This window comes from Erpetoichthys calabaricus, chromosome 3, assembly GCF_900747795.2.
Source record: "Erpetoichthys calabaricus chromosome 3, fErpCal1.3, whole genome shotgun sequence".
Taxonomy (NCBI): domain Eukaryota; kingdom Metazoa; phylum Chordata; class Cladistia; order Polypteriformes; family Polypteridae; genus Erpetoichthys; species Erpetoichthys calabaricus.
This window is the reverse complement of record NC_041396.2, coordinates 120,530,621-120,674,799: the sequence shown is the minus strand read 5'-3', so window position 1 is coordinate 120,674,799 and position 144,179 is coordinate 120,530,621. Positions and strand designations below refer to the sequence as shown.

Below are 144,179 nucleotides of genomic sequence, written 5' to 3'. Positions count from 1 at the left end.
TATCTGTGCTGTTACTTAATTAACTTGCCTTTGTTGAAATTCATACTAAAACAAAACGCATGGGGTAACTGACATAAATATAAATGCAAAGAATTATTAATCATTATTATTATTCTTATGAAATCACGGGAATAAAATTGGCTGACCAGATTTACATTCTTCCAAATTGGAACACAACTCATTAATCCAGTGAAAATCTTATGAAAATGTATATTAAATCAAAGAGTGGAGGAGTAGGGATCCACCAAGAAGTTGCTTGTGCATTTATTACTGGGACAGTTTGTTAAATACTGGGATGCAATGTATAAAAACAGGAAGCAATGCATATAAATGGGGTTGTCCTGGAAAAAACAGAACATCTTGTCACCATAAGATAAAACAACTTTTTTGGCAAATAAATTGTCAGTCTTTCTTGATGATTTGATTTGCAGATGCAAGCTACTGGGAGGCTCATATCTGTAAAATAGGCTACTTAATGCAGCATGTTGAGATCAGAGTCACAAATCATGAGGAAGAGAAAATGTTGTAAAAGCGAATTAGAGGAGTACAATTAAATGTTCTTTAGCTAGATAGTGTGCAATCTAAAAGTCACATGGAATAATTTTTAAATAAAGACAGATATTGAGAAGAAAGTCATTATATGGACTAAGACGTGTACACTGTCAATAGGCAGCAATGCTACAAAAAGGACTGTCCATATGTTTTGAGTAGCTGGTTGTTCACGCTAATATCATTGTTGGCCAAGAAAGGAATCATGGTTTAGTATTTATATCTCTGTTTTTTGCTTATTCTTTGGGGAATCAGGATGTACTCTGGCAGTAGGAGTCACAGTTTAGCAACCAGCTGTTAATGAGTTGCCAGAAAATTAAATGGAACCTTTAAGTAAACAGTTTTGTGACCAAAAGGAGGAACTGTTGAGCAGACCATAAAATCAGAAGAAGTCTAGGGATGTTGAAAAGGGTCATCTATTATCCACTGCATAATAAATGCAAAAAAAACAAGACTTAAAAAAATCTCAGTAACTTTAAAGTGAATAAACTATAAACTTCTCAGTAACACCCCTTATAAAAATGGATACATGACTCATGGGGTGGCTGTTAAACCTCACACCAATACTCCTTCCTACTTGCTATACCTCTCTTCCTCTCTTTTAGGTGAGCTCCTGCCAACATTCCGCTCCCAAATCCAGGCTCAAGCTGATGACTAAAACTGTTTTTTAAAGTTTCTTCTGGGATCATTTCTAAGACAAAGCCCTAGGTCAAGACCTACCTAAGGAACTCTTGGGTTTGTTCTTCTAAACCTTCATAATGGTTCAGTCCTTAATGCCAATGCATATTAAAAAGGTTTGATACCATAAAGTAGGAATATACATTTGGCAACATTTCTCCCTACTGCCAAATTATATTCCCAGAAAGATTATTTCCAGAACTTCTTCCATTATTTATACAATTAGGATCACTTTCTGGAAAAGGTTCAACAAAGTGAAACTGCACTTCTAATCATGGCCAGCTCTGCAATCTACACAGTACTATAGTCTATCCAGCAGGGGGCGCTAGCTCCCAGGTGGGAATAAGTTCTTTTATAATTGGAGCATGTTACATAACCCAAAACTATATAGATATAATATAAAAAGGCGATACCCCTCCCTTAGTGATATGGCGGTAAGAAATCACATAGGAGAAATAGCTTTCTTTAATGACGGTTTACGCCGCATAACAGACGAGGAAGCCTTGACAAGACCTTTCGTGTAATGCGTATAGAGTCTGCCATTTTCATCGCTGCACTGGAAGGATTTTCCAGATCGGATGATGTTATCTTAACATCCGTCTGTCGGCTTCAAAGGTGTGCTGGGCAATGTTCCAAGGCTTTATACTCTTTTTCCATGTGCAGGCCCCCACTTAGGTAAATCATGCCATTCCAAACAAGGAAAAGAAAATTCAATGTCATGCTGACTGTCACACAGAAATAGTACAATGCCCATTTCGCAGTTGTCCCTTTCTTGTCTTCTAATGCTTGCCTAACAGTTGTAAATGATGAGTCCCTTTGTGCTAAATCTGGCCTTGTGATAGCTGTAGGTGAGTGGATTTATAAAATGTTTTGTACAGAGCACAGTGACATATTAAACTTATGTACTATTACATATAGCCAATCTTTAATGTGTGAGAAATTTGCTCTAATTGATGCCTTTTGTTTGCAAAGTGATTGTGCTTTTTTCATCTAATGTGAGACATAAGATGGTACAGCAGGAATAAAATCAAATAAAATAAAATAAATGGGTATCGGTCTTAATTCAAAGTGCCATTTTAAAGTTCTTATGCAATATCTATTAATTGATAGGATTGCAACATTCCTCACAATTCAACACTGAAAGGTGGGATTTGTGTTAACTAAATCACATGTGCTAGACTTAACAAATAAATATGCCATGCTAGGAAAATTCACCCACACAACAGAAGAGCAATCACGAACCATTTTACAAAATTATGGGTCAGAATAAATGTTTTAATATCTGTCACACAAGAAGCTATTCAAATGTTAGGATAAAATAATACTTCATCCGACCAGATGACTTTTTTTCTGCTCAAGTAGAACACTGATTATGCTCCTTGGTCTCCTCTACCCAAAGAAAAACCTTTTCAGGTGTAGTATGAGGTTTATGAAAGTGGTTTATGTACTGCAATCCCACTACTGTATTCCAGTATGTGAAGTTCAGAACAAACTTATGTTAATGAAACTCCTGCTTACTGCATGCTTAACATTAGCAGTCAAATGATCTGGGAGATCTCTGCCTGTGCTTTTCATTTTCCTTGCATTATTATGAATAAACTGACAGTCAAGGTGTCTGGAAATTTTTCGATGGAATCAGCCTAGCCACTTTAACTTCTCAAGCTTCAGCAATCCAAGTAGTCTTTGTCACAGAAGCTCCTGGTACATGTACCTCAGCAGTCAGCCATCTATGTACAGTAGAAGCACGATGATTCAAAATTAATATATGTTCATCTTTTATTTGGGTCTTTCCTTTTTTGAAGTTACAGTGTCTACATATTTAGTGAGAGAAAACATAATATTTCAATGGTCCATCTTGTTATGAAGCACTAGTGTAGCCTGTATAATTTAATTAAAATGAATCTGTTTCTAATACTTTAATTAGGAGCACAGCATATACAACTATTGCCTCACAGATCCAAAATCTGGGGTTGAACTTCCCTTCCAGTTGTTGACTGTATTGAGTTTGCATGTTGTCCCTGTATCTATGTGGAGTTTCCCCCAACATCCCCAAATATGTACTTGGTTAGGTTATTTGAAAATCCCATATTGGCTGTGTGCAATTGTTGGTGTAGATGTGTGCATTATGGCCTAAGCACAGACTCCAGCCAACTCTGAATAAGTGGGATAAAGAATGCTATATGACATATAAAAAAGTACATATATTAAATTAAAGAAATCTTTTTACATTTGATGTGAACATGATAATGAAATTGTTTGCTCAAACGTGACCATAAATTTTGAATGGACAAATGAAAATAATGTCAGGGGTTGGTCAATGTGTAGGCCAGCAGATAAATGAAATTTTAAACAGCTTTACAGAACAATTGCAAAGTATATAATCCTAGGTTTTTTTAATATGGTACATTTTCAATATTTTTTCAAGCTGCATGGGCCCTTATTAAAAATTCATTTAAAGCAGTGAACTGGAAAAAATAAATATATACAGTATGTATACATAAAGATGTGCAAAGGGCAGTCCTCTAACTCTTGTGGCCTGTAGAGGGCGTCTTCAAGCCCTAAAACTCCAGACACAACTCCAATTCCTATTCCTTTTCCTTTAATCCTTTTCCACCACCGCCTGACTCTAATTCTCAGACTGAGTTGAGGTAAAGTCTTTTATACTGGACCAGGGAGTACTTCTGGTTCCAAAGCATTGAATGACAGAAACACTTCCAGGTCAGTTGGAACCACCCCAAAGCAGGGATAGCTATCTTTTGTAGCTCCCCTTAATGGTATCCAGGTACCCCAACAAGGCTGCCGATCAGGACAACAACTCCCAATATGCCCTGCAGGTGTACAAATGTTAGAACCACAGGAAGGTTGCTTCCACCCACTGTAGAGAGTAAATATATGGCCCTGAGAGGCAGCCTCTCTCTGTCCTTCTGTTATTATACCTTCCAGGCAGAGAAATGTACTAACAACCAACCAGGCTGGAAGTTCGTCCATCTACATCGTTCCATAAGGAGCTCCTAGCCAGGTAAGGAACCATCCATTCTGGCTGGGATAGCAGCCAACTTGTGTCATCTGTGGCATTCTCAAATTCAAAAGATGCACTCAAATTATATTCATATCATTAAAGTGAAGTCTACAGGACTTATGTTCCAGCCATAGATGTCTATGTTCACCCTTGACTTCCACCTTGTGAATGATGAATGGAGATTCAGGAATGAGAGATCACAATGTTCACAATGTGAGGAAATTATTTTCAACATCTAGAAAAAGTGGTGTTAAATAAACAGATATTAATATTACTTCTGCATAGGTGTTAACTGAAGTGCAATTTAGTAGAGCTAGACACAGTTTCCTTAACATGCATGAAATGTCGATCCACTATTTACTAAACAAAAATGCCAGAGTTAGGTAACTACACTCCCTTCTTTTTAAAATAACAAACAGTCAATAAATTAATTGTTTTGAATAATGACCGCAACTATTTCCCATGTACCATGATATCCAAAGCTTGCTAAAAGGAAAATCCATATTAACAAAATATGTTAAAGCCAATTGTGAACCTAATTCTAGTTCTGTAAGATATTGCACACATCCTTACAAAACATCCTGTTGTACTCATTGAGAGTAATATTATTTTCCTCACAGGATGTTAAAGCTCAATAATAACTGACTTAATCACTGATAGAAAACAGGAAGACATTCACATAAAAAAAAGAAACAAACGACTCAAATCCTCTTTATCAGCCTGTAGTTTCCTGTCCTATTTATATCAATTTTGACTACTCCCATCCCTACATTTTTGCAAGTGTGTATATTTTATTTTGGTTATGGGAAACTATAATTTTAGTATATCCTACCTTAACTACATTATGTAAAGTATTTTACTCTTAAAATTGATTAAAACTAGCAACTTGAAACAAATTTGATTGTTTGACATGCAGATTCAGAAAAGACCACTCATTGACAGATACAGCTGGAGTATTAATCTTAAATATTCTATTAATAAAATGATTTAACATCAAGGAAAAATAAACAGTAAGATAAGCAGGCAAAGCATCTCTTGAAATAAGGTATTTGTTCTGATGTCAGTTTCATTTATTTTTGTACATTTATTGCAGTGCATTTATTTATTTATTTATATATATATATATATATATATATACACAAACAGATATAATACAGATTAAAAAGAGCAAAAAAATTCACACAAAAACACCATTGTGAATAAAAATGTCTAGCGAGATATATATATATATATATATATATATATTTATATATATATATATATATATATATGTACTGTAAACATAAATATAAATATTTCAAGTTGAATAAAGCTGGTTTTCCTAAAATCCTTATATTCAGCCTCATCTTTTGGGTGTAAGACAGTGACTCATGCATCACATGGTACCAGGAGTGGGGTCTTGCACCGATGGAACCCCAAGAGGCACATAACATCCCAGTGGAGCAAGTTGAGGCTCCTGCAGGTGCTCCTGTCTTTGTGTGCCCAAAGGATGTGCTGGTGAAGATGACTGCCTTGGATAACCCAGAGTGTTTCCTATTCTGCTTTGAGCGCACTGCAACACTAATGCACTAGGACTGGGAACACTGGGAAGCTATTGTGGCCCAATTTTTAACTGGAGGAGCCCTACAGGTCATGTGAAACCTTCCTCCTGAAAGGCTCAATGATTATGATTTCCTGAAGCAACAAATCCTCCTCCGCACGGCTAGGAGCTTGGTGGCTAAGGGGCGCTAGTTTCATTTGTGGTGCATTGACTGCCTATATGATGACAGGTTCAGGACTAAGTGGACCTGTTTCAAAGCTGGTTCCATGGGGACACCTTTGAGCACATCATAGAGAAGCTCGCTGTTGATGCAGTCCTGTCAGGAATAGACAAGGACCCTTGTGATTAGAGGCTCCAGAACAACATTCACTCACTGTTAGACATGACCTGCAGACTGGGTGGCACCCAAGTCACCTGGAAGCAGAGGGGCTACCCGGCTTGGCCCCAACTTCGACCCAACCAACACTGGCTCCTAGGGTCTCTGACACCATGGGTTGAAGACGCCATTGTAGGAACTCTGTAGTGGGGAGCACAGATGCTTTTATTTCATTAGGCTTAGGACTGCCTCCTCCCACCTGCACAAACCATGGACATCGGTCTGGCTCAGGTATGCGGCTCGCAAGTTTCCCCCAAGATGCTAATCAGGGACAATTTTAAGGTCTCTATTAAGTTGACCGGATGTGAAATTCCAGCGCTGTTGGACTCTGGTAGCGACCTCTGTGTAGTTCGCCGTGACTTGCTTTGGCAGTCCCCTTATAGGACCACAGACCTACGTTAAACGTTAGGGGACGTTAAAACATATGAAACTATCTTACTCCCATTGAAATTTAAAGGGAAGAACTTTAAGGTTTGGACTGGCATATCAGACACTTCACCCTGGCCTCTTTTAATAGGAAAGAGGAATGCCTTTTTCCCATGGGTCTTAGCTACCAGCAGAGTGCCTCCCTCTATAGTAGATAGAGAGGGGATCGCCATAGACAACGTCAATCAAGGAACTGGGTTTGAAATTGTACCCGAATTATCCAGTGAGGTGGGAGATGAATCCTCAAGTGAAGACCCAACACACCTGGTGGACTTTACCCCTCGATTGCTCATGCTGGCAACCTCCCCAGACCAGACACCCACTACAGACCCTGGCGAAGTAGCAGGGAGGGATGAGCACAATGCTGCATCGGGCACAGAGGAAGCAGAGACTGCCACTCAGACAGTTCGTCATACTGCAACGAGCTGACAGCAACCTAGATTTTGCATTCAAACAAGCCTACCTATCTGGAGAAGGAAGACCGGAACTTTCAAACACCACACTTTTTAATTAAGGATGGTTTCTTGTATCAGGTGATTTCTGATTGCATGGGGGATAGACAGATCAAGCTCACACACACTATTGAGGGGTCATCTTGGTGTGGAGAAGACGAGGGAACACATTTTGAAACGCTTTTATTGGCTGAATATGGGCCGGGATGTGGAGCAGTTTTGCAGGGTGTGTCCTGACTGTCAGATTGTTTCTGTTCATAAACCCGCTAGGGCTCCCTTCTCACTGATGCCTATTTTGGATGTTCCATTTGCAAGCGTTGGGCTATATATTTTGGGCCCACTCCCCAGGAGTAAAAATGGTTTTCAGTATATGCTCATGTTGGTTGACTACCCGACAAGATACACCAAAGTGGCCGCTCTACACAGCACGAATGCACAGACTGTCTCTAAAGCTCTCTTGGAAATGTTCACACATAATGGCATCCTGAGCGAGATTTTAACTGACCAAGGTACGCCCTTCATCTCTTGCGTCACTAAGCAGCTGTGCAAGAGAGAGCTTCCAATTAAGCAATTAAGCACCAATGTTTATCATCTGCAGACAAATACATTGAATGAGCAGTTTAATAAAACATTGAAACAGATGATACGGTGGGTAGCCCATGACGACCTGATCTCCTGGGATACCGTGTTGTCTTTTCTCCTGTTTGCTGTTCAGGAGTCCCCACAGGAATCCACTGGGTTGAATCCATTCAAACTGTTGTTCGGCCTGTGACCATGTGGGGTGTTGGACATTTTTCGGGAGGAAATGGATTGGGGTTTGATAGGCACCTCACAGGGGCAGATTTGTCAAATGAGTTGTTTCACGCCAAGAACAGCTCTCAAAAGTGTCCTCTATTACTGTGGAACATATGCAGTGAGAACAGGAGGTGCAAAAATGTAATTATGACAAGAAAAGCATTGCTCCACGAGTTTAAGAAGGGGGATTGGGCACTGGTGTTGTTCCCTTTGGAACCACATAAAATTCAGGCGAAATGGCTTGGCCCAGCAGTAGTGGAAGAGCGCATTAGTCCAGTGAATTATAAAATCAGAATTCCTGGTCAGCAGAAGCCCATACAGGTTTTGTATGTTAATCTGTTGAAAGAGTGGCATGACCGCATGAGGCCCGTGTCACATCAGCAGCAGTTGCTCAAACTGAAGTCACCATTGGCAATGATTAGATGGATGCCCAGTAGACAGAGTTGCTGACACTAATAGGAAAGGAACTCTGATGTATTTTCAGACTTGCCTGGCCAGACAGAAATTGTGGAACAGAATATTGTAACTGAACCCAGTGTTACTGTACATGTGACCCCGTATCACCTGCAAGAGATAACGAGAAAGGTCAAACACAAGGAGGTGAAACAAATGCTCAAATTGGGAGTTATCCATGAAAGCAAAAGCAAGAATGGCTTGGCCTGATTTTGTATAGATTTCAGGCGCCCGAACAACATTTCCAAGTTTGATGCATACCTAATGCCGCATATGACTTGTTGGAGAAACTCGAGCAAGCCTTGTGTATATTTCCACCATGGATCTCACAAAAGGCTACTGGCAGGTCTCCCTTGAGGAATTCAGTCGCGAGAAAACTACATTCGCCACCCAAGATGGGTTGTTCGAGTTCACCAGACTCCCTTTTAGTGTCCATAGGGGGGTCAACTGAATTTTCAATGGATGATGGACCAGATCCTGCGTCCCCATTCCATGTACATAGGAGCGCATCTCGATGATGTGGCCTTTTTCAGTAACGACTGGAGAACTCACCTAGACCACCTGCAGGCGGTGTGTGAAAGTTTGAGGCTGGCAGGGTTGACGGCTAACACTAAGAAGTGCAGGCTGGGTATGTCTGAAACCCATTATTTGGGGTATTTCATGGGGAAGGGTCTGATGAAGCCTTAGATGGACAAGGTGAGGAAGGTGCCTGCGTATCCACATCCCAAAACACAGAGGCAGGTTCGTGCCTTCCTTGGGCTTGCAGGGTACTATAGGCGGTTCATTCCCAATTTTGCGCATTGGACCCCTGCCCTCACTAACTTGACAATGGGCAGAATGAGCCATAGTATTGTCTGGACTGATGCCTGTGACACAACCTTCTCAGAATTAAAAGCAGCTTTATCCTCATTCCTGGTTCTGCAGAATCTGGACTTTTAAAAGGAATTTGTTTTGCAGACAGATGCAAGTGTGTTTGGTTTAGGAGTGGTACTTTCTCAATGTTTCTCAGCAGGAAACTGCTTCCCAGGGAGCGAAATTACTCAACCATGGAGAAGGAATGTTTAGTGATTAAGTGGGCAGAGGACAGAAGACAAAAAGGTTTGGAGATGGCCACCCTGTATACTTGAAAATCGGAAAGCAAAAAAAATATGTTTCTACATACAGGAGTTCAAAACAGAACTGAACTAACATGGTGTGTATTTTCTATAAATATGGCAGAAAAAGGAAGAGGTGGGAATCGGGTTTGTTGCTGGAACAGGAAGTGATGTTGTCAGAAGGTGGGTTCTGGGTGCCGGAATTGATGTCATTGAGAGGCATGGTCTTCAGTTGGTCTGCAGAGGGACAAAAGGATATATATATGTAGTTGGCTTTGTCTGGCTTCATCAGGAAAGCAGGAGTGTGTTATAGTCTGTCCAATGCAGACAGTAATTTCAAAGCACATTTTTTCAGTAAAGTTAAAAAAGCAAGGAGGGGGGCAGAGCTGTCAATTGAACATCATTGATGGTGACTTGTGATTTGAAGTGAAGGACATAGGCCTGCTAGACCGGGGAAGAATAGACAAGCAATTAGAGTGTCCTTGGAATGTCTGGCTGAGTCTTGCACTTATGATGAGTTTAACTCTGACCTTGAAAGAACTACAGTACTCCCATGTGTAGAGTGAAGTTTGGAACATTTATTCTGAATGGACACTGTTAAAGACATCAGATCTGGAAGCAGCTGCTAAAAGCTGTGATCTTAAGGTAGTTGAATAATCTCATGGCGGCAACCCTAGGACCCAGTGGTAGACATTAGATGTGACCCAACCTGTCAGAGTGAAGAAGGAGGCCTTCAGGGCAATGCTCTCTGTGGGATCTCCCGTCTCATTTGAGAGGTACTGACAGGCTAAGATGACTGCTATGAAAGTGGTTGTGGAAGCAAAAATTTGAGAATAGAAGGAGTTTGGAAAAACAATGTAGAAAGACTATTAGTGGCTTTGAGGCTGTTCTCTTTTATGCCTCAAAAGGGGAAAATGTGACCTTGCCATAACTATGTTAAACTGAGATGGAGAGTTGCTGACCTATTCTGGGGGAATTTTCAAGAGGTGGAAGGAATGTTTTGAGGAAGTCCTCAATCCACTGGACATACTTTCCTCCAGAAGGTGGCATTTTACATGTCCAGTGGGTGGAATCCCATCACTATTGCCAAAGTCACTATGGTGGTCCAAAAGCTCCATGGTGGTAAGCCTGCTGTAGTGAATGAGATCCGACCTGAGATGATGAAAATGCTGGACATTGTTGGGATAGCATGGTTAATGCATCTATTCAGTGCTGCATGGAAGGTGGGTAAAGTACCCTTGGAATGGCAGACTTGTGTGGTGGTACCCATATTTAAGAAAGATGACCGGAGGGTGTGTTCCAACTACAGAGGAATTACACTCGTCAGCCTCCCAGGTAAGACCTATGAAAGTGTGCTGGAGGGAAGACTTGGTCAAATGGCTGAGTCAAATATATTGGTGGAACAATGTGGATTCTGTCCAGGCCATGGAAGAGTAGAACAGCTCTTTTCCCTGGTGCAATTGCTGGAGGGTGCATGGGAATGTGTTAAGCCAATTTTCATGTGCTTTGTTGATTTGAATAAAGCATACGACCATGTCTCTCAGTATGTCTTGTGGGTCACTTTTTTGTGCTATTCATTCTCTGGATCAATGCAGTAACATTTGTGTTCAAATTCTTGACATTAAGTCTAATTTGTTTTCTGTGGTTGTTGGACTTTGTCAGGACTATGTCTTGTCACCACTCATGATTGTAGTTTTTATGATCAGGGTATCCTCAGGATCGAGGCATACCTGAGAATGTGAGACTGTCCAGTGGGGGAGGTTAGAGGTAGCATCATTGCTTTATGGAGATGATGTTGTCCTCTTTGACTCATCTGACTGTGACCTTCAGCACACACTTGAGTGATTTGCAGTTGAGTGTGAATCAAGTCTGTGATCAACATTCTGTATTGAAAAAGAGTAGATTACTCTCTGCAGGAGAGGGGGGGACAACTGCTCTTAGTGGAGAAGTGCAAGTATCTTGGGATCTTATTCATGAGTGATGTTAAAGAAGACTTGAAATCAAAAAGAAGATCAGGGCAGTGTCAACTATTCTCTGAGAGCTGCACTGGTCCATGTAGGTAAAGTAGGAGTTTAGTCTAAAAAAAACTCTCCGTTTATCAGTTTGTCTACATTCCTGTCTTCAGCTATGGCCATGAGCTGTGGGTATTGACTGAAAGAATGAGATTGCATGTACAAGTGGCAGAAATTAGGTTTCTCTGCAGGGTGGCTGGGCTAACACTCATGAAAGGGTGAGACACTCAGCCATTCATGAAAGCCTTACAGTAGAGTTACTGTTCCTCTGGAGGAAGAGGAGCCAGATTAGGTAGCCAGATTAGGTGGTCTGGGCATGACATAATGATGATCCCCCCACAGCTCCCCCTAGAGCTGCTCTAGGCACAATCCACTGGGCAGACACTCTGCAGCCGACCCAGAACACACCGAATGGTTTCTGTCTATCTCACAGCTGGCTTGGAATAACCTGGGAATTCCCCACAAAAAATGTGGAATCTGTAGCAGGGGACCTGCTGCCACCATGGCTCTCACCAGAAAAAGCAGTTCCAAAAAATGAGATTAGATAAATAAGTCCTCTCAGACTGAATGTCACTGCTTCAAGTTGAAGAAACCCAAGTACACATAATATTAGATACTTTAAAACTTCTACTTGTGTAGTTTTTTCTTGGGCACCTTTACTCAAGTCATTTTCCAGAACTCAAGTACAACAATGCTCCTTGATCACTTATTGTATGTGCCTGTTGTCCTATATGTGAAGAAAAGTTTTTTTTAACATTTGTGTAGAATCTATCTTTAACAAGTTTCCATAAATATGTCAAAACGTGTATTGTACCCATTTGACCTTTGTCTTTGGTGTAGATAATAGAGAGGTATTAAATTTAATTGCAACTATCGTCAAATGTATCCATATTTTATCCTTCTTATATATGGCAGCTGCACTTTGTTGACAGAGGTGCTGTCTTTCCTTATAGTTTAACAAACTTAAGTGTCAAATATACTGTCTGGTTTTTACCATATCTTTAAAATAAATTATGAAATCATCTATGCATTTCAGAACTTGCGTATGTTAATAGTGGTGCCACCATATCCACATTTCACAACTAATGACATTTGGCTACCATTTGTGGATGGAATGAAAAACTTTTCAAGAGGCTTTGCCAGGCTTTCTAAAGGTTAAAATATTGAAGTAACCAGCATCTATTAAGAATTCTATTAGATAGATAGATAGATAGATAGATAGATAGATAGATAGATAGATAGATAGATAGATAGATAGATAGATAGATATTTTATTAATCCCAAGGGGAAATTCACATACTCCAGCAGCAAAAAATATTAAATTAAAGAGTAATAAAAAATGCAGGTAAAAAACAGACAATAACTTGAATAATGTTCAACGTTTACCCCATCTGGTGGAATTGAAAAGACACATAGTTTGGGGGAGGAATGATCTTCTCAGTCTGTCAGTGGAGCAGGACAGTGACAGCAGTCTGTCGCTGAAACTGCTCCTCTGTCTGGAGATGACACTGTTTAATGGATGTAGTGGATTTTCCATAATTGATAGGAGCCTGCTGAGTGCCCGTTGCTCTGCTACGGATGTCAAACCGTCCAGCTCTATGCCAACAATAGAGCCTGCTTTCCTCACCAGTTTGTCCAGGCGTGAGGCATCCTTCTTCTTAATACTGCCTCCCCAGCACACCACTGCGTAGAAGAGGGCACTCACCACAACCATCTGATAGAACATCTGCAGCATCTTACTGCAGATGTTGAAGGATGCCAGTCTTCTAAGGAAGTACAGGCGGCTCTGTCCTTTCTTGCACAGAGAATCAGTATTGGCAGTCCAGTCCAATTTATCGTCCAGCTGCACTCCCAGGTATTTATAGGTCTGCACCCTCTGCACACAGTCACCTCTGATGATCACGGGGGTCCATGAGGGGCCTGGGTCTCCTAAAATCCACCACCAGTTCCTTGGTTTTGCTGGTGTTCAGTTGTAGGTGGTTTAAGTCGCACCATTTAACTAAGTCCTTGATGAGGTTTCTATACTCCTCCTCCTGCCCACTCCTGATGCAGCCCACGATAGCAGTGTCGTCAGCAAACTTTTGCACGTGGCAGGACTCCGAGTTATATTGGAAGTCCGATGTATATAGGCTGAACAGGACCGGAGAAAGTACAGTCCCCTGCGACGCTCCTGTGTTGCTGACCACAATGTCAGATCTGCAATTCCCGAGACGCACATACTGAGGTCTGTTTGTAAGATAGTCCACGATCCATGCCACCAGGTATGAATCTACTCCCATCTCTGTCAGCTTGTCCCTAAGGAGCAGAGGTTGGATGGTATTGAAGGCGCTAGAGAAGTCTAGAAACATAATTCTTACAGCGCCACTGCCTCTGTCCAAGTGGGAGAGGGATCGATGTAGCATATAGATGATGGCATCTTCCGCTCCCACCTTCTCCTGGTATGCGAACTGCAGAGGGTCGAGGGCGTGTTGGACCAGTGGCCTCAGGTGGTGAAGCAGCAGCCGCTCCATGGTCTTCATCACATGTGATGTTAGAGCGACAGGCCGGAAGTCATTCAGCTCACCAGGACGTGATACCTTTGGGACTGGGGTGATGCAAGATGTTTTCCAAAGCCTCGGGACTTTCCTCTGTTCCAGGCTCAGGTTGAAGATGCGCTGTAGAGGACCCCCCAGCTCTGATGCACAGACCTTCATCAGTCGTGGCGATACTCCATCTGGGCCTGCTGCTTTGCTGGCACGAAGTTTCCTCAGCTCTCTGCTCACTTGCGCTGCTATAATTGTGGGTGGGGATGTCTCTCCTATGTTGGTATCAGCAGAAGGATGTGTAGAGAGTGTAGTACTCCGAGGTGAGAGTGGGTTAGGGTGGTCAAACCTGTTAAAGAAGATGTTCATTTGGTTTGCTCTCTTCACGTCTCTCTCGATGGTGGTACCCCGCTTTGAGCTGCAGCCAGTGATGATCTTCATCCCATCCCACACTTCCTTCATGCTGTTGTTCTGCAACTTCTGCTCCAGCTTTCTCTTGTACTGCTCCTTCGCCGCCCTGAGCTGGACTTGGAGTTCCTTCTGCACGCGCTTTAGCTCATGCTGATCACCGTCTTTAAAAGCCCTTTTTTTCTGGTTCAAAAGGCCCTTGATGTCACATGTAATCCATGGCTTGTTGTTAGCATAGCAGCGTACAGTTCTTACTGGAACTACAGTGTCCATACAGAACATATTGTTTTGGTATCTAATTTTCAGACTCTAGAGAGTTTATCATTAGAATTAAATTTGGATTGGTCTTGTCCGTTACGGGAGATGGATGTCTGAAATGGAGCTCTGTTAGCAGCTGTTTTATTTTTTTTGCTTATTTCTTATTATTCCGAGGTATCCTGTATTTACCCAACTCGAGGAGTTTCTATTACAGTATATAAACATGAGCAACAATAAAGGGGGTCAGAAAGAAACGGAAAAGAAATCTAAAGCTACATCCAAGTCTAGATAGGCATTAAGCCCAAGTGCAAGGTATGGCCTTTCAGAGACTGACCTGGAACAGACATGCACTCTGCTGCATCGTCTCCTGTTGAGAGCGAAAATGGGAGTGAATGTGCAAGTGATGCAGGTCACGATAGCTTGCTGATTCCAGAAGATCATGTGAAACTGGAAATGGCCTTGCAGTCCGCGCTTTCATCTACTCCTCGCGAGCCGGAAGCATCAGCTGTAATAGGGCTTGCCACTTCACCTGAGGAGCACGAAAGCCGAAACGATCTGTCCGAACTGAAGGTAATGATCGCAACAATGGCTACGGCCATAAATTAGCTCAAGAAAGACATTCAGAAAAATATAAAGAAAGAAATAAATGGTTTGCTCAAGACAAGCGAGAAGACAAACGAGAAGCTGCGGCTGGAGCTGCAAGAGCTACAACTGGAGCTGCAGGGGCTGCAGCAGGATAATAAAGACTTGGAAAAACATGTTGTAACAAGGCGCTATATAGGCGCCTGACCCGACACAGAGGCACGTAATAAACCAATGGACTTTTTATTTTTCTTCACCCGTGGGTGCACGTCTTCCCCGTGACTCACAGGCAATACACAGTCCCACAAAGCACAAGTCCAACACAGCAACAATCCTTTCTCCTCTCCCACCACTCCTCCTCAAGCTTAGTCCTCCTCCTCCCAACCCTGGCTCCCCAAGTGGTGGTGGCTGGCCCTTTTTATACCCCACCCGCAAGCGTTCCAGGTGCTTGACCACCTGGTCCTAATTGCACTTCCGGGTGGGGCTGAAGATTCGTCCAGCCTGGCTGCTGATTCCATGCAGCTCCCCCTAGCAGCCACCCGAGCCCCCAACCAGGCTGTGGAGGACTCCATCTCCCCTGGAGCCATGCGACAGGTGGGGAGATCAGTGTCCGCCAGAGAAGCTGCCACCAAGCGTCCCGGGGGAGGTATTGAGCTGCCCATGGTGGCTCCCTCGGAACAAATGCAGCAGGGGCGTCCCTGCTGGGCATGGGTCCCGGCTGTCCTTCACAGTATATACAATCGCTTTGATGCAGCTTTTAAAGGTATGCTGGGAAAAACTGAGGAACACATTCAGGAAAATGTGTCTAAACTGAGAGTACTTGCAGATCAGCTGGAAGACGTTAAGCAGACATTCACGACTCAAATTGAAACAGCCGAACATTTGGTATCTACCGTTGATGGAAAAGCAACAGCTGCAAATTCCGAATGCAAAAAACTCAGTGACAGACTTGCTACTCTGAAAGATGGATGCAGAAGGAATAATATTAGAATCAAAGGTCTACATGAGAGTCATGAAAGTCCAAACCCAGTGAAATTCATAGCTGAACTATTCTCAAAAATAATTGGAGAGGACTTTAAATTAGACACCGAGATAGTAGCAGCTTATTGCAAGCTTAATGTAATGTCACTTCTCAGACAGAAACAAGAGATTATTTTTGAAAATAACAGCATTCATATTTCCCCTGATTTCTCACCCTTAACAGCTGCTAAACATGCCACTTTTTATAACATTAAATAACGGTTACAGAAAGCCGATATCAGATACAGCCTCTTGTATCCTGCCAAATTGAAAGTGGATATTCAAGATAAGAATTACATCTTCACCACTACAGAGGAAGCCGAAAAAGAGTTAAGAAAGCTGATCCTGACACTTTTTTGAAACACGAACGTGAGTCACATCCGGTCATGGCCTGGCAAGAAGATATTACCTGCTGTCTGATCCACTTGCAATGATACTGGTACCATAATTATACATCCTTTTCTCTTCTCGGCCACTTTCTGTTTATGTTTTTAATTACAATTATACACGTATATGTGTATGTGTGGAAGAAATGAAATTAGTAATATTTTTTTCTTTTACTATTCTAAAGGAGACTGTTTAACATCATACTCTTAGTTTACTGTTATTGTTATTATTGCATTAGGGTTTATTATGCTTATCCTGGGCCACTTTTTAACACCATTCCCTGGGTTTACTATCTTAATATTTCAAGACTGTTGAAGATTATATTTTATGCTTATAGTATTTAGACTTTATCGGCAATAGATATCTCAATTTTTAATCCTCAAACGCCATTGCTGGGTGGCTTGTTTTGATTTGGATGTGCTCTGCCTCTAGGTATGTCAGAGGACTGGGACTTTGTGAAGTGGGGTCCAGCCTCATGTGGGGAGGCAAAATAGGGGGGTGGGGAGGGAAAGAGAGCAGGCTATATCTAATCTATCCTTTTAATCCTTATAATTATAATTACCAATGTAACAATAGGTTGCATGGCAATAACTCCTGGGAAAATCGGAAATTAAGGTTAAAGCTGTCTCACTTCCAGTTAAGACTACAAAATGACATCAAAAATTCAGAATCAATGTCTCCATGATGGGACAGTTAACTTTGTGAGCTGGAATGTTAAAGGCCTGAATCACGAATTAAAGAGAAAGAAAGTATTCTCTCACCTAACAGGTCTAAACACTAAAATAGTATGTTTACAGGAGATCCACTTATTAAACTAGGATTAGTTCCGGCTGCAAAAATACTGGACTGGGCAAATGTTCCATTCCAGCTTTACAAAGAAAACTAGAGGTGTGGGAATTCTCATACATAGAACAGTTTCATTTGTGGTATCAGATGTAGTATCTGATCCTGAAGGGAGATATGTGATTGTCGTGGGCAATTTATTTAACTGTAAAGTGATTTTGATAAATGTTTATGCACCAAAGTGTGGATGATATGGAATTCATGTAAAATGTATTTACATCCATTCCCAATGTGAACACTCATAAAATTATAATGGCTGAGGACTTTAATTGTGTTTTAAATCCAGACTTAGATCGGTCTCCTGTCACAAGGGTGATGGCGTCTAACACTGTAAAGACAATTACACAGTCTGTAACTGACCACAACTTATCAGACCCCTGTAGGTTTCTAAACCTAAACTCAAGAACATATTCCTTCTACTCACCAATGCATCATTGCTACTCATGAATTATTTCTTTATAAATAACAATTTCTTTCCTACGATTAAATCTTGCAAGTACAACGCTATTGTTATTTCCGACCCTGCCCCTCTGGTCTTGGAGCTAAAATTATTATGCCCCACATACTCATCTCACAGATAGCGTCTTATCCCACTTTTATTAGCAGACGAGAACTGTACAGAATTTATATCAAAACAAATCAGTTTCTTTCTAGAGACAAATAGATCCTCAGAGGTCTCTGCACGAAATACTCTGGGAAACCCTGAAGGCCTTCTTAAGAGGACAGATTATTTCATATCTTTCCCACAGAAATAAATTCGAAACCAAGAAGGTATCGGAGCTAACCAGTGAAATTACTAGAATAGATCAAGAACATGCCAGGTGTCCAAGTGAGACTCTTTATAGGAAAAAGCAGGCTCTGCATTCAAAGCTCAACCTTTTAACAATTAAAGAAATTGAACAACTCATTTTTAAATCAAAACATCATTACTATGAACATGGAGAGAAAGCGAATAAGCTCTTAGCTCAACAAATCCACAAGCAAGAAGTTTGCAATGCAATCCCAGCAATCACCAACACAAACGGAGACAAAATCATTGACTGTAAAAATATAATGCACACATTTAAAACTACTATAAATCTTTATATTATACTGAGTTTAAAGAAGACAACACACAATCTAATGTATTTCTGGATGCATTACAGATACCACAAATAGATACTCTTAGTGCAGAGGAATTGGATAAACCTCTAGCGCTACCAGAATTACTAGATGCTATAAAGTCACTTAAGAGTGGAGCGCCCCTTTTATTAGCAACATTCACAGAAGCTAGAGACAATCAAATTCTACCTCAAACTTTTTGCCAAGCATTAATTATTGTCTTTCCTAAACAAAATAAGGACTTATTACAATATGCATCATATAGACCAATTTCACTTCTGAATAATAATGTTAAGATACTCTCCAAAGTCCTAGCTAGAAGAATGGAGAAAGTGCTGCCTTCGGTAATATCACAGGATCAAACTGGATTTATTAAAGGCCAACACTTAGCTTCCAATCTCCGATGCCTGTTTAATGTAATATATTCACCCGCAAAGTCAAACACCCCAGAGACATTATTATCGTTGGATGCAGAAAAAACATTTGATATGATTGAATGGAACTACCTTTTCACTACATTGGAGAAATTTGGGTTTGGCCCGAACATTTGTGCATGGATCAAACTACTGTAAACCAATCCAGAAGCTTCAGTTTGTATTAACAACATTAATTCAGACTACTTTAAACTAGAATGTGGTACCAGACAAGGATGCCCCTTGTCACCACTACTTTTTACAATTGCCGTTGAGTCACTGGCAGGTCACTGTCGAAATGCTTATGAGATAAAGGGGATTATCAGAGAAGGACTTGAACAGAAAATTTCTCTATATGCAGACAATATGATACTGTATATATCAGACCCACAAAACACTGTGCCTGCAGTCCTAACAGCACTTACAGAATTTTCAAAGATTTTTCTCAGAATTAATTTGAATAAAAGTGTGCTCTTTCCAGTGAATTCACAAGCATACAATATTAGATTGGACACCTTCCCTTCTATCATTGCAGATCAGTTTAAATACCTAGTGCAGCGTTTCTCAACCTTTAAGTATTTGCGACCCGAGTTTTTATAACAGTATTAATCGCACCCCCTAATGTTTTTTTGAAATACTAATAAAATGTATTCCTACATTTTTTGCTGCCAATACACCGCTATAAATTCCCTACGAATACGCCACATATGGCAACATTCGCGCCCCCTTTTTTGTTACTACCCTAGTTTGAGAACCACTGACCTAGGGGTAAACATCACAAGTAAACATAAAGCTCTTTATCAAAAAAAATTTTGTCGTCTGTATGGAAAAAAATAAGCAAGACTTGCATAGATGGTCAACCCTTCATCTCACTGTAGCTGGTAGAATTAATATTGTTAAGATGAATATCTTTCCTAAGCTTCTCTTTTTATTTCAAAACATTCCAATATACATCAATAAATCATTTTTAAGCAATTAGATTCAACCATAACCTCATTTATTTGGAATTTTAAATATCCACATATCCAGAGAGCGACCCTACAAAGACCTAAGGCAGAAGGTGGCATGGCTCTACCTAACTTTCAGTTTTATTACTGGGCAGCAAACATACAAACTATAAAAACCTGGACATGGACACAAATAGATGAACATACACAGGCTTGGTCCACAATAGTAATAAAATCCTGCAGTACTTCTTTACATTCCCTACTTTATGCCCTATAAATGCAAGTTATCACCAATATACTAACAACCCAATTGTGCTTCACTCACTCAGAATATGGAACCAATGTAGGAAGTATTTTAAGATAGAGAAGCTTTTATCTGTGGCACCTTTGCACGAGAACCACCTTTTTCAACCCTCGCAAACATATGCAGTTTTTAATATCTGGAAAACATTTGGGATTAAATCACTTAGAGATCTGTACGTAGACAAAGTCTTTGCATCTTATGAACAATTACATTCCAAATTTAACTTTCCAGCAACACATTTCTTTCACTATCTTCAAATTAGAAACTTTGTTAAACAGAACCTGCCCAATTTTCCTCATCTCCCACCTTCCTCTATGCTGGAAAAAATATTGCTCAGTTTCGAGATCTCAGACAGCATTTCTGCAATATATAAAGCCATTTTACAGTCCCTCCCTTTCAAAGATCCAAGAGGACAGTGGGAAAAGGATTCTCTTACTCCACATATCAGAAAAGGAGTGGAAGGTAGCAATGCAGAGAATTCACTCAAGCTCCATATGCGCAGAGCATACAATTATTCAACTCAAAATTATATATCGAGCACATCTGTCTCATTTAAAATTGTCCAAAATGTTTCCAGGGCAAGATCCAACCTGCGAACGCTGCAATCAAGTTCCAGCCTCACTGGGTCCCATGTTTTGGGCCTACACCAAATTAACATCATTCTGGACCAAAATCTTTAAATGCTTTTCAGACAGCCTTGGTGTCACAATCCCTCCTAACCCATTAAGAGCTGTGTTTGGTGTTCTTCCAGATGGGTTTAAAGTGGAGAAGGACAAACAAACTGTGATTGCCTTTACTACACTATTGGCACATGTACTTGTCTTGCTCAAATGGAAGAATAATTAAACTCTCCTCTTTTAAGTCAGTGGGTAACTGATGTTTTATACTATTTGAAATTGAAAAAATCAATTTCTCACTTAGAGAAATGTGCAGAACTTTTTCAAAACCTGGCAGGATCTAATCAATAACATTTTAGATTAAGCTCTTAAAGCACTGAGGAAGCAGATTCTCTTCCCATTTCTTTTTCTTCTCCATTTATCTTTATTCACTTATTAAACTCATCAATTTACTTATTTTTACTAGCTGTTTTAGTTTGTTGGCCATGCTCTCTTTCTCAGGGGTGGGGGTTGATTTGTTTTCAATCCTATTTTTGTAAAAATTGATCTATTTGTATGGAATGATTACAATAAGATCAATAAAATTAAAATAAATAAATAAATAAATACATTTAATATGCAGTATATAACATTCAAAACAATCAAGTTAAACTTATACAACAAATAACATAATATTACGTACAATCAGGTTGAACTAAACAAAGCAGAATTCAGTCCCCATAGAATTACAGCATATGCAATCGAGTGATTAAATGGACCTCAGAACACCTGCCTAACAAGTGTTTAATAAAATATCTAGCTCTCTTGAGACAATCACTTTATATATAATCTTCTTTAGAAAGGACCATAACAAATTATGGAGGCATGCAATACAACTGAAGATATTCAAACTGAATGTGAAAATTCATAAGAACATAAGAAACTTGACAAACAAGAGGAAACCATTCAGTCCATCAAGCTTGTTTGTTTAGCTAATAGCTAAACCCAATATCTCACCCGGATAGCTCTTAAAGGATGCCAAGGTTTCTACTTCAACTACATTTATCAGTAGTTTGTTCCACATTCCCATAATCCACATTTTTATATAATATAGATGTCATAGACCAATGTATTGTGTCTGCAGCTCCTTGTTTTTCCTAACCATCTTTGCATTACACTAATGTACAGTATAAGCTAGTACCTTTAAATGATCAAAATTCCAACAATTGAAGTAGCCTAGCACTTAGAATCCAATTGCATCTGTCATTTGTTTTTAAATACTTTTCACTACCATTTTTCATGATTAGTTATGCTGAGCATTCATTTGTTGTTAGCTCTAAAACACACAAATCCCACTCCACAACTGAAGAAAAAAATCAAACCTATTTGACTTTATCAGAGGAAATTATGGACTAGTTAGACTGAGTCATGGGGCATGTCACTTTATGGGAGTTTACCACTAACTGCCTCCAACTTGCTAAGATTATGTAAATGAAAACTATGACTGAAAATCACTGTAAAAGACGTGTAATGTGACATAGACTTTAGCTCTTGTTGGTGCTCTAAAGCTCATGGTCATTTTTCTTTTCTTTAAATGTGCAGAGACACAATGTGGATTGATGGTCATAACAGTCACCATGTTATTTCCAACTTCAAAAAAGCAAAAGAAATCTATGCAGTAGAAGTCATGAATTTTGCAGTTAAACATAAACATGGCCACACATAGATTTGGAACATACCAACAGTTTTGACAAAAAGAGACCAATCAGCCCAGCTTAGCCATTCATTAAGATCTTAAGTTTGTGACCTAGATGGGCTATTGAAATGAGGACTCCATCCAATAATTAAACTTTACATTAAGAAGAATCAATATGAATAGAAAAATACACCAACTCTTTGTTCTTCCATCAATTTTCAAAAAGTAATGTAAGTTTGTTAGTCCTATATACATACAGTGCATCCGGAAAGTATTCACAGCGCATCACTTTTCCACATTTTGTTATGTTGCAGCCTTATTCCAAAATGGATTAAATTAATTTTTTTCCTCAGAATTCTACACACAACACCCCATAATGACAATGTGAAAAAAGATTACTTGAGGTTTTTGCAAATTTATTAAAAATAAAAAAACTGAGAAATCACATGTACATAAGTATTCACAGCCTTTGCTCAATACTTTGTCGATGCACCTTTGGCAGCAATTACAGCCACAATCCTATCCTTGGCCAGTTTCGCCTATTCCTCTTTGCAGCACCTCTCAAGCTCCATCAGGTTGGATGGGAAGCGTCGGTGCACAGCCATTTTAAGATCTCTCCAGAGATGTTCAATCGGATTCAAGTCTGGGCTCTGGCTGGACCACTCAAGGACTTTCACAGAGTTGTCCTGAAGCCATTCCTTTGATATCTTGGCTTTGTGCTTAGGGTCGTTGTCCTGCTGAAAGATGAACCGTCGCCCCAGTCTGAGGTCAAGAGCGCTCTGGAGCAGGTTTTCATCCAGGATGTCTCTGTATATTGCTGCAGTCATCTTTCCCTTTATCCTGACTAGTCTCCCAGTTCCTGCCGCTGAAAAACATCCCCACAGCATGATGCTATCACCACCATGCTTCACTGTAGGGATGGTATTGGACTGGTGATGAGCGGTGCCTGGTTTCCTCCAAACGTGACGCCTGGCATTCACACCAAAGAGTTCAATCTTTGTCTCATCAGACCAGAGAATTTTCTTTCTCATGGTCTGAGAGTCCTTCAGGTGTCTTTTGGCAAACTCCAGGCGGGGCTGCCATGTGCCTTTTACTAAGGAGTGGCTTCCGTCTGGCCACTCTACCATACAGGCCTGATTGGTGGATTGCTGCAGAGATGGTTGTCCTTCTGGAAGGTTCTTCTATCTCCACAGAGGTCCTCTGGAGCTCTGACAGAGTGACCATTGGGTTCTTGGTCACCTCCCTGACTAAGGCCCCTTCTCCCCCGATCGCTCAGTTTAGATGGCCGGCCAGCTCTAGGAAGAGTCCTGGTGGTTTTCAAACTTCTTCCATTTACGGATGATGGAGGCCACTGTTCTCATTGGGACCTTCAAAGCAGCAGAAATTTTTCTGTAACCTTCCCCAGATTTGTGCCTTGAGACAATCCTGTCTCGGAGGTCTACAGACAATTCCTTTAACTTCATGCTTGGTTTGTGCTCTGACATGAACTGTCAACTGTGGGACCTTATATAGACAGGTGTGTGCCTTTCCAAATAATGTCCAATCAACTGAATTTACCACAGGTGGACTCCAATTAAGCTGCAGAAACATCTTAAGGATGATCAGGGGATCATCAATTTTGAGCTTCATGGAAAAGGCTGTGAATACTTATGTACATGTGCTTTCTCAATTTTTTTTATTTTTAATAAATTTGCAAAAATCTCAAGTAAACTTTTTTCACGCTGTCATTATGGGGTGTTGTGTGTAGAATTCTGAGGAAAAAAATGAATTTAATCCATTTTGGAATAAGGCTGTAACATAACAAAATGTGGAAAAAGTGATGTGCTGTGAATACTTTCCGGATGCACTGTATGCTTTGTAGACTCCGTGGTATCTTCTGGAAGGAGCAATGACAATATGATGTTCCAGGACCTCTAACTGTGAGGTGGTGTTGTTTATCTTCACCACCTGCTTAATGACAGAAAGAAAGTCCAGTAACCAATAGCTATGGAACAGTAAGTGGGATATAGTAGATATAGCAAGTGTGTTAAAACTGGAGTTGTAGTCAATTACTGGTCAAACAATTGACATCAAGGGATCACAATGTGCCACACTGATCTATGTTCCGTATTAGCAAACTGATATTGGTTCAAGTGCACATTAGATAAGATGCTAGGTATGAGTTTATCAAAAAACCTTCATTGCGAGAAGCAACATACAGTGAACATAGTTTGAATCGATATTATAGTATCTATCATAAAGCAATGAGATACTTTCACAGCGAGGGGGGAGGAAACTAATGGCACAGGTTTTAAGTATCCTTGAACAAAGAAGGTTAGGCCTAAATGCTTTTGTGAGGTACTGCTTGCTGATTTTTTTTCCCACTGAGGTCTGTTAAAGCAGGTCTTTTGTGCAAGTCTGTTGTCTGTCTGGGAGTAGGGTGCATTAACAAGTGTAACTTGCAAAACACATTGGATGTTACGGATGCTTATTTTTATTTTTTAACTAATTTATATATTCCGCTTTTACATACAGTATTCACTATGTGATTGAACTCCTACTTTATTTATCTAAGCTTGCTTTCATTTCTTTTTTGAACCGGGTCTTTTTAATTTTTTGTCTATATTTTTTATTTTAGTTTTAATTTCTACAATGTTTATTTACATATAAATGATTTGTTTGTGTTTTCTGTAAAGTGTATCTGTAAAGTTAAGAACACGGTAGGGAAACTTAATTTGTAGGAATCCATTGTACTTTAAATATATGATAAATAAAGCTAAAGTAAACTTCACTGATACCCCAAAACAATTATTAATTTTTCCATCTATCCTTTATCTTACTCAGTGTTTTAAAGTTCAGGATTGTGGGAAGCCACAGCTTATCCCAGCAGGGTTAGATCCAGCCCTGAATGTTATGACAGAGAACCCTCACACAAACATCCATTCTCCAAGAAGGCCCATTTAGAGTCACCAGTTTTCCTAATCTATATGTCTTTGGATATGTGACAGAAAACTGAGAACCCGGAAAAAAATAAGACAGACACGGGAAGAGCATGCAAGGTCCAGAGAACTGTTTGCTGGAGAAGGATTTGAATATCATCTCTAGGAGCTGTGAGAAAATGGTTCTAGCCACTGCACCACTGCTGTTTCCAACAAAGCTCCCCAAAACATCTGCAAACAGAAATTGTTCAGAACCTGCTTTGACTGTGTAACTCGCACATTAAGTGCAGTGTTCTCTTTAATTACATGTAAATGCATTAACAAATTTAGCATAATGTGATATACAGAGGAAGTTATAAACATATAGTCAAAAAATATGGGAAACAAAACCTAGCCTTCTGTTAAATTTTGAATGCTTATTCTTTGGTGTGAAGACAGTGAAAAACATAAACAGCCCATTGTTTTTTGACATTGCTTGACACTGTAAAAAAGCCCATTCCTTATAAATCAGAGGCCCAACACCTTACCTACGCCTGTCCAAACACCCTGCTGACACAGGAAACAACAAGTTCATTATTCGGTCAGAGCTAAAATTTAGCCATTTGACGTCATTAATGCCTCCTCCCACAGAAAAGTATATTTTAAATAACTAAAAAATATAAATGGCCTTAACCTTCATCATTAAGAAATGTTTTAAATGATAAAGAGTTCTCCTTGTGCGCAGAATTTTATGTTGGAGAATAGTCAGTGTTCCAAGTCAAAGTTCAAACAATATACTTTTATCCTTTGACACTTAGTTTTTGTAGCTTATGGAGAAATGTTCCTGTTTTTGTATCCTTAGGCCATCAATAAATAAGAGTCAAACATTAAAAATCCTGAATTTATAGTATACAGTATTGCTATGAAAATTTGTAGAATAAGAAGTAGACCAATTCAACAAGGGTACCGTGTATTCTTGCAGAAGAGAACCTCATCTTAAACTTATTGATCAACCACTACATCAATGATAGGATCATCTACTAAGCTATTAGGCTGTCTCTAAGGATAATGGAAAAGTAAATCTTCAACGAAATAACAGCATAAACAGCAAAAAAGAAAAAATATAGAGGGACTGTGTGTAAATAGCAAAGCATGTCTGCGATATTTGCTGAGCTAAACTATGATTTGATGCAACAAATGCATTTTGATGCACTGTTGTCTTATTAAAATTATTTACTAGAGAAGAACATTTTAAAAGAACAATGGTGATGAGAAAAATGGTGTCTAACTTATAACTTTTGTGTTTTTTTTTGTTTCTTTCATTCTCCGTTGTCTGTGGGCAAACAGGGTAGTTAGGATGGTCTAATTTTTAAATTCAAGTCAGACAGAAGAATGAATTTCTGCAGTGGCTGTACATTACATATGAGGATATTCTTAATCGCATTGTCCTATAGCTGTGAGTTGATTTCAATCACAATGAAACAATACAAGTCTGGTAAAACGTATCAATATCTTCAGTATTTGCAAGCTGGATATAATGGATTGGCAACACATTTAGTTTAATAACATTTAACACATTAATGACATTCACAAAGCATCAATAGTTATGTGTGCAGTATAGCATATTTGAAGCCATTGATATGCTGGTAAATTGGTTTTTTTTTTTTTTTTTGTTCTTTATTTCGCCTTATACAATTTCTTGTATTAGGAATTTGTTAGTTTTCACATACCCCTTGGGGTCAGAGCGCAGGGTCAGCCATTGTACAGCGCCCCTGGAGCAATTACAGGTTAAGGGTCTTGCTCAAGGGCCCAGCAGAGTAGGATCTCTTTTGGCAGTGACGGGGATTCGAACCGGCAACCTTCAGGATACCAGCGCAGATCCTTAGCCTCAGAGCCACCACTCCGCCCCAAATTATTTCTAAATTTGAAGGATTCATAGGTTTTATATTAAAGTACTGAATATATCACCAAGAGAAATATGGCTGACTTAATCCTCCTCTGACCATTCCAAAGTAAAATGGTTTTAATATGACTATTGCAGAGATGTACAGTATAACCACATTATTGATGCTTTGTAAATGTTATTAAGACCAAAAGAAATATTTCCTGAGGCCTTGTTACTCAACAGTATATGAGTAATAGATACAATTTGGCAGCAGCTAAATTAAAGCATTGCTATTTTGTGCATAGCAATGACATGACATTTTCTTTCACAATGCATATGCAGTATATATAGTTTATGTGCAAGTATACTGTACTGTATATAGAGTGTATGCATGTGTGTACATAGTTAAAAGTATATTTATTATAGCCACCATCCTATCCATTTCCTTATCCGAGTATCCAGTTTAGACTAGAGCGATACTTTTGCAACCATTAAATTACTTTTGATTACGAAGTTAATTTACCTAAGGAATTATTTATGGTGATTTTAACATTATTAACAGGTATGTTTTGCCAGTTTAATTTTTTTCACCTTTTGAATGTATCTAATATTGATGAGAGAAAAGCATTAATCACTTTGTTTGATTCACCAAAATGGCAAAACAACACAGTCCTCTCTTACAAATCAGCCCTAGTTATTTGCAAATATATTCTCCATATCATCTTCTTCTTTCGGCTGCTCCCGTTAGGGGTCGCCACAGCGGATCCTCTTCTTCCATATCTTTCTGTGCTCTGCATCTTGTTCTATTACACCCATCACTTGCATGTCCTCTCTCGCCACATCCATAAAACCTTCCTCTTTTTCTCTTGTCTGGCAGCTTTATCCTTAGCATCCTTCTCCCAATATACTCTGCATCTCTTCCTCTGCACGTCAAAACCAACACAATCTCGCCTCTCTGACTTTGTCTCCCAACTGTCCAACTTGAGCTGACCCTCTAATGAACTAATTTCTAATCCTATCCATCCTTGTCACACCCAATGCAAATCTTAGCATCTTTAACTCTGCCACCTCCAGCTCTGTGTCCTGCTTTCTGGTCAGTGCTACCAACTCCAACCCATATCACATTGGTCTCACTACCGTCCTGTAGACCTTCCCTTTCACTCTTGCTGATATCCGTCTGTCACAAATCACTCGTGACTCTCTTCTCCACCCATTCCACCCTGCCTGCACTCTCTTTTTCACCTCTCTTCCACAATCCCCATTACTCTGTACTATTGATCCCAAGTATTTAAACTCATCCACCTTCGCCAACTCCACTCCTTGCATCCTCACCATTCCACTGACCTCCCTCTCATTCACACACGTGTTCTGTCTTGTTCCTACTAACCTTCAATCCTCTCCTCTATAGAGCATATCTCCACCTCTCCAGGGTCTCTTCAACCTGTTCCCTGCACTCGCTACAGATCACAATGTAATCAGCAAATATCATAGTCCACGGGGACTCTTGTCTTATCTCACGTGTCAACCTGCCCATCACCCTTTCTGCAAATAAGAAAGAGCTCAGAGCCAATCCGTGATGTACTCCCACCTCCAGGTTGAATGCATCTGTCACTCCTATCGCAGACCTCACCACTGTCACACTTCCCTCGTACATATCCTGTACAACTCTTACATACTTCTCTGCCACTACCGACTCCCTCATACAATACCACAACTCCTCTAGAGGCAACCTGTCATATACTTTCTGTAAGTCCACAAAGGTACCATGCAACTCCTTCTGACCTTCTCTATACTTTTCCATTAACACCCTCAGAGCAAACATTGCATATGTGGTGCTCTTTCCTAGCATGAAACCATACTGATGCTCACTAATCATCATTTCCCTTCTTAACCTAGCTTCCAATACTCTTTCCCATAACTTCATGCTGTGGCTCATCAATTTTATCCCCCTGTAGTTACTACAGTCCTCCACATCCGCTTATTCTTAAATATTGGCACCAGTACACTTCTTCTCCACTTCTCAGTCATCCTCTCACTTTCCAAGATTCCATTATGGAGAATCCACTGCATCCACTAAACAGTGTCATCTCCAGACAGAAGAGCAGCTTCAGCGACAGACTGCCGTCACTGTCCTGCTCCACTGACAGACTGAGAAGTTCGTTCCTCCCCCAAACTATGTGACTCTTCAGTTCCACCCGGGGGGGGGTAAACATTAACATAATACAAAGTTATTGTCTATTTTTACCCGCATTATTATCAATCTTTAATTTAATATTGTTTTTTGTATCAGTATGCTGCTGCTGGAGTATGTGAATTTCCCCTTGGGATTAATAAAGTATCTATGTATCTATCTATCTAAACAATCTGGTTAAAAACTCAATTGTCAACTCTCCTAAATACCTCCATGTTTCTACAGGTATGTCATCTGCACCAATGGCATTTCCATTCTTCATCCTCTTTATAGCTGTCCTTACTTCCTCCTTGGTAATTCGTTGCACTTCCTGATTTACTATCTCCACATCATCCAACCTTCTCTCTCTCTCATTTTCTTCAATGCCATCGCCACCTCTTTGTTCACCTTGCACCTTATTTCCTTGTACTCTTGTCTACTTTCTGCATCTCTCTGACTATCCCAGTTCTTCTTTCCTCTGTATACTTTCCTGTACTTCCCCATTCCACCACCCAGTTTCCTTTTCCTCCTTCCTCTGTCCAGATGTTACACCAAGCACCCTTCTTGCTTTCACCCCTACTACATCTGCTGTAGTTTCCCAACTGTCAGGTAATTCTTCACTACCACCCAGTGCCTGTCTCATCTTCTCCCGAAACTCAAACTTGCAATCTTCCTTTTTCAAATTCCACCATTTGATCATTGGCTCTGCCCTCATTCTCTTCCTCTTCTTGATCTCCAACGTCATCCTACAGACCACCATCCTATGCTGCTTAACTACACTTTCCACTGCCACCACTTTGCAGTCTTCAATCTCCTTCAGATTGACTCTTCTGCATAGGATGTAGTCTACCTGTGTGCATCTTCCTCCACTCTTGTACGTAACCCTATATTCCACCCTCTTATTAAAATATGTATGCACCACAGCCATGTCCATCCTTTTGGCAAAATCCACTATCCTCTGACCTTCTTCATTCCTCTCCTTGACACCATACCTACCCATCACCTTCTTGTCTCCTCTGTTCCCTTCACCAACATGTCCATTGAAATCCACTCCAATCACCACTTTCTGTCCATTGGGTACACTGTTTATCACTTCATCCAACTCACTTCAAAAATCGTCTGTCTCATCCATTGCACACCCAACTTAAGGGGTATATGCACTAACAACATTCATCATCACACCTCCAATATCCAGCTTCATAATCATTACTCTGTCTGACACTCTTTTCACCTCCAAAACACTCCTGACATACTGTTCCTTCAGAATAACCCCTACTCCATTTCTTCGCCTATCCACATCATGATAGAACAATTTGAATCCACCTCCGATCCAAATATGAAACTGGTATCTCAGTTTCTTTCTACACATGCCAATGACAATTAGCAGCAAGTATTAGAGGTATGTATGTTTTATTACATTTTAAAATTAGCTCAGTAGAAATATTTGACAAATATCTAATAAAAACAATCGGTGGCACGGTGGTAGTGCTGCTGTCTCACAGTAAGGAGACCTGGGTTTGCTTCCCGGGTCCTCCCTGCGTGGAGGTTTTATGTTCTCCCCGTGTCTGCGTTAGTTTCCTCTGGGTGCTCCAGTTTCCTCCGGATAGGATAGAGCGGGTTGGATAATGACTGACTGATTGACTAATAAAAACACTCAGTTATAAGCTGTAGAATCTGGCCAATTTAACCATGAAAGAAGTGTTAGTTATTATACATATAGAATACCTACAGATGAGAACTGGCATGTCTTATTCAGATGGATGCCTGCCTATCCATATTCTATGGATTTCATTTTATTGAGAATAATCTGGCAAATTAAAATTCAAATTCACATTAACAGTTCCCTGATAATCAGCAAGTTTTTTTTTATTAAGAAAATGGTTATAATAAAGTTAAAGGAAACGCAGCTCATACATTTCTCTGAGATGTTAGACTTTAAAAAAAGTATATTTGCAATGACATTTGCAACTAGACCTTTTAAAATATTTTCTAAAACAAAACACCAAAAGACAATCCCAAAATTAAACATTTTATGCCACATACCAAAAATACTGTTATCATTTTTATTGTTGGAATAATATCATACAAGGCTAAACTATTGGTGTTTTATTTTATAATAAATCTTTCACACACTGTATTATAGATATGGCATACATTTTCACTTTGGTGTGATATTAACACCAAAGTGCAAGCTGCTTTCCATTGTGGATGACACATTTTGACAAGTGCACTACAACTTTAAGCAATAGATGTCACTAACTAAAAACGCTTTGGGTTAATGAATCTTCACTTTGAAAACTACACCAGTTTCTTCTGTGGTTTTGTTACTTGCATTTGGACAGAGAATCATCAGCTTGCTAAAGGTGCAATGAATGTATTTTTTGCTAATTAACATATTAAGATAAATTAACATTTTTCCATTCACTCACATTTACTGTAAGTCTCTTCATTAATCTTAATCTGCAGAATAGTATATACTTAAATATTTTTATCATAACATCAGTTAGGCATGACAATTACTAATGTTAGACCAAGTTTATTAATTAACTCTTAAACAGTAAAGACACAATTCATGGTTCATTCAAAATTTTCCTGCTACAGCAGCATGATTCAGTACAGTTCTCTAGGCACAGCAGACAATGCCACTATCGGCTAATTTCACTCCATTAAACAAATGAATTGTACTGAGGTACAGTATTTCCTCTTAAATTTGGAATCTAATGAGGGAGTTTAAAATGGCAATTCTATTTTGGAATTAACCTGTACCAATAACTAGGGATTAACCATTTAATTTGATTTAGCATCTGCCTGGAAATAATGCTGTACTAATGTCTATTTAAAATGTGCCTGGATTATTAGTGTTCACTATTATTTGCCCACATACATCTATGACTGCAATGCAAACTTAACATAAGACACTCAGTGCTCACCTTACTAGTTTTATGTTTAAAGGAGAATTATGTATTTGGAGTCATAGGCATACTCTATAGAAACTATAAGATGGTGAAGTTGGAAAGATGTTATTCCTACAAAAATGGATGGGCTTCAAGGAGGTCAATTTAGTGTGTATTCAGCACTCAGGCTATGATCATGACTGTAGAACTCCAGTGTTCAAATCACTGCACTGCCTTCTAGTGAAGTGTAGAGCCATTTTCAGAATCCCAGTTCATACCTGTAAACTCAGAAATGGCTGTGCTTTTAGTTCCTGATCAACCAAAAAGTTTAACGTTCTACCTTGCAGTATTTGATTATTCCATTAAATCTCATTTTAAACATAGGACTAAATGCTAACTAATTTAAAGTCACATACTCTTGACTGAATGCTCCTGACGTTGTTCACATTTTTTTTATATTACCTTTTAATTTACTGCAGTCACTGTTTTAATAAATAGTAAGTTATTCCCATTTTCTGTTTTTTCTTATGCCTTGAAATGACTGCTTTATCATAAATGATGGGCCTATTATGAGACATCTTCTAGTCAAATTAAACTTATAATTATTTGCCTGTGCCTTTATTCGTTTCAGAATGCAACAGACACAGGAAAGTTACAATTACACTTAAAACCATGCTGTACATATACATACCCAGTATTCATATACTTCTTGGTATAGATTGCACAAGTTTTCCATATTATGTATTGTGTTCAACGTACATTTCTGACAGTCATAAAATGTCTGCATTTATTTTAAAGCATGATAAGTGAAAGTGAGCTTAACAACAATACACTAAAGGGATATCATTATGGATGGGGTTCAACCAACTATGTATACAAAAGCCAAGGGCATGCATACGTTTAGCTTCAATTTCCTCCTTCCAGAGATCTGATGTGCTAACAAAGTACTTAGATAACATGAAAACTTCACAAGTTTTAAATGACTTGAAAATAAAACCTCTAGGTAAATGTGGTTTAAACTTCCTGGTGCTTGAATAGTAGTCAGGGATTCAGATCACTTGCTCATCCAGGATTTCTAATAGTTTCAGGTGTTTAGAATAAAATTGAATATTTATTTAAATTACTATAGCATTTAGGAAGTTGAATGAAAATATCTGCCAATACTTTTTCCATTATAGTGTAAGAAGGAATTATATGACAGCAGCACTGTGTGCAAGGCAGCAACCATTCCTACAATGGATACAAGCCTTTTACAATGTACATGGCAAATGCACTGGGCCAACATTTCATACTTGAAAACTATAAGACTAAATGTAAAACACTGTGCTGTTGTAAATGGAGATGGTCCATGAGGCATAGTTTCTTTAACACATCCTAGCCATGGTACCTACATCACCAGATGTTGAGGGACCAGGCATAGATTCAGGATCAGGAGGGTCTGCCAAGTCACTACTTGGAAGACTTAGACGGACAGACTTGTTGGTTCTTAGGTGTGAGTTTTGATAGTCTTAACACAGCAATTTCTGCAGATGCACTGACCTGCCCTTAAATTAAAACTTGGGTGATCCTGTATTGCCGTCTCAGGCACATCTCTTAAAGCGCAGGTTATCTTCTTGAGATGACATTTGAAAGGGTCACAACAAGATTTCTGATTGAGTCTGAACCACTTCTCTACCAAATTGTGAAAATGAAGGCTGCTGCAGCAAAGACAATACTTTTATCTCCACCAGATTACTGGCATTTATAAGCCACATTGGAATGGGCCCTTTTCACAGCAGCCATTTTGACATGAAATAGTAATGCAAGCACAGGTGTCACTAATGACATTAACGAAGCTTTTGTTCAATTTCAGTGTAGCATAAATGGAACCTTAACTAATGTCATTACTTTCAGCTGTGCTTTAATTACTATTTCATGTAAATATGACTGCTATGAAAAAGGCCCCTCGGTTATATGAAACCATGTGATGCCATCTATAAGTAATGACATTTGAGCAATTTTTCTGGAGATGTTCATGACATTATAAGCTAGCTTTAGTTAAAAAAATATATATATATTATATATGCACATACACATATAGACACACACACACCTATATACCTTTTCCTGATCAAATGGGCAATCCCTAATATTATTATCTGTCAGAGAGCATTATTTAGTGTTAGTTGGACTTCAGAAAGAAAAAAGTTTTCTAGCCTATGGTCTACATCTACATAGTAGAAGTAGAACTGGCTAAGACATAAATAACCAGGGCGTACCTGGATGTAAATATGAACTGGGCTGCACACATATAAGCTAGATACAAAAAGTATTTTGAGTGTTGTATGCTGTTACACTGCAGTGTCTGTTTTTCTAATTAGGCATACATAAAATACATGTTTGAAAATAAGCATTAGCTCTTGCAATTTCACCTTGCCTTTTTTCATCTCAATGTTTCTGGTTGTTTAAAATGTATATGTTTTTTTAACCCAGTAGATCGCTCAGTTTAAGTAAAGAACACTTTAAATCACAATCCATCTTTAGGCTTGGTTTAAAATGGTCCAGATTTTGAAAACAGTATAATCAATTAACTTTTGTGGATTAAAAGTAATGGTCTTCCCCCACGTTTACTTAGGTTCTCCCATTTATCTTGTTAAATGCAAAAGTGGTGCATTTTTTAACTTCCTTCTAAACTGGAACAAACAAGGGAGTGTTTCTGTGGCCAAGATAATAGGAAGGAGCCTTGACTTGACACTGCATTGTGTATTTGTAGATACATTATTTAAGAAATGTTCATATCCTTGATGTCTCCCACTCCTTGTTCCCATTGGTCAGAAGTCTGACTGGCATTAATAAATCATGCTTAAACTGCTTTTGAAAAAAAGAACACCACCAAATTTAGCTCAGTAGGAAAATATTTTGTACTGGGAATTGATAAGAGATTCCTGTTTTTTAACTTGTGTGGCTGTTCTTCCATAAAAAAAAACAACACTCTATGTACTAAATTTGAATTCCTGTGCTGTACCCATTCTCTCAATACCAAGCCATTTATATTACTCAAACGCAGAGCAAAGGGGAATGGGGGTGGAGAACAAAATTTTATTACAAAAATTATGAGATTTACAGCTTTATTAAATAATTATATATGTATTTATATAACGGTGCACATAAGGTACATAAAAAATTGTGCCAGAGTATGCTCATGCTCCAGCTCTATGTAAATGTAAAATTTGAATTGCGACAGTTCAGTGACTTGATGAGAATCACGCTTTCAAGTTATATGAATCATGAATTGTGCCTGTCTGTCATTTATCATAACTGGCATCTATGTGTTTATGTAAAGGTGCAAAAATGTACCTTTTACCTGGGCCATTTAGTAGAAAACTGATATCTGGGCTCTGTAATGAAAATATTTTCCTTTATTGTTATAAGGTTATTTACTATGATTTTCCAAGAAGTTTTATTTTACATTTGCCAGTAAAATACCACACAGCTTCCTGTATTGTTCATCTTTCCTAAATAAATTATACTTCAGATGAGTTAAATACATTATAGTTCACTCTCCTTGAACACTTTTCTAGGGACAAATAAATCAGTGCATTTTTGTACTGTACTTTGCCTAATAACACACACTCACACATACTTAAAGCAATTTTTCCAAAAATATGAAAGCATTAAAATGTTTAGCTCATTGACCCACGCTATTTGCATGTTGAGAACATGAAAATTAAAACGCAAAGTGGAAAATAAAAATTCAATGAGCAGCAGGTGGTGCCAGCGCTTATTTGCGTCTTACTTTTTTCTTTTTTGGAGCTTCACTGCTGTTCAGGTTGAAAATGAAATACCAAATGCTTTTCTTAAAGTTTATTTTTAATTTTTGCAGCATTCTTGTGTGTAGAATTGGAAAAAGAAATTAACAAGAAGAGACTGCATTTTCATTTTATGATTTTAATTTTAATTTCCTTTTTAGCAGAAAATACCTTCCATAATATAACAAGGCTTGAATAATAGTGTCCTTTGGTCGTCATAACACTTATGTAACAGGTAAATCCTTCATATTAACAAGTCATTTAACCATCATATTAATATGCCACACTGCATTGAGATGGATAGCCTATCTTACACTAAATATATAATATCAAGAGAAATGTGAGTTAGTTAAGCCACCTCAGACTTGTTCTGTTATTAGGTCAGCGATGAATAAACACTTTACTGATGTTTCATAAGTGTTACGAAGACCCAAAGACGTGCTCGTTAAAGTGTTATTCCTAACAGTAAATGAGTACATGCATTTTTTGCAGTACCTAAACTTAAGTGTTATCAGTATCACTACTCTAAAAACAATTTCAGATCAAATTATATGAATTTATTTTTATTTATTTTCAACATATGCCAGCACGGTATTAATCTAATCCATTTACTAATTTCCACAATCACAATGGCAAAATACCACAAAACCTGCAGAGATCCACAAAATAATCTCTATGACCAATCTTTAAAGGTAAAATAGGCATATTTGAAAAGGGTTAGGTTTAGAATGCATTCAACAAGAATCTGATTTGATGAAACAAAAACTGATTTTTTCTCTGGACGAAAAATTAACACAGGTTATTAATTAAAACTATACCTACCATATAGTACTTTGTTGATATTATTTTAATATACTATGAATATACTAAAAAGCCTCTTTTTCTTCAAAAAAGGTGGGGTACTTGCTTGAATGGACTGAACAACAGACACAAAAACATTCTAAAAGAAAATCTGTTTGAGTCTGTATACTGCCTTATTTGCATTTCCTCAAAAAAGTAAGCCCAAGTATACAACAGAAGCAATGAAAAAAAAACTGTCCTGAAAATGAAAAAGGTGAACAAATATGAGTGGTTCAGTCAAGTTCTATCTTGAATTCTATTAAAATTTTAGGAAATATTTTGGTGCCAATTCAGTATCTTCACAGTGTGAAGATACTTTACTAAGGAATATTACACTCATCAATCACACACTGTCAAGGCAATAAATGTAAAATAAATTACATACTAGTAAATCATTCAATTTTAAAAAGAAAGCCTCTAAGGAAATGAATAAATCATTCACTGTCAGGGCAATAAACGCAAAATAAATTATATACTAGTACATCATTCAGTTTTAAAAAGAAAGCCTCTAAGAAAATAAATAATAAACAGTTAAAACAAGAAATTATATAATTGTTCATGGCAAGCAATCACAATGTATACCATTTTGTTAATTATAGGATTTATGAATAATTACAATATGTAACAACTCACATTTTACAATCTAAGAATATAGAAGTTGATAACAGATTAGTTTATTTAAATTAGTCCCCTGGAGGTGTGTTTTAAATATATATTTGAACAAAATAAGATACATGAAACAAACGTTGTACAAATTACATAATGCACATACACAAAAAAGGAATACAGATTTTAAAATGTTATGTACAACACTAGCACATGCTTAAATGAACATGACATGTAAATGTGCAATATTAAACAGACTGTGGTTTTTCTGGTACTGAAGCCTCTATTGCAGATTTGCATTCTTATAAAGTTTTAAATTCTGAGCACACATACGGATTTTCAATTTCCAGTGTCAGTAACTGAAATTTCTATAAACATGAAAGTGCAAGGAAATTGCTGTGTGCAAAATAAATTAGTTTTATATAAGAATTATGACTGAAATACAAATTTTACTGCTTGAATTATGTACTTTTAGTATAGGGTTAGAATAATACGTTATGCACTTAATTTCAAAAACAGTTTTTTGACAAAGTAATTTTAGTTCATATTTCATTTTTTTTTGATAGAGTGTATTCTTTAATATAAAAGGATGCGACACATATTATTAGCTCCTTTACTAATCAAATTGCAAAACTAGCAATATTAACAAAAAATTATATCTTTTGATTTTAAACTGCGGCATTTCTCAATTTTCTGCTTTCAATTTCAGCTTTATATGCCAAATGTAAAACGTAAAGTGGAATAGCAATTTTACTTTACTTGTAATATACAGTCTTAAATAGTATACAATGCAATAGAGAAGCTGTATTTTGTATACACACAATACAGAAACTGCTTTTAGGCAACTTCTCTTATATCATGACTGGAATAGTATTTTGGATGCAAGAGAATAAATCAGAGCATCAATAAATGTATCACATTTACTATAACAATAATAATGAACAGGACTTGTACAAAATAAAGTTTATATCTTTGGATCTTTTACATCATGCCTTGCTATGCATAAAAGGATTAGGTGAAAACTGCAAAAGGAAATATAATGCCTTACTACTTCCCTTACAAACATTGCTTCTTGCAAACTAACACAGTAGTTTAACATATTTCAAGAGTTGTACTGTAATTGCTGCAGACATATTTCCATCATCTAATAATTAAACAAACTACATTTTCAAAAGATCGTTTATCTTACAAAATGCATTATGCCCTTTTGTATAGTATAAAAGAAAATCTGAGATTTCAGGGAAGAGCTTAAAAATCTATTGACTGACCCACTTAACAGCAAATACATCCTTCCCAGATTTTTCAACCTTATCATTGGTAATGAGAAAACAATACATTTAATAAAATGTTTTTTGGGTCAACACTGTGTCATGAAGAAGTAAAGTATGTAGGGTGTCTCTAAGTTTTTATTTTGAGTGACAAACTACAATAATTTTATTTATCTATTTAATGTAATACTAACAATATTACAGTCATTTTATATTTGTTATGCCACTCAGGAGTATTAAAAAAATGTATGTATATCTAAAGTTAATGTTAAATGATATTGACATTCTAATTCCTAGCACAATATGCTTAATATGAGCATATACATATATATATTATATACTAATATGAGCAATAAGTTGTTCATGAATTGAACTTTTAAGACTTAATTATGTTCCTGTAGATATCATAAATACAGCTAATAAAACTCCTCTGCACTTTGCTGAAAGCAGGCCAAGTATTTTCATTGGAAGGCTTACCAAGGCTGTACACAAAACAATCAAAACAATTTTGAATACTCCCTGCATCCCCAAATAAAATCTACTACTGATCAGATATAAAATAAAATACATTATTTTAACAGAGTTTGTCAGGAAACACAAATTTTTCTTTAATACTGTATTAAAAAAAATCGTGCTACATAGCGTCAAGTACTTGAATGATCAACAATAGATTTGTTTCAAAATGTGATGAAATCTTCATGAAGAAGTTTGCTAACCTTGAAATTTGATCCTCTACTCTTCTCTTTACTCTGCCATTTTTCTTTTAGAGGGTGGTATAAGATGGGAAGGCAGATCACTAGGAAGCTCATGACCCTCCAATTTTACTTTAATAAGATGATTAGCCAAAGCAAACTCTTCATCATCTAACATACCGTCTTTATCTATATCTGCTAACTTCCAAATTTTACCCAGAACAGTATTGGGCAGCTTGGATTTGATCATTTCTTTTTTGGCATTTGCACCAGTGACTTTTCCATTGACAGGAGAGAGGGTGTAAAAAATCTCATCATACATGGGTTTGTCTCTGGAAACAACCCACTCAACTTCATCGATGCCTTCACCTGCTCCCTCACCATACCCATGACCAAATGGACCATTCATTGTGCCCTCAAAGGCTCCACCCTTCACAACTTGGTTAGGCTTCTGAGTCTCTTCCTGTCGTACTAGTACCATAAGATGGGCTATGTCATGAGCAAGCATGTCATCTACTGTGTCAAGAAGTTTAGTCTTTAGAGGCTGGAACTTGTTCAGATCATGAGCCTGCAGCATATCCTAGAAGAAAACACATAGAGAAATATTAGAAATAAGGACTATGGAAAAAAATGCAATATGAAAACTATTGCAGATTCTCTGCAATAACCGCTTTAAAAGAAAATGTTCACTGCTACAGAATAAGCCTTTCAGCTTATTCCCTGAATTTTTTTCAGGTACCATATTAAAACAAGTTATTGCTTTAATTTTACACATTCATTTTGTCAATCCATGGAGTCTACTAAACACATATTTTCTTGAGACTTGTATCATTGAAAGGGTGCTATTCAGCTGTTAAATTGGAGCAAGCACATTCACTTAACAAATGCTGGAAGAGTGACCTATCTCATCCAGGGCAACTAATCCTGGATACAGCAACAGCCCTTAACAGGGCACATTAATTAAACCACACTTATTGGCATTTGGTTCAATGTCAGAATCAACTACTGATGTACAAAGCCACACTCACTTACTGTATATGGGGATGGTGTCGAACTGCCAACTAACCTAACAAGCACCTCTTTGGAATGCAGAAACGTTAACAAATGAACCACCACATTGCCTTGGGACCAGATTGTTTGAGAAAACATGCAATAAAAAATACTGTTTCCATTTTTATTATTTATTTAAAATGTTAAATTATAAATTATGCACACCATGGGACCACACAGTTACAAAAATACAGTAGAAGGTGTGGAATGTACAGGACTAGTCTGCTCCACATAAGGGATTCTTCTGGATATTTGATACATTTGATTAGGTCACAATGCTCTTCACTGTAGCACTGCTTGCATAGCTTAAAATAGCACAGTGATGGAAAATGGGCATTTTAACAAGATGCAGCAAGAAATACATTAAAAAAATCATCTATACATTTTAGAAAGCCTTTTATCCAAAATGAATAACATAAGAACTGACAGAATACTGAGAATCAATTGAAGTATACAACATTTAGCAATGTTTGACTGCAAACGTTTTCCTCAGAAATGAAAAACCTACACATTACAACAGTCTAATAAAAAATATTTATTGAATAATTTCTGACAGAAATATAATGAATATACTGTATTTTACAATTAAACTCTTGCACTACAAATCAGTAATTTATACTATACATCCATACTTATACAAACTAACAAAAATATGTAAGGCAATATTAAAAGTTATAAAGTACATTCATTCCTTTGTATTTTCCATTTGGTGAAGAACGCCTCACCTCTGCATAAAATAAAAAGAGGACAGGCCTTTAATGACCTCTTGGGCACAGCCATCAGCAGTGTGTGAATGTCTACAGAGACAGTGTCGGCCTTGTCGAGAGGTTTACTTATCTTGGCAGCAACATTCATGTTTCTGGTGACTCTTCCTATGAAGTCAGTAGACAAACTGGGAGAGCAGGGGTGGGGGTCACGAAGTCACTGGAAAAAGGTGTATACCGCTCCCGATATCTATGCAAAAGGAAGAAGGTCCAAGTCTTTATAGAGTCCTGGTGCTTCCTGCCTTGCTATATGGTTGTGAGGCATAGACGCTATCCAGTGACCTGAGACGAAGACTGGACTCCTTTGGTACTGTCTCTCCAGAAAATCCTTGGGTACCGTTGGTTTGACTTTGTGTCGAATGAGCGGTTGATCACGGAGTCCAGAATGAGGCATATTACGTGCATTGTGAGGGACCATCAGTTACGGCACTACAGCCATGTGGCATGTTTCCCTGAGGGTGATCCTCATTGTTGGGGACTGGAGTGGCTAGACCAGGCCAAGGGGTAGCCCACGTAACACCTGGCTGCGGCAGATAGAGGGTCATTTCCGGAGGGTGGGACTGGACCGCTTGTCTGCCCAGGAGGTTGCAAACCGGGATCCCGAGTTGTTTCATTGTGTAGTGGGTGTGGCAACGCACTGTACCAGTGCATTCTTCCCAACTTGACTTTACTTTTTAGAAATGGCAGATCTAGATTTATGAATAAGAGAATAAATTTCCACTTCAGTGGGCAAATGAAAAGTTGATAGATAAGTAAAAGGAAGTTCAGTTGAAATATTTAGAGAAGAATTGGATAGTAAACATATTGAAGCTGCTAGTTGTTGATGATTATTATCAATTTTGGTTTTAAAAAGGTCACAAATGCATCACATGTAGCAGTGATACACATATGAGATGGAATTATATCAGGAGGTGCCAGAATACTGTTAATAGTGTTAAACAAAGCTTTTATTACACAGACATGATTTGTTTAGAGTAATAAGCAGTTTTAGCTGCAGGTAGCACATCTTTGTACAGACAAATGTGCTCATGATTTCTATGTGCACAGTGAGTCCAGTTTTTTTAATAGAGATGTTCTAAGTGTGATAGATGGCCGGGAACTTTGCCCAGCCGGGACACCCTTTTGAGGAGAGGACAGGGGGAGTGGACATATCACCAGCAGTACCTCCCCACAGGACACAAGAGGGCAGCCCCCCTGGGTCGCATCGGGGACATGCAACTGGAGCTTAGAAGCTCCACCCTGCGCAGGCCCTTGGCCACTACCAGGGGGGCCTGGACAGTTCCGGAGCCGTGGTGTACAGCACTTCTGCCACACCCGGAGGTACTACCAGTAGAGGAGCCGGATTCTCTTGCTGCACTTCTGCCACACCCGGAAGTGATGCCAGAACGTGATCAGGGAGCACCTGGAGCACTTCCAGGTGCAGTATAAAAAAGAGGCTGCCTCACTCCAGCAAGGAAGCCCGAGTCGGGTGGAGGAGGATGAGGTTGCAAGTGAGGAGTGGAGGTGGCAGAAGAAAGAATGGAGTATTGTGTCGATTGGAGCACTGTGTTGTGTGCGGGACATTTGTAAGAATAAAATGTGCGTCATTTTGGACATTTTGAGCTTGTGTCTGTCTGTGTCCGGGTTGATCTTCTACAGAAGTGACAGCCATTCGTTTTAAGCTGCCGAGGCTCAGGATTGAACCAGGTAGTAGAGTATGTAAAGAAAGCAGTCCGGGTTTTTAGAGATGCAAATGTGTCCAAAAAACTATGAAGTCTATCATTGTAGTAAGAAACCAATTCATCTGGAGTAAACAAATCTTCAATGTGAGTAAGGTTATCAATTGCTGTAGTCAAAGCAGAGATATTTATATTTTTTATGTTACGTCAACACATATGGTTGTTAAAGTTTGAATAATGGCAGATTAACACTAAATGAAAGTAATTTACTGTCAGAAATACAGAAATCAGATGTTTTACAACTACTTGGGGCAATGCCAGAGCAGCATACAAGATCAAAAGTGTGGCCTCTGGAACGAGTTGGGAAATTTACAAATTGTTGTATACCAAAACTATCAAGGCAAGACATACATGGGATGTTCAAAAAGTTTCCACACATTTTTATCTCTATTTATTAAGAATTTCAAAAACAAATTACATCACTTTTCTACATAGTCACCTTCGTTTGCAATGCAATTTTCCTAGCGTCGTACCAACTTTTTAATGCACAATTAATACTCGTCCCACATTCACCATTTCCAACGAAAATATAAAATTGTGGAAACTTTTTGAACATTCCTCATAAAATCCTTTGTAGATGGGCAGTTAATATTATCCACATGAATATTAAAATCACCCACCAGAATAACATTAGGAGAAAGTGCACACAACAAAGTCGATAAAGTAGAAAATTCAACCAAAAATCATCACTAAATTTGGGTGGTTGCTATATAGTAACCAGCACTGTAGGTGTAGAACCATTAATTTTTACAGCTACTGATTCATAAGAAGCATTCATCGGCAAAGACAGTGGAGCCACTTTAACTCTTTCAGGGCGGATGTCGACTTTTGTCCAAAGGAGGGGTTGACGGGGGTAATCAACTGTAAATGGAGGCAAAACCCAACGTTATATTTTGTTGGACTCTCTTTGCTAGAAGCAATGTTAGATTCACTAGTTTGACCGAGATTCCCTGCACTCATGTGAGCAGAAAGAAGCAAATGACGGCAAAAATGGCGAGAGATTGAAAATACTGCGTGGACAATGTTTTGCTGATTATCACTGAATTGGACCCTGACTTATCAGACTCTGACTTTGATACAAGTGATTGAAAATGAATTTGAGGTGAGCATGGTGCTGAGCAGGTTGGTGTAGCTGACATGGCTATGGCAACATTAATAATATAATAATAATAATAATTCATTACATTTATATAGCGCTTTTCTCAATACTCAAAGCGCTATCCATACAGGGAGGAACCGGGAAGCGAACCCACAGTCTTCCACTGTCTCCTTACTGCAAAGCAGCAGCACTACCACTGCGCCACCTGGGAGGACCGCCACTTACAGTGACAAGAGGTACAAATCAGATATCAATGCACTATGACCACCAGCAACTGGCATTTTATGTTGATTTCTGTGTAAAACCAGTGCTTTGTGTGTTTTTCAGAAGATTCAAGATCCACAGAAGATCGAGGTTGTAAACAAACCCTAGGCGGACAACACTGATTAAATTGTATAAAATCCTCAGGTTGCTGGCAGGTCTCAACCAAATAAAAGAAATCAAATTTAAGATCCTCCAGAAGATCACTGATTAAAGGACCCTTATTGGGTCCTCTGACATCATAATGTAACTGTAAATGTACTGTATAGTAATGACTGCAGATGAAGACAGTAAAACTTTTGAGGTGAAGGTGGAGCCGTACCCGGGATCCATTATGAGTCTGTTGCTTTTTGTGATAGTGACTGAAGATGTGACCAGAGAAGTGCTTGGGAACTCTTGTACACAAATGAAAAAGTGAACCAGAACTAAAGGAAAAGATTCTGAAAAGGAAAGCCAGTTTGAAAGCAAATTACATCATGGTAAATGTAGGAATGATGAGGGTGATGGTTTGCGGCAAAAGTATGGAACAGATGACTGCATGGTCATGAATAGATTATCAGAAATGGATGCATAAAAATTGCAGAGATGTAAAGGCAGTGTGAACAACCTTTGCATAAAATGTGTCAGAGGCATATCGGATGCTGATTCATAAATTGTAAATTTTGGTATAAACAGTGATGTTGTTTTGGAGAAAGTTGTGAAGCTGTCAACTCCAAGTGTGATGATGCGGGTTCGGCTCCATGCTCCCATCTACTGTTCGGGAGCCCTTGAACCTGTCACCGTCAGTAATGCTACCGATGAGCTAGACAGTGAGGCAACAACATAGCAAGGGGATGATAAAAAAGAGCAAAGTGCTTTTATTTACAAACAAAACAAGAGTGTTCAAATAAACTGCAGTGCATTCAATTTCTTCACATAAATAATCCATAAAAGAAATGTGGAGGTTTAAAAATCAATACAAAAACAATCCTTTAAAAACGAGGTTAAAACAATGCTGGAAGCAGTCCTTTAAAACACTATTCAGAGCCCGGTGCTTCTTTCCCTTAGCGTCTCACCCGCTTCAGCCATCTGGGCCCCGCAGCAGGCGAGACGCACTCTCTGCAGCTGTCCTTCACTCCTTTTCAAACAGGTCTGGAGGCCTCCCGATCCTGGCTTCGGTCGCGCACTCATCCCAGACTCGAGACTTGGTATTCTTGATGACCAGGACGCTCACATCAAGGACTTCTCCACCAAGCCTCCTGACTCCCGCTGTCTTCCCGGCCTTACGCGGCCAGTCGCCCTTCACTGGTCACTCCCGCTACTCGATCACTCAGCGGGAGCGACCACTACTACAACTCTCGGGTGTCGGCCTAACACCCAGGCTTCCATACAGCTGCCTGCGAGCATTCAATCGCTCGCTCGCTCACCCGCACCAGCTCTCTCTCTCCTGCTCCATGCCCTCCAGCATCCTCCGTCTTTCTTTCCTTTCTTGTTCTAATCTTTTTCCATTCCTCTTTAGCCGACTCGCGCTTCTATATAGGTCAATAGGGCATAGCAGCTGCGACAAATTAGCAGCCCCCGGAACAATCACAGATGTGGGCAGTCTCTCACCTGTGCACTTAGGTGAGAAACGCCCACATCGCAGATCGCCCTGAGAACTGCTTCAGCCACAACGACCACGCCCCCTCGCTAAGCCGCGAGCGCAGTGATTATTTATCTAAAACGGGCCTTTGCTGAGAGCTGTGGACCCACTATACCACACTGAGACATGCAATTTACATAGATATAAGCAAGGCTGCCAGGACAAAATATTGTATTCGGCAATCATGAAAATTCATTTTAACTACTGTCACAGAAGGCTGAGGGACAGACCCAGCTGGGACGCCTGGAAGGACCAGGAGGTGGTCTATACGTCCCCTGGGCCACGAGGGAGCAACTGCCCTGGACCTTGAGGAGACCACGGGAAAGGAGCAAGGAGGCTCAAGCCCACTGGGGTCCGTGGCCACCGCCAGGGGGCGCCCCGAGCCTCATGGAGCCCGGGAAACAGGCACTTCCGCCACACCTGGGAAGGTGGAGGAAGATCCTTCCAGGGATGCCCAGAGTGCTGCCGGAAGAGGGTCATCAGGCACCTGGAGCACATCCGGGTGAGAATACAAGGGGCCGCCTCCCTAGAATCAGGAAGCTAGAGTCGGGAGTGGGAGCAGGACAAAGCTCCCGTGGAGAGAGGTAAAGGCGGCCCACTAACAGTGTGAGAAAGGCCCATAGTAGGAATGATTGGTGCTGGGAGCACTGTATGCTGTACAGGACTGTGTTAAATAAACATGTGCTTTTTATAAAGATGTGGTCTCAGTCTGGTGGTGTCCAGGCTTATCTCACACTACAAAAGTACCAAACACATTTTTTAATTCTTATTGAAACCGCCACTTACCAAATTAACTTTTTTTTTTAAAATAACATTTAGACCCAACTTTAAAATCCTCCAATTTTTCTGCAAAAGTAAATCAAGACTGATTTATCATTATTGTAGCATAGCACGTTAATTTTGTTAATGAGCTTTTCAATGCTATATTTTTCAAAAACTTAAGTCTGGCAATTAAGTCTCTTCCCTTTCCTTATTTCTCTGGATGTGAAATAGCTAATCATAAAACCATTAAAAACACTGTCAGTGCCACATGGGTTTGGATAGGCGGGCATCCCAACCAGAAAAGGGGATGGTTCCTTACCTGTACGGGAGGGTCAGAGTAGGTTGATGGGTATCCCAGCCAGGAGATAGGAAGGAGCCAAACCCAGTGGAGATGGACAGAAGGGATGAATGGACAACCCACCAGAAGATGATGTCGCTGAGGACTCTTTATTCCCCCAGGATGCTAGAAGGCAGCAGCCTTATGTATTGGAACTCATTTGGGAACCAGCAGGGATATGAAGTCCGGCAACACAGCCCTGCTGGGGACCATGTGTGCCGCAAGTGAGCGCTGTCAGGAGATGTGCTCCTCAATCAATGGGACTTCCACATAATCCAGTAGTACTTCCATCGGGCAGTGGCCCTGGCACCGGAAGTACTCCTGGGTCTTTAATTAAAGGGACCACACTCCCTTATCCAAGTGAGTCGGAGCTGGAAGGACATGAAGCAGCACTCAACTGGAGAAGGGCAGTGCAGTAGTGAAATGAGAGTATTCTGGAAAGAGAGAACATGTGATTTGTGCTTATGCTACTTTTGGAAGTCATTTTGGTAGTAAACCTTCCATTATTTTATTCCGGGACTGTGCTGGTGTGTTCATGTTTGGGGCTCACTAATGGCCCAGTCCCATCACGACATTTAAACTTCATTAAGTTCAGCTTTAAATGTTGTTGTCTATCCATTTCAGCATGTAGCAGACCTGGTTAACAGTGGAATCTGGGGCTAAAGACCATTTTTTAATTTTATTTTTTAATACTAATTTTTTTAAAGTGATTAAAAAAATTTAATTTTCAAAACACAAAATTTTTATCCACGCAGGTTCCTTTGTAGTTCATGGAGTTTTGCTATTCACTGTGTATCATGTTAATTTTTTGTGCATTCATACTGTTTAATTTGTAATTAGTGTAAATGTAACATTTTGTGTTACATTCTGACTGCTGTGTTTGTAATTACACAGCATAGCAACTGTTTCAATGTCAAGGTAGACAGGATTTTAAAAAATGTATTAAGCAAGGCTTTCAGAAAAAATAATTTTGTTAATAGATTACATTTTAATTGTTTCACATTTTCATTTGAATCATGACTATTTTAACTAAGAACGTATGAAATAAGATAGCATTCATTTAACCAGTCTCATTTGGATAGCTAAGAAGTTCCAGTATCTCAAAAAATCGTTAATAAATGTAGCTCAGGGCAAAAAGATTTAAGCTTGAAAATACCTAAACAAAATGCACATTTTTATTTGGAAATGTGGCCACATAACAGAACCAAGAAATGATTGTTTATTTATTTTACTCTTAAAATAAACAACATATCCTAACAGAATTCAGGCACAAGAAATATACAAAAAAAATTGCAGGAACTTAAAAAAGCTTTTACCTGCATTTTCTTCAGATTTGGAAAGTCACCTGGTGAGATCTGATGTTCTCTCTCAATCTTACTATAGATATCTCCCAAACTATTTATCAACTCCTTTTTTTTGTTTTCTTTGCCAAAAACAGCAGGCATTTCCTTCTTCAGTGAACTGATAATATAAGCATGGACCTGTAAAACAAGTTCATATAGGCTGTTGATATTTTAGCTCTATTGATCAAGATTCAAAAAAAGAATGAGGTCCTGTGTTTGAAGCAAAGTAATTTTATTTTAGCTAAACAAGATATGCAAGTACAGTAACAGAATATGTGTTTTCTACAAAATTAATAAATAGGATATCACTTGCATTAGAAGACCAATGGCTGGAAACAATGATGCAATATACTTTCATAGTGCTGGTCACATCTGCTTAAGAAATGTCCCCTGAGAAATATTAAGCTTACACACTTCTCCTTGGCAAAGCACTTGTTTAAAAAGGGCATTCCGCAACCTCTCCACCTGGGCAATACATACTACGTCATCTGCTTTAACTGAGAACTTAACATCCTCCACAGGATGTATTATAGCAAAAATCTGAAATAGAAATTGCGTATACTGCATAAAGTGACCTTGTCATCCACTCACACAGAAACTCAAAACAGCTCTGGAGAGGTTCTAAGCCAAATTAAAATTTGTGAAACAAATCATTTTAATTTAGTTAAAATTCATGGAATTAATTAAACCAGAATGTCATTCTTCCCTGGAACAAAAAACTAAGATATAATAAACAAAACTAGTTAATGACAAATTATTTTAAATCTTACAGATTTCCCCTTATAAGAATTATAGTAATTATGGAACATGATAATTTTATACTGTGTGAGTAGGTGTGTGAATGTGTGTGGACCCTGTAATGAATGGACAACTAGTCCTGGAATGTTTCCTGCCTTGTGTCAGTGATAGGCATGGGCTGCTCATATAGTATAATATCACCTGCAAATGTTGTATTGCATAAACATAAAAAATGCAATAAATTCTTACAAAACAAATCCTTTCAACATAGATGAGAATAACATTTCTGACAACACATTCAGAGGCAAAATAAAAAAAAATTTAGAAAACTTGTTTTTTTCTTAAATTAATATAATTATTTTCACTAAACTTCTCAGTTTGGATTTACATCTTTTCCCTGCACTTTTACGGTATTTCTTCTGCCCCTGAAACAAAGTAATGTTTGGCAGAATGGGGTATATGAAATATAAGTAATGAAAAGTTATAAAGACTAGAAAATCAAATCAATATGTAATATTAATTAATTTCATTAAGTGATGAAATAAAGCAGAGGGCTAAACTAGAAATAAATTGATATTCTAATGACTTATTGATGGCGGGCTACTGCCTTTTAACTGCCTGGAATAAGCTTTAGCTTCCTTTGGTGGTGCTGGGTAGATCTGGGTTTGGCTCCAAACTTCACTATGAGCAAGAACATGTTATATGCATTCATCTATGAGTGTCACAGGTTCAATTTAATGATATACAAATAGTTCGAACATATGCTTGAATATGCTCCTGTGAACTTTTTGCTCTCTCAAAGTCAATAACATAAACACCTGCTTTATTGAGAGCAAGTGCAATTAAGAATTTCAATGTTAATATGATACATATTGTAAGTTATCCCACCTAAGAAAATAATTTTTAAAGTTATTTACCTGGATGGTAAGTGAGAAAACACTACATAAAATAAAAAATAAAACACCAATCACCGTGGCTGTAATAAAAAGTAACTGCATTTTTATGATTTCCAAGCCATTATTGATAATTTATGAGAAGGTTGCAAAACACAGATGATTCCCAAACCTTTGCACTAATTAAATTCAACTAAATGCCCAACTAATTCAAATTTAACAAAAAATGGATGTATTGAATGGTAACCATAAACACTTGGGTGCCCTCGAGAAGAGGTCTGAAAATGGCCAAGTTAACATACTTTGACAAAAACAAACTCACAGTTGTGTATCAAAAAGGTGATGGTCAACAAGCAATAGGCATAGCAAACTGAATTTGTAGAATGAACTGTTCAAGCTGTCAAATAAATTTTAAAAACTGGGCAAGCTGAATACAGAAAAATACAGTGAACAATCCAAATCACTATCTGTATCTCATAATAGTACTTTAAATTTCCCTTCATTAAGGGACAGAAGGAAATCCAGTGAAGAGCTCACTCGGCATTTGACAATGTCATCTGGCACCAAAGTACATGCTTCATGTGGAAACAAGTGTAAAAGGAAATAGTCTTGTAAGTTGTGTTGGAGCTAACAAGTGGAAGAGAGTGTAGTACATGGAAAGCAAAGCATGGAAAGACAACAAGTACAAAAATAATTAATTCAGCAATGACTCAAAATCTGAAATTTCTGATTCACAAAAATACTAGTATATCAAGACAAGCTGGTAAGAAGTTATCTGTCTGCAACGTTCTGTGAATAATGGTGGAGACTGGTGACTCTGTCATGGTCTGGGATGAATTTCATTAAATGGTACAATGATTTGGTCTAGAATCAATATAGTGAAGACTGACAAAAATGTATATATATTGATTATGCTATGCATTCAGGAAAATGACTTGTTTGTAAAAAGTTGACCTTTCAGAATGAAAATGTCTAATTTCCTGGCACTTGGTATGCCTGTTTATGCATTAGTGAATTTTGAGCTATGCCAATGTGCCATTATCCTGAAAAGACTGACAATCAAGGAAAATAAATGATTAACTGAAAGGTTATTGCTTTATGCTCTCTTTTGGCCAAGAGTGGGCAGCTAGCCATTAACCTCTTCCACTTAAGTGTACATGAACTTTAGCTTGTTGAAACTTTCATATTCTGCTACTAATATAGAACGTCTCCGTTTCTAACAAAATCACACCTTGTACTGCATCTAATAATTAATATGTAATCATCAGATGTGTTTTGATTACTATAATAATTGAAATATAATTGCATAAATATGTAAGCAGTGAATGTATAAAGCAGTTTGGCTCACAGACCACATGATGCATTGTTTATTGTACATCTTTGGCTAAACATACAGTAGCTGTTTTCCAAATAGAACTATAACAAGGGCAAATTACAGGTACAGTGAAGTATATATGTTTCTATAGGTGAAACAGTTAAAATGCATAGAACTTCATACATAACCAAAACAAAATATAAACAAAAATGTAATAAAGCTTCTTTAAAAAAAGAATACCTTAGCAAGCCTTGCTCTCTTGATTAGATCATTCAGTTTCCTCAAAGCAGCATTTCTGGGTAAACTCTGAATATCCTTAAAAAGATCTTGCTCTTCTGCCTCAAACAGTTTGCGATTGTCAGGAATAAGAAGTGGGTGAGACCAGAAGGAACCAATGTATACCCGTATTACCTCTGGCGTGTTGACTATCTTGCCCAATGACCACATAAGTGCACCATAGACCCGCATTAACTGCTGGGTCTCAATCTGGTCAGCTTTATTGAGCACAACACGAATTTTGTCTTCATGGTTCTTCAAAGCCTTAATCACTTCAGAAAATTCATCAGAGATGTCCAGTTTGTGAGCATCAAACAAAAGGATGATACGATCCACTCTCTCAGCAAACCACTCTAACACAGCTGCAAAATCATAACCTGTCATAAAAGGAAACAAACTAGTATTACTTTAAACAGTGACAAAAATATCTTACACCAAATACAATTTAGGCTTATCTTTAAGTAATACTAATAATGAAAAAGGTAAGTCAAGATCAGTTAACTATAAAGATGGCTTAATATTAGTTCTAGCAACAGTGGATCTGCAAAAATAAAAAAAATACATAAGTAAAGCAAAGAAAGGTTTTGTACTTGGGCTGCTATTGCCTACATAAAGGAAACCATTATACAAACTTATTAAATCAGGAGATGGGTATTTGTATAGTATAACTGTTTAAGTATTTTTAAAATTATGCTTTGGCTTCTAACAATGTTAGATAAAAATGGTTGTTGAAAATCCTAATGCTAATGCAAATTATGCATAGTATGCTATACTATCCCATTTCAAAAAAATACATTTAACTGTAAGTTCTTATATTTCAAGAAACTTTGTGTAACTTTGTTCACGCTACTCAAACTCTTTATAATATCTTGATATTATATTATTCAATTATTCAATCACAGTTTGTATAAAGATGATGGTCTTTATATGAAAAACATTTATATGTTTATATGCACCTTTTCTGAAAGTGTTTGATATTTGGACTTCAGTCTCCACACATCAAAATTTTGTCATTAGTACTATAATATGAAAAAAAGTTTCTGTTTTAAGTATGTGATTAACGTTTCCTTTCATCCTACATTAACCCAGATCATTGTAGACACGGAACACACATGAAATGCATGTGTTCCAAATAACGTTATATTATTTACCCTATATAACTCCAGGCACCTCACACCCAGAAAAAAACAGATTTGAGCTGGGAGAACTTTTTGCCCGAGTTGAGCTGGGTTGGTGGGGGGATGGGATAGCAGTCTGCTTGCTGCTTGTGCTGATCGACAAATTTCCAAAACAAAAGACGCTAATGGAAAGGTGCGAAGGAATTTTAGGATTTCAAGTTTTTTCATAGGCTTCAGGGATTCTAGTGTTAAGAAAGTCCATATATATTGTCATGATTTTACCCAAGAAAAAAAAACCTTGAAAAATATGTTAAATAACACTCAATATCTCAAAGCATGTACTCCTTTTTTCCCTAGATGCTGACCCAAAACTAGTTACACAGAACCAAGCCCAGAAGGGACACTAGAATCCAAGATAGTAAGGGCATTTCTGGGTATGTCAAAGCCCTCCCATTCTGAGCTCTTAATAAACCAGCAACAGTTATACTGTAATTAAGGAGTGTATGTATCAAAACATTATATTTTGGGAGTTTAAGTAATATTGACTCCTGTCTGTCATTGCTTCCTGAGCAAAGTATATGCGATACAGAATGCTAAGAGTGGTGTGTGCACAAGTGGGATAACACTGTCAGCATCAGGCACATATGTACACATTATAAAGGGTATCTTGGAAGCATCTTCCCTCTAAGGGATTGGGCTATGGTGATCTTTTCCTTGACTAAATGATCTTCAAACAGAATAAATGATAACAGTTGTCATAATCCCACAATATCAGAATTGGCTGGCCAGTCTTTAGGAAAGTATTTTTAGCATTTGGCCACATTGTGAGGCCAAAATGCTAAAGAGACTTTGGAACTAAAGGAATGCAAGATTTTTTCATTGCTTTATAACATTGGGGTTGGCTGTGCCAAAGAAGCAGCAGAGAACTACTGAAATACTCTTGGAACCAAACTGGTTTTAAATAAAATCCACTTTTTTCCATTTTAAGATGGACTGAGTTTGCAATGAGCTTTCTTCTTGGTTGTCTGAGCACCTTGCAAAAGCCCTGTTGGGTTCCGTGGGCACTGCCAGGGGGTGTTGTAGGATAGGCTGAGCCCTTTGGAATGTTGATGATGTGCAATTACAGACTCAGTTATTCCCATACTGCATTACTGTGCTATAGTTCAGTCACAAAAGTGAAATATAACGCGACAAAGCACAAGTAAAACAGCCTTATTAAAAAGTATTTAATAAGAGAAAAATATCTTTGAAGGATTTTCTTGATGACTAATGTTACTATTAAAGCAATTGTCATTTTTTGTATATTTTTTTTGAGCAAAAATTATTCAGACCAGAGAATGCTGAAATGTTTTCCCACTGTTACTTTACCAAGTGTTGTTTGGGAACTGATATTTGCAAATGAAGTATATGAACTATGATTAAAAAAAAATAACACCGGAAATACAGGAAACATCCATCCATCCATTTTCCAACCCGCTGAATCCAAACACAGGGTCACGGGGGTCTGCTGGAGCCAATCCCAGCCAACATAGGGCACAAGGCAGGAACCAATCCCGGGCAGGGTGCCAACCCACCGCAGGACACACACAAACACACCCACACACCAAGCACACACTGGGGCCAATTTAGAATCGCCAATCCACCTAACCTGCATGCCTTTGGACTGTGGGAGGAAACCGGAGTACCCGCAGGAAACCCACACAGACACGGGAAGAACATGCAAACTCCACGCAGGGAGGACCCAGGAAGCGAACCCAGGTCTTCTAACTGAAACAGATTTACAATATTTTATTTATATAATAGAAAAGTGTTATTGGTCCAGCAACATTACATTTAATTATGAATACTTCTTGCACAAGGAAGGTTCTTTTAATTTACCAAAAGGTAGCTCAAAATGTTCACCATAGATTTACATGCACTCTAGAGGCAAGTGCTGGACATATCATGTACAAAAAAAAATTCTAGATATTCTCAAAACTCACTCATAGGTTTGTCTAGGCTTTGTTCTAGCTGCAAAAGCTAACTTTTCATAAACTGACAGCTCTGCAACTCCTAACAAGTTTTGTACAGGACATACCATCTTCATGGAACAAGTAAAAATGAGTTTACTGGCATTAATAAGTTTTAAAGTACAAAGGCAGCAGAAATGAACTGTGGTTACTACTGCTACCTCATAGATCTAAAATGCTGGGATTGAATTACCAGCCTAGTTTTGGTCCAAAAGGAGTCTGTATCTTTTCAAATTGTTTACATGTTTTTCCTCCGTATACCCCCATTTTCATCCCAATTTCCCCAAAGACTAGATGGCTAGGTTAAATGGACAGTCTGAACCAGATGATTATGAGTGAAGGTGTTTATGTGGACTGGCACTCTGTTCAGAGCAGTTTCCTGCCAAGAGTTGGTTACAGGCAAGATAGGCATTAGCCTCATTTGACCGTTACGTGGACTAAGCAGGTTTGAGAATGTTAGGTCATTACCTGAAATACTACATAAGGATAAACTTGCGTATGCTTAAAATGTAAATGTCCAGATGAAACTTGAGAGTAATACAGAAAGATAACAAATCAATTCTACTCTCAAAATTATTAAAAAACAGGAGATTGGTTGTGCCATTTCAACTATATCTAGATAGCTTTGAAAATAACTAGGGTAACATGGAACTTGGAGGTTTTACAGTTATTTCTGAGAAATCTGCATCCAATACTTCTTTAAAAAAAAACCCCACACAACAAACGTAGCACAGAACCACAGAAAGCGAAGTGAAAAACTGGACAGATCTCCATGGTGCACAAGTCTCGGTATCACACCTTAATGAATACATTTAAAACAAAGTATACTCGTATTAGACTAATAAACATGATAAGACAGAAATATTTCACATCTAAACATCTAAGCATTTTACTACATACTAGCCGACGTCCGACGTAGCATATGGCGGTGCAAGAATAGGAATGGAAAACGGTGAGAAAGGAATTCAGAAATCAAGAAGAAATAAATACTTCTTGAAAGATGCAGTGTGCATATAGAATTTCTGGCCAAGCAGGATTACATGTGAAAGTGATAAATAAATCAGGCTTTTCGAATTTACGTACTATGGCTATGGCATCCTTATAGATTTGTTACATGTACTGTATTTTGGACTTCCTGGAAATGTGGACGGCAATATGATCATTTTGTCTACACGAACGTTGTTATTTTCAGCGTTTGCTTGCAGTGCGTCTGATAGTTCGACATGCAGATCTTGATGTAATCTGAGATAATTGAGACACACGCCCTCGGTTTTAACATGCGCATCTACGACGTACTGTTGGAATAGTTTGCCGATGGAGTGCAAAATACTAAATGTATTCCTCATTGCTAATCTGTACGCGTAAAATTGGCATTGAGTAAGCCTTATTCGCTTAGCGGTTCTTTTATCGGGAACATGTTGTAAATCTTTGTGCCAGCGAATGTCTCCATAAGGGAATAAAAGTGGGTAAACCATAGGATCGCAATTCATATTGAGCGTGGAAATCTGTTTACAGGAGTTGCCTATGGGATAGATGCAAATGTCCCTTTCGGCAGGCGTTTCGTCATCTTCTCCGACGAAAATCGCTGCAACATCAGTGTGACATGTTGGGGCATTGTATCGTCATAAATCATGCTTAGAGGTTTCCTTGAAAACCATTCATACAGATGTTGTTAGATTGGACTGATCAATTTCATGCATGTGTTTGTATGATTTAGCGAAGGGGTTGATGGTTCTGAGCATGGAATCTAGCTGGAGAAGTACATTTTCGCTGCATGCAGAATTTGCTTTATTTTGTAAGTGTACTTTAGTAGCTTGCGCTGTGTCAAAAACATACAACTGTCCATATCCTGGAGAGGTAGAAGTGTTAGCGTATAGTGGTGAGATTTGGTGATAAATTTGCCCGTGTATTTTAAAACAGTATGGTCCGTGGCCAGGAGGTTCAGTTATCTGTGCACCCATGGAAGCAAACGCTAGAAAAGGGTTGTATTAGAACACTCTATAGACGAGAACAGGCCATTCAGCCCAACAAAGCTCGCCAGTACTATCCACTTATTTCTTCCAAGAAAACATCAAGTCGAGTTTTGAAAGACCCTAACGTCTTACTGTCTACCACACTACTTGGTAGCTTATTCCAAGTTTCTATCGTTCTTTGTGTAAAGAAAAACTTCCTAATGTGTGTGCGAAATTTACCCATAACAAGTTTCCAACTGTGTCCCCGTGTTCTTCATGAACTCATTTTAAAATAACAGTCTCGATCCACTGCACGAATTCCCTTCATAATTTTAAACACTTCAATCATGTCACCTCTTAATCTTCTTTTGCTTAAACTGTAAAGGCTCAGCTCTTTTAATCTTTCCTCATAATTCAACCCCTGTAGCCCTGGAATCAGCCCAATCGCTCTTCTCTGGACATTTTCTAGTGCTGCTATGTCCTTTTTGTAGCCTGGAGACCAAAATTGCACACAGTACTCAAGATGAGGCCTCACCAGTGCATTATAAAGGTTGAGCATAACCTCCTTGGACTTGTACTCCACACATCGTGCTATATATCCTAACATTCTGTTAGCCTTCTTAATGGCTTCTGAACACTGTCGGGAAGTCGATAGCTTAGAGTCCACTATGACTCCTAAATCCTTCTCATAAGGTGTACTCTCGATTTTCAGACCGCCCATTGTGTATTCAAACCTAACATTTTTACTTCCAATGTGTAATACTCTGCCACAAATCTGCCCAAGCCTTTCTGTAATGATAAAACGGATTCCAAATTATCTGCTAATCCACCTATCTTGGTATAACCAGCAAACTTAACCAGCTTGTTACTTATATTCCTATCTAAATTATTTATATATATTAAAAATAGCAGCGGCCCTAGTACTGACCCCTGTGGAACACCACTCTTAACATCGGCCAGTTCTGATGAGGTTCCTCGCACCATCACCCTCTGCTTCCTTTGTCTGAGCCAATTCTGCACCCATCTACAAACATCACCCTGAACTCCCACCTTTTAATTTGATGCCCAACCTCTCATGTGGCACCTTATCAAATGCTTTCTGAAAGTCCAGATAAATAATATCATAAGCTCCACTTTGATCGTATACTTTTGTTGCCTCCTCATAGAATTCCAGCATGTTAGTAAAACACGACCTCCCTCTTCTGAACCCATGCTGACTGCTTAGAATAACTCCTGTCCTTGCCAGGTGTTGCTCGATCTTATCCTTAATAATTCCTTCCATTAATTTTCCTGTGATGCATGTTAAGCTTACTGGCCTATAGTTGCTTGGATCTGCCCTGTCACCCTTTTTTATATAATGGGATTATATTTGCCATTTTCTAGTCCTTCAGAATCTCTCCATTGCGCAGTGACTTCCTAAAAATATGCGTCAAGGGTTTATATATGTACTCAGTAGCCTCCTTAAGAACACGAGGATAAATATTATCTGGTCCTGGTGATTTGTTCGATTTCATCTTATTTAATCTGAGCAGTACTTTTCGAATGTGTTTACAATAATTTTTAGCTTCTGATATTTGCTGTGTAAGAAGCTGTTGTAAAGACACAGGTGGCTCCCGCAAGGGTGGTAAAGCTGCTTTACCATTGTGGCAGCACCTCGAGTACTTGTTGGATGTATTACGTTCAGCAGGCCAGTATAGTGCATGACATGGAAGACGACGAATAGGAATCGAGAAATGCCGTGTCGGCTGTGTGTGGGCGGGACCGGTTTTGAAGTGAAAGCGGGACTTACCAGAAGAGAACTATATATAAGAGATTGCAGAGTATGATTGCATGTGACACACAAAATTTTATTTTATTTTAAATTGTGACAATAACAAATTGTAATTATCTAAATATGGTCTGACAAAATTTGAGAGATTTTTTTATTACTTTCTTTTAGTTTAATTAGTTATGTACGGTTAAATAAAACTAGACAATGGGAAAATATGCATAATGAACTAAGATTATTTGATCCCCTTTCTTTACTTAAAGCTCACAGAGGTGAGCCAGAACTGAAATCTACTCCTACAGCAATACCTGAACCAACTCAGGTTTTGAAAAAAATTATGTGTGCACTCTGTATTTGAAATTAAAGTAATGTAAGCCAATTTTATAAGCAGAAGTATCCTCAAACAAAGTCAAGAAATTAAGAAAATGCAAAATACTGGAGAGATAATTTCTTAGAAACACAGATGTATCACAAACTAAAATAGTGATGATCTGATGAAGATATGCGACCTAAGATAGCCTAGCTTGATTTACGTTTTTGCTAGTTTCATGGTAGAAGTTAAAGTTTAGGTTTAATTTAATTAATGAAAAAGTCTCCTATCGCAACATTACATCTGTTAATTCTGATTTGTTTGCTGCTTCCCTTCTGTCTTTGTCTCTTTCTGAATTGCATAGTCTTCCCTATCCTGAAAACATGGTTTCCCTTTATAACAGCTGTATTTCCCAACTGTTAGATAACTTTGCTCCCTTAAGGACTAGGCAGGTTCCAGCCTCCCGCTCCTGTCCCTGGTACACCGATGAGCTCAGAGCTATGAAAGCCACTAGCTGGCGTCTTGAACTGCTTTATAAGAAAACGGGCCTCATAGTTCATTCACAGCTTTACACTGAGCACATACTTAAATATACGTAGGGATACTCTTAACACTGCTCACTCCTACTATTATTCCTCTCTCATAAATGGTGCTAAGACTAGGCCTAGAACTCTTTTTAGTACTGTTAATAAACTCCTCCAACCCCGTCCTCTAGCATGCCCCAATACAACTGAACAGTGTCAGGCTTTCTTACATTTCTTTAATACCAAAATTGATCAAATCCATCAGTTTCCCCTCAACACCACAATCACTCACTCATTCTGATCTCCCATCTCCATCATCAAGACTTGCTTGTTTCTCGCCTGTTGACTCTCTTGCCATCTCTGAACTTATTAATAAGTCTAATGCCTCCTCCTGTCTGCTTGATACTGCCCCCACTTCTCTGCTTAAGACATGCTCATTCATAATTAGCATTCCTATTGCCTCATTAGTAAATGCATGTTTCATTTCAGGTTATGTCCCTACTGCCCTCAAAACTGCTGCAGTTACCCCAATCCTTAAAAAACCTGACCTGGATCCTTCTTCTCTCTCCAGTTACAGGCCTATCTCTAATCTTCCTTTTTTGGCTAAGGTGATGGCACGTGTGGTTGCTACACAACTCCATGCTTTTCTTCTAGATAATACACTATGAGCCTTTTCTGTCTGGCTTTCATACACAGCACAGCACTGAGACAGCTCTTCTCCATGTAGTCAATGATCTTCACCGGTCTGCAGATTGCGGTTCCCTTAATATTCTCCTCCTTCTTGACTTAAGTGCAGCATTTGATACTGTTAACCATGAAATCCTCCTGTCACATCTCTCTGCTGTAGGCATCTCTGGCTTAGCCCTTCAATGGCTCACATCATATCTTTCTAATAGGCAACAGTTTGTCACACTCAGCCTATATAAATCCTCCACCTCAGCTGTGTCGCATGGTGACCCTCAGAGTTCAGTCCTGGGGCCATTACTTTTTCTACTTTATATCCTTCCTTTGGGTCAGATTATTCGCAGACATGGCTTTAACATCCACTGTTAATGCAGACAATATACAGTTATATCTTAGTACAGACTCCCCTACAGATTCACCTCCCAGCACACTCACTGATTGCATCACTGATCTTAAGCTATGGATGGAAAATAATTTTCTCAAACTTAATGCCAATAAAACTGAAGTGTTACTGGTAGGTCCAAAATGCCAACTTTCTAAGGCATCCAATTTCTCTATTTCTGTTGATGGTACACTTGTCAAACCTGCTCCTGTTGTCAGAAATCTTGGTGTTTTGTTTTATTCATCACTTAACTTTGAGCTACACATTAGGTCTCTTTCCAAAATTTTATTCTATCATCTCCGCAACATTGCCCGCCTCTGTCCATTTCTGTCCTTGTCTGATGCTCAAACTCTGGTTCATTGTTTCATAATGTCTCGTATTGATTACTGTAATTCCCTCTTCATTGGCCTCCCTACAAAATCTATACAGATGCTACAGTATATTCAGAATTCCGCAGCTACAGTCCTTACCCATACAAAGCGTTTTGCTCACATCTCCCCTGTTCTCTCCCAGCTTCACTGGTTACCGGTTCCATCAAGGATTAAATTCAAGATTCTGCTTCTCACCTTCAAAGCCCTACATAACCTTGCCCCCCTCTACCTCTCTCAGCTACTAGCTCCTTACACTCCTGATCGCTCTCTCAGGTCCTCAAGCAGTAATCTCCTTACTGTCCAATGCACCAGACTCTCCACCTTAGGAGGCAGGTCCTTCAGTGCTATAGCCCCTCAATTCTGCAACTCTCTTTCTCAGTCTCTTCGAGATTGCTCCTGTTTCTGCACTTTTAAATCTCAACTGAAAACTTTCCTCTTCTATGAACTTTTGCCATCTGTGTAATTTTTTTTTTTTTTTACTCTGTATGTAAAGCGACCTTGGGTTTGTGAAAGGCACTCAATAAATGTAACTTATTATTTTTATTATTATTAATTTAGTACCAATAGATTGTAATTACAGAAAAAAGATAACCTTCATGGCCATATGCTGTACATACATAAATTCATATAAAGGCTTCCTTCCTTTCAAAAAAAATTTTACATTTTCATTGTACTGGTACGATGACAATAAAGGCTTCCTTCCTTCCTATACAGAAACAACAAATTACACATTTTCCAGAAATTAACATGTCTCAAATACATAATTTACTCCTCAACATAATACTTTTAAAGTACTGTGGGCTGATAAGGGAGACTAATCAGTTTAAATCAAGTACAGCTGAAACAGGACACAGTTTATATTTTTACAACACCTGCTTCTGGGTGGAAGGTTGTATGTATATGTTTCACAATAGTGAGTAAAAGGGTAGATATGCATAAATATTTTCCAGGATGACAATAACCCGATTCACTCACATTCAACTTGAAAATACATTTTTTAATTTCGGAATTGAAACAAGAAAGGTTAAAAACCAGGAAAAGAATAGGTTTCTTAATGAAGGCAGGGGTCCAGTTAAAAGCAGATGTTGGTTAGGATAAATGCCTGAAATTAAGGTGGCCCACTGGACTGAACTTAAGAACCAACTAAATTGTAACTGATTTGCACACAAATGAACATGACAATGAAGTACTTAATACTCTTCACCATTTAGTGTCATTTGCATGTGGGTCTGCACTGCTCATCACTTGTCAGTATTTGAGTACAATACAAAAATCAAAGTTAACAGAAAAAAATGAACTAAAAATAACTTTGTAAAATAAAAGGCAAAAATACACATTTCTGATTTTTTTATATGTACAGTACATATCACTTTAGTACATTTCAATGAGTGCAAAATAAGAAAAAAAGGCAAGCTAATAAAATTATAATGAAGACTGACCATTAATTTATGAAGCTGGTTTGAATGAATGCATGCAGTCACAGTGGTACCCCATGATTGAAAAATCAACAAATTCAACAAATATACCAAGTACCAAAATACAATATAGACCTGCTTTTTTAAGTGGTTAAAATCTTACATCTTAAAAACATTGTTGAGCATCTACAGCAAAATGTTACATAATTCACGTTGGAGGCTATCTCAGGAATTTGCTTTATAAAATTGGCAGGTTGGAAGCACGTATAAACAAAGCTGAAGTAAAGTAAGCCAAAGAAATTCATACAAGGGTTCTGCCCTGAGAAATTAGTATGTTAAAGTCCTTACAATTTACTTTTTTTTTTTTTTTTTTAATTTGCAAAACTGGTAAGTCAAGCATACACATCAATATAATAGCCCCACATCACATTTACTGACATTGATCAACACCCAATAAAAATCCACAAGAAGTTTGATTGGTTACTCTAAGTAGATTTGTTTTGCAAAAAAAAAAAAAAAAATGGTAGGATACTACTGTATCTACTAAAACTGTGCAACATTACCTAAACAAGTGCTGTTTCTACTAACAATGGGAGTAATGCATTCAGTAGGAAGTGAAGCTGCCTCTTTGTTAAGACATACTACTGGTATAAAGAAACCTACCCTTGTGGAATTTTCCAATAGCATATGCAGTAGCACATTTGTTTAACTCAATAGTAGGTTCAATTTGCATCTGCTGTTTTTCCTGTTTCATACCCATAGTATAATATGTTAAGTATGTCTTCCTTTATTGAATACAATATTGATTGTAGAGGAAGAAAAATTAAGTAAAAATATAGTAAAGCAAACAAACACTAAACCGTGCACTAGACCACTTTAGATCACCGGTTTTTCAGTACACCAAAAAACAAGACAACTACATATGATTTTGAAGTAACGCTCACATATCTTTTGTGCACATCTCATGATCAAATGACTTAACCACAGACTAACAGAATAACAAATGTGATATAATAAAAAGCATGCAACTTTTACATTTTGTAGTCCATTGTATAATTTAAATAAACAGAAATGCAATTTTTTTTATTGTTTAAACTAGTAAATATGGGAGCAGGGAGTTTTGGGCAGGCCAGGTTGTGAACTGTCTGGATTAGTCTATAAAAGGAACAAGGAAAGATGCCATATTTTAGGAGTGTGTTACAAACCATAAATGCAGACAGTAACTTTAATGCACATCTTTTCAGTAATATTAAAAAAGGAAAGTTTACAGTGGAATATTATAGTTACGGGGGACTTTAACTACGTGAATATTAACTGGGTTAATCTTGCAAACAGCGGACCGCAAGAGCAAGAATTCTTTGGTGTAATCAGTAACTGTTTTTAGCACAGTTCTTAAAGCACCAACACAGGTGGAAGCCTGTTTAGATTTAGTATTTTGTAATAATCTGGGTAGAATTGAGAATGTAGCGGTGAGTTAACTGCTAGGATCAAGTGACCATTACATAATACAACTCTCAGTGTTTTGGATGAGCTAGGATGAAAAGACCCAAACTGTTAAGTTTAAGTTTGGTAGGGCAAATTTTGAGCAGATGCGACAGAGTGTAAGGTAGAGTGACTGTGATAAGCTTTTAAGTGTGAAGACAGCTGATGAGCAGTGGAACAGGTATAAAATGTTTTACATATAATGCAGAACAGATACAGTTAGGTCCATAAGTATTTGGGCATTGATGCAATTTTTCTAATTTGCTCTATCACAATGGATTTAAAATTATCAATCAAGATGTGACAGAAGTATAGATTTCCAGCTTTAATTCAGTGCTCTGAATTAACTCGACCTTTTATCTACTTAACTTGTCAAGGAATAACAAGGGAACAGGCCACACCTGTCCATGAACCTGCTTGTCAGTCATACAAGTCCAATATCTTTTGAGCCTCTGAAAATGGAGTGACTCTGTGCAAAAATATCTGTAATTTGTGAAAGCTTAACACAATACCTTTGTGAAACCCCTTAAATTAAAGCCGAAAGTCTATACTTCTGTTTCAAAATACTACTCAGAGTTGCTGGGCTGTATAAAGTACCCAACATGAGTAAATGTAGAGATATCTTCCTAGAAAGTGACTAAGAAAAATACTCATGAAGAGGTTTTAATCCGATATCAAGATAAACAATAATGCAAATGTAGCATCTCTCTCGGATTTATATTGTCACACACGTGCGCAGAGGAGGCAGTCAAGGAGCTTAACTAAAGGTGAAACACAGGGGCAGGGGCTGATAAAGTGCACTAATGGCTTTTCTCCCTCATCGGCAGATCATCTGATGTGAAAACCTCCTGAAGCCCAAACAGATTTCGTTTCCACCTCCAAACCACACACCCTTTTGATCTCATTTCCACCTGATCCCATTTGGACCCTCCTCTTCCTCATCACCAACTATAAAAACAGCCACCTACCTTTCCCTAGCAGTCATGCTTTGACTCAGTCTATATACAATGCATCCGAAAAGTATTCACAGCGCATCACTTTTTCCACATTTTGTTATGTTACAGCCTTATTCCAAAATGGATTAAATTCATTTTTTTCCTCAGAATTCTGCACACAACACCCCATAATGACAACATGAAAAAAGTTTACTTGAGGTTTTTGCAAATTTATTAAAAATAAAAAAACTGAGAAATCACATGTACATAAGTATTCACAGCCTTTGCTCAATACTTTGTCAATGCACCTTTGGCAGCAATTACAGCCTCAAGTCTTTTTGAATATGATGCCACAAGCTTGGCACACCTATCCTTGGCCAGTTTTGCCAGTTTCTCTTTGCAGCACCTCTCAAGCTCCATCAGGTTGGATGGGAAGCATCGGTGCACAGCCATTTTAAGATCTCCCCAGAGATGTTCAATTGGATTCAAGTCTGGGCCACTCAAGGACATTCACAGAGTTGTCCTGAACCCACTCCTTTGATATCTTGGCTGTGTGCTTAGGGTTGTTGTCCTGCTGAAAGATGAACCATCGCCCCAGTCTGAGGTCAAGAGCGCTCTGGAGTAGGTTTTCATACAAGATGTCTCTGTACATTGCTGCAGTTATCTTTCCCTTTATCCTGACTAGTCTCCCAGTTCCTGCCACTGAAAAACATCCCCACAGCATGATGCTGCCACCACCATGCTTCACATTGTCATTATGGGGTGTTGTGTGTAGAATTCTAAGGAAAAAAATGAATTTAATCCATTTTGGAATAAGGCTGTAACAAAGCAAAATGTGGAAAAAGTGATGCGCTGTGAATACTTTCCAGATGCACTGTAGAATACTCGGTGGGAAGACCACTACTTTCAGAAAATCCTTTACAATATATGGGGTGGATCACCAAACCTTTTCCTTGTATATCTGTGTTTCTTTTACAATATATAGTCAAAAAGTTTTTACAAGCTTAAAAAAATTCAGGCTACCTTCTTTTTGCATGCGAGTCGTATTACAATCACTAAAGAAGGAGCCAAGTAATTGCAACCTAAATCAGAGACTTTCACCATGAGCAGACATCTTAATGATTATACCCTAATGAAGCATACACGGGCGGCACGGTGGCGCAGTGGATAGCGCTGCTGCCTCGCAGTTGGGAGATCTGGGGACCTGGGTTCGCTTCCCGGGTACTCCCTGTGTGGAGTTTGCGTGTTCTCTCCGTGTCTGCGTGGGTTTCCTCCCACAGTCCAAAGACATGTAGGTTAGGTGGATTGGCGATTCTAAATTGGCCCTATTGTGTGCTTGGTGTATGGGTGTGTTTGTGTGTGTCCTGTGGGGGGTTGGCACCCTACCCGGGATTGGTTCCTGCCTTGTGCCCTGTGTTGGCTGGGATTGGCTCCAGCAGACCCCCGTGACCCTGTGTTCAGATTCAGCGGGTTGGAAAATGGATGGATGGATGGATGAAGCATACAGGTTTCCTCCACCTTATGAAGGAGCTGAAGTGTTCCTGAAAACCCCTATGTAAAGTGAATTTTTGAAAAATGAACACCTAATTACAATTGAGTAATGTAGAAAACATTTTTAAGCTTTCCCTGGACCACAAAAATGTCCCCCACTTTTGTTTAAACAACCCCAAGTATATGTAAATCAACAGAATTAGTTTCATAGCATCATTAGTCATCTAGAATAAACCTAGTAAGTCATTCCCCTTCATTAAATAATGTAAAGTAAAAAACCTTTACCTAGACTTCATAACTTCTAGTTTCACATTTAAAGGAATGGCCTTTTGATTTTTCCTGGGCTTTTCCAACTAGTTCAGGATCTAATTTGGAGGTATGATGCCTAGTATAATGTGAGAAGACATGAAAGTAACATACTTGACAAGGTGAGTGAACCACAACAGGTGAATGCCCGAGATATTTGCCCCACCCTCTTTGGCAAGATGGTGTGAGGAAAGCAACTGAAAACAGTAGCATTAGCTGTGGAATTAACAGACTAAAGGCTGCATGTCACTATTGCCCATATTTGAAAATATCTGTGTAGCCCTTTTTTAATGGTTTATTATTACAGTAAAAAAATGTGTCTAGCAAAATATATTGGAGTAAACATAGCCTTTTGTGTCTGAAAATGTAGTAATGTAAAAGTAGAAATATTTTCAAAACATACTGAACTGTAGTAAAGGAATATTTTTACTTTGTTACTATATAACATTGCAGAGTTGCCTATTAGTTTCACTTAAATAGCTTGAGAACTTTCATCATCCTGTTCCTTTATAGTAACACCCCATAATGGTCACAAGCTATACAGTTAATCTACTCATAGTTGGCACTATTAAACTGACTGAAGTAAAGTGTGAGTATGGTTCTTTCACTTTTGTTTCACATCTTGGATATTAGACTCCTACTAGCTGAGTTACCTGCCTTTATCTGGGAAATATTTTTTAAGTCAATGGGCATCAGTTAGTAATGCTGCTGTAATCAGGTGTATCAGAAGTACTATGTAGCTAAGTTCTTTTCTATATGCAATATTTGCAGGTTTTATTTATTTATTTATTTACTTATTTTAATAAAAAAACCAACTTCTAGTATTATTGGCTGGCAGTGTAGTTTAGTGGTTAAGGCTTTGTATCTAGGTTTTCAAAAACTTCTGTAAAATCAGGTTTTCCTAGTTTTACAAATTTTAATCTGTAATCTAATGGAATTGACAGTTATTTCAGTATGTGCAGCTGCTGGAATACTTCTTACTTTGTTCACAACTTACATTTTAAAATAACATCATTGACAGCAAACTTAAAACCAATATTATTCAGTTTCCTGTCTTAAATAAGGTAACTGTCAGAAAAATTTGTATTAAAATCATATATAATTTCTATAGTTGCACACTGCAACTCTTTCAAAAAGCACAATGAGAAGGTAAATGTACATCAAGTTTAATTATGTTAGACTCAACAGCCTAGAAAGACTTTGGCCTGTAGCATAACATACTGTATGTATTATTCAGCAATTATCTTATAAATGAATCAGCTAAGCAAAAGAAGTGATGACGTATTTTTGCCACTATTTAACTAACACTAAAGTGACAGTTGTGTCATAGGATTCATAAATCATGTTTAAGAACACTCTGAATTGCTCAAATGTTCCGGAAACAAGTAACCTACATATAAAAGCAACAGAAGAAAGCACATGCATTGCAAGGGCCCTCAAATAAAATGCAATATAATATGTTCAGCTGTTGCACTTTAATTCCCAATAATATAAGTTCATTAAATGTTTTGATACAACATGGGAAATTAGCATGTGCTACTAATGTATCAATAAGTTCTCTTCATGTCATATAGCCAGAGAAAACTCAACAAACTAATTTGAAGCTTTAAATATATCAAATTGGAGCTCTGTGCTGGAGTCAGCACATAATGTAGATTATTGTTGAACTACAGCATGATGCCACAGGTTTATAGAGGATAAGCAGTTAGCAGCAATTGAGTTGAACAGATATGCATTGAAACAAATATCTTTATCTGTAACATAGCACTGACAGTTGCAAAAAGCAGAGTTATTTTTTTCTGCAAGCTTCAATTCATTAATATAGCCAGGGCCTTTAAACCACAGCAGTCATTTTTTTTTCTTTTTCTTAAATACCTCCATATGAACATCTACTGAGCCAGCTATAACCCTCTTCTTGAGCTAAGCAGGAAAGAAAAAACACAAAAACACAGAGCAATAAAATCCACAAACTGATTGTTGTTTAAAATTTCCTTCAGTACAGTAAATCAGTTCTTTTGTGGACTACACAATTTATACTTAACTATATATCAACAATAAACTGAAATTGCATTTCCTTCAGTTAACCGATGAGATTAATTCACTGATATGTTATACATTTTAAGCTAGGCAACCAAACATTTTTCCATTCATATAGCTTTTACTTACACAAAATAAGATTCATTAACTAAATAATTATCATTTGAGATTTTTTTTAGATAAAAATATCATTTTGCTATACAACTTCTATTATAAAACACAAGATCAGTTCCATAACACATTAAATATGTGTTTTTGAAAGTCAGTAATGTTCACAAAAATATTTCTATACTCTTATCCCAATCTGCATGATTAATTTTACTTCTTAATGCATCCTACCATAGTGTTGCCACCTGTTTTCATTCCATCTTCAGAAAATTAAGTAAAGTTAAGTTTAGGAAAAAAATACCTTCTTTAGAATACTGTAAATAAGACCAGCTTTCTATTCTACTTTTATAGAACCATAAATTAATTGAACAAGGCACTGACATATTTCATTAGGCTGTAGGTCCTCAATCTGCTAATATAGAAGCATCGTCTATGAACAGTTTCTGAAGTACACCTTTTTTAATTTCTGCAAATAATGTAAGTGAGCAATTGGTTCATATGTAGTTCTTTTACAAACAGAAACACAATAAAAAGTTGCTTTGGTAATACTCAGAAATTAAGGAAATTGGCTATTATGTATAAACCATCAAAATATCAATAGGTACTACAATATATGAGGTACTTCTTAAAATACTGACCAAAAAATGAAATCACAGTAAAAATTAGCAAAAACATAGCATAGTCAACATATGTACAGTAAATACAAGACATGGTTTAATAGAGAAAATTAACATGTACTGTACAGTTTATCCCTGGTTGCATTCCTGCCTAGGACACACACTCTGGAGAGAAGGACACTTTATAGTAAAAAACGGTTACAGAAAGTGAATGTACAAATGATGAAATGCTTTTAAAAAGGTTGTTGAAGAACAGCAACCCAAACTTGCCTTAGAGCGTATGTGCTATTGTCTTTACTTTTTAAACTGTAATTTGAAGGAATTTGTAGATGTTCACTTTGGGTGAATGTAGCATTAACTACGGAAAAAAACCTAATAAGTGCTCTGATAAGCCACTTTAAGCACAAAGCTGGACATTTTCTTTTTCTTTTCTTTCAAATTAACTGTTGCTATATCAGACACATGGAAATTTTATGAGGAGACAAATACTTTATACAGAACAAAATCTTGAAACTTTATTAAACATTACTTTACATTTAACACTATTATTAATTTCTTCTGCATATCAATAAGCTAACTAAACAGCATTTTGATTTGAACTAGTCCTTTTATGAACAGTCTGTTGCTTATTTAAGCCCAGACAATAACCTACAACAAATGACATCCCCCATATGAGAGGTGGGTCCAGTGATATACATTTTCAAGATTCTGTAAAACTTGAAGAGCAGAGATCAACAGAATTAGACTTGAGGTGAGACAGTGTTTTCAATTTGACACTTCAAAACTTTTGGCATGCAGCAGTTCAGATAAAATGTCAATGCATCTCGACCTTTGTGTGTAATAAATCTGCATGAAGCCTGTAGGTTACAAATGGTGCAACATTCTAAGAAGCTGGACTTGTGGTAAACTGCAAGTTTCCAATAGGAGACAACTGAAGTTTATGAAATATTATCTGAATGTCATTAAGGATGAAAGTTTTCTCAGCAATCAGAGGTATTAAAAATGAACACAGCGGAGATATAATATATATTCTATTTCCTCAACTGGTGATTAGACCCAGACTACATCTAAATTAGAAGTACAGACTATGTGAATAAATGTATTTTTCTTTTTGGGAATATACTGCTGCTTTGACTTATAGCTGTCATCACTGTGTAGGAGCATCTCAAAAGGTGCTTTTGCAACTAACTGAAAAAATCAGCATAGTGACTATGAATCAATCGCAAGTCAAGTCTTCCACTAAGAATTAACTGGACACTTGTTAGCAATGCTTCCTAAAATACCATACTGTTTATCAAAACATCCTCCTCTAAGGAAATAATATTAACTAGATTTTTATTTTAAGTGCAAAGTATTTTTTTTTTTAAGTCAAACACATGAAAAACTATATTAATCAATTTTTTTCCAATGTCTGATCTTCTGTCAACTACTGATTATTATATTGAATTACAAAATTTGTTTATATTTATTTGATTTAATTCTGTATATATTTTGTAAACATCATTCCCTTATAGGTTATGTCCTGTGTTAAAATGAAGCACTGACGAAACAGTTTTTTGCTGTATGGAGTACGTTCATTATTAAGTGTATAACATGCAGCAGAAATGTGAATAATGTCAAAGTACAAAACAAAAAAAGTCACAGGTAGCTTGGATATAGGCATTGTGCAATGATATGCCAAAGCACCAAATCAAACAGTTAACTAAAACCAAATACCTGCCTAAAGCAAAATTCAGACCTTCAATAAATTATTTCATTAGAAATTTATTTACTTTGTTGAATATTGTCTTTATGGGGTAGATGTGGGAAAGGTGATGAATTAAGTGGTCAGTCAATTCATTACAAGTTGGAAATGGCAATAATTAGACAATATGGTAAGGGCTCTCACTTTATTCTCCTTAGGGTCTTTGGCTTTTAGACTTACAGTATATCAAGGTAACTGAAGTGCACTTTTTTAAGAAAGATAACAGTATCATTTATTGTTAAGTACAGGGATTATAGAATTATAAATACTGGTAAAAGTTGGGATGCAAGAGAGATGAGACAGACAAATGCAGCACAAGAAAGAAAGAATTTTATTTATCCCAAGGAAGACATTTAACGGTTTAGAAAAACTCAAGAAATAGTACAATAAACAGCAACCCTTCTCAAATACACACCAGAATTCTTATAAAGAAAGAAAACTTCTGACTTATCTATAGATAAAAGAGCAGTCATAGTGAAACACTATAAAGGCATATTGCTGTAGGTATGAATGTGCTGCAGCAGCATTTTTGTGACACACTATGGCTTAGTAATCTGTTAGCTGAAAGTATTTAACGATAGTACGTCAGAGAGAGGATGTGCAGAATTGTTCATAATGACAGTCTGTTTTGTCTTTATTCCCTCCATCGATATAATATTTCCAGCAGGTAGAGTGTCTCACATAACTGAGATACCTTTTTCAGCGGGAATCTCAAAAGGGATGCAAGCAAACCACAGAATAGAATAATCCCACTGGCCATAACAGAGTTGTAAAACATAAAGGATATTACTACCCATACAAAGAAACAGTATCCTAAGAAAGAAAGAAAAAAAAAGAAAGAGTCTGCTCTGCCCAAGACTTTTTGCATAAGATGACAGTCAGCACTCTCTTGCTCTGTTACATAGACTTGGGTGAATGAGGACTAAACTGCTATTCTGTGGCTCAATCTTTTCCATCCATCCATTTTCCAACCCGCTGAATCCGAAAACAGGGTCACGGGGGTCTGCTGGAGCCAATCCCAACCAACACAGGGCACAAGGCAGGAACCAATCCAGGGCAGGGTGCCAACCCACCGCAGGACACACACAAACACACCCACACACCAAGCACACACTAGGGCCAATTTAGAATCGCCAATCCACCTAAATCCGCATGTCTTTGGACTGTGGGAGGAAACCGGAGCGCCCGGAGGAAACCCACGCAGACACGGGGAGAACATGCAAACTCCACGCAGGGAGGACCCAGGAAGCGAACCCAGGTCCCCAGGTCTCCCAACTGCGAGGCAGCAGCGCTACCCACTGCGCCACCGTGGCTCAATCTTTTTCCCTCTAAATTAGTTAAAAGCTTGCAAGAGACAGAAATTTACATTGCAACAATCAAATGTAAGAAAGCTGGATTTAGCTGTCTGTTTACTAGCTAATTAGACTTCTATATTATCTTGGCACAGAAAAAGGTTTAAAATACTAAGCCTTAAGGATAATATTCAATGCTGAATTGAGCTGCATGTTGCGGCTCTAGGTTCAAGTAATGAACTTTGCTTGCAGTGGAGTGCGCTTTTCCTTTGCCACATGGTCTTTTGTCAGACTCTGTAATGTACCACTTTCTTCCTCTTCCTACTTTTTGACTCTTACCTATGTTTTCAGGTGGTTTGTTGGGAAAAGAATAACTCTTCTGGCACAACAGCATAGGTGCTGAAATTCCCTTATAGAACTATGGCTTATTCTACTAGAAAAGACCCAGTTAGTGGCAATGCATATAGGAGTGGATATTTTAGCTAGTTCAGGGCATCCTGCTCCAAGGCTCTACAAGGGTAGCTTCTTGTTGCAACGAAAAAGTGCTTTCTTCCTCCAAAAAAATTGTTTAGCTTTCTGCTCCAAAGAGATATAAAGATTCATGCACCTAGTTTTAAAAGGTACTATAGACTTTGAGGATTGGATTGAGGTTCTTTTTAATTAGACATTAAGTCCATGCTTATAGGTACAATGCTGGAAAAGTTTAATTATAACCATTAGTCTGCCTGACTAAAGGCCACATCATAGTAAATGACTTTTCCAGCAATTTTCAGTCACAGACTTTACTTAACATTATCTTATCAAGTAGGGGGCATAGTGCGACACACCTATAGGCTTAGTCAAACTCAAACCACCTACACCTGAACACCAGCAAAACCAAGGAGCTGGTGGTGGATTTTAGGAGGCCCAGACCCTTCATGGACCCCGTGATCATCAGAGGCGACTGTGTGCAGATGGTGCAGAACTATAAATACTTGGGAGTGCAGCTGGATGATAAATTAGACTGGACTGCCAATACTGATGCTCTGTGTAAGAAAGGACAGAGGCGGTTATACTTCCTTAGAAGGCTGGCGTCCTTCAACATCTGCAATAAGATGCTGCAGATGTTCTATCAGACGGTTGTGGCGAGCGCCCTCTTCTAAGCGGTGGTGTGCTGGGGAGGCAGCATTAAGAAGAAAGACGCCTCACGCCTGGACAAACTGGTGAGGAAGGCAGGCTCTATTGTTGGCATGGAGCTGGACAGTTTGACATCTGTGGCAGAGTGACGGGCGCTAAGCAGGCTCCTATCAATTATGGAGAATCCACTGCATCCACTAAACAGTGTCATCTCCAGACAGAAGAGCAGCTTCAGCGACAGACTGCTGTCACTGTCCTGCTCCACTGACAGACTGAGAAGATCGTTCCTCCCCCAAACTATGCGACGAATCCACCCGGGTGGGGTAAACATTAACATTATACAAAGTTATTGTCTGTTTTTACCTGCATTATTCTCAATCTTTAATTTAATATTGTTTTTTGTATCAGTATGGTGCTGCTGGAGTATGTGAATTTCCCCTTGGGATTAATAAAGTATCTATCTATCTAACTAGTCAGCAGCTCGTCCTTACAAAATCAAACAGGTCTGATATTGTCTTAAGTTGTAGGGATGCACTGTAAGCGTATGAAAGCTGACAACCAATAAGCGCTCACCTTAAAGTACAACACATATAATGCAGTAATTAGGAAAAAGGAATGCAGGTGTTTTGGACCTCACAAACAGAAGAGCGGTTCATCTCTCTGATCACATCTCATGGTTTACGCAGCTCGATAGAATGGGGAAAAACAAAAAAAAAAAAAAAACAAAAAGGATGAAACTGCATCTAAACTCACTGTACTTTTGAACATTACTGACTGTCAGAAAAAGGGGTGAGCTCACAATATTTTGGAAATGTGAAACTGTGGAAGAAAGTAATCACAATTTTATATCCCCAGCAATTTCTAGTAGTGTAAATTGACACACTCAGGTGACTAGATCAGCAAGTTCAATCATTAAGTTTGACATCTCCTTCACCTAGAAGATGTGCAATGCGACAATGGCTTAAGGTGATTTTTTTTTTGTCTGCAGGAGTCTCTGGAGCTATGTCAGCTCATCATTGATCAACACCTCTTGTTATCAAAAAGTATGGTGACCAAATATTATTATAACTATGTAACACTTCACTCTGAAATAAAGATAGGGCACAGCATGTGTTAATGTCATTGCCTGCTTACTACTGCTGACCATATCTATAACAGTACCAGGTTCAACCAGCCTGGACTGCCAAGAAGTGGCATCAAATGTCTTCAGCAGTTAGTCTTCAGTCACTCTTTGGTCGGATGATAAGAACAGGTTTTACACATAAAGAAACAATAGTCCCTTCAGAATTATCTAATCAAATTGCACATAGCCAGAATAGTACGAATTACAATGAGGGGAAACATTGCCTATGGTCACTTCTGTACTGTACACCAGTGACTGAATATGCAACCTTTCATGGCAGCCACATACTGTATAGTGCCATTCTCCATAAGTTACTGCTTAGTTACAGCCAACTTCCAGCTAATAGGAGCTCCTATGTAATGGCCACTCTCTGTGTAAGAATGGCATATTCTGGGTTCAAGCTGGGCACTTAACTTAAAGCATAAATTCATGACACACTGTGCAATATACGGTTTGAAAGACTTGGAGTTACAGTAAAGTGATACAGATGGCTGTGTCGATTTGTAGCAAATTACTCTTTAATTATACTGAAATATATATTTGGATAAAAAAAAATTAATATCACCAAAGAGATAATGAGAAGACTAAATTTAATAGTCACTAAACTGCCTTACTACATTTAAAATAAATAATACAACCTGGAACCTTCAAATTCAGTCATTCAACATGCTGACCAACACAGTGTATAGTACACTAGAAAAATACCCACGCTTTGCAGCGGTGAAGTACTGCTTTAAAATTTTAAATAGTAAACTGAGGGAAAATGTACCAATAATTATTTGTTACGGATCTCTTTGTATACCACGTTGTCAGTTCGCCCCTCCGGTTGTAATATGACCAAGCTGTGCGACGAGCTTACTCTTGAGCATGCAACGTATAGTTGGCCATGTGAAAAGCAATCTTGCCTCAAATCAATGCCAACGTTTTGTAGGGTCTGTCCCCGAGACTTATTAATTGTCATTGCGAAGCAGAGCTTTACTGGAAACTGGAGGCGTTTGAATTGAAATGTGAGATTAGAGGGTATAACAGGGATTCGAGGAATAAAAACTCCCTTTACACAGCTTCTCCGCTGTTTTATAAATGAACGCCATATAAGGCCATCCTTTTTCCTTGCTTCACCAAGGAAGCAGCCTTTTTATTTAATCCACGGGTTCTCCGCTGTTTTACTGTTCGTTTATTACGATTGTTATAGTTCTCTTTGTATACCACGTTGTCAGTTCAGCACTCCGGTTGTAATATGACCAAGCCGTGCAAGCTTACTGTTGAGAATGCAACGTATAGTTGTACAGGAGAAAAGCAATCTTGCCTCAAATCAATGGCAACCTTTTGCAGGTGTATGAACTTAATTTAAACTTTAGGTTTACACGGTGCTTTGTTTCCGAAGTACCTGCACTCATGAATATGTCTGTATGCGTCAGTCGCTTCATATTCTTTTCCTACATAATCAATTGTGTAATGTGTTTTTTGAACAGGTTTGATTCATCAAAGTGATCACTCGTGCTGCGTTCAGTCAGTTCACATGAGCCGCTCTCTTGTGTGATGTTTTGCGATGTCCACGGCTTTATTTAATGTTAGCTAAGACCCAGCACTTAAAAGTTTCTCGCTACAGCAATTTTAACTCTGTTACAAAGTGATCCAAAGTCTCGTTTATACCTCGTGTCTTCTCATTAAACTTGTATGTCGCGAATATGGTATTGCAAACGGCAGCGGGAGTGTTTCTATAAACTTAATTTAAACTTACGGTTTACACCGTGCTTTGTTTCCGCAGTAGCTGCACTTATGAATATGCTTGTGTGCGTCACTAGCTCGCTTCTTATTGTTTCGCTGCCTTCTGAATTGTGTAATGAATTGTTTTCTTCAACGCTCTTTGGGGCTCTTCCTTGTTTTCTACGTACTGCGTTCACAGTCGTTCACGTGATTACGTGAGCTGCAGTCTATTACAGTATATGGACAAAAAAGAGGTTCCAGTTATGACCATTACGTGTAGAATTTCGAAATGAAACCTGCCTAACTTTTGTAAGTAAGCTGTAAGGAATGAGCCTGCCAAATTTCAGCCTTCCACCTACACGGGAAGTTAGAGAATTAGTGGTGAGTGATTGAGTGAGTGAGTGCTTTGCCTTTTATTAGTATAGATAGAAAGAACAGCATATTTATATAGTGTAAGAAGCATACAGTAAATATACATATATACTATACTGCTACTATATATAGAAGCCTCCCTTTTAGATTAATCTTATGGCTTTTTTTTTTTTTTAACTTTTAATTCAACTGTCTCAAGTCTAAGCCTCAAATTTTATAGACACAGCTATGGTTTGGGCAATGTTACTTAACATGACATACAGTATGTACAAGCCTGTTTCACATATACTGAATATATTATAATTATTGTGTATTTTAAACCAGGAAAAAAAAGAATCTGCCCCTTTTCAGTAAAGCATGCCATGGAATATAGTATATGTTGTTCTTTATTGTCTGTACGTTTGTTGGATACAGTTTTACTCTACAGGACAAAATATACAAAATAAACAGTAATCTTTTCCATTAATAGCATGTAAATGTTGGTGTGAGGGTTGCATATACTCTGTCACTGGGTAGAGTCTCAGCATGTGAATTTGCATTATACAAGAATATTTTATTTTTAGGGTAGATGGCAAGTATCAAAGACCACAGTGTAAATAAAGTATTAGGGAAAAGCAAGCTATATGTAAAGTACAGTAAATGAATTAAACATTCTTCAGTATGTATTTGGTACACATGTTATAAACAAATGTTCTAAATTACCAGAATTTATAAAAGACACGTTTCTGCATGCATTGTTTTATTACAAATACTGTTACCACTTATGTCAACTTACAAAGCTAAACAATCATTTTAAACTACCTGCTAACAATCTTTAATGTGAACATTTAATACTTATTTTTACAATTCATTAATGTATGAATGATAACCATAACAAACATTTCATTTTCAACATATTAAAAAACTTCTTACCTCTACTTATCCTCTGTTTTTCCCCAGAAAGAATTCCTGGTGTATCAATAACACTGATGCTTTCAAGTACTGGGTTTGGCAGTTGGGCACAAACAAACCTATAAAGAAAAATGCATTTCGGTAAAATTGATGCCTTACGAAACAAATGGTACACTATGCAACCACAACTGATATTCATTATATCGATGAGGGATTTATGCTGAAAAACAGATGCTTGAAAACAGTATACTAAACTTGAAGTATACATTGGGGGATGCAACTGCTCAAGGAGTGAGAGCCACAGTGATTGCCTGGGCCTTGCAGGAATAGCAGCAAGTATGCATAGCTAACAGATAACTGGGCAAACATAGTGAATGGCATTGCTATCTTTGGGAACCCCAGATTCTAGTGCTTGGGTCATAGGCTGTGCAATTGGAGTGTATTGGATGACATTTATACTAAAAATAAACACTACGCAAATCATGGTGGCTATGCTGTTGCAATGCTGATATACTGTACATTATAGGCAAGAAGTCATTGCCTAATAATGTGCAAATACTACATGAGCATACAGTGAAGCTGAATAATATCTGGACAGTGACGTCCTTTTTAGACTGGATAGTGTTTGTGGAAGGCAGACATGTTAATTTCACCACCACACGTTTATTTATACTACTACTATTTACAGTTATTGTGCCACAAACCCTAATCTTCCCCAAAGTCCAGGCCAACTACTCTGCCTCTTCAGACCGCCTCCTTCTCTCTTTCTTGCACCATGTCCTGCTTCCACCCGACTCCAGCCTGCAATGAAGGGAGGCGGCCCCTTTTATCCGTACCCGGATGTGTTCCAGGTGTGCACCGGCAATCCCGCGGACATGCCCCAGTGTGGCAGAAGTGCCGGCTGTCCTCCCGGAAGCACTCCAGGTGTTCTCTCTCTTCTTCCCCCCAGCACTTCCTGGTGTGGCGGAAGTACTGGGGTCCAGGGTCCTTCAGGCAGGGGGATGCCCCCTGGCAGAGACCACGGGCCCCTAAGCCCTGTACCTGTGGCCCCCAATACAACCAGGGCAGACGCCCCCTCGCGGTCTGGAGGAGGAATGAGCCCTCCTCCTGTCTTCCTGGGCGTCCCGGCCGGGCGCCACAGCTATATGTGTATTCTAGCACACTATGACACAAGGGCAGCAGTATGTAACAATGTCTTACCATTTAAATACTTCCTGAGGATTTTGCACATTAATATTGCTACATTTCATTATTTTACATGCCAGTTCAACAGAATGATCAGCTGTGTTTACATTAACTTCTTAATCTTATGATACATTACTAACATTTAAGAATCCCAATTTAACATTACTTTGTTTTACAATTTCACCACATTTAGCATTTTTGAACGGAGAGTGCAAAATTTGATGGGTGAGTTTTCAGAAGTAAAATTTGGTTTAGAAAAAAAAGTAACAAAATGTTTGTGTTATACTTCTTAATATCAGCAATTTTTAGTGCCTCTGTAGGGAAAACATCTAATTAGAGGTTCTTCTGTGTTGTATGTATACAGAATACAGCATATGCAGTTGGCAGCAAAAAACAGGCATTTCTTTTTAATGTTTTTGATTACAATTAATAATCATTTTTAAAATATTATGGACAACAACAATCAATTTCAAATTCTGCAATAATTCTGCACACTAACTAACATGCATGTAGACGGAAAATATGTGCAAACTCAATAAAGACAATGAACAGGCAAAAAATTTGAACCCAGGACATACACACATAGAGCAACACATTTTATTCCAATCTGCATCTTCATTTCAAGCTTGTGTGCTTAAGAAGACATATTTAAGGGACACCATTGAGTAAATCCTCCCTTCAAGGATCTTAAATTCAAAACCTGAAATATCTTCACATGATTAGAGATACCATGGGGCATAACTGCCCTTACAATGTATAATAGCAGTTTCCAGTTACCAGGAAGAAAAGGGCAGGAGAAGAAACTAGCAAGGCCAATTGAGAAGAAACAAAACAAAAATGGGTGAAATGCATGTCTTCAAGGCACTTCAAGAGAAAGGCAATGCTGTAGGAAGACAGCACCTGTAAGAGGACTGGGATACCAAAGATGTGCACAGGGAAGTACTAGAGAAATAAAGAAGCACAGCCTTTGAAGAACTGGGTAACATTCTCCTAGGACACAAGATACAGTAACAGGTGATGTAGCAGCTGCCAAAGATGTCTAATTCTGTAGAACGAAAGTTCCTCCATCCAGCCAATTCAACAGACTTGGGGATAAAAAAAGCAAAACACTGAAAAGAAATACACTTTTTTGGAAATGGAGATGGATTATACTCGTCTCCGTACCCCATGGACAGACAGAAAAATAATCATGTTCGTTTATTGTGACTTTTTATTTCTCAAGTGCAATTCTAAAACAGCAGAAAGTCCTTCATTTTTTGTCTGTTAGCATGCTTAGAAATTTTATTCAGGGAGTACCTTGTTTTATAGCTTTTTTCTATCTCTTCTGTGTTCCAGAATCAAAAAGTCCAATAATGACACATGCTTAAAATAATATGCATGGATTTTTACTATTGGTGAGGGTTTCCCAGTTTGTCTTCTAATGAAAGTTAGAAGTCCTTCCGTGCATTTTGCTAAAAAGGTTTGTGTGCCAGTGACCTTATTCAGTGAATATTTTCCTAGAAATTTTTTTTGTGGCTGACATACATGAACACTTTCTACCCCAGCACCTCATAATCCTTTGTGAGACCAGGGTGACATAGCAGACCTGTAGCAGCCATGGAAACATCTTGCATGCATGGGTGCTGTTTGTGTATTCCAACCTCACATTTTACGTCACTGCCCAATTTGCTTCATGTTTGAGTGATGTCACTATCTGACCTGTACTTCAGCCAGTTTTGCACCCCATATTCGTGAAAAAAAAAAAAACGGAAGCAAAGGTCTGTGATACATATTGCATATTTGTAGCTGGAACTCCACAAAAGGAGAAAATGAATCACGTACCTCAAAATAGTTTTTCACCCCTAATCTTTCGACTCCTATCAGAAATCATCATCAGAAGAAAATAATTAGATATACAGGAATCCTAGGCAATATATCACAAATAAGGGGTGGAGGGTTTGAGGGTGGTGGGTTAGGGGGTTTAACACTAGAATCCCTGAAGCTTACGAAAAAATCCCAACCCACCTTAAATTCCTTTGCACATCTCCATCAATGTCTTTTGTTTTGTAAATGTGTTGATCAGCACAAGCAGCAAACAGCCTGCTATCCTATCCTCTCACCTTGACGAAGCTCAACTCGGGGAAAAAGTTCTCCCAGCTCAAGTCAAGACTCCTTACCTGAGTGTGAAGTGCCAGGAGTTGTATAGGGTGAATAATTACAGTAGATCATCATTTTGAATACACGCATTTCACAAGTGTTCCATGTCTACAAAGATCCAGGTAAGTGTAGAATGAAAGGAAATGCGAGAAATGCAAGAAATGCTGAACACATACCTAAAGCAGAAACTTTTTTCATGTTATACTAATAATGATGTGAAGTACATAATGTGTGAAGACTTTAGTCCAAATATCAAATAAACGTGCACTTTTATTCAAGAATATAACCAAAGTAAAAAAAAAAAAATTACACACCCAAGCTCAAATGTCAAATCGACAAAAAGCTAATATGTATTCTTAAAAGATGCAGAGGTCAGAACTGCTACCTCATAACCAAAAGGTTGCTGGTTCGAGTCTCAGCACTCCACGTTTTGAGTAGTGAGCTGCTATTATTATTATTACTATAATATAATAAAAGCATACATTTGATTTGAGTCATGTAATATGCTAACTTTTACAAGTAATCAAAATTTACACCGCTCTTTTTTTTTTTTTTTTTTTAATTCAGCTTTATTCTCTCTTTATTGTTGCTACTCTTAGGATCCAGCTTAGGTCCAGTAGGTTGCCACCTGCTAGAAAAATGAGCCTGGACTTGGCCAGACTCCAAGACCAGGCTGTTTCTAATGAGTTTGAATGCAGTTTGTGTGAGGAACTTTCAGATTTGGGTATGGCTGCCAATCCTAATGTGATGTGGGAGACCTTCCGTGACAAGACCCTGAAGGTTGCTGAGGGTTGTGTTGGTGTTACCAGTGTTCTCAGAAGGAGGTGTTTCATCTTGCAGGGCACCCTGGATATCATCGAAAGGAGTCGCAGCGCATGGCTCATTGGCAGCTCTGGTCTATACCGAGATCTGAGAAGAACGGCTGCGAGGGCTCTGAGGGCAGATAAAGCGTTTGTTAGAGGAATCTGTAAACAAGTGACACACCATCTGTGGTCTAGCGACCCACGTCATGCTTACAGAGGAATCAGATCATTACGCACATCTGAATCTGTTCCTCGGAGAGTTGCAGTCAGGGCAGCTGATGGAACAGTCCTATGGATGACACTGCAGTTGTGACCTGCTGGGCTGGCTACTATGAGCAGTTGTTCAAAGCTGAACATCTGGCTAGGACGTTGGATATCTCTGGGTCCATGGTTCTTGAGGCCGATCCTCCAATTAGCTGTGAACCACCCAATCTCACTGAGATTGTACAGGTGATGAACCAGCTGAGGGGGGGAAAGGCTGCAAGGATCTGTGGTATCTGGGGTGAACTTCTCCAGGTTAGTGGTAAGGCTGTCCTCCTGGCAATGAAAGCAATCTTTGCTTCCACTTGGGAGACTGGCATCATCCCAAATGACTGGAAAATGGGGCTTGTCGTCCCTATCTAGAAAGGGAAGGGTGATCGCCTAGATTGCAGCAACTACAGGGGGATAACACTGCTCTCAGTGCTGGGTAAGGTCCTTGCTAGGGTCGTCCTCAATAGGATCCGTGATCACTTGCTCACCTACCAGCGACCGGAACAGTCTGGTTTTACACCTAAGAAGTTTACCATTGACGGCATCCTGGCACTGAGGGTTCTCATACAGCGCAAACACGAATATCGTCAGAGTTTCTTTGCAGCCTTTGTCGATTTTTGCAAAGCGTTCGACTCAGTTGATCAAGCTGCCCTGTGGGACATCCTGTGTTCGGGGGATCCCCTCGAGGTTGCTGGATATCATGGCTGGCCTGTACACTGGTACTGTGAGTGCTGTGCAGAGTGGAGGCAGGACCTCTGTGTTTTTCCCCAGTTGATTCTGGGGTTCGTCAGGGGTGTGTTCTTGCTCCTACTCTGATCAATGCTTGTTTGGACTGGGTGTTGGGCAAGGTCGTGGGGTCCAGCGGCTGTGGGGCATCTGTTGGTGAATAAAGATTCACGGATCTTGAATTTGCTGACGATGCTGTGATCTTCACGGAGTCAATGGAGGCTCTGATTGGGGCGCTCGAGAGACTGAGTGAGGAGTCTGAGTGTCTGGGCTTGCGAGTGTCCTGGATAAAAACCAAGATCCAGGCCTTTAATGACCTCTTGGGCACAGCCATCAGCAGTGTGTCTGTTTGCGGAGAGAGTGTTGACCTTGTTGAGAGGTTTACTTACCTTGGCAGTGACATTCATGTCTCTGGTGACTCTTCCTGTGAAGTCAGTAGGCGGATTGGGAGGGCATGGGGGTGTCATAAGGTCGCTGAAAAGGGTGTGTGTGGTATCTATGCAAAAGGATGAAGGTCCAAGTCTTTAGAGTCCTGGTGCTTCCTGTCTTACTATATGGTTGTTAGACATGGATGCTATCCAGTGACCTGAGATGAAGACTGGACTCCTTTGGTACTGTGTCTCTCCGGAAAATCCTTGGGTACCGTTGGTTTGACTTTGTGTTGAATGAGCGGTTGCTCATGGAGTCCTGAATGAGGCACATTACCTGCATTGTGAGGGAGTGTCAGTTACGGCACTACGGCCATGTGGCGCGTTTCCCAGAGGGTGGTCCGGCTCATAAGATCCTCATTGTTGGGGACCCAAGTGGCTAGACCAGGTCAAGGGGTCGCCCACGTAACACCTGGCTGCGGCAGATAGAGAGTCATTTCCGGAGGGTAGGACTGGACCGCGTGTCTGCCTGGGGGGTTGCCAACCGGGATCACAAGCTGTTTTGATGTGTAGTGGGTGCGGCAATGCAGTGCATGCTCCCCAACTTGACTTGACTTTATTCTCTCAATGACGTTCACGTGGTAAAACAAACTTGCCTCTCACTCTCTGAGCTGATGCCGTTTATCTCCATTCTTTTCACAAAAGCAGCGATGACCCCAGTTGGTACTGCGGTTGATACTTGCTCAGAATTATTTGTTGTACCGGGAATCAAAGATACAATGTCCCATGACTGCTATCAGACTGGACAAAGGCAGAAACTTAACAACAGACGGCTTCTTCACAGCGCTTTTGCTGGCTAATAGACTGCTGCACTGCAATTTAACTCTGCTTGGCACCATAAATAAAATGTGGCTTCCACCTACAGCTAAAGTCACTTTAGAATGCAAGCAATTCACCATGCTTCTTGATGAATATACCAAAGTGTGTGCTTTTGTTAAACTGTCTATTTGGGAGCAGTTGATGAATTATGATTACTGTTTTTTATTGTATATTTGTGTTGTTTTACTTAAATTCTATGTGCCAGTTTTGCTACGGTAATAATTATTTTTTGATAAGGACATGTACAAAGGGCTCAGAGTATAAATATCCATAAAAAGCCCATGAACAAAATACTTATATCCATATACCTTAAAACTTATTTTACTTAAAGCTAAAAAAGGTATATTTGATTTTAAGTTAAAAGAAGAGGTAAAACTGACCTGTTCAGAAATGCATTTCCAAAAGCATTTAGCTTCCTGAAAGGCTTTTTGGGATCCACAACCAAAGCATTGCCAGGGATTACTCCTTCTACATCCCCATGCATTACTGCAATAAAGGAATCAGTTGTAGGTTCTGGTCCAATTCGCATACCAGGAAAATCTTGCTCCAGTAAGTACCTGGTCAAAGAAATATATTTTCTTTCAGATTAGCAAAAAACATGGAAAAACTTCAGGTTAAAAAGAAAAAAAAAATGTTTATATATAATATGTTATCCAACATTTTGTTTGATTTTTAGCATTGAAAAAGTGAGAATCCAAGGTTTTCAAGTAAGACAAAATAATTAGGAATCAAATTAGTTAGGAATTAAATGGAAGGTCAAACATCACAATGTCTTATTTTATGCCATCCTCCAAAAAGGATTTTGTATATTGCAGTTTTTTTTTTTTATAACTTAAAGCAATTTGTGAGTCACAAACTAACCTTACGTACACCACTTTTTCAGTAAATGCAAGCTCTCTACCACCTCACTAATACAGTGCTGTGAAAAGTGTTTCACCCCCCCTTCTACTGTTTTTGCAAATTTTACACAATGATTTGTCTCAGATCTTTAAACAAAATGCAGTATTCAAGAATGAGAACCTGCGGGAACACATGATACAGCATTTAAATCAAGTGGCAAATGGTGCAGTGGTAAGCACTGCTTCCTTACAGATCCAGGAGACTTTGTTTGAATCCCTGCTTGGTCTGAATCCCTGCTTGGTCATCTATATTGTTTGCATTTTCTTTTCCACATGTCAGTACAATTTTTTCTCCAGGTAGTTCAGTTTTCCTCCCACATCTAAAAATCATACACACTTAAATAGCTAGCAACGTTATGCTGACCCTGCATGGGTGACTATGGGTATATATGCATACACCCACAGTCACAGATCAGGCATGTCTGTGACTAAGGTTCGTTGCCCTGCACTAGTTGTCTCTTGGTAGACTTAAGTCCTCAGTGGCATGGAATTGCATTTAGTGGTTTTTAAAACGTATATCCACATGAATTAATCTAACATTCCTGGGGTATCAGATGAAACAAAAGAACACATGGAGATCCTACAAACATGACATAGCAATCCCTTGGTTAACTGGATACAGTAAAATTAATGTTAAAAAGCAGGAGTTTCAGTGGCTTGACGGCGTTATCGTTAAATTGTGGTCAAGCCCCTGTTTCATCTCTGGCAGATAACTTAACTTCACTCATTTACTCGTTTCCATAAAGTCTTGTGAAAGATCTTTGTTAATCTTGCTATATATTCTTCTGCTATGGCACTAAAAGATGACTGAGTTTTCAGTTAACAAAATGTATCCATGGGCTGGCAGCAAATGGATAAATAGGGCAATCTTGAAGTGAAATGATCCCCAGATCTAGCTGCAACTATTTCAGCAAGAAAAAAACCGAAAGTAGCCAGAAATTTATAAATAGCTTTAATGGAGAATTTAAAAAAAAAAAAATCACATAAAACAGTAACACAATTTACAAATGCCATGACTCAAATTCTAAACATATATCATATTAAGGATATACATATTAATGGAAATCAATATAAAAAAATATATATCTAAATCACTACAGAAGTTAATTCCAGCTGCCAAGGTAAGCATTCTGAAATTAGTTATTTACAATAGACCTAATGTTCCTTGTGTGCCAGTAATTCAACATCTCTCTATTATAATAAAAAAAAAATCCTGGGAAAAGACATGACATTTTCAGAGAGATACTTTCACGTCCAGCGAGACGAGACTTTATTCCAAGAGATTTAACCACACCCGGGGCCGGAAATAAAAGAAAAAGAGTAGATAACAAAGTAGAATGTCGTAAAGAATTATAAAACGGTGCATTACACATGCATTAGCAGGTTAGAGATAATGAAAGTACTAAAATTTGAAAGTCTTGCATATTGTAATCTTTTTAGTTAGCCAATAAAAGGTGTCATTTTGCTTGACTTTTCACCACAAATAAACGGAAATTATTACTCGGTGAAACAACAGAACAGCGAAAAGAGATTGAATATATTGTTCAGATTTAAACTAAGTCGGAGACTTGTAGATCATCCAATTTGTGTTGCCACCAGGGAAAAGTAGCGTTTCTTCCCAATGAAGAAGCGTATCCGCGAGAATTAAAACATTTGTTGTTTGGTGAAAGTGAAATCCACATACGCGAGCAGCAGAGATGCACAGCGGCTGGTGCGTAGCGTAGGCCAGGTGGGGTAGGGGTGGGTTTGTTAAGTGAAGTGAGCAAGGGGCAATGCCATTGTGGGAGTACTCGTGAAAGCATTACTTCTAAAAATCACCATAGTGATATTTCATTGGTTGTTGGGAAGCTTATCATCTCTCTGTTATAAAAATCCTGGGAGAGGAAGACAGGAGACGAGATGTGATCTTCACGTTAAGATCACGGAAGACACTTAAAAGACCCGCGAGACGAAAGAGAATGGCCATGGAGCGTCTCGCAGGGACCTTAAACATGAGACTTTGTGCAAAGAGATTGACCCAAGACCGTCTCACGATGACGTAGAACATGAGATTCTTGCAAAACACACCCTACTTACAACCAATATTAAATAAGACCACGGGCAGCAAAACATTCAGTTGTCTAAAGAATTTGAGCACGCACAGAGCGCATATAAAGTGTATAAGGACAATACGTTATAAATGAAACGTCGACGACTAAGCGAAGAAGAAAGCAGCGCGGAGAAAAAAAGAGACTCAAAAGCGCTGGAGAGAAAAAAGAGCAAAAAAAAAAAAAAAAAATAATCTAGGTGCAAATTCAGAAAATAATGAAAGTAATTATTAGCCCGGAACAAGTGGAACTGAATAAAGCACGTCCAATTGGGCTCAGAATTAAAAGACAGAGAGTAAAAGACAAAATAGAACTTCATAAAGACGTTCACAAAGTTGGCGCTATACACATGCAGAGCAGGTTAGAGATTATGAAAGCAGTGGAATTCGAAAGGCTCAAAAAAAAAAAAAAAAAATATGGAGCGATACACATGTGGAGAAAGTTAAAGAATATGAAAATTAGAAAGTATAAAAAAAAAAAAGAAAAAAATCGCAGTAGCGCAAACAAATGGAAATTATTACTCGAAAAAGGGAAAATAATCACCATGGACCAGATGTCATTGAAAAAAATGCAGAACAAAGCGAGGTCAGAAATTAAACAGAGTAGAAAACAAAGTAAAATGTCATAAAGAGGTTAAAAAACAAGGGGGCTAAACACATGCAGAGCAGATTAGAGATAACAAAAACTGGAATTCAAAAGACTCAAAAAAAAAAAAAAACCAAACGTAGGTGCGACACACATGCTGAGCAAGATACAGAATATGAAAGCAGAAAAAAAAACGACAGTGTCAAAACAAAGACAGTAAACATCGCGGTAGTGCAAAAAAAGAGAAATTATTACTCAGAGAAATAACGAAAAGGCAAATAGAGATTGAATATATGGCCATAGGTGATATGTCAGAAGTATGTAAATATTGTAAGGCTTTGAAGTTTAAGTCAGAGAATTTCAAAAACGTGGTTTACCTCAAATGCATTTATTGGTTACTTTGCAAAAAAAATTATTAACTGCTGATGATGTAGATCGTTTTGTCTGTGCTAAAATTCCAAACAGAGAAACCTGTCCTGAATTATGGTACAAAGTCATTAAACACATATCTCACTGACCTCATTTAAAAGATTCAGCATATTGGGACTCCAAAGATTCCAAATATTGTTTTTTACAGAAGTTCTGAAATAAAAGTGAAACTAATGAAATAGCAACAATTCAAAGAAAAAAAAATCTTAAAAGTGTGTATCCGGAAAACCAAACACAGGGATTAGCGAGCAAAGCGAGCAGGGTGCGAAGCCCCCTAGTATTTTAATATATTTAATGGTAATTAGCCTAGTAGCATTTCATAAGTGGTGCAGAAAATTATATTTCATATCAACTAAATGACTATGACAATAACAAATGACAATGTCACACTTAATTTTCTTCTTCACAAACTGCTTACTAACAAAATATTTTTAATTATGCAGGTAACTGTTCTTAAATGTAATTCACCAGTTGAGCTATTTATGGAGGAGTAACTACTAGTACAATCTAAAAATTACAAAATAAACAAAGCTATAAAGTGGACAAGCAATTGTCCACTGTGCAACCAGAAAAACATGGGAGTATACATTGTAGATTGTTTGCAATCAGCTGAAATGAGCACTACAGTGATCCCTCGCTATATCGCACTTCGCCTTTCGCGGCTTCACTCCATCGCGGATTTTATATGTAAGCATATTTAAATATACATCGTGGATTTTTCGCTGCTTCGCGGGTTTCTGCGGACAATGGGTCTTTTAATTTCTGGTACATGCTTCCTCAGTTGGTTTGCCCAGTTGATTTCATACAAGGGACGCTTTTGGCAGATGGCTGAGAAGCTACCCAACTTACTTTCTCTCTCTCTCTCGCGCTGACGTAGGGGGGTGTGAGCAGGGGGGCTGTTCGCACACCTAGACGATAGGGACGTTACTACCTTCTGTGTGCAGCTGCTTCCTGAAGGACATGCTGCACGGTGCTTCGCATACTTAAAAGCTTGAAGGGCACGTATTGATTTTTGCTTGAAAAACAAACTCTCTCTCTCTTTGTCTGCTCCTGATGGAGGGGGTGTGAGCTGCTTTGTGCCGCGGTGCTTCGCATACTTAAAAGGCAAACAGCCCTATTGATTTGTTTGCTTTTGTCTCTCTCTATCTCTGTGACATGATCTGCTCCTGACAGGCACTCCTTTGAAGAGGAAGATATGTTTGCATTCTTTTAATTGTGAGACGGAACTGTGATCTCTGTCTTGTCATGGAGCACAGTTTAAACTTTTGAAAAAGAGACAAATGTTTGTTTGCAGTGTTTGAATAACGTTCCTGTCTCTCTACAACCTCCTGTGTTTCTGTGCAAATCTGTGACCCAAGCATGACAATATAAAAATAACCATATAAACATATGGTTTCTACTTCGCGGATTTTCTTATTTCGCGGGTGACTCTGGAACGCAACCCCCGCGATGGAGGAGAGATTACTGTATACTAAAGTTATCAATATCAGTTTTAATTCATGCAAGTAGAAACTAACCAAAAAACGTGCATCTTGACTTAAAATGTATCATTATTAGTAGCAAAGGCCCAAATGACCAATCACTTATTGAAATTGGACAATTTACTCCCTAAATGACTACATTTGTGTGTCACCAAATTTTTTGATCTCAAAAAAGACAATTTTTCAGGCTATGTATTTTTCTAAGCATTACAGTGATTACATTGTAGTGAATCTTCAAGGCAAAATTTTATGAGACTTGAGGATGCACACATGTAGTTTAGTTGCGAGAAGGTGGACTGCATAAAAGAAGAGGTCAGGCAGAGTTTAGGAGATACAACTAAAATGCAGGTAGTTATCGACTTATGACCATTCAACTTACAACTGTTGCAGTGTCTCACGGGCAAACAACAATTTTCACCACGCCAGCACCATACGCCCCAACTCACTCATCTCAATCTCAGTTTATTATCTGCATTCGATTGCATGTGACTAAGTTACTCCATTGTAACCATGCACGCACTGTACTGCTGTACTCTGGCTTTGAATTCAGTTAACCTCCGAAGCTTCTGCGTTGTGACTCACAATGTGCCACTTTGTGCGAAACGGGTAGTGGGGTAATGAAATCACACTGAACTCCTTAACCTGTTAATGTTTATTCTTAACAGGATGAAATGTTAAAACATTATGACATATAACATAACACAAGTTTCGCCACCCATACAAGCAACAGTAATAATGAAACAAAACAAAATAAAAAAATAAATGATAAAAAATCTATACACTGTGCTAAGAATGATGATAAAAAGGACATAAAACAAATAATATGACTTAAGGGACTTATTACACAGTACTATACATATGGTCAGGTTTGAATAGAAATACAGGTCTGTCTTATGTCCAGATCCACAAATGACCGGTTTGTCAGTTTGGTTCTGGTTGTAAGTTGACGACTATCTGTAGTGCCTTTCATAATAAAATGAGCAGAGTAATAAGACTAGAACCAGGAATGTTGCGGGTACTCCTGTTCATAATGAGAAAAAACAAATACTGTATATCGTCAATTTGAATTTAGAATAGAAGAAAATGGGTCAATATGCTGCAACTTATGCCAGTGACTGAGAAAAGAATGCCGAAACAGACATCTTCTGATGAAGTTAAAAAAGAAGTTGCTTTAATGATTCAGACCTTTTAATTTTATCCTTTTAATTACTAGACACACCTTATACAAAAGTGGACAGTGAATATGCTTCAGTTCAATACAGATTGTTATAGAACAGATTGTCCCAAACAAAAAAAAAAAAACATACAGAGATCAAAGTTTATGAAGAAATACATGGAAATGTTAGCTTAACAGCAAAATTAGACTTTTTATTGTTAAACTTTGAAATCTTGCACAGCATCTTTTAAAATCTTATTAATACTGTTTTAACGTTTTTTCAAATTCCATGTGTATTATGGATAAAAGTTTCATATACATTTACTAGTGGAAAAAAAAAAGATTGATTTTAAATCGGTACTTAACAATAAGCTTACAATATTTTATTTAAAAAACAATAAAATACATCTTTTAAAAAATATTTTAGTTTTAAAAATACAAAGGACAACACTTTAACACAGAATATACAGCTTACTATAAAAAATTATATTTGTAATGTTATGGAGCTCCCTAAAAAACCTGACCAGGCAACCATAATATTAGTAAGATGCCACCAGAGCAGGGGTAGGCAATGTCGGTCCTGGTGAGCCGCAGTGGCTACAGGTTTTCATTCCAACCCAATTGCTTAATTAGAAACCAATCATTGCCAATCTCAGACCTTATTTAATTTTATGGCTTGTTAGTCTGTGCAATGTAAGGCGCTTATATCGTAGATTTTTTTCCTTTCCAAGGATATCATCCAAATGATTTGAAGCCTAAAACAGATCATTTTCAGTCTGTCACATTTTTCTATTAAGTGTTTTATTAAATCAAACAGTGCATGATGAACATACACAGATGTAATTGGAAAAAAGCTAGCTGGAGAACTGCTGGCTGCTTTGTCTTTTACATCTTATTGCTAATAAGGAGCAATTAAAACACTGAATGCAGCAGTTTAAGATTGAAATAAGCATTTAAGGTTGGAGAACCTTAACAAGCGAGACCACTGAAATGAAGCATCAAAATGTCACTTAAACAATGTGTGCTTCATCAGCCATAATTGAGTTCTCGTTAAGGAACTGGGTTGGAACAAAAACCTGCACATACTGTGGCTCTCCAGGACTGACATTGCCCACCCCTGCACCAGAGCTATAAAAATTAAATGAGTAGTTGTATTTTTTTTCCAAGTGTAACTTATTTCTTCATAATCAGGGTATATTTTAATTTTCTATATGAAATTGTGTTCTAAAGTGAAGCATATTTTTATAAAGTTAAAAAATGTCTAGCCTGCACTTGTGGCTTTATAATGGAACTAATGGGTACCAGGGTCCTATTGTGAAAAAAATCCTTACCAAACAGGTCCCCCTTTGAAGTAGCAAAAAGTTCTGATTTCAGAAAACATGCATTACACATTTCAGTGGCATTCTTATGACAACAAAAATAAACTTAATTTTATCACAGATTCTTGGTACTATTTTCTGAAGTTAAAGTTTCTTGCTTGCTTCTCTGCTCGCATCGGACACTGTGAGTGGAGTTATGATGACTGCACCTTTGCCCAACTATATTCTGCTTATTATCCTACCTTTGCCTCTGTGATTCTGTTTCTTCATTAGTTATGTCCTGCATGGCTTGTAACAGTTGTGTCCTCAAATTAAATTATTAATTCTTCCTAAACAGCACTTACTTTTCACCAATTACATTCTAAGTTGTTTATATAGCCTACACAGGGAGATTCATGACAAGTGGCAGTGCACTGAAAAACAGCACATAAGAGTTTCAGTGTACTTTGTACAAATAACAGTACATCTGAAGTGAACAGATTACACTGCACTGTATTTTTAATAATAGCCTCATATTTTTGATTGAGCCAAACTACCAGCATACCGTAATTTCTGTGGCATGCCATGCACAATAAAGAAAAAATAAAAAATTCAGGAAATGAAAAATACAGAGAGTGTGATAGAACAAATTAAAGCACCACAAACCAATCATCAAATTTTTTCATGCATGTTGAGTTTCTCTGGCTGAGTATATGGCAATAAAAGAACAGAAAATGTTTTTGAATGAGTAAACTCACTTACACTCTGTGATACCAATCAATCATTAAATATAATAGAATAATGTGCAAACTCCATGCAAATCACAGCACTGTGAGGTAGGAATGACAGTTCTGTGCTACCACTCTGCCTATGCTAAAACATCTGAAGTAAATTTCATCCAGATTAAAACGTAAGAGGACTGACAATTCTAAATTGGCCCTAGAGTATACAGGGTTGTGTGTGCATTCGCCATACAATGAATGAGAGCCCTGTACAGGAATTTTTCTTGCCTTGCGCCCAATGCTTGCTGCTCTGCAAACCTGCCCTGGATAAGCAGGTTAGGAAGATTGATAGACGGATGGATAGAGGACTATAATGAGGGTTTATTCTTGTCAGCTAATTGCATGCTACATGTGTGCTCAATATTCTTTCTTACCAAACACACATGTACTGTACATCAGAGCAAAGACAGCAGTTCACATCAAGCACCAACATTCACTGTTAATAATTGCACTTAACAAAGACTTTCCGAGGTGAATTCAGGAGCCTCGTTTTATAAAACTTGCTTAGATTCCAGGCCAAAATCTTGCTCATACTCAAAAGACAAAAACAGCATTCACAAGCACACACAAAAACAAATTATATAACTATACGTAAACTAAGTGGCACGGCAAGTTTCTATTCTGTATAAATCTCAGATCAACTTAAAACAGTGCGTATGTGCACAGGTTTTTGAGTAACTCAAGTGTCAAATCAACAAATTTTGGAAAATTTCCTCACTAACCACCTCCAGTTTGCTTAGTACTTACTAACAATAATATAAATATATCCAGTAACTAGTGTGCAAAATATTAAGCTTGTATGCTCATTTGTTTCTGAGATATGGAGGCTTTAAAAAGGCACCTATCTTTGTCATTTATTTTTAGTAGCACTTGTTTTTTTAGCAATTTTCCATCAGTCATAACCTTTGAATGGTTAATATTAGATGCATGAAATTTTGAGGGGATTTTATCTAGTATTGAATTTGGTCCACAACTGCATATTTGTCAACATATGGCTTGCTGAAAATTGTATAACAATTTTCCTTTTGTGCTTTACAGCAACATTGGCCTCTATATCTCCACTTTAAACCACATCTGATTTTTCAAACTTTCATAGGTATTATTCATGTTACCGTATTTTTTGCTCCATAAGACGCACCTGGCCATTAGACGCACCTAGGTTTAGAGGAGGAAAACAAGAAAAAAATATTCTGAACCAAATGGTGTACTAATATGTTTAATAAAATATAGCAGAATAATACTTCAACCATGTAAATTCAACAGCGGTATTAAGAAACTTTATCACTGTCATTAACAAATAAGAAGAGACTTTAAGATTCAAGCACTCTTCTAGTTTTATGGAAATCCCAAGAACTCCTCATCGTTAGTGTCAGAATTTATGAAGCTCAGTTGCTCACAATCACTTTGCAGGAGCACGTACCTATTAGGGGTGGGCGGTATGACCAAAATTCTATATCACGGTATTTTTCTAAATTATCCCAGTTTCACGGTATTCGACGGTATTTTTTTCCCCAATCATGAGTGGATGTTAACCACATTTTCCACTGCAATTACTGGCTAAGAATAACCTATTCCACTGTCAAGAGTATTGTACATTGTACAAAAAAAAACATTTTAATGTGCACACAAGTATTAATACAGTTTTGCATTGCCCCATAAAGTGATAGTTTTCAAGGGGGTGGCACTAATGGAGAAGGTATCACATTGCATGACAGATGCAGTCAAAATATAGAACCTTTTTATTGAACAAATTTTGCAAAAACAAACTATAATTTTGACAACATATTTTCAACCATACAAAGAGGCATTTAGACTTAGTAAAATATCCAGAAGTGCTTGTCAAAAATTGTATTGCACCGAATATGTCTTAGAAAAGGAATAAATAGTAAATATTTTTTGTAAACCAACTATACTTTCTGTTAATGTTAACAATCTCTGTCCACTGACAAATTAAAGTGACTTTTTAAACAACTTTATCATCATTAAACTGCATAATATTTAAACAAATAAATAATAACAATAAAATAAATAATAGTATTATTACTGATAGTTGCACTATTACTTCAAGACTTCAAGCCCAGGTGCATTACACAGTATTCACCAAATTAAAATAAAATACAACAAGTGCAACTTGGTAATGACATCTTTACCAGCTGAACCATCATTTAGGCAAACTGCATTAATATGGACCTTGCTTCAAGCTAAGCTATACTGGGAAGAAAAAAACAAACTATATGTCGAGAACAAAGTCAACATTTCCACTTTATTCTCGCCATTTATGTTGAGATTAAAGTCGACATTTCCACTTTATTCTCGCCGTTTATGTTGAGATTAAAGTCGACATTTCCACTTTATTCTCATAGTTTACTTCATAATTAAAGTAGAATGTCGTAAACTAAACTTCTTCCTAAAATCAATGTTTAATCAATTACTTAATTTACCCCATCATAAATTAATGCAGCACATTAAATGCTTTGTGTTACGTTTCCCGACCCAGTGGTTAATCACTACGCTTCTTAAGCGATCACCATACAGAATCCATTCACTTCATGACATTCCTGCTTTCTGAAAATTTAGAATGCTAACATAAATACTTGATATCATTTTCATGATGAAATGCATTAAAGCAGGTATTACACATGCACGGTAGTGAGGCGGTAGTGCTGCTCCCTTGCAGTAAGGGGTCCCCAGGTGTATGTTCAGTGTAGAGAACTTTATGGCAGGTGTGACGAGGCTCCAAAAAACTGGATGTATGAATAGCTATCGCATAGGTTTAACTTAAATATTGTGTAAATGTTGGGTTTGTGATCTGCTGGTCAAAGACACGAACACAGAATTCAATGCATGTTCTTCTGAGCAGGCTATCTTTATTGCATGCATGCTGTCTCTATCTGACGTAGGCTACCAAAACCCCAGTTCCTATCCTTCCTTTTTCTTTCACCACATAACCACATAACCAATCACCACACGATAAATGTCTTTGTGAAATTAAAACTAGTTATAAACTTAGCCCACGGAGTGTTCAGAACTTATACATGTTTAATTATGCCATCCATTCAGAGTTGCGCCCTTCTCTGAATGAATCACTTAACACAAAGCATTTAATGTGCTATATAACTTATGACGGGGTTTGAGGAAATCTAGTAAATTAAATATTCATTTTATGATGAAGTTTAGTTTGCGATGTTCTACTTTAATGACAAATTACAAGAATAAAGTCAAAAGAATATATTCTCGTCATAAGCGTCAAGATTAAAGTGGAAATGTCGAGAATAAAGTCAAAATGTCATCACACTATTACACAGTACCCAGGTACATTACACTGTATTGAAAACAAATAAAACAAGTACAACTTGGCTTGCAGTATTATCCAGTAGTATAGAAACAGTATTTACACATCTGACCTTTTAAAACTAAAGCATCTCCAGGCGACAGATGTGACTGCTTTTTTTCAGCTCTCTGTCCATTTTCACCGCGCGGCATACCTATGCTACCGCCCACTATTTGGTGGTGTAGCAGTGAAAAAGTGCCCTAGTGCAACAAATCTGTGTTTAGCGGTGTAGCAATGAAAAAGGTCCCCACTTGAACAGTTTCCCGCTGCACCACGTTCCGAACATCGTTTAGGCAATTTAAACCGGTGTTGCGGTATAAGAAAAATCCATATCATAAAAAAAAATAAAAAACGGTTTTTGGTATGAACCAGTATACCACCCAGCACTAGTACCTATCATCACGCACGTTTGGACCAATGCTCCCTGAAGTTATATCGCCAGTCTAGTCCCATCTATATTTGTAATGCCACAAAGCCCTTCATCTCGTGAAAAACGAGAATGCGGTGCAAGCACAGCCCTCCATTCAAAAAATTGCTCTGCATGCCTGTTTGTCTCGTCTGACAGTAGCTGAAAGGCAGCTTCAGGAAAGAACAGCCTGAAGTAGTCCAGCGGCTGGTAATCTGTTGAGTCCAACAGCAAGCCATACTGTCTTGTGAAGTCCAGTAGCCAGTTTGGCTCCCACGGATCAATGTCTAGATATTCCTCCCACACGAACCTTGCCATAGGTGCATCGGCTGCACGAATGTGCTCAGCTGGGGCAACATCGGCTAGTGTCCCGATCAGCTGATGCCAGTTCCTCACTCTCTTGTTCGATCTCCTGATCACTCTCAACAAAAGTCCGACTCAGTGATAATGCGCAAAACATTTGTTTTCTGCACTCGCTTCGCTCCCTCGTGAGATGTCGATGCCATCCTGCCTTTGTTTACATTTGTTTACATTTCGCAACTCACGCACACGCAAGGATTAGATGCCAAGTCAATGAGACTAACATTCCTCCAAGCACAGAGGGAATGCCTGTAACGTAACAGTGAGTTTTGTTGCCCTCTACCCCTGGATGTCGACTTTTGTCAGGTAATACACATCATGGTCTGTGATGCAATATTCGCTCCATAAGACACACAGACATTTCCAACCTTCTTTTGAGGGAAAAAAGTGTGTCTTATGGTGCGAAAAATACGGTATATTTCTTTTTTAGCAACTAGATGCCTGTCTGAAAGACAACCGTCTAATTTATAAGGCATTAAAAACAGAAAGAAAAAATTCTGTATTTCAAATGCATATTGCCCGTGCATTACAATGCTTCCATCAAAAAATTAAACTGCTGGAAAATGCATGTTTCAATTAGTAAATGTACAACATATGAAGCTGGTAACTTGAGCCAAACTATACTTACTAAAGGTATCTAATACACTATGTTATATTACTTGTAAACAGAAACTCTTTTAAGCTATAAATATTGTATTAGTAGAAGTATATATACAGATTTTACAACTAATCTTTAAGACCAGTGAATAAATAAAATATTTAATATTTTAATAACTAGCTTTTAGAAGTACATACTGTAACTGCATGCTTCTACTTGCCAGTCAAATATGACTGTTAATGTCAGCAGAGTGCTGCTCCTGTAGCTATTGCTTATCAACTCTGTTAACAGCATTCCTTTTTGAAGGGGGTGACACATCATTTACTTCAAATGCATATTTTGCTGTTGATATTTTTAATGAATGTAGCTGCCAATTCTTTCAACCTTATATCGACTCCTACGCTATCCTTATAACTGATCAAACAGAGAGCACACGTACAGTGCATCCAGAAAGTAGTCACAGCGCATCACTTTTCCCACCTTTTGTTATGTTACAGCCTTATTCCAAAATGGATTAAAATCATTTTTTTCCTCAGAATTCTGCACACAACACCTCATAATGACAACATGAAAAAAGTTTACTTGAGGTTTTTGAAAAGTTATTAAAAATAAAACTGAGAAATCACATGTACATAAATATTCACAGCCTTTGCTCAATACTTTGTCGATGCACCTTTGGCAGCAATTACAGCCTCAAGTCTTGTTGAATATGATACCACAAGCTTGGCACACCTATCCTTGGCCAGTTTCGCCCATTCCTCTTTGCAGCACCTCTCAAGCTCCATCAGGTTGGATGGGAAGCGTCGGTGCACAGCCATTTTAAGATCTCTTCAGAGATGTTCAATCGGATTCAAGTCTGGGCTCTGGCTGGGCCACTCAAGGACATTCACAGAGTTGTCCTGAAGCCACTCCTTTGATATCTTGGCTGTGTGCTTAGGGTCGTTGTCCTGCTGAAAGATGAACCGTCGCCCCAGTCTGAGGTCAAGAGTGCTCTGGAGCAGGTTTTCATCCAGGATGTCTCTGTACATTGCTGCAGTTATCTTTCCCTTTATCCTGACTAGTCTCCCAGTTCCTGCAGCTGAAAAACATCCCCACAACACGATGCTGCCACCACCATGCTTCACTGTAAGGATGGTGCCAGGTTTCCTCCAAACGTGACGCCTGGCATTCACACCAAAGAGTTCAATCTTTGTCTCATCAGACCAGAGAATTTTCTTTCTCATGGTCTGAGAGTCCTTCAGGTGCCTTTTGGTAAACTCCAGGCGGGCTGCCATGTGCCCTTTACTAAGGAGTGGCTTCTGTCTGGCCACTCTACCATACAGGCCTGATTGGTGGATTGCTGCAGAGATGGTTGTCCTTCTGGAAGGTTCTCCTCTATCCACAGAGGACCTCTGGAGCTCTGACAGAGTGACCATCGGGTTCTTGGTCACCTCCCTGAATAAGGCCCTTCTCCCCCGATTGCTCAGTTTAGATGGCAAGCCAGCTCTAGGAAGAGTCCTGGTGGTTTCGAACTTCTTCCACTTACGGACGATGGAGGCCACTGTGCTCATTGGGACCTTCAAAGCAGCAAAGATTTTTCTGTAACCTTCCCCAGATATGTGCCTCAAGACAATCCTGTCTCGGAGGTCTACAGACAATTCTTTTGACTTCATGCTTGGTTTGTGCTCTGACATGAACTGTCAACTGTGGGACCTTATATAGACAGGTGTGTGCCTTTCCAAATCATGTCCAGTCAACTGAATTTACCACAGGTGGACTCCAATTAAGCTGCAGAAACATCTCAAAGATGATCAGTGGAAACAGGATGCACCTGATCTCAATTTCGAGCTTCACGGCAAAGGCTGTGAATACTTATGTACATGTGCTTTCTCAATTTTTTTATTTTTAATAAATTTGCAAAAACCTCAAGTAAACTTTTTTCACGTTGTCATTATGGGGTGTTGTGTATAGAATTCTGAGGAAAAAAATGAATTTAATCCATTTTGGAATAAGGCTGTAACATAACAAAATATGGAAAAAGTGATGCGCTGTGAATACTTTCCGGATGCACTGTAGCACCTGCAACAATGTTATTTCATGTTTAACACTAGTCCATTGATGTCTCTGAATGCCAATGTATAATTTAATGTTACAAAAAAGGCTGTTTATTTTTAAAATGTACATACAATGTGCTCTCTGCACATGCAACATACTATTATATGTCTAACAGGGTTATTTTAGTAGACTTTTCAACTGTTGATGGTTCATCATAATCAGAATCTTGCTGTCTGTTGGACCAAATTAATGAGAGCAAAACTGCTCTTTGCAATTCACAATCACTGCCCCTACTTTAAGCTATTATACATCTGGTTTGTGAGACTATGTAACAGCTTGCTTCTACTGTTATTTTATTTTCTTAACTAGTTGTGCTACCTGTCTAAGATTGTTTGAAATCTACGTTAACAACACAGAACTCAGTATTAGCGTTCACAGCGCACCATCTATTGGAATGTATTGTGTAATGCATGTAACCACATTTGTCATTTCAATAGATGGTACGACACAAACATTTGCAGTAATACAACACACTATTACAAATGTTTGTGATGTGCCATCTGTTGGAATGATATACGCAATGCATTTTAGTACTACAAATGCTTATGAGGTACCATTTGGTGAAATGTCAGTAACATAGCAACAGGACATACATTTTTTTTTATTAAACTATGGGGCTCTGGCCCCAGCTCGCTTCACTCGCCAACCCCCAGGCGGGTGCTACGCGCTTGCCACTTTGCGGATCTGCCGCTCACGTATGGGGAAGTGGATGTACAATTTAAGATTGTTATTTTCCTGGGAGTTGTTACATATGCTTAATAGATTTATTTTACATTACAGCGAGTAATTAACCATAGTAAAAAATAGTAAAACGTTAATAAATTGAAAGAAAATTATGTTTCATGTTGCGTTAGATGTATTCGTTGCGTTATACGTTTTCATTCTGTTTGGATTTGAAATTAACACACAAATATTTTTAAACTTACACTTTTACCGTAAAACTTCAGTAAAAACAATTTTTTGAATTCACTTTTCATCAATATCGCATTGAATTTTGATTCCATGTTTGGACTTGCATCATGATAACACAGCATATAACTGCCCGTTAATGAATATCGTTTCTTTCTCTCTAATAAATAAACCGACTTTTTCGAATGTTTGTCCCTGTGATTTGTTAATTGTCATAGCAAAAGCTATTCTAATGGGGAACTGTAAACATTTTAATATGTATGGCATATCAAGATCTCCGCGGAAGATGTACTACATTACCTTTCTTGCTGCCTGTTAAAATTTTACTTGTCAGAATTGTTCAACCAATTCTGAATACAACTAATCTTGTCCTATTGCATAGCCCATCACTCAAACATAAATTACGCCATCACCACCAACTGTTTCAACATAGTCTATTGATATGCATTTAACCAATTGACAATTTTCACATTAATTCGTTTGACTTCGTTTCTCGGTGCTAGGATTGCCCATGTACTCATTTCTTCTGTTGATAACCCTTCGGGATGAAATTTCAATAAGATTTGGACATAATAAGTCTTCTTTTATTGGGAACTTAAATTAAGGAACACACAAAAACTCATATGGGCTGAAAGTGTAGGAACTCTGTCTGACAAAAGCATTCACATGAATGAGAGGTGAAAGGACCGTGGGCGTGGTTGAAAATGGTTGAGAGGAAGGCAGGAATTGAAAAAATCTCTTGGCAATAGTCTTGTCTCAAGATTTTCTTTTATAATAGAGAGATTGGATTTAATAATAGCAATACTTGGGGCCAGTGCTAGAATTCCCTGGCTCCATGAGCCTGGGTTTAAATCCTGAAAAATCCACTTTTGATGGAAAGTAAATGTTATCCCCAGGGGTTCTTTCTAGGACTCCAGTTTACTCCCACCTTCCGAAGCTGCTCAGTAAGGTTATTTGGACCAAATAAGAGTGTATATGTGGTTGTGTGTGTTAACATATCCTTCAAAAGGAAACAGTCCATGTAGACATTGTTCAGGGCTTGTATCTGCTACTAGAGTAACATTTGGCTTTGGGTAAGTCACGTTCAAAAAAACTGGATGGACTCAATGGAATAAGTGTGTGAAAGATAGTGGGAGTGCTAACTGGTGGTGGTTTATGGCTGCATACACAAAACAGGCATCAGTGGTAGGTCACTGAGTACATTTTTTTTTATTTGTAGCCAAAATAGCAAGTAAACCATTTAGCTTTGAATTCAGACTTCTAGATATAATTGTATACCGTAGCTCTGGGCTGACTTTGAAAAAAATACATCCATCCCCTAAACCTATTTCTTTTTCCAAAACAAGGTTGAGAAGAGGTAAAGTCTGTTTCTAAAACTTTGTGTGTAGGACAGAGATCATTGGATGGAAAGGCAGTAAACTATTGGTGGTGTGGGACAAATTTACTGTAGATCAGTTTAGAGTTGTTACAAACCTTAAATGCAGATTTTAAGAGAAAGCCTACAAAGCAATACATTTTGTGGAGTTTGAAGAGACTAAGACCAGAACTGTATTCAAACACATTTTTCTAGAACTGTGAAAGAACTGCATGAACCACTATGACAATCAGCTTTTCAACTTCCTCTATAATTCATAGGTGTGGCTCTTCATCTGCCTTTTTTTTTCCTCCACACCACCTTATGGACACATGAAGTAAACAATCTTTAAAAATCCCCATATGTAAAAATTTCATGCCAGGCTCAACTAGCTTTTCATGCCACATACAGTAACATGATTGAACAGTTTTATCAGATTCATTTTTAGATTGTTGGAAGAAATTTTTCTGTGTAAACCCTCTTTAGATGTGATGCCACTTCATATATTTGTTTGCCATTTTCTCTACTCCACATGACTATACATTCATCATTGTATAATTGTATAATATGCCCAATATTACATTACTTAAGAAGTAAAACTGTCTTAAGTGCAAATCAAGCAACTGGCATGTTCGCTGAACTTCACAAAAAAGTCCTTAATAACTAATTTCTCTTGAAATAGTCTGGAAACAAAAAAGTATAGGATACAAAAAAAAAAAAAAAACACTAAAATACTAGATGTATATTATATTCATTTCATAATAATAATTCCACCCAATATGCTAATACTCACAAAAGAATTTTTTTTTTTTCAAAACATTAACTGCTTGTTGGAGAGAAGAAACCCAATACAGGACATACTATGTTTAGCCAATTTTCTTATTTTGTTTATAGAATTCAACCTGGATGCCACGGATTGGTTATCAATAATTCAAGCCCATCCTTTTTTCAGGTAAAACAAAGATTATTGAACATTCATCGATCCGTAAATGCTCCAGGTATATTAGACTTTAGCCAAGAATATTTTCGTAGAAAAAAAAATTTTTTTTAGTGGAAAACTGCACTACTATAATAATGTTGAGAAAGAGAGAATCAATTTACATGTACCCCTTTTAAAAGTGAAAATGTGATCACAGTTTACCAAAGAGAGAAATCAAAGAATGTATTCTATAGATAATGGAAACATGATCCGACAAAAAAATGCAAATTAAACACCTAGTAGTGGAAGACTAAGCTCAGCTTTTGAGTAACGCTGTAATTGATTTAACAAAATTCAATAATTAATAAATTACATCTGCAGAACACTTTACAATAATTCAAATTCTAGAAACCCATCATGAAATATCTAATCTCAGATTGTCAGTCAGTCATTTTCCAACCCGCTATATCCTAACACAGGGTCACTGGGGTCTGCTGGAACCAATCCCAGCCAGCACAGGGCACAAGGCAGGAACAAATCCCGTGCAGTTCGCGAGCCCACCGCAGGACACACACACACACTAGGGACAATTGAGGATCGCCATTGCACCTAACCTGCATGTCTTTGGACTGTGGGAGAAAACCGGAGCACTCAGAGGAAACCCACGCAGACACGGGGGAGAATATGCAAACTCCACGCAGGGAGGACCCGGGAAGCAAACCCAGGTCTCCTTACTGCAAGGCAGCAGCGCTACCACTGCACCACCGAGATCTCAGATTGTCCCAGTACCAAAATCCATTTTTCTTTTAAGAAGTTAATCTACAATTAACTACAATTGTTTGTTCAGAAATATGTTCAGAAATTTTAACTCACAGAGGCTATCTGCATATTAAAACAGTACAGACATTCTATAATTTTGGAGCGGAGTGCATACCAACTATGAAACAGAAGAGGCATTCTACCCATTTTCATGATCAGCCACACATTCTCTAGAAGACCCTATTACTGTAAACCCCAATGATGAAAATCATTAATTCAGTCAAGTAAAGAAAACTCAAAATTTTATGAACAGCTGTGATAAATCAAACGTGAAGTGTGCTCAACAAGTCTGTTTATTTGAAGCTTATTAAAACGTGTAACATTTGATCAAGTGTGACCATCTGCATCTCCCAAAAAGACAACTTATTGTGATCAAGTTCTTCCTACCTGAAAGGAGTTTCAACTGGTGTATGCCCAATTTCATATTAACAAACATAAAATTAGTGGTGTAGTAGTAGGAGAGAGTTTTAACCCAGGTGGCATCAGTCTGCATCTATACTAATAAAAGGCAAAGCCCTCACTGACTGACTGACTGACTCATCACTAATTCTCCAACTTCCAGTGTAGGTGGAAGGCTGAAATTTGGCAGGCTCATTCCTTACAGCTTACTTACAAAAGTTAGGCAGGTTTCATTTCGAAATTCAAAGCGTAACGGTCATAACTGGAACCTCTTTTTTGTCCATATACTGTAATGGACGGGGGCGGAGTCGCATATCGCGTCATCACGCCTCCTACGTAATCACGTGAAACGCCTTGGGGCTGATCTGGAAGAAGGTAGCGCAGCGCCTTGATTTAAACGATTCCATGTCTTGGTGGGTTTAATACTGTGTAAGCATACATATTAACACATGTGCAATTAAACGTGTGCATTTACGGGGTGATTTCTCAGGCTTAAAAGCTCGCCTTTTATTAAAAAAGTAAATGCAAACTGTTTTCATTCTGAAGGGCACAAACCACGTTGGATTTTGTAATGATAGTTGATTAGTAAGGTCTATTAAGGGATACTTACAGAATGATTAGTAATGCCTGTGAATGCCGATGCAAGTAGGAGAATGGGCGTGAACTAAAGAACGAGTAGTAACATGTACAGTAAATGTCTCTAAAGTCTGTCTATTAAAAAGTTATTATATCTTTCAATCCTGTGTATTGACTAAACTACGAACCTAACAAGATCACTACATGGTGTCAGAAGTGGCGGATTGGAAGAGGAATGTGAAGAAGAGGTTCAGCTTTTGAATGAGTCTCGTGTCTGTGAGTAACCCAAAAACGTGGTCAGAAAGCGCTAAGACGTTCTAGCAAAATAGAAAAAAAAATATGGAAGGATTACAGCCCCCACCAAATCTCCAGTTAAAGGGAAATGTAGCTGAAAACTGGAAAAGATTTAAACAGAGATTCGAGTTGTATCTTGCTGCAATTGAAGCAGATAGGAAAAGTGAAAAAATGAAAGCATCTATGCTTCTACATGCAATTGGCGAAGAGGCGCTAGAGGTGTATAACAATTTTCAGTTTGAAGAAGATGGAGACAATATGAAATTGAACAAAATAGTTGAAAAATTCGAAGAGTACTGCAACCCAAAGCGCAATGTGACGTTTGAGCGGCACAAGTTTTTTTACATGTTTCCAGAAAAGCGGCGAAACAATAGACCAGTATGTGACGGAATTGCGTAATAGTAGCTGTTCTAAGAAGAAACCGTTGAGACATTAAAGGACCAATAACCTCTACTCAGAACACTAACACCAGCAAAACAAATATTAACAAGAAAACAAGTATAAATCAGGAAAGAACATCTCAACTGCAAACACAATTAACCAGAAGATCAAAACGTCAAGTAAAACCACCAGAACGACTCATTCAGACATGTTGAGGATTAAAGGAACATTTTCAATTAAGAAATGCTGAATTCCTTTAACAGTTGTGCTTTTTATACATAGTTTGAATGCTGGATGTATGCCTGAAATGTTCTGGATAGTTCAGTTGTTTGAAGTGATAAAGTTTATCAAAGTAGCATTTGAAATGTATAACATTACTAAGCTTATAAGTACTGCCTTACTTCTCTTTAAGAAAGGAAGATGTAATGATACTTGATTTAAACGATTCCATGTCTTGGTGGGTTTGCGTAGCTTATTGTCAATATCTTTACACCTGTTTTTAAGACTTATTGACTGAAACGGGCTTTCACGAAAAAAGTTACGGCTTTACTGGGAGCACTTTTCGTATCCACCACACAACGAAACCACCTCAGGATTCCAAATTAGGACTGGAGCGCAGAGCACCACAGTATTTTTATTTTTATTTTTTTTTAATTAAGGTGGCTGAGATTTGATAAGGTTCTTCCAAAGTTCGTTTTCATTCTCTGGATGAATTCATATAAAAGTTGTGATTGTTTCAATCATTTCTTCAAGCTTAACACACGTCACTGCAGTTCACCAGTTCTCCACTACTTTTCCACTCAGTGCTGTTAAAAACGATAAGAGAGATATAACTTATTTATACAACATTTATCAAAACTAATGTTACATTCATATAATTTATCTTTCCTAGTGCTGGTTTTATTCAACACCTGTAACCTTGCTTAAGATTTCCAAGTTAATGTCTGTTTTAAATTTGGGGTAGCCAGTTTCCCACTATAGATAATTAAGGTTAATGTTAGACAAAGGTACTTTGAGAATTAAGCTTTTTGTAATGTTAGCCTTATACAGTAATTCTGTTAGCTATAACATGTAATACTTTCAGTATTTATGTACGTTGCATGTTAACGTTGTAAACTTTATCACATTCTTGAACGGTTACAGCTCCAGTGCTACGTTCAGGTAAGGGTTGGGTGTTATAAGAGGACATTTTTCACTCAGTTTTGCTTCACCACTCCAGTAAGTTGTCAGTTTTCTGCTTCTCCACTAGTTTAATGTGCTTTGATAACGAACATGAAAGATAAGCAATGACATATACATAAAGCAATCAAGTATTTTTTCCATCTGAAGCTATCAGATTCACTTTGATTCCATATGTTATGATTTTACATTTTGTTTTCCTCATTCTTCATGGATCGATAAGCAACCATTATAGGTCTCCTCCCAATCCTCAAACTTCATGGATCGATAAGCAACCACTATTTGTCTCCTCACAAAAGCAGTTTAACTGTTAGTTGGTGGTATTAATCTGAATGATGAAAATGTCAGCCTAATGGCATTCTCAGTACAGTGAGTTTTTATAGATTTAAAAATCTTCTGATTTTCAAATGAGGGTATACCACTACATTAGTTTCTGATGGAGTGTTTTCTTCTGTTGGCAGGTCAGATCTCCATTGCAAATATAAGTTGTGTGTAAATACTCTCAGGTCTAGTCCACTGCTATTAAAACATTATAGACTATTGCACAGATACTTCTCTAGCATTAGTCCACTGCCATACGTCAATTAGTACACTGAAAACTCACTATAGAACATAAGGGTAGCACTGGTCAGAGTCAGATTCAAACTGTCATAGAGTCGGTAATTTGTTTGTTTGTTTGGTGGGGACCGCAAGAATGCATGCAGCCTTGGCCCGACTTACGAAATAACAGTATATAAATAAAGCTGTATATTAAATGAAACAAAAAATAAAGCAAACAAATAAACAACAAATCAAGAAATAGCTCTCCCTTTCCCCCACGACAATATCAAATATCAACACAATAATAAACATTAATAATATACACTTGCGACAAAGTACTTAACACAGTCTAAATGCAGTGGTAATGGATGAAATGGAATGTAGGAAAAAGTGACACTCCAGGGAACAGCTTTCTGTAAGTAATGTATCAAACAGTCCTATCAGTAGTCCTGATGCAGTGAGGGGTGATGAGATTTGGAAGCGCTCCCTCGATGACGCACGATCACCAATCCAACACTATACACACAATAGGCAGGCATAAGACAGTCCCATACATCCTTGCAAGTATGACGATCCAGGAAAGAAACAATATTCCATAGGTGGAATTGTAGACAAGACAGACAGGTGAACAGAAACACAAAAAACTGACTTCCTTTACTGTTTAGCTGGCATCCTTTTAAAGTTCCCACTGGCCCCTCTTCTCACCAGTAGCCCCTGTGCACTCTGCAGTCATCCAATTAAGGCAAAACTCACAGGGCAGTTGGGAAATGGATTCCTTTACTTTGTAGTACTGCTACAATATGCTCTTTGTGTTTGTTTCAAGAGCTTCACAAAATCTGTACTGAATCACCTCAGGAACCATTTAAAAGATCCTCAATCAGTGGTATCCCCATAAAAGGATTATAATTACGGTACTAACATCCATTCATCATTCAATTCATACAAAAGTACGGCACCCAGCTAATGTTCAAGTATATTTTTGTGATGATGTCTGAAAGCCAACTTAAATAACTATCACCTCTAGTTTTGAGGCCATAAGTAATTTTAAGGCCATTAGTAATTTTACTGGGGAGTGTCCAATACTGTGCAGAATAACAGAACAAGATTTCCATTGTGACCAAATTGAGAAGGCAAGTGAAACTTAACATAGTCTCTTTAATTCTGAAGACGTAGGTCACCCTTCATGTTTCAAACATAGCTACACGTGAAATAATTACACATTTGAATCAGGTATACACTTTGTCTCAACCACTGGTCAAAGAAACAGTAAAATATTGCAGAGGCATAGCCAACAGGTGGGGCCTATTCCCCCTTAGTGAACAGAGTGTGATTATCAGTGCAAGTGCACCCACTTGGTGAACTGATCATGAATTTTAGATCTTATGGGGTTGGAATCCCCCTTAGTGAATGCAGTTCAATCGTTAGAAGGGTAACCTGCTACGTGACCCAATGTGTAACCCACTACTATTATAAACAAATAGCACTAATGTTGGTTGAGAAACACTGCTTTAGAGTATGTTAGTAGTTTCTGTATGGCCACCAGTGAAGATTCCAGTCTAATGAAGTTAGACTACATTCAGTGCAAATTAAGTGACAAACAGGCAAACACAATGTCTTCTCCAAGTTTAGAGTTTGGCCTAAGCATCACTATGTTGAGCATTGTCCTGCTCTAATTAAGTACTTTGGGCCCTTACTGCACCTTTGGACTATGCAGTTTAAAGGAAAACATTGTTTTTTGGTTTTTTTTTTCTTTCCAAAAGAGCTGTTCATGACGCTCAAAACTTCAAAAACATTTTAAAGGCATTGGCAACCAGACATCAACATATGATGGAGTTTCATCTTAGTGCACCTTCATTTTTCAAACCCAAGATACAAACACTGTATCAACTTTGTCTCACTTTCGATATTAGCTGAAGCTGACATTGCCAAGGCATACATCATAGCACAAACAACTAATGACACAATTTATACCAGTTCATAAGTCACAGTTTGTGGCATCAATTATGTCAGCGGCATGTTTGTGCCAGTAGTAGTAAGTGTGGAGATGCCTAAATTTAGCTAATTTGCATAGATCTACCTGGTAAATAACAATGTCTCTTTTGTCCGTTGTGACTTTGACACAATAAGCAGAACATCTTCATTCCTATGAGCTGTCAGCCACAGACATTTCGTTGACTGTAAATCTGAATTCTAAGCTCAACAAAACAGTCACATTATCTGCTTACAAGACAGACGGTCACTTATTGTTAACTACAAAGAGGTTCACACTAAGCCCACTATGTGGTATGTTGTTTTAGTACAAGTGTGTGTGTTAGTGACATTCTATTTCAAGTGAAACTTCTTTGTCTTTTTTTATAGAGAAATGGCAGCTAATAACCGTTAAGTCTTGATACTTCATATTGTTGAAGAAAACCATGCTGAGAAAGAAAAACTCTGCTCCTGGGCAGCTCCTGTTGATAAATTGATCAAGATTTTAAAGGACCATTTGGAACTGGATGTTGATTTTAGCCTGTAATATAAAGAACAATCCAGTTTCTTTAAGGTAATAAAATCAAGCAGGATAAGAGTTTTATTAGACAATGACCTCACGTTAAGGAGAGCAACCTTGTTAGACATAGAAAAGCTCACTGTAGGGTGAACTTAGATGAGACTGCAAAGATTAGCACTGTTTACTCCCCTAGAACATACAGAGGAAAACTGTGCTGTGGTTTATAGGCCTCCTGTAATTACCCGATGCAGCTGTTTCTGAATTTTCTGATCTCTTGGCCGGTATTATGCTCTCCTATGGTAAAGTACTTATTATTGGTGATTTTAACATACACGTTTATTGACAATCTAAACCTTTGGTTAATGACTTTTCATCATTATTCAATTCATTTGATTTTATACAGCATATTAATGCCCCAACTCATTCTCTTGGTCACACCCTTGATCTTGTTCTTACAAGTGGTATTACAGTTAATAAAATTGATATATATGATGTTCCCTTTACTGATAATTTTTCTCTAATGATGGATTTTAATATTACTATTGATGTTGCCACTGCAAGCTGTGCTGCATGCTATTCTCGCTTTTTAAATTCTATTATATCTGATTTTAAAACCATATTTTCCAGTCTTGATCTACAAGGCCAGTGCGATAGTATTGATGATTCTATCTTAGCTTTACATTCATCATGTAAAACAGTTTTAGACTCAATTGCTCCCCTCAGAATTCACTGCAAAAAGGGAAGACCTGCTCCATGGCTTAATGACACTAAACGGCAGCTGTGCTTCGCCTGCAGGATTGCTGAATGGTAGTAGAAGAAAGACTGGCTAACTGTATCTAAGCAGATTTTTAGGGTTTCTCTGTTCAATTTTCAGGAGGCAGTTAAGAAATATAAACAAGATTACTAATTTAATGCAATTAATGTGGTTACTTAACACTAGAATTACCAGAGCCTACGGCCCACCTTAAATCCGTTCACACTTCTCCGCCAGCGTCTTCCTGTAAATGTGCCAATAAAGACAAGCAGCCGGTTATTCCATCCCCCCCACTGACTTAGAACGTGCACAAACTTCTCCCAGCTCATGCCTTGATTGATTATCTGGGAGTGAAGTGGAGTTTTAGAGTGGAAATACTAGATCGTTATTTGGAACACACGCATTTCATGTGTGTTCCGTTTCTACAATAATCTGTGTAAACACATTTTTAAAACAGAAATGTTTTTTATATTTTAGTAGTAAACGACAAAATGTAGGCATAAACTATCTAATGTATGAAGCCTGAAGTCCAAAGATCAAATAAACACTTTCACAAAAGGTTCAAGGAAAAGACAACAGCTTCCGTGGCGTAGCGGTAAGATTTGCTGACTTGTAATCAAGAGTCCCCGGTTCGATCCCGACTCACTCCTATATTTACCGTTTTCAGTAGTGAGCTGCTCTTATTGTTAATATTACACAGTACACACATACACTGGGTTTGCATCTGTAACACAGAGTGTACATGTATAGGACTTGTAAAAGTTACCTTTTTTTTTTCACTTTTATTCTCTCTAAATCACGATCATGATATATACTACCACCCCCTCACCCAAGGATCTGACGCTCTTAGTTTTTATTTGAAACTGGGAATAACTGGAGATGTGAGTGGTGTTTTAAGACAATGGAACTGGACATTCTCTCATCTGGAGGGATAAAAGCTGACACAATAACGCTGGCAAATCTGCCTTCTTCGTATCTCACCGTCACTCGATTTTTTTTTTTATTCAGTTTTATTGAGTGTTCCTGCTCATGCTGAATTAGTATGCACCTTATGGTCTATGATGTCAAAGAAAACAAAAAAACCAAAAAAACAGAGACATAGGTATATATGATATTTGGAATTATTCGTTTTATGACCTGTAGTACATTTTGGAAAACTTTGTGGCACAGATGCAACATTATTCATATTATTCATATTCATTCGCATAACATCTTGCGGTTTGCAATCAGTGACCGCATGTTTTTTTTCCCCGATCTTGCCAGTCCCAACATGTTGTTGTATGCTGTTTCTTTTGTACTCCAGGACATGCACAGGAAAGAACAGTACAAAGCAGTAAGTTCAGCACTATATGCAATCAGATTCAAATGTTAACAGTTCACACACACGCAAGGATCGTCCTTCCTACATTTACAACATGTGTACCTGTTACAATGTACAAACTTCTCTCTATGCTGTGGTTTCTATTACACACCTGAAAGAAAGAGACAATATATGTGAAAACATCATCATACTAATGCAATATTATTTGAAAGCGAACAGCATCAGATTGGGTGTGAATTTAGTCAGGAGGAGAGGAGGAAAGTAAAGAGAGTGGAACTAAGAGTAGGAACTTTGAATGTTGGCAGACTGGTAAGGGGAGAGAGTTAGCCAATATGATGGAGAGAAGGGGAGTAAGGCCAGGTGGATTGGAGGTAGATTCAAATTGTTCTATCATGGTGTGGATGGGAGGAGAAATGGGGTAGGAGTTATTCTGAAGGAACAGTATGTCAAGAGTGTTTTGGAGGTGAAAAGAGTGTCAGGGAGAGTAATGATTATGAAGCTGGAAATTGGAGGTGTGATGATGAATGTTGTTAGTGCATATGCACCGCAAGTTGGGTGTGCAATGGGTGAGAAAGAAGATTTTTGGAGTGAATTGGATTAAGTGATGAACAGTGTACCCAAGGGACAGAAAGTGGTGATTGCAGCAGATTTCAATGGGCATGTTGGTGAAGGGAACAGTGGAGACGATGAGGTGATGGGTAGGTATGGTGTCAAGGAGAGGAATGAAGAAGGTCAGAGGATAGTGGATTTTGCCAAAAGGATGGACATGGCTGTGGTGCATACATATTTTAAGAAGAGGGAGGAACATAGAGTTATGTACAAGAGTGGAGGAAGATGCACACAGGTACATTACATCCTATGCAGAAGAGTTGATCTGAAGGAGATTGAAGACTGCAAAGTGGTGGCAGTGGAAAGTGTAGTTAAGCAGCATAGAATGGTGGTCTGTAGGAATACGTTGGAGATCAAGAGGAGGAAGAGTGTGAGGGCAGAGCCAAGGATCAAATGGTGGAAGTTGAAAAAGGAAGGCTGTAAGGTTGAGTTTAAGGGAGATGGTAAGACAGGCACTGGGTGGCAGTGAAGAGTTACCAGACAGCTGGGAAACTACAGCAGATGTAGTAAGGCTGACAGCAAGAAGGGTGCATGGCGTGATATCTGGAAAGAGGAGGAAGGAAAAGGAAACCTGGTGGTGGAATGAGGAAATACAGGAGAGTATACAGAGGAAGAGGATGGCAAAGAAGAAGTGGGATAGTCAGAGAGATGCAGAAAGTAGATACGAGTACCAGGAGATAAGGCGCAAGGTGAAGAGAGTGGTGGCAAAGGCTAAAGAAAAGGCATATGATGAGTTGTATGAGAGGTTGGACACTAAGGAGGGAGAAAAGGACCTGTACCGATTGGCTAGACAGAGGGACCGAGCTGGGAAAGATGTGCAGCAGGTTAGGGTGATAAAGGATAAAGATAGAAATGTACTCACAAGCGAGGAGAGTGTGTTGAGCAGATGGAAAGAGTACTCTGACAGGCTGATGAATGAAGAGAACGAGACAGTGAAGAGGTTGGATGATGTGGAGATAGTGAATCAGGAAGTGCAATGGATTAGCAAGAAGGAAGTAAGGACAGCTATGAAGAGGATGATAAATGGAAAGGCCGTTGGTCCAGATGATATACCTATGGAATCATGGAGGTGTTTAGGAGAGTTGGCAGTGGAGTTTTTAACCAGATTGCTTAATAGAATCTTGGAAAGTGATAGGATGCCTGAGGAGTGGAGAAGTGTACTGTTGCCGATATTTAAGAATAAGGGGGATGTGCAGGACTGTAGTAACTATAGGGGGATAAAATTGATGAGCCACAGCATGAAGTTATTGGAAAGAGGAGTGGAAGCTAGGTTAACACTAGAATTACCAGAGTCTACGAAAAAGCTCATAGATCCGGCCCACCTTAAATCGCGTCTTAAATCCGTTCACACCTCTCCGCCAGGTCTTTTGTCCTTTAAATGTGCTGATAAAAGACAAGCTGCCAGCAGCCGGCTATTCCATCCCCCCTCCGACTTGAACGTGAACGCACTTTTCCCAGCTCATGTCTTGATTGATTATCTGGGAGTGAAGTGGAGTTTTAGAATGGAAATAATAGATCGTTATTTGGAACACACGCATTTCATGTGTGTACCGTTTCTACAGTAATCTGTGTAAACACATTGTTAAAGCAGAAACTTTTTCATATTTTAGTAATAAATGTTACAAAATGTAGGCATAAACTATAGAATGTATAAAGCCCGAGTTCCAAAGATCAAATAAACATTTTCACAAAAGCTTCAAGGACAATGCAACAGTTTCCGTGGCGTAGCGCGCTAAGATTCGCCTCTCAGAGCAAGTAGCTTTGCTGTGCCTCACAGACATGAGTTCAATTCCCCGCTGGGGACAAAGTGTTACTTCTTTTTAACCTCAAACGGACATAAAATTTATAAATTGGTATGCACTGTCAGTTAATGAGATCGTTATATTTTCATGTGGGATGCTCCTTTTAAAATATTTTTTTTTACAATTGAGACTGCAATTAACATGAACAACTGTCCTTATAACTTATTTTTTCAAGATCCATAACACACAGACAGACAGAGCACTGCGTAATAGAGATACAGACAGGCAGAGATATACAAACAAACAGGGAAGGCAACATGTTGATCTTTTTTTTCTTTCAGTACATGTGCGTTGTTCCTGCAGCACTGAATAAGCTCACGCGCTCTAATATCACCCCTCCCCCCGATCTGACTCTCTAACTAACAGCACAAGTACAGACACAAACCAAGTGCATGTGTGTATTGTATAATATTAACAAAAACACCAGCTTACTACTGAAAACGGCAAATATAGGAGTGAGTGGGGATCGAACCGGGACTCTTGATTACACTTGGTTCACGTTCTAAGTCGGAGGGGGGATGGAATAGCCGGCTGCTGGCAGCTTGTCTTTTATCAGCACATTTAGAGGACAAAAGATGCTGGCGGAGAGGTGTGAATGGATTTAAGAAGCGATTTAAGGTGGGCCGGATCTACGAGTTTTTTCATAGACTCTGGTAATTCTAGTGTTAAGAAGTGAGGTGATGATTAGTGAGCGGCAGTACAGTTTCATGCCAAGAAAGAGCACCACAGATGCAATGTTTGCTCTGAGGATGTTGATGGAGAAATTTAGAGAAGGCCAGAAGGAGTTGCATTGCGTCTTTGTAGACCTGGAGAAAGCATATGACAGGGTGCCTCCAGAGTAGCTGTGGTATTGTATGAGGAAGTCGGGGAGTGGCAGAGAAGTACATAAGAGTTGTTCAGGACATGTACGAGGGAAGTGTGACAGTGGTGAGGTCTGCGGTAGGAGTGATGGATGCATTCAAGTTGGAGGTGAGATTACATCAGGGATCAGCTCTGAGCCCTTTTTTATTTGCAATGGTGATGGACAGGTTGACAGACGAGATTAGACAGGAGTCCCCATGGACTATGATGTTTGCTGATGACATTGTGATCTGTAGTGATAGTAGGGAGCAGGTTGAGTAGACCCTGGAGAGGTGGAGATATGCTCTAGACAGGAGAGGAATGAAGGTCAGTAGGAACAAGACAGAATACATGTGTGTAAATGAGAGGGAGGTCAGTGGAATGGTGAGGATGCAGGGAGTAGAGTTGGCAAAGGTGGATGAGTTTAAATACTTGGGATCAACAATACAGAGTAATGGGGATTGTGGAAGAGAGGTGTCAGGAGTAATTTGTGACAGACAGGGTATCAGCAAGAGTGAAAGGGAAGGTCTACAGGATGGTAGCGAGACCAGCTATGTTATATGGGTTGGAGATGGTGGCACTGACCAGAAAGCAGGAGACAGAGCTGGAGGTAGCAGAGTTAAAGATGCTAAGATTTGCACTGGGTGTGACGAGGGTGGATAGGATTAGAAATAAGTACATTAGAGGGTCAGCTCAAGTTGGACAGTTGGGAGACAAACTCAGAGAGGCGAGATTACGTTGGTTTGAACATGTGCAGAGGAGAGATGCTCGGTATATTGGGAGAAGGATGCTAAGGATAGAGCTGCCAGGGAAGAGGAAAAGAGGAAGGCCTAAGCGAAGGTTTATGGATGTGGTGAGAGAGGACATACAGGTGATGGATGTAACAGAGCAAGATGCAGAGGACAGAAAGATATGGAAGAAGATGATCCGCTGTGGCAACCCCTAACGGAAGTAGCCGAAAGAAGAAGAACAAGAAGAAGACTTAACCCCATACAGAGATTGGATTAAATAATACTGTTCACTCATGCGAGCAGTTTCATTCTTTATCAGAAAAATCAATACTATCATTTTGGTATTCTTCCAATGGGTGATGTACTTCCTCTTGTTAATCATGAAATTGTTACAGAATCCTACGTTATTTCACTTTCACACCTCAAAAGTACTTTTGACACACTTATTGTCCTCTTGATGTTGTTCCACCACGCCTCTTACTGGAAGCTTTTGATATCTTGGGTCCAGCATTGTTGGCTATTATAAATGGTTCTAAAAGTGAGGAGGTTATGTCCTCATTTTTTTAAAAATGCAGTGGTGCAACCCTGTCTTAAAAAGGCACAATTAGATCCTGGTGTGTTGGCTAAATTTCGCCCGATTTCCTAATGGCTATTTTTGGCTAAGATGTTAGAAAGAATTATTTATAATCAATTGGTTGATGATCTTAACTCCAATAATTTATTTGAGATCTACCAGTCTGGCTTTATGTGTTATCATGGTGTTGTGACAGCCTTCCTGAAAGTATTTAATGACATCTCTCTTAATTACTGAATCATGTGGGGTAGCTTTCCTTGTCCTCCTAGACCTTTCTGTAGCTTCCGATACCATTGATCAATGAAATCTTGCTGTTACGGCTTAAAAGAGCTGCTCTTATCTGGTTTCCGGTCATATGTTACTGACAAGACACTTTTCATGTGTTCCTCAGGAATCCATTCTTGGTCCTATTTTATTTTCTATTTATCTTCATCCTATAGGAGCTGTTTTTAGGAAGTTTAATCTTTCTTTTCATTGTTATGCTAATGACATGCAAGTTGAATCGGCTGAACAATTGTGTTGTAAAACTAAAATCCTGGACGGCTGACAATTTTCTCCATCTTAATCAAAATAAAACAGAACTACCAAGAACTGGTCCTCCTGTCAAAGCTCAAATTGGTTTTGAACTCCTTGGCTCTTTTGCAGGCTTTTGCAAACCTCATGTTCGGAATCTTGGGGTTATTTTTGACAGTAACCTCTCTTTAGAGAAAGAGAGAACTTTTGACCACAGAGTTTGTTTTTTCCAGCTTCATCTTTCAGCCAAGGTTAAGCTTTTTTATCTCCTAGCAATCTTGAGAAAGTTACTAGTGCTTTATCTTTCCTCTGCTTGATTACTTCAACTCACTGTATTCTGGGATCAGCAAATCCCTGATATAAAGGTTGCAGTTGGTCTAGAATGCTACTGCCCATTTTTTGGTTGGTGCAAGAAAGTTTGATTCTGTATCTCCAATTTTAGTCTCTTTAATAATTCTTTACATTTATATAGCGCTTTTCTCACTACTCAAAGCGCTCTCCACACAGGGAGGACCCGGGAAGCGAACCCACAATCTCCTTACTGCAAAGCAGCAGCACTACCACTGCTTCTTTACACTGGCTGCCTGTTAGCTTTGAAATAGATTTTAAAATTTTGCTACTGGTTTTTAAAAGAAATGCATGGATATGCTCTCACCTATTTATTGTATCATTTGTTTTGTTTCAATTTAACTCTGGCTTGTATTGTGTTTTATTGTATTTTATTCTATTTATTTTACGTTTATTGTATTTTTTATTGTAAAGCACTTTGGCTACAGCATTACTCAAGAATTTGGAAAATTTTGAAGGGTTCACTAACTCTCGAGCAACACTGTAAATAAACGAGTCACCACAAAATGTGCTGTTCATATCTCATTTGCAGAAAAGGGCAGTTCAGTTGCTTCCACTCAAACACTCACAGATGTTTCATCTCCACAGTGTCTAAGCAGGTGGCCACTAGATTCTTTTACATTTTCCACATTTTCATTTATCATTAAACTAAGGCTCAGAGAAAGCAATGCTGACTTTGAAAAGAACAGAAAATGTCATATGCTGACCAGAGACCATGACATGACATGCTTCTTCCATATATAGTCTTAAGGCCTATCCAAGTGACAGAAAAACAGCACAGGTAGCAGTGGCCCTAGTTATCAAACATCCCTATCTGAAAGGAGATGACTCTCATGCAGGATGAAATGATTGGAAGAACAGTATCAAGTTCAAGATGCGTAATTGTTTTGCAGTGTAAAAGTGTCCTTGAAACAAGGTTGAACTTCTAAGGTTATTTTTTAAATTGGTGGACAAGCTAACCAATGTAACATCTACTCATCACTCATACTGTATCTCAAACACACAACATTGCGCAATATGACCAAGGGTGGTGACCTTAGCTTCAAAACAAAGCAAGCAAGAATACCTTTACCGACGCCTCCCCAAAATGCCTATATTTCAGAATATCTTGGCAAATGCCAGGGGCCACATTAAGAGCTGTACTCCTGCTGGAACTTACCAGATAAACTTTGAAAGGACTACACAAATCAAACAGAGTAAGAGAGGCTGTCAACCTCAACTTCAAAATACTGTAACTTAGCAGGGTCCCGAGAGATGCCCGTTTTATTCAGCTCCATCACCAATACTCCTGAAAGGGCTACAAAATTAAAACAAAAAGAGTTCACATATGAAGCAACATAAAAGACATGCTCTAACAAGGCCAGATTGCCACATTTGAAAGAGCTAAACAAATTATGAATCGCTTAAACAAGCACAAATGTATACTAAAGTGTAGTCCTTTCAGGGGGAAACACCTAGGGGCAGCAACAGGCCCTTGGCCACTATAAAGTTATTCTTGCTTGCTCTCTTTTGAAGTTAAAGTGACCAAGAATGGCCATACTGCTCAATTTGATTTGTGTGCTTGACATATGAGTGATGAGTAAATTTCATGGAGTGTACATGTAAATCAAAGCTAATAATTTATGCATTTCCAGTATTAACTTGTCCTCCAATAGAAAAAAAAAGTTAGATTTTAAAGTGCCTATCATAAACACTTATACTGCAAAACAGTAATTCGGGAAACGTTCGTGGAGAGAAAGACATCATGAAATCTCTGTCAAAGCTGGAAAGAGAAGTCAAAGCAGTCACCTCAGATATTAAAAGATAGAGACATGCTGAAGTTAATTTTTTACCTAATCTTCCACAAGCACAGAACACAGGCAGCCTTGAAACACTAAGACAGGAAATTGCAGAACAAGTTAAAAAAAAAATAAAAAATAAACCACAACCCTCATCATTAAAATGACTACAGACTGGGGTTACATGGTATACAAGCACAGGAAATACACTAAAAAAAATTTTAAAACAGTATGGAACGAGCATTTCAAGATTTTTGGAACTAGAAGTAAACACCTGCTTTCCCCTAAATCCTACAAATCCTTCTTGACACTTGCTATTACAGGTGTGGGAAAAAATGTCTCTTTGATAGACTTCACAAAACCAAGCTACACATTTCAATGTACTCTGAAGTTTGCAGGACCATACCCACATTGCTTCGATGTGATTTCTTAGCTATCAAGAGGCCAGTGATGAGTGGTTAAACGTGATGGATTAGAGCGATTTTAGAGTTCTCCATTATTTACTTTAGAACTGTAAAAATTTTAGTCCCAATCCAACACTACCAGACCACAATTGCCTTATGTCATTACATCACAGAGAACACAAGCCCCACTCATGAAGGCATTTCTTGAACTTTGGCCTATTGTACGAACTGAGTGTGTGAGGAGGACTTTATTTTATACATAATGTATTTTACTGTGTGAGTTACTCATTCCCAGTTGTCATGTTTTGTCAAATTAAAATACACAAAGACTTTGAGGGGATAATGAACCACAACCTGCCCAACAACATTTATGTATGCAGAGCTAAATTAGCAAACACCTCACTTTATGGCAATGTTTAGATAGACTGCATTAAACACAGGACAGATTGCAAATGCTATTGGTGACAAAGAGGTAAGAGAATTTAGGATATAATAAAAGGTGTAACTTGTTCATATGACATTGACAAAGTGTTTAAAGCAGTTATTATTTTTGTGTTGAAAGTTTTATTATAATGGCCAATACAGCTATAATAGTTTTTCATTCTCTTTTTAGGAACTACACTGTACATGATATCAACAATACGTGCATAACATTTCTTCATGATTTTCTGGTACTGCTACATTAGAAAACCTCATGATTTTTTTAGAACATACATGGCTAAGTTTTTCAGAAAGGTACCTGTCCCAAAACTGATAAGTCTTTGTCATTTACTTACCTGGAATACTTAATCCAAAAATGCTAAAAAAAAAAAAAAAAAAAAAAAAAAAAAAAAAAATATTAACTTTTTCCTTGGGGATGACTGGCAGTGATTTAATGAGCAACAAACAATGTCAAAGTTGGCCTTACAAATTCACTAAAAAATACTGACACATTTCCACTTCTGGAAAAAAGTTCTTATATTCATGAGTGTGTCACCACAAGAAAGATGGTACATTTGATTGAAATGTGCAGCAAACTCAATAACATGTTTATTAATGAGTGAGGTTTTTTATTCAGCTATTGACTTCATAGGACACCTGGCCAATACTTCACAACATACCATTTTCTAAACTCGCTTAATCCTGATCAACAGGGTTACAATTGTCTGGAGCAAGCAAGCATACGACTCAAGGCAAGAACAACCCCTGGACAGAGTACCAGCCCATTTCAGGTTGAACACAGTCACACATGTACACACACCATTCTTCTTCTTAAAATTAAAATATTATTATCATGTATTGATATAAAATATTATTTTAGTGACAAATACATGTATTTTTTGACATATCAATCATATAGCTGGGTACCTGCAGTTTGAATTATGCAACATGAGAAGTTTGAGAATGTTGTAAGTATGTTTTGTTGTTGTTAGCTCTCTTAAATAAAAAAACAAAATAAATAAAACCATTATTATACAAGCCCTGCCTACAATGAAAAATGGTTCTGATTTCCGGACTATGCATTTTCTTGCAATCATAAATAAACCAATTATAAAGTTTTACTACATGAAACTTTTTTTTTTTTTTTAATTGTACACTCAGACACAATTTCTCACTTTTATTGCCTACAGGATTATCTAGAAGCAGTTGATCTTTGTGATGCCAGTGATCCGATTCATTACTTCCCAGGGAAAATCTCAATCATTGTTGAAAGTCATGTACTAACCAACCACTGCCAGCTCCTTGCTGCTTTTTTAGTATTGCCTAGGACTTCCTATTTTTAACTCTGGGCAACCACACTAAAAACTTGCAAAGCCCAATAGACTACCAGATGTTTCAGATTTTTAGTCTATGCAATATTTTTCTAATCAAAAACATTTTGATAAAAAAATACCCAATTGTTCATGTACGATGTTAACTTTGTTGTCATTTTCAAAGACAACTGCTTATAGTGTGCCAGACTACAGTAACCACCTTTGAGTTTATACTCAAAGGGCAGCACAGCAAAAGTGGCACCAGATGCAGAGAAATGCACTAGTTCTCACCTTGCACTGCACACCGATTTTTTTTTTTTACACTGTGATATGACCATAGCATTATGTAGCATAAATGGTGAATTTCTAGGACAGGCTGCTTATGTGGGTGCCACAATGATGAATGAAGAGATGAATATAATGCAACAGGTCATCAACACGCAAAAATATTATGTATAGCAGATAAGGCGAATGCTAACCTAAAGAGATTCTTTCAGTATTTTACTAGTAAAAGAACAGTCAAGGAGGAGGTAAACTGCATCAGGTATAGTAAAGGGGAATTAAAAAATACAGACAGTGAAATAGCAGATGCTCTAAATTTGCATTTTTCTGTGGGAGAAGTACTGCTTAAATTAAATACGCTGAAATCGAACTAATCACCAGGACCAGATAATAGTTATCCTTGAATTCTTAAGGAAGTTAGTAAGTACATATACAACCTCTTTATGTATATTTTTATGAAGTCACTGTGCAAATTCTGAAGGACTGGAAAATGGCAAATATTATCCCATTATATAAAAAGGGTGACCACTCAGATCCAAGCAACTATAAGCCAGTAAGCTTAACTTACATCCCAGGAAAGTTAACGGAAGGAATTATTAAGGATAAGATTGAGTAACATGGCAAGTACAGGAGCTTTACTGAACAGTCAGCATGGGTTCAGAGGGAAGTCATGTTTTCCCAACATGCTGGAATTTCGTGAAGAAGCAACAAAAAGGTATGATCAAAGTGGAGCATATGATACTATTTATCTTGACTTTCAGAAAGCATTTGATAAGGTGCCACATGAGAGGTTGGGCATAAAACTAAAAGAAGTGGGAGTTCAGGGTGATGTTTGTAGAGGTGTACAAAGTTGACTTAGACACAGCAAGAAGAGGGTTGTGTTGCAAGGAACCTTATCAGAACTGGATGATGTTAACAGTAGTGTTCCACAGGGGACAGTGCTAGGGCCGCTGCTATTTTTAATACATATATAAAGGATTTGGATAGGAATAGAAGTAACAAGCCGGTTAAATTTGCAGATGATACCAAGCTAGGTGGATTGGCAGATAATCTAGAATCCGTTGAATCATTACAGAGGGTTTATATTACATTACAATTGGATTGCATACAGGTTTGGGCAGATTTGTGGCAGATTAAATTTAATTCAATAAACGTAAAGTATTACACATAGGAAGTAAAAATCTTAGGTTTGAAAATATAAAGACAGATCTGAAAAACGAAAGTACACTTTATGAGAAAGATTTAAGAGTCGTCGTGGACTCGACACTATTAACTTCCAGTGTTCATAAGTTATTAAGAAGGCTAACAGAATGTTAAGTTATGTTGTACATTGTGAAGAGTGGGTGGCACGGTGGCGCAGTGGGTAGCTCTGCTGCCGCGCAGTTAGGAGACCCGGGTTCGCTTTGCATGTTCTCCCCGTGTCTGTGTGGGTTTCCTCCAGGTACTCCGGTTTCCTCCCACAGTCCAAAGACATGCAGGTTAGGTGCATTGGTGATTCTAAATTGTCCCTAGTGTGTGCTTGGTGTGTGGGTGTGTGTATGTGCGCAACCTGCGGTGGGCTGGCACCCTGCCCAGGGTTTGTTTCCTGCCTTGCACCCTGTGTTGGCTGGGATTGGCTCCAGCAGACTCGTGGCCCTGTATTTAGGATATAGCGGGTTGAATAATGGATGGATAGATGGATAATGGATGGATGGATGGATGTGAAGAGTACAAGTCCGAAGAGGTTATGCTCAAGCTTTATAATGCATTGGTGAGGCCTCCTCTGGAATTGCTTTGGTTTCCAGACCACAAAAAGAACATAGGAAAGCTAGGAAAATTAGAGCGACTAGGCTGATTCCAGGGCTACAGGGGTTGAATTATGAGGAACGATTAAAAGAGCTGTGCCTTTCCAGTTCAAGCAAAAGATTAATAGGATACCTGATTGAAGTGATTAAAACTATAAGGGGAATTAGTAGAATGGATTGACACTATTATTTTAAAATTAGTTCATCAAGAACACAGGTAGACAGTTGGAAACTTGTTAAGGGTAAATTTTGCACAAGTATAAGGAGGCTTTTCTTCACACAGAGAATAATAGACACATGATGAATTAAGTTACCAAGTAGTGTAGTAGACAATAGCCTTCAGGGAATTTTAAAAGAAATGACAGCATTAGCTTAAAGCAACTGGGACAGTGAGGGTAAGAATGGCAAAAGTGAATCATATCTGCTTGTAGTTTACTGCGATATAAATAAGGTTATAATTAATGTAAACTTTGTTACAAATTTTAAAAGAAAACAAAAATGAAGAGAGGACAAGGAAAGTTGTTCCATTACTGCTTCAATACCAGTTACAAGTGAAAGGAATCATAATTACAAGCAATATTACAGGAAGAAAACAATAAATACATTCAAATGATGGAAGAACTTTTTTGCGGCTTAAATATGGAGGATATTCTGCAAACTAATGATGATTGCAGGGAGGAGAACCAATGTGGAGTTATTTAATCAAACATATATTTTGGAAACAAAAATGTACAATGATGCAGCAGGTAACTCTTATCAACTGACAGGGCTTAGTACTGTACAGCTGAGAAAATTACCTAAAATAATTATCAGCTTGTAGATCACATGTGATGGTCTGAATGTTCCAACAATGCTCCTGTCACACGTTTCAAGCGTTCGGCCTTAGGAAATGGACATTAACCTTTGGAAATAAGAGGTGTATAACCTATTACAGAAAGATCTTGCCTTATGTAGTCACAGAAAAGGCATGAGATGAATCTTATAAAAAAAATAAATATGATGCTCTCCATTAACAATGTGTACTCTGGGCTCCTAACAAGTATACTGGAGGTTGTGAAAATGCTTCTTACTATTAGCACAAAAACTGCAGAGTGTGAACTTACCACTTCAGGACTAAACCTCATCTTTAATAACATGAGGATCCTCTTAATTGACCAAGCATTTCAAATTTTAATGCAGCTGTATTTGCAGATCACCCACTGTGGTCAACTAAAGGTATATTACCCTGTAAAGGACATACTGCACCTCTGAATAACCCTGAAAGTCAAATAGATTATATTTTTGATAGTGAAACTAATTGATGGGGGCTAAATTAGGACTGAGAACAAAATCTGAGAACGCAATATTAATGCTGTATTTAAGATAATTTCTGATACAATATCTCAGTGAAATATTTTTAAGACCTTGGCTGGCTAGTCTGTCTGGCATAATTATTAAATTATAAGGCACAATTATTGTACTTCTAAGTTTTACTGGTTTTCAGATGATTAATAAAATACCTTCATAACACAGTATAAAAATCTAAAACTCTATTTACACTTACTGCATTAAGCTTGTGCATTAGCCACTATGCAATTGGTGCACCGATATTGTCATAGTCAATAGGGGGCAGTGTTGGGTAAATGTCACATACCCAACAATTTCACACCAGAGGAATTGAATTGTTTACATGACTGCTCAGATGGCTATACGCAATGATATTCTAATGATGGAAGAAGAGTTTGGCCTGTTATTGTTACCTTTAAGATGGGGGGAAAAAGGTGGAGTGATCATTGTTTTACTTTGTCTAGTGCTATTTGCAATTTCCCACCTTGAATTTGTCATCTTCTCACACTTTGAAGTATCAGAGAAAGGAATCACATAGGTGCATAGATCTCCTCACTTCTGCCACTAGCCTCTCCTTGAAATTTGCTATTTTGTATACACACTGTTGTGTGTGCATCGCCATGCAGTCAGGAAAAATTCTGTGCAAAGCAAAATCTCAGCATACCCAAGATACACATGCCTCCAGATGTGACATCATTTTTGTTATATGGCCTTTGCAATCAGCACCTATTCATCAAGTGCAAACCAGGCTTAAGGCTCTTAAAACAGCAACCTTCAACCCATATGCATAACTAAGACATGAACAATCTTGCCACTAGAGACAAAGGACTTATACGGTCTCTGTCAATGTTGGTGTTATTGGGTTATTTTGTCAGTGAGTTGCATAAAGCTGTGAGGTATATTGATAAGACAACCATAAATCAATAGAAAAGATGCAATACCAATACAGTTTCCAATCGTGATTTTAAAAGGTCTCTTGGTGCATGCAATAATACAGGCTAAGTTCAGGTTTTCTTGGTCTGTCAGTATCTTGCTAGGTACCCTAATATACATTAAAGGTTTTTGTTTCGTCCACTTCTACAAAACCTTTGCCCAAAGAAACAATCTTATGTTATCATTTTATAAGTAAAAGAAAGCTTCCCAGAATCAAAAGGCAGTTTGTCAAGCAATGGTTTTACTATGTGCCACACACCCCAGTGAACTACCAGTTTAGAAGCATTACTTTTATGAGTGTAGGTGTAAAAACAAATGCAGATTGCCTACAATAAAATCTGCTTAAACAGTAGTTATACAACAGATACACATATGGTTTTTTAGAGTAATCAGCACACCTTTTGTTTCCTCAAAAACACAGTTTAAGGCTAGCTAGATTTGATAATATTTGTAACAGGTATCTTTAAACTACAGGGATTGAGGCTTTCAGACCATATGCATTTGGGCAAACGTACCCGTAATGCTTGACCTGCCCATCCTTACAACTGCTATTTTAAAAATTTTACATTAAAAATGTCAAGGCAAATAAACTCATTTTAAAATATAAACAGTATCACGGAATAGACATTGGTCATCCTGCACAGTTCACTACTCCTTCTCTATCATCCTGGCATCCTGGCATACAGTACAGAGACATCAACAATCATAACTTTAGATACCCTGAGGTTAAATGGTACCCAAGAGTTGCTCACCATCATTATAAACATAACTGCAGTAGTGTTCCACCATTTGTTGCGTTTTTTTTTTTGGCAATATATTTATTTATTGTTGCTGGATTTATTTTTAACAGTCTGACCTGTCACAATATTGCTGCCAGACTATAACAGAAATTCAATTAAGAATCACATTGTAATGCGTACACATTACAACAAACGTAAACACAACTCCAAAAAGAAGCAAGGGCTGCACACTGTAAAAGTATTAAAGCTTTCCAAGAATGAATTAAACTGTCAATCCTAACAAATACTACCACTCACAAGAAATGTAATCTTTGTCTACTGCTTGCTACCATGTTAAGCTTGAAAAACAATCTGAGTTGGAATTATTAACAGGATACACAGGCTGGCCTAAAGCCATTAGCACCCCAGGTAAGGCATACCATGTCTAATTACAAAACTGCAGTTTTCTAGGACAAGGTTGTTGCATATTCCCTTTCTTATTTCAAAACTCACTGCTTTCCATTCAATCGTGTGAGGAGTTCTACCCCTAGGATGTCTAAATAGGCATTGTTAAGGATGAATTATCTGTTGTTATGTCCATTTCCTCTATATTCTGAAATCAAAATCACAGGTTCTTTTGACTGCCCCTCCTCACTTTGCCTTTTACCAATGGCTCTTTAAAACCTTGGCAAACGGTCATCAGCCAATTTCAGGGCTACACAGCACAAGAATTTACAGGATCTGATAAAAGATAAAATGTGTGAATATCATAGTTATATTGAAGAATAAAAATATTTTCTACTGTAATAAAAAACAATACTACTGTTTGAAATAATATTTCCTGTCAATTACTGCGTTTGTTCCCATCTTCACAAAAGTGGAGTGCTGTGGCCTCCGGTCTCATTATCCAGGGACAAATATTGTTTCTACAGAATAATGTGTATTTTCTACTTTCTTTTTAAAATTTGTTGTCTCACTTGTGTTAAATCTTTATAGACATACGTTTATACTTTGATTTTTCTAAATTTGAAAATATTTAAACATGATTTCATGTGTGCTTATCACAAATTTGCACATGGCTAGTTCAAACATGAGGGCAACATAACCTGTGACATAATGCATGCAATTTAAAACTAACATCATATGTATAGTTGTTTTATGATTTTTTTTTTATGTAATACACACATGGCTTATAGTTAAATGATATTAAAACAATTTAAGAAAAGTAGTAACCACTTCTTAGGTAAAAATTGAAAAGTACGATCTGATTGTCCTAAACACAGGCGTTGAGAAGGTCTCGGGAATACAAAACTTTTAAACTGTGATTTTTTTTTTTTTTTTTTAAATAAGGACCCTGCTACAATAATTCTTCACAGTGCATTACATACACAATAATTACCAAAAAAATAAAAACAATTAAAAGCAATGTCTCTGAAAGATCGTTTCAAAAATAAGAGTTTACTTTGCTCTATGATACCATATATCTAAATATTTAGCTAACTATTACATAAATTCTTTAAAAATATAGAATGTAAATTACCGGATGAAGGTAGTCTTTCCAGTGGAGTACTGGCCTACCAGCAAAACCATGGGCTTGTTGTCAAAGTCTGCATCTTCTAAAGCAGGTGAATGGAATTCGTGAAATTTGTAATGCTCCTCCAAGGGCAGCAGTTTGGTCTTGTAGAGCTTCTTGAGACCATCGCTGACTGTTTGAAACACTTCGGGATCCTTTTTCCTCCGATCATCATTACCCAACCAACTGAACATGATTACGTATATATATATATATATATTTATATATTAAACGGCCGAATTGATACAGTGATAATTCAAATTCTTTTTTTATAGGAAGTTGGTGAAAAGTAACAGTAACAGAATAAAAAGCCGACAAATAAAAGCAAACAGTGACTTAAGTGAAATAATTCGCAGCAGATCCTTTTATCAAAAGTGACAATCCTCCACCCAGTGTAACCTTTCTCTATGTTTAAAGAAACAGCTTTCCGATTTTAAGACGCAGTATCATACAAAACGTGAGCTCTTCATTGAAATAATCGAGGCAGGAATCCATGTACTTAAACACTATTATTTATATAAAGGCTTTTCCGTTGCGGACAATATTGTAAATGAAACAAATAAATATAATTACGCAGATAATAAACAGGAAAACTATAGATGTGCAAAGCGTCACAGTACTACACAAATCTCAAACGGACTACAGATTTCCTATCATTCTGCCTGCTGATGATTTAAATGCAAGTTTTCAGGAACCAAAGGACAGGAAATAACCAACTCCTGGCACATGCAACCGCATATGAAATCAAAGAAGTGAAGTCAAGAAAGGTGGTGCGACGTTAGGAGGAAGAGGCAGTCGTTGAAAGTCTTCCGGTTTTGTGACGATTGCTTGTACAGTCAGTGCATAATACTAGTGTACCGGAATGAGGTTAACGCCATCTGGTGGTTACAAATAAAGCACTTCTGTGAGACGCCAACCAATCATTCATTTTCATCCGCCATAAATTTTCCCTGGATCTTACATTCCGCAGAACTAAGATGTGTTACTAACAATGAAATACTACGATAGGCAGTCTTTTTTATAGAGTGGCATAAATGAGAATTTTCCGGCACTGAACTACGAGTCTTTTCTGAAAACAAAACAATCAGCTAGAAGGTCATCGCCTCCCATGACGCCGACTAAATAATACTGCGCCCACCAGAGTTAAGGAATATTTAACAAGGTTAACGCGCAGTGATTTGGTCCATTAAATACTTCAAGGTTAGACTCCAGAAGAGGTTTTTCTGGTCCAGTACAGTTGTGGCAGGCAGCCTAACGTGAAGGACGTGCTGGGTAGAGTAATTCACCTGGGCCATTTTGCATTTCCACGTCTGTAATGACACACACCACCCCGTTTAATTCCTGCTGAGGTGTGCAAACATAGGAAACGAAGTACTGCATAGTGGTTAAAATAAAAAGAATGGATTATCCACTATTTGGTGTTTGCTTTTGACATTTTACAAGTAAGTGGAGCAATTCAAGAAAGCACATCGGACTTGTACAGAGTTAGCATTATAATTCGCTTGTTAATTAGCAATGTTGCGCTAAGAAATAGTTCATTTTGAGAGATTAAGAAATGAATGATTCAATATAATTTTATAAACATCCATACCTATATCTGAGCATTTGGGATTTATGAACATTTTCCCTATATATGTAAAGGCGTTCTTCTACACATCCAAAAGCAGGATAAAAGAGTGGAAATGTGCCATGTATTGAAATGTCTGATTAATTCCTGCCTTGGCCATGATGTTGTTTGCCTAAAAAATGGAGTGAGCATGCAAACTGAAATAGTGACAGGAGCAAAAATCTATCCCATGTCTGTCAAGTTCATCACTAATCACTGCACTACCTGATTTCACATCAAGAGACCTAAAAAAACAAGATATAAATGTGCCACAGTTGATTTTACAAAATGCTGTCTAAGATATTGACGGTAATGTAATTCATAGGAAACAGGCTGAATGAAGACTTGTGTATGTGTAAGTGCTACTTAAGATGTTCTCATTTATGAAGTTGCTTCTTTATTTCCAAAACTATTCAAACTGGAAAGAAGGAAATGACTATATTAAAAGTATCACCATTAAAAATATCACTCAAAGTACAATATAATTTACTATGTAATCATAATTATTAAAGTACAGAGAAAATGTGTGATAATAAATGACTGTTAAGAAAAAGAGAATGAATGTTTAAAATTTATTTTTGTATTAAATGAATGCAATAAGATGGTTCCTTTGACTCTTGCTGTTGAGCTCAGTGCCCTCCATGAGCCTGAATTAGACTCGGTGAGTTCAGTGATTGGTGCATGATGGGAAAAGTTTATGCATTTAATTATATTATGTATGTTACATTACATTACTCCCATTTGTTAAATACCACTATATACTGTATATTACAAGTCTATTTCACTGAGGTACAATAAAAGAGACACCTAACATTATCAAACATACTTAATCCAATTCAGGGTTAAAAATAAAAGATCAGTAGAAGTTTATTTGTTGTTCCTGAATAAGCATTCTAAACAGAGGCAGAAATGTAGTCAACATTAAATGCAGTCCAGCTGTCCCAAAATGTAAAATGGTCACAAAACAACTAGCATGATTTTGCATTAGTCAGTGCTGCTATATTGGGTATTTAGCAGCCTGTGCTTGAATCTCACACCAAATTGCCATTTTATTTGGTGCTTGCACATTCTCCCTATGCCTCCAGGTATTCAATTTCCCTCACATCTTATCAATGTATATTAGTTTGGTTAGTTAGCAATTCTAATTTGGCACAGTGAAGATGTGAGCTTTGGAAACCAGTCCATTTTTTTGTTTCTTGCCTTGCACATAATGCTTATTGATATTCTCTGGTCCCTTACAAACCTTTTTTTAGAGTTTGAGAATGCAATACTATGTTATTCATTGTTAAATAAAATTGAATACTATTTAAATGTTTCAGAGCTTGAAAAAAGAACAGAGGGAAAAATATTTGGTATCATGCTGGCTGTCTCACAGCTTCGGGCACCAGGCACATTTTCCAGGGTGGAATATGCATGTTCTCCTCATGTGAGAGTGGGCTTTCTCTGGCAACTCTGGTTTCCTCTCACATCTTAATACTGAGTCCACCTTTTATTATTTAAGATTAATGGGAGCAGGATCCTATCTAGGATGGGCACTAGACTGTCACACTAATGCTAGCCCAGTTTAGAACTACCAGTGTTAGTAAGTTCCCAGAGATATAAATTTATGATGAACTTTAAAATGCATACATGCATACATACAAACATATATTCATACATTTTCTAAACACACTTAATCATTGTGTAGATTGGTAAGGAGCTGGGGTCTCATTTATAAAGCTTGCATACTCAAAATGTGCATAGGCAACTTTCCACACAAACATAAGGATTTATAAAAGAAAACTTAATGCCAGAACTTGAGTATGCTTATGACAACTCTGACCCATGCATAGGCAACATTTCAGTGAAAATGGGAAATTACGACACCATTGGTAAAGCTTGGAAATGCAGCCAAATCAGATAAATGATGACTTGCATGCATAATAATTAATATTGATGAGCTGTTGCTATAATGTGCATGGACATGACAAACATATTAAAGCTCAAATTTGGTGAATATGATGCACACTTTATTTAGTATTTTCATTAAAGAACTTTTTTATTTTTTTGTCAGTTTAGACTACATGTTGTCACTTCTCAAGAACTGACCAACAAGTCACAAATATCCTAGTCAAGCTCGCTGTGCTGAAATCAGACAGACGAGGTGTTACATCCAGTTTTCCTATGGTGTGGGTGTATATACATATAATGTGTTGTTATCAACATAAAATGACAATTTGCAGCAGTGTCCGTTTTCATAATGTAATCAGAGCACTTTAATGCACTTATTTTGCAATAAGGGCACCTAACAAGAATGAAGCTGATTTTGTTAACTAGAAGTAATTACATTCTATTAACATGCAAGTCATCTGTGATGCCAAGATAAGACTGACAGTAGTCATAACTGCTCTGACATAATACCAAATAAAAAGCATCTCCAATTACAGATACTAATTGCAGATCCAAATTAGAGAGCACAGATGTTTTTTTTCCCCCGATACATGCACACTTTCCGGGTAACTAGCGATCCACTTCATTGTCACAGATCAGACCTTTTTTTATTTTAGGCATGGTGTAGCTGGAGCGCATGGCATTATTATAATTATTGTTATTTACAGCAGCAGTATCATGTTGCCATTCAGAATATTTGCACTTGTCAACAAAGATCTGCAGCATCATGATTGCAAATACATGAGTTTGATTACCATGTTTCAGGGTGGCACCAGGAGGGGTTTGAGGTGCGGGTTTGATGGGGCCTGAGATTGCACATTTACAAGATGATTGTGATTTATAAAGGGTAGATTGCACAGAAACGTGTGTATGCCAGGTATAAATCTGTTCTTTGGCATACACATATTTTCTTGCTCAAAAGTTTTATAAGTGAGGCACCTGGAAGCTACTTAAGCAGAATCTGAACGTATGCTGTGTGGAAGAAAATCAAACTTGAGACAGGTAGCCTATCAACAGTTCTCTGAAGCAAGTCTGGTTGCATTTTGTGACTTTTTCGAAACTCTTTGATCTAGCTTTTTGAGCAAGCCTTGACGTTAGCAGGTTTAATTAATCATTGGCCTCATTTATAAAGCTTGCATATGCAGAAAAAAAGGCTAGAAATGTTAATGCGCAAATTTCCACAGCAACATTGACCCATGCATATGCAACATTTTTAGAAAAACTGGGAAACGACGTAACCTTTAAAAAGCAAGGAAATCTAGCCAAACCAGCTAAATCACGACTTGCATGCATTATTATATTATAATATTAGGGGGCTTCTTCCCCTGCTCGCTTTACTCTCTAACCCCCGTGGCCTGCGCTACACACCAGCCACTTCGCATCACTGCCGCTCGCGTATGTGGATTTCACTTTCACCAAACAACAAATCATTTAATTCTTGCGGATACGCCTCTTCATTGGGAAGAAACACTACTTTTCCCTGATAGCATCATGAATTAGACAATCTACAAGTCTCCAACTTAAAATTTAAATCTATACTAATAAAAGGCAAAGCCCTCACTGACTCACTCACTCACTCACTGACTGACTGACTCACTCATCACTAATTCTCCAACTTCCCGTGTAGGTGGAAGGCTGAAATTTGGCAGGCTCATTCCTTACAGCTTACTTACAAAAGTTAGGCAGGTTTCATTTCGAAATTCTACGCATAATGGTTATAACTGGAACCTCTTTTTTGTCCATATACTGTAATAGACTGCAGCTCGATGGCCGTGGGAGGCGGAGTTGCGTATCGCGTCATCACGCCTCCCACGTAATCACGTGAACTGACTGTGAATGCAGTACGTAGAAAACAAGGAAGAGCCCCAAAGAGCGCTGAAGAAAACATTCATTACACAATTGAGAAGGCAGCGAAACAATAAGAAGCGAGCAAGTGACGCATTAATTAAGTTCATAAACCTACAAAAGGTTGCCATTGATTTGAGGCAAGATTGCTTTTCTCCTGTACAACTATACGTTGCATTCTCAACAGTAAGCTTGCACAGCTTGGTCATATTACAACCGGAGTGCTGAACGGACAACATGGTATACAAAGAGAATTATAACGATCGAAATAAACAAACAATAAAACAGCGGAGAACCCGTGGATTAAATAAAAAGGCTACTTCCTTGGCGAAGCAAGGAAAAAGGATGGCCTTATATGGTTTTCATTTATAAAACAGCGGAGAAGCTGTGTAAAGGCTGCTTCACAAAAAAACAGCGGAGCACCTTATATGAGCAGGCAGTCAGCTAAAGAAGGGAATCAATAAATAACTATAATCGTAATAAACGAACAAAAAATAGTGGAGAATCCACGGATTACATAAAGGAAATGGGTACCTGAACAGAAAAGTGAGTCTCAAATAGCTACACAATAACTATAACAATTGTAATAAATGAACAGTAAAACACTACAGAACCGCGAAGCAAGGAGAAAGGACGGCCTTATATGGCGTTCGTTTATAAAACAGCGGAGAAGCTGTGTAAAGGCAGCTTCACAAAAAAACAGATCCTTAACAAATTGTTATTGGTATATTTTCCCTCAATTTAAAAAGGTTTTCTTTTCTTCTTAATAAAAATTTAAAAGCAGTACTTCGCCGCTGCGAAGCGCGGGGATTTTGCTATATATATACTGTATGCAGTCGACCCTTGATATACGACCGGCTTGACATGCGAACAACTTGATTTACGACCAAAATTTTTATTTTGATTTACGACCAACATCTTGAGTTACGACCTGAATGCGGTCACGTGTATCCGCTTGCGCGATTGTAAACAAACAGAAACATTCCTATTAATGCGGCACTCATTCAATAAAATGTCAGGTTTGTAAACTCTCTTGGGACCTCCCCCAACTAGAAGACATGCCAAAGTCCAAAATCCGTATGGAAGACTATTTATCTGTTGCTGGGGCAACAGCCGGCTTAAAGCTGTGCTGAGTCTCTCAGCCAAAGCAAACAAAAAAGATATCGATGGGTGATATGCATGTGATATCCCTGCCCGGCAATGGACAAGCAAGCTTCCACAGTCGCGGCAATCGCGCTTCAGGACGCACTTCAGCACGCACTTCAGCATGTCGTTCCCATTGAGTGAGGTGTGGGGGGGGTTGGAGGGGGGGGGGTCTCAGAAGAGTTCAGAAACAGTTCCTTGTATCATCGCAAGGAAATGCTGAGAAAAATTCTTGTCAGAATAACTTGTAGGCAGGAGGAGATTAAAATAAACCCAAAAGAAGCTATTGAAATGATTGCAAATGCCTGAGTGCAAGTTAAAGAAAGCCTTTAAAAAGCCTTCAGTTACATTATCATCCTCCTCCCTTCCTGCAGCCCAAAGATGTCAAATTAAATGGTGAGTACAGTATGAAATTGTTGTTTCTGGTAGGCTAGGCACTTTTTATTACTTTTTGGTTAGTACATTAGAAAAACTATTGGTGTTTTGGTAAATTCTGCACATTATACAACCCTTTTTTTATTATGAAAAGGTTAAGTAAGTGTTGCAGTGGGAGGTTCGGAACGCATTATGGGTATTTCCATTATTTCTTATGGGAAAAATAGTCTTGACTTACAACCAACTTGAGTTACAACCAGCCCTCGCGAACGAATTGAGTTCGTAAGTCAAGGGTCCACTGTATATATGTATATATATATATATATATATATATATATATATATATATATGTGAATGTATGTATGTATATATGTATGTCTATATATATATATATATATATATATGTAGATATGTATATATATATATGTGTATATATATGTAGATATGTATATATATATATATATATGTGTATATATATGTAGATATGTATATATATATGTAGATATGTAAATATATATATGTATATATGTGTCTGTTTGTATATATATATATATATGTGTGTGTGTATGTATGTATGTATGTGTGTATATATATATGTATGTGTATGTATGTATGTGTATATGTATATATGTATATGTGTGTGTATGTATGTGTGTATATGTATGTGTATATATATGTTGATATGTGTATATATATATGTATATATATGTGGATGTGTATACTGTATGTATATATATATATATGTATATATGTATATATGTGTATATGTAGATATGTATATATATGTATATATGTATATGTATATATATGTTTATGTGTGTCTGTGTGTGTATATATATATATATATATATATATATATATATATGACTGCAACACTCATAACAATGACAACACAATTACATTGACAATCATGTTACGTTATTTTTAAAATGTTTCCTTTTCTTGTTCATAACCTCTTTAACACACTACTTCTCCGCTGCGAAGCGCGGGTATTTTGCTATAAAGAATATAGCGGACAATGGTTTAAAGGAGTACATATTTAAAATTGGTGGTAAGAGTAAATTGTTTGGCAAATGAAGCTCTTCATAAAGAGCTAAATGAACACATCGAAGAACTGTTGGTCTCATCCATTGTGAGAAATGGATGTCTAGGATGGAACTCTAATGACAGCGATGTTATTTTGCCTTTTTTGAGGTATCCTGTATTTAATCAGCCTGAGAGGTTTTAATTACGTTTATGTACATTAAATCATGAGCAGAAGATCAAAGGTTCAGAAAGATAAGGAAAAGGCAACTAAAGCTTCATCAAAGCCTAATCCAGTCTTAAGTTTACAATACGGCCTGCCAGAGACTTATTTGGAAGAGACTGGCGAAGGAATGGATCTACTTGGACCTCACACTGCAGCATCGGCTCCAGTCGAGAGCAAAAGTGGAAGCAAAAATATGAGTGAGGTGGACAATGAGAATTCACAGATCTCAGGCGGGTTAAGGGAACTGAGCTTTACCTCTCTGTCTCCACTGTCAATTACTACTAATTCCCACAGTGAATCAACAGTATTAAGTCCAACCGGAATCATGGCTCCGCCTTTGTAGGGTATCTATACTAATAAAAGGCAAAGCCCTCACTCACTGACTCACTCATCACTAATTCTCCAACTTCCCGTGTACGTAGAAGGCTAAAATTTGGCAGGCTCATTCCTTACAGCTTACTTACTAAAGTTAAGCAGGTTTTATAGGGCCGAACTGACAACGTGGTATACAAAGAGATCCTTAACAAATAATTATTTGTATATTTTCCCTCAGTTTAAAAATGTTTACTTTTCTTCTTAATAACAATTTTAAGGCAGTACTTCGCCACTGCGAAGCGCGGGTATTTTGCTAGTCTGAACAATAAATTTGATCTTTTTTAGCTGTTATTTCATCAAGTAATAATTTCCATTTGTTTGCTCTAATGCGATCTTTACTATCATTTTTTTGAGACTTTCGAATTATAGTACTTTCATTATCTCTAACCTGCTCTGCATGTGTATCGCGCCAACGTTTTTGAATTCTTTATTACATTCTACTTTGTCATCTACTCTTTGTCTTTTATTTCCGGCCCTGGGTGTGGTTAAATCTCTTGGCACAAAGTCTCGTCTCGCGGGACATGAAAGTATCTCTCTGAAAATGTCACGTCTCGTCCCAGGCTAAAAAGTCTTGTCTCATCCCAGGATTTGTTTTATTATAATAGAGAGATAATAACAGTTCAGTAATATTAATTGTAATCATTCATATCACCGAGCAGTTATTACAATATGTGTTAACGTGACAAACATATTAAATTTCAAAAGTGTTGGATATTATACCAACACCAACACAGGGAAAACAAGTATACTTTAATTTATACATGTAATAACCATGTCAATATTCTAAACCACTCACTAGAAGCTCTGATATAGTACTGTTGTTTATTGCACCACCATCCATCCATCCAGTTTCCAACCCGCTGAATCCGAACACAGGGTCACGGGGGTCTGCTGGAGCCAATCCCAGCCAACACAGGGCACAAGGCAGGAACCAATCCTGGGCAGGGTGCCAACCCACCGCAGGACACACACAAACACCAAGCACACACTAGGGCCAATTTAGAATCGCCAAACCACCTAACCTGCATGTCTTTGGACTGTGGGAGGAAACCGGAGCACCCGGAGGAAACCCACGCAGACACGGGGAGAACATGCAAACTCCACGCAGGGAGGACCCGGGAAGTGAACCCAGGTCCCCAGGTCTCCCAACTGCGAGGCAGCAGCGCTACCCACTGCACCACCGTGCTGCCTATTATTTGAACAACAATTCAGTTTAACACATTAATTGAGTTGAATTCATTGGGGGAGAGCACAATAAGCTTTTCATATCTTAAGAATCTTTTTTATTTCCATGAGCACAAAACAGGTTTAGTGCATTTTTCTGTTATGTTTTAATCCACACGAGGTCTGAATTAATTGAGAAAAATCTATCTCTGTTTTCAACTTCAAGCTCAAATCAAGTCCACAATCAAATTACAGGGTTACCAGGGTTGATGGCTATCCCTGAAGCTTTGTGTACATGGCAGGTATCAAACCTGGATGGGTCATATGAAATATATGCAATAAAGTAATGCAGGTAGTTGAACATGGTAAATACAGGACACCTTTCAAGAAATATATGAGTGATGGCATGCATATTGATCTGTGTTTTAGTTTAGAATTAGAGTAAAATTAAATGCAACAGTTAGCTGAAGTGAATGCAAAAACTAAATCAATTGAAAGGCAAATCCTCCAACTATTGTATATTATAGCTCAATAAAGCCAGTTCAATTCCATGAAAATTTGATGAATAAAGACTGACTGATAGGTTGTTGAATTACCATCCTTAAAAAAAAATGACATTGTAAGGTTTCTAAACTCTTTTGGGGCTCCCCCCAACAGGATAACACGCCGAAGAGCGTCCTGAATAGTGATTGCCGTGTCTGTGGAAGACAGCATATCGGTCACCAGGGCAGCCACAGGCTCCCAGTGCTGTAGCAGCTCACTGCGAAAACAAATCCTAAAAGATTGTGGTCATGCTATGACTGCCTGCTGTTCATGGGTGATGCAAGGAATATTGTAAATGCAGGGAACGGTATTACTTTGCGATTAACCTGGTCACAACCCTGACTGATTGCTGTGCCTGTGTATAGGAGAGTGGTAGAGCGGTATATATAAATGCCTACGTGTGGAAGTATGTGTGTCTGTCTGTCTGGCCCAGAAGTGTGAGGCTACAACATGAAGCTCAAAGAGCCGGAAAGGCAGTCCCCAAGTTAACGAGTCGGAAGAAGAAAGAAGTATGAGGCTACAGCATGAAGCTGAAAGAAAGCGACTCCGTTGACAAAGTGAAACCACCAAGAAAGGACAAACAAGAGAGAAACTCGCTTAGCTGCTGATAGACAAGAGGAACGAGCACATCCCCAAAACGAAACCGCCGACGTAGATGCCACATGGGCTGGATGGGCATCTCAGCCAGGAGAGGGGATGGTTCCTTGCCTGGACAGGAAACTCCTAACAGACAGATAAGCATCTCGGCTGGGGAGGAGAAAGGGAGCAGACCCGGAAGGAAGAACCGGAAGGGATGGACAGACAGCCCATTAAAAGGAAAAACTATGACTAGGGGCTTTTTACTCCCCCAGCACTCTAGATGGCAGCAGCCCCGGATATCAGTGCCCAGTGGAAAGCCAGTAGGGCATGCAGGAAGAATTAGTCCAGCAGAGCAGCCCTGCTGGGGTCACTGGGTGCCGCAAGAGGGCACTACAGGGAGACGAGACTCTCTGCTGTGATGGACTTCAATATGACCCGGAAGTGCTTCCATTGGCCAATGGCCCTGACACCAGAAGTACTCCCAGGTCCTTAATAAAAGGGACCGCACTCCCTTGGCCAGGCAAGTCAGAGCTGGGAGGAAGAGAGGCAACTCTCGACTGGAGGGGGGCAGTGCTGTGGTGAGAGAAATTGCAGTGGTGAATTGAATTGTGGAGAGAGAAAACCTTTGTTTTTGTTGTTTTGGCAACTTTGGAAAGGATTTTGGTGAATAAACCAACCTTTCTTTGAACCCGGAACTGTAATTCTGTGTTTGTGTTGGGGTTTGGGGCCCAGTTTTCATCACAATATATATATTTACAGTATATTTTATTATGGACATATAATTTTCACCCACCCTTCCACCAGATTTTGGTAGTACTTGTAACTGTTGTACCTGTAGGCTTGTCCTGCAAAGTACGAAGAGAAAATAAGATCAAGAGACTGTAGTGGTGCTACATGATTAATGTCACCGTAAATGTATTTTGCGCTGAGTCCCATCTTTCGTCATATTGTCTTTTTTACATGGTATGTGTGTATAATTGGTCCTGTCAATCCCATCATCTGCATCCGATCATTCACTATTTAAATGGAAGGACAGAAAGGGAAAAACAAATCCCATTTTACTAGACTGCCAATTCGCCACAGAGACAGAAGAAAGCACAGATCCAAATCATTCACACCTTTGTCTACCTGCCTATGCCCGACAACAACATCTTTGCACTGCAGAACCCCAGGGTTCTGGATTACGCATAGTACCGAGGATAAGCACGGTGAGACTGTTTCTTGTTGTTTGGGGAGAGGAAGAAGCCATCATTTTCATCCGTGTAATTGCCAAAGGACAATTTTTCCCGCTGAACCAGGTTCACAAACATTATCCATTTTCCGTTAAATCTTCTGGGGCCTCATGCATAACGCCGTGCATAGAATTCACACTAAAATATGGCGTATGGACAAAAGCAGAAATATGCATATGCACAAAAAAATCCAGATACATAAATCTGTGCATACACCAATTTCCATGTTTTTCTGCTACATAAATCCCTGTCAGCGTGAAAAGTAACGCATTTGCATGTGCCTGCCACCACTCCCCAACTCCTCCCAGAATTACACCTTTTTGAATATGTAAATCAATATAAATAGCCCTTAAGCTCAGCGTTCGGTGAAAAGACAATGGCAAAAGCACGGGGGAAAGAGAAGAATTTCAGCGAATACCAAGTGGAGGTAAGGAAAAACGTACTATTTGTTGGTTTAAGCAGTGATATAAACAACAAAAGGAAGTCTATCGAGTAACAGAGTGGCGGAAAAACTCGAAAGTCGCAAAGTGTCCAAAATAAATAAGAAGTGGTCATACATCAAAGTCGCCGTGAAAAGGCGAGTCATAGCCCACCATCTGAGTGTCATATGGAAGTGTATTAGGGTACAGAGAATAGAAAAACAAAATAGGGACACGGTTAAAAAAATGTCAGCTTTAATCTCGAAATTTCCACTTTAATCATGTATTTTATTTTGTCATCAAAGTAGAATGTCATAAATTTCATCTTGAAATGGTTTAATTTACTAGTTTCTCAGAACTTATCATAACTAAAGTAGCACATTAAATGCTTCTTTCTATGTGTTCTTTTATGTGCTCTATGTGTGTGAATCACTATGTGCTTCTTAAATGGGCTTTCTCTTCCGCTGACAGGACACACAATACATTACATTCATGATGTTACAGCTCTCTGAACAATTAAATATTAAGATGTATACTTGATATCATTTTCATAATGATAGGAATTAAAGCATGTATTAAACATGGGGACACGGTGGCGCAGTGATAGTGATGAACTGGCGCCATGTCCAGAGATTGCTCCTGCCTCACACAAGATGCTTGCTGTGCCGTGCACGACCTTTGATGAAATAATTTACTGCAGCAGTACTGTCTCTCTCAAACGTACTAACCTCCTATTCCTGTCCTTCCGTTTCTTTCTCCAAGTCACCAATCGCCACACGATCAGCTCTGTAATAGATGCCAAGCCATCTGTAAGCTTAGAACGCAGATTCTTCAAAACTTTTATGAAACATTGAAATATCTTCGTAGTCCATGTTTAATGATTCCATCCATCTTTCCATCCAGAGTCACGCCAATCCCAGAAAGCATACAGCGTGTGGCAGGAACAATCCCTGAATGGGCACCAGCTCGTCGCTAGCGCTGCGCCACCGTGTCCTCATATGTTTAATTATTAACAATATACATTATTTTCATGAAGTTTAAAACTTATCTGTATCTATACTAATAAAAGGCAAAGCCCTCACTGACTCACTCACTGACTGACTGACTCACTCACTCATCACTAATTCTCCAACTTCCCGTGTAGGTGGAAGGCTGAAATTTGGCAGGCTCATTCCTTACAGCTTACTTACAAAAGTTAGGCAGGTTTCATTTCGAAATTCAAAGCGTAATGGTCATAACTGGAACATATTTTTTGTCCATACATTGTAATGGAGGAGGCGGAGTCACGTATCGCATCATCACGCCTCCTACGTAATCACGTGAACTGAAAACAAGGAAGAGATTTACAGCACGAGTCACACGCGGGAACGAAGGTAAATGACGTTAATTTTTGACTGTCTTTTAATACTGTGTAAGCATACATATTAACACATGTGCAATTAAACGTGTGCATTTACGGGGTGATTTCTCAGGCTTAAAAGCTCACCTTTTATCAAACGCGGGAACAAAGGTAACTGACGTTGTTCACTGTCTTTTAATACTGTGTAACCATACATATTAACACATGTCCAATTAAACGTGTGCATTTACACGGTGATTTCTCAGGCTTAAAAGCTCGCCTTTTACTAAAAAGGTAAATGCAAAACTATTTTCAATCATTCTATGATCTGCTTCTCACAACTGAAGGCACCGTGGCTGATGGTAAATGACGTTAATTTTTGAGTGTCTTTTAATACTGTGTAAGCATACATATTAACACGTGCAAGTAAACGTGTGCATTTACGGGGTGATTTCTCAGGCTTAAAAGCTCGCCTTTTATGAAACGCGGGAACAAAGGTAAATCACGTTCTTCACTGTCTTTTAATACTGTGTAACCATACATATTAACACATGTGCAATTAAACGTGTGCATTTACGGGGTGATTTCTCAGACTTAAAAGCTCGCCTTTTACTAAAAAGGTAAATGCAAAACTATTTTCAATCATTCTATGATCTGCTTCTCACAACTGAAGGCACCGTGGGTGATGTTACGTCACTTGCTGTCCGACCATAAGCTTTACCTGGTAGGTAGCCGGACACTCACTTCACTCCCTTTCGGGAATCGAACCTCTCAGGTTTTCTTTTGTTCTTAATTAAAATTTAAAACCAATACTTCACCGCTGCTAAGCCCCTCTAGCGCTGACGTCTGAGGTTCGATTACCGTAAGCAACTGCAGTGAGTGTGTAATTACATTCACGGCATTCGTAGTCTGATTCACAATCTGATTGTATGGGTGCTTACTTCCAGGTAACGCTTACACTTGGCCACCAAGTCAGCTCGAAGTGATCACTCGAGTAAAGGCAGCTTCACAAAAAAACTGTTCCTTAACAAACTGTTATTAGTATATTTTCCCTCAATTTAAAAACGTTTTATTTTCTTCTTAATAAAAATTTAAAAGCGGTACTTCGCCGGTGCGAAGCGCGTGGATTTCACCGACTGACACATACAGACATATTCATGAGTGCAGGTACTTCGGAAAGAAAGCACCGCGTAAACCTAAATTTTAAATTAACTTCATAGACCTACAAAAGGTTGCCATTCATTTGAGGCAAGATTGCTTTTCTTCTGTACAACTATACGTTGCATTCTCAAAAGAGTGTGCTTGCACGGCTTCGGATATAGATATATATATGTATGTATGTCTATATATAAATATGTAAGCTTATAAGTACTGCCTTACTTCTCTTTAAGAAAGGAAGATGTAATGATACTTGATTTAAACGATTCCATGTCTTCCTGGGTTTGCGTAGCTTATTGTCTAAAAAGGAGAAACCCTCATTTATAAAACTTTGCTGCAGATGACTTAGCTTATTCTCAATATCTTTACACGTTTTTTTAACACTTATTGACTGAAACGTGCTTTCACGAAAAAAGTTACGGCTTTGCTACAGGATACACCCTCCACAAGTTAAGCAAGTAAAAATAAAATATATATTTCTGTTTTATTTAAACCTTTTAAGTTCGTATGCATAGCCCCATTTGGCTGTTTAATTTTTTTTTTCTTTCTTCAGTAATATTTAATCTCCTTAAAGAAAAAGAACATATCCATTTTACTTTTTTTCTATCTCTGTAGTAATATTTTAGTCTAAAACAATAACCAGTATTTAAAGTTTTTATGTTACTTTATACATTTATTTTACACAATGTTGAAAAATTAATAAAAAAGCTACATATTTTGGCAGCTGCTGCTTTCATTTTCAATACAATGAAAAAAGCTCTCCAAGAGAAAACGTCAATAAAGAAGAAACACTTTGCACTATCTAAAAATCAGAAACCCTCATTTATAAAAGTTTGCTGCAGATGACTTAACTGAAAATAAATGAATAGTTCCTATGTGTATAATACATATTTATCTATTTTACTTATGCCTTTATTCCACCAACTTACAACATCTGAGGTACAATTTGTTACATTACTTTTGTTTTTTGCACAACATGCAGGTGAAGTGACTTCCTCAGGGTCACACAGTGGTGTCAGTACCAGGATTTGAACTGACAAGCTCCGGGTTTGCTGAAATATTACTGAAGAAAGAAAAAAAAACGAAAACGGGCAAATGGGGCTATGCATACAAATGTCCATCCGTCCATTATCCAACCTGCTATATCCTAAATACAGGAGCCACTAAGTAGATATGTATATATACAGTATATATATATATATATATATATATATATATATATATATATATATATATATATATATATATATATGTGTGTATATATATATATATATATATATATATATATGTGTATATATATATATATATATATGTGTATATATATATATATATATATACATATATATATATATATATATATATATATATATATATATATATATATATATATATATATATATATATATATATATATATATATATATATATATATATATATATATATATATATATATGTGAATGTATGTATGTATATATGTATGTCTATATATATATATATATATGTATATGTAGATATGTAAATTTGTATATGTATATATATGTTTATGTGGATGTGTATATGTGTATATACGTATGTATATGTAGATATGTGTATATGTAGATATGTATATATATATCTATATGTATATATATTTTTATGTGTGTGTGTGTGTGTATATTATATATATTAAAGACAGCAACAGTCATAACAATGACAACACAATTACATTGACAATCATGTTACGTTATTTTTAAAATGTTTCCTTTTTTTTTTTTCATAACCTCTTTAACACACTACTTCTCCGCTGCAAACCGTGGGTATTTTGCTATATATATATATATATATATATATATATATATATATATATATATATATATATATATGTGTGTCTGTATGTGTATATACAGTATATATATTTATATATATATATATATATGTGTGTATGTATGTATGTTTGTATATGTATGTGTATATATATATGTTGATATATGTATATATATGTGGATGTCTATATGTATATATATATATATATATATGTATATATGTAGATATGTGTATATGTAG

The 144,179-nt window shown here is 38.0% G+C and overlaps 1 protein-coding gene across 1 annotated transcript; it reads right to left on the bottom strand.

Annotated features, from left to right (window-relative positions):
* Window positions 1–36,967: 36,967 nt before the first annotated feature.
* Window positions 36,968–127,962, bottom strand: LOC114648343 (EH domain-containing protein 3). Its single transcript, XM_028797329.2, has 6 exons — window positions 127,147–127,962; window positions 84,172–84,348; window positions 77,464–77,561; window positions 51,653–52,065; window positions 48,440–48,604; window positions 36,968–40,091 (listed from the first exon to the last, which is right to left on the bottom strand). The coding sequence occupies exons 1-6, from the start codon at window positions 127,371–127,373 to the stop codon at window positions 39,564–39,566; spliced, it is 1,608 nt and encodes a 535-aa protein (XP_028653162.2). The 5' UTR covers window positions 127,374–127,962; the 3' UTR covers window positions 36,968–39,563.
* Window positions 127,963–144,179: the final 16,217 nt, after the last annotated feature.

Bases quoted from the DNA above. Each gene is read 5' to 3' on its own strand.
- LOC114648343 (XM_028797329.2), bottom strand. From the start codon at position 127,373: ATGTTCAGTTGGTTGGGTAATGATGATCGGAGGAAAAAGGATCCCGAA. The intron at 77,562-84,171 runs GTCAGTTTTACC...TTTTCTTTATAG, and splicing joins GGAAATGCATTTCTGAACAG to GTTTGTTTGTGCCCAACTGC. The intron at 40,092-48,439 runs GTAAAAGCTTTT...GTTTTCTTCTAG, and splicing joins CAAATCTGAAGAAAATGCAG to GATATGCTGCAGGCTCATGA.